Source organism: Taudactylus pleione, unplaced genomic scaffold, assembly GCF_031769625.1.
Source record: "Taudactylus pleione unplaced genomic scaffold, aTauple2 ptg000290l, whole genome shotgun sequence".
In the NCBI taxonomy this organism is placed as follows: domain Eukaryota; kingdom Metazoa; phylum Chordata; class Amphibia; order Anura; family Myobatrachidae; genus Taudactylus; species Taudactylus pleione.
In genome coordinates, this window is record NW_028284692.1 from 3,087,471 (window position 1) to 3,217,485 (window position 130,015).

The window sequence follows — 130,015 nt, forward strand, 5'->3', positions numbered from 1 at the left end:
AAAAATCTGGGCTGGATTCTGGCCAGGATCCATATTACAGTCCTGCACAGGGAAATCACTCTATTCCAATTTTTTGGACGGTGATAATGTAATGATTCCTAGATGGAATTAAGGCTGAATAAGCAATTGAGTGAAGGCCTGGGCAAGGATGATGGCTGAGGTATCCTTTGAGAACAGAAGAATAGATAGTTGATAATTGATGACTGATAATTGATAGTTTTTGACAATTGATACTTGATAATTGATAGTAGATGTTTGATACTTGATAATTGATGGTTGATATTTGATAGTAGATGTTTGATAATTGATACTTGATAATTCATGGTTGATATTTGATAATTGATATTGATAGTTGATGTTTGATAATTGATACTTGATACTGCCTCTGGGCTAAGTATTGGTGGAAATCAGAGCTCTGATTGTCCTGCTACAGCCTTGAGGGCTGGAACTCTTGGCAAGTAGCGGCCATTCAGCCTTGAGGGCTGGGAAACCTTGGCAAGTTGAGGCCTTTGGGCCGTGAAGCAGAATGTGGCCTTTGGGCCATGTAGCAGCCTTCAGGGCTGAGAATCTGGTGAGTTGACACTGTAGTGCGACTTGTGCTGCCGAGTTGACACAAGCATCAGTTTAAATGGTAGTGCACTCTTGATGCTGATGTGCGGCTCACGCTGCAAGGTAGACAGAGGCAGTAGGTCACTGAATGGTGTATACTTAACACTGATGTGTGACTTGTGCTGCCGGGTTTACACAAGCAGCAGTACAAATGATTGTGCACTCTCAACGCTGTTGTGCGACTTGTGCCACCCAGGTTGACACTAGTGGCAATACACAAGCTGGTGTATCCTTGACGCTGATGTGCAGCCTGTGCCGCCGGGTTGACACAAGCAGTTGTACGCAGGCTACGTACACCTGCCACTGCAGGGTGACTTGCCCACCGGGTTGGCACAAGCGGTAGCACGCTGACTTGCGTACACTTGATGCTGCGGCACAGAGAACTAAACACTAGGTGCCGAGGTGCGGCTTGTGCTGCCTGGATGACACAAATGGCAGGAGCAAAACACCACAGACTGGAGGAACTGGTAACTCGACTGTAACAGGAGACTCACAGCAGAACCGGAAACACGTGAAACACTATCACAGGCACCTGAGCAAGGCACCAGCAGGTTAGATAAAGGAAGATGCACCAATCCTGTCTCAGCAACAATTATGTCAGTCGGATGGGAGGACTTTACACACTTATGTCTCCTAGCAATCGGCCTGTGAGAATCGCTATCCAATAGGAGATGACTACTGCTTGTGACAGTAACTTTAGATACCACTCTTCCACAAGTTCCACCCCAGGTTTTTGCTATTTTTGGTAAACATCCTTGAGTTCCGGAATTTCAAGACCTTCCTCCCATAGAGGTACCTGCTGTTCCTAATCTGATGGAATCCCTTTCTGATGTATGGAAGAACATTCTCTCCTCCTTGGTAAAAACTTCCAGTAATTACAAAAGATTTGCAGACCATAAATGTCTTGCTGTTCCTCTCTTAAGAGTTGGAGATATAGTCTGGCTTTCTACTAAGAACATGAGCTTGAAGGTTCCTAGTATGATATTTGGCCGACGATTCATTGGTCCATACCGCATTCTGAAAATCATTAATCTGGTGGTTTACAAACTAGAACTTCCTCCTCAATTAAGAATATCCAATACCTTTCATATTTCCTTGCTGCGACCTTTAGTCAATTTCAATCCTCTCCACCCAAGGCACCTCAAATTCAAACTCAACAAGGTGTTGAATTGGAAGTGGAAAGGCTTCTTGATTCCAGATTTTAACTGGGCCTTCTGCAATATTTGATCAATTGGAAAGGGCTATGGACCTGAAGAACGGGCATGGATCAAGGCTTCTGATGTCCATGCACCACAACTCATTTGTGCCTTTCATAGGAAATTTCCTAGTAAGCCTTCTAGGTGTCCAGAGTCCACCTTGAAAGGAGGGGGTACTGTCAGATTGTGGCCTGGGATCGGCCGTTACTCACCGCAGCGCCGGCTTCCCCTGATCACCCGGGCGATTAAACATCAGGTGCAATGGCGAGTAATGCACTGAGGATAATTCCTAGGGTCCGCTAGGGTTGCGCTGTGACTTGGTTTCTGCGGTTGCCGTCATGGACGCAGCCATGACAGTCCATATCACCTGACTGCTTTTGTCCTGTGGTAGCGTCGTAGCACCAGCTGACGTGGTCCTCCCATGGACTGCTACCTTCGGGTATTTAGCCAGGTTCCGTGCAACAGGAAGTTGCCTGAACAGCTTCAATACTTCAGTGTTAGGTTGCTGTGGTTTCGTTCCAGGCTTCACATTGGCCCCGTGCTGTGTTTATTTGCAGTATTTTCAAGTGTGTCTTCTAGTGTTACCCACGTCCCGAGTTCCGAGTGTGTTACATCTCTTCTCGAGTTTATTTTTTCTTTGTTCCAGTCTCTCCATGCTTGTAGCTAGTCTATACACCACCCTGTCCCGGAGACCAATGCTTTGGACTAGAACTCTATCTGCATCTGGATCCTCAGTGCAATTACAACATATACCCGTGTCTGGATCCCCAGTGCACTAATTACATCTATTTGCGTCTGGATCCCCAGTGCACTTGTGAACTCTATCTGCATCTGGATCCCCAGTGCACTTACAACATCTACCCGCATCTGGATCCCCAGTTCACTTATTACATCTATTTGCGTCTGGATCCCCAGTCCACTCTCCCTGAGTGTCAGAGCTAATATACTCTCCCAGCACCTCTCCTGTGTCTTCCTGTGTCCTTGTTTCTTTCCCACTAGTACCGGATACCTGACCAAAGGGCTGCGACTTGCTTGCAGGGTGCAGCTAAGCCCAAATCCCAATTGGTGGCGAACACCTCCCGGTAAGTTATACTCCACACCTTTGGTCAGGTCTCGTCAACATCTAGTGCTAGTGGATGAGGAAGACATATATACAGGCCCCCCCGTCTCCTGCTCTCTTTATTCCCCAGGGCCCCAGTTCCAAACCCTCCTGCTGAGGATCCCAAAAACATAAGCGTGACACTAATGTCTTGATGCCAGATCCCACATGACACCTTAAGAGGTCTTGTTGGTTCCATGCCTCAATTGGTCAGGGCTGTTTTGGCGGCACGAGGAGGACCTACACAATATTAAGTAGGTGGTTTTAATGTTATGGCTGATTGGTGTATATACTGTAAATACACCAATCATAATTAGAAGTCCACAGTGCCTTAGAAAGTACACAAACAGAAACAGTATTAACAAAACAAGAAAAAAGTGACAGTACATTTCAAGTCAAGGACAAGGTTTAATTGTTGCATTAGAAATCATAATACCCAAATATGCAGCAGGGTGGCAGAACCAAAGGATAGATGCAGTTGTAGGCAGTGGGGAGGAGATGATAATTTAGGTGAGGGAAGGAAAAGCACGCGAGGGAAGAGGGCCCTGTTCATGAGAGCTGACAGTCTAATGAGGAGGGGCAGATATAGGTGACACAGAGGGGAGAGAGTGAACATGGATCATGGAGAGATGGAAGGCTTTGATAAAGAAGTGGGTCTTGTGAGCCTATTTGAAGGTTTGTAGAGAGGTAGAGATTCTGATAGGGAGAGGGAGATCATTACAGTGGTAAGGAGCAGCACAGGCAAAGCCTTGGAGTAGGGTGGGAGGAACTAATGAGTTGGCAGGAGAAGCTGAGTTTATTTGTGGAGCAAAAGTGGGCAGGCAGGAGTGTAAAGCTGCCCATCCACTAGGCAATGCGGGGATGACGGCACAATTACGACGCCGTCGTCTCCCGTGGGGTTCAGACGTTCAGTGTATGCAGATCAATCATCCCCGAACATAGCAACCTGACGGCGGTCGTCAGGTTGACTGTCATGTTCGGGCGATGATTAATGTTAAAAACAACCAGCGGGCATGCGCATCACTGGTCGTTTTTACCCTTTTACTGCCCGATTTGCGGGCGATTACCAAGCGATGGAGCGATAACAACCGTCGTTATCGCTCCATCGCTAGGCTTAATCGTCTAGTGGATGGGCAGCATAAAGGGAGATAAGGTCGAAGATATAAATGGGGAGCAGCATTGAGCACAGATTGGAGTGAGGAGAGGTCAGATACGAGGAGGTTACAGTAGTCCAGTCATTCTGATGACCAGTGAGTGGATAAGGGTCTTAGTTGAGGGTGAGAAAGGGTCTGATCCTTGCCAGGGCCGAAACTAGGATTTTTGTCACCAGGGGCAAGACAGTAATTTGGCGCCCCCCATGTAATTCCCCCTGCAGTAGTGCCCATATTGTAATGCCCCCATAGTAATGCCCATATGTTAATACCCCCATAGTAATGCCCCTGTAGTGCCCACCATACAGTAACGCCCCTGTAGTGCCCATGCTCCCATATTAATGCCCCTGTAGTGCCCATGCTTTCATAGTAATGCCCCTGTAGTGCCCATGCTCTCATAGTAATGCCCCTGTATTGCCCATGCCCCCATAGTAATATCCCTGTAGTGCCCTTACAGTAATGCCCCTGTAGTGCTCATGCCCCCACAGTAATGCCCCTGTGGTGATGCCCCTGTAGTGCCCATGCCCCAATAGTAATGCCCCTGTAGTGCTCATGCCCCATTAGTAATGCCCCTTATTGTCTATGCCCCCATAGTAATGCCCCTGTGGTAATTCCCCTGTAGTGCAGCTTATTAAAAAAAAAAATACTTACCTTGAACCCCGCTCCTGCATCCAGCGTCGCGTCCGGTCCGCCGGCTGGTCCTTGGAACTATGGGGGAGATGTCATGACGTCTCCCCCATAGTGCCCGTGGGGAGAGCCGGAAGCTGGAGTTCGGGAGAGAACTCCAGGCTCCGGCTACACCGCGTCGCTGCAGAGAAGGAGCCGGGCGCCCGCTGGTAATAAATATTACCAGCGGACGTCCGGCTTGGAGCCTCTCTGCAGCGCCGGGCTGGAGGTCACTGTCACCAGGTACAGCGGCTCACCCGGTGCACGTGCACCTCCAGCCCCCCCCTAGTTGCGGCCCTGTCCTTGCGATATTTCTAAGATGGAAATGGCAGGACTGCGAAATGTACTGAATGTGTTGTTTGAAGGAAAGGGAAGAGTCAAGAATAATGCCAAGACAGCACACTTGCAGACTAGAGGAGATGGTGGTGCTGTCAACAGATAATGAAATTGTGTGAGGTGAGGTTATTCAGGTGGGTGGGAAGAGGGGGGCATAGGAGCAGGGGCGCCGAGGGGGGAGGAGCATGTACTATTTACCCAGGCATCCTGAGGGGCTCGGCGGGGGACCGGGTCTGGCGCCACCCCCACTCCCTTCTCCCTCCCTCACAGCAGCCCAGGACACAGCATGTGCTGAGCTGCAGTGTGAGACTGCTTGTGGCTGCTGAGCAGCAGCCACCAGGGGCGCCGAGAGGGGGGGGGCGGGTACAGATTACCCGGCATGGGCCTACTAAGGGGCCCGGCGGGGACCCGGGTCCGACGCCGCCCACCTCCTCTCTCACAGCAGCTGAGCTGCAGTGGGAGACTGCTCGTCTCATGCCTGTGGGGGGAGCGATCACACTGATCGCACCCCCTGGCTTTGCATCGGGCTGAAGGGCTCACAGCTCCCCTTTTCCCAGCAAGCAGCAACGCTTTGCGGCGCTGCAGAAGTGTGTTTGTGTTTTTTTTTGCTCAAGGGGGCATGGCCACACCTCCCACAATTATACCATGACCCCTCTTCACCTGGGCCCAGCAGGGCTCTCTACGCCCCTGCATAGGAGGGACTTGAAGGTGGCAAAAAGACAATGGGGTTTGAGCAGTAGGAAGAGAAAAGGCTCTTTATTATTATTATTATCATTTATTTATATGGCGCTACAAGTGTTCCGCAGCGCCTTACAAAGTACAAAAACAAATTGTATAGAAGTGACTTACAGAACAATACAATACAGGACATGGATAATATATATTGCTACATTAGTGACCATATCACCCAGATAAGCAACAGAGCATAAGCAACCAAGTGTTAGGTGCCCTAGTGGTGAGTAAGAAGTAAATGACACTATAGTAAGGAGAAGCACAAGAGGGTAGATGGCCCTGCTCGTGAGAGCTTACATTCTAAAAAGGTGGGGGAAGACAAACTGGGTTGACACAGATGGGGACGAAGGAGCATGTAGCAAGGAGTTAGAATGATAGCTGGAAGGCTTTGATGAAGTAGTGGGTCTTGAGAGCCCGTTTGAAGGATTGCAAACAGGTGGAGAGTCTGATGCGGAGTGGGAGAGAGTTCCAGAGGTGGGGAGCAGTGCGGGCAAAATCTTGGAGGCGGGAGTGGGAGGAAGTAATCAGCTGGCATGAAAGGCGGCGTGCATTAGTTGAGCGAAGAGGGCGGAGAGGAGCGTGAAGGGAGATGAGATCAGAGATGTATATGGGAGAAGATTGGGTGAGGGCTTTGTGAGCGAGCGTGAGAACCTTAAATTGGACTCTGAAAGGGAAGGGGAGCCAGTGTAGGGCTTGTAGGAGAGGGGAGGCAGATACAGAATGTTTGGAGAGGAAGATGAGCCGAGCAGCAGCATTAAGGATAGACTGGAGAGGAGAGAGATGGGATTTGGGGAGGCCAGATAGGAGGAGGTTACAATAGTCCAATCTGGAGATGACCAGTGAGTGTATGAGGGTTTTAGTAGCATCCTGGGTGAGATAGGGTCTGATCTTAGAAATATTTTTGAGATGGAAACGACAGGACTGTGAAAGGTTCTGGATATGTGGTTTGAAGGAGAGGGATGAGTCCAGGATAACTCCAAGACAGCGCACCTTGGGACTAGATGAGATAGTTATTCCATCAATTGATAAAGAAATAGTTTGAATTGAGGTGATGTGGGAGGGTGGGAAGATGATTAGCTCTGTCTTAGACATATTAAGTTTAAGAAATCTCTGGGACATCCAGGAAGAGACAGCAGAGAGACAGTTGGAGATACGAATCAGAAGAGAGGGGGAGAGATCAGGGGAGGAAAGGTAGATTTGAGTATCATCAGCATAGAGATGATAATGGAGGTCAAAAGAGCTGATGAGTTCACCTAGAGAGGAAGTATAGAGGGAGAATAGGAAAGGACCAAGAACAGAACCTTGGGGAACACCTACTGTAAGAGGCTGTGGGGGGGAAGAGGAGTCGTGAGAGGAAACTGAAAAAGATCGGTCAGAGAGGTAGGATGACAGCCAGGAGAGGGCAGTTTCACGTAGACCAAGGGAGTGAAGGATATTCAGCAGGAGAGGGTGGTCCACAGTGTCAAAAGCAGCAGAGAGATCAAGGAGAATGAGAAGAGAGTAGTGGCCTTGGGATTTGGCAGCAAGGAGGTCATTGCTGACTTTTGTGAGGGCAGTTTCAGTGGAGTGGAGAGAACGGAAGCCAGACTGAAAAGGGTCAAGGAGGGAGTGGGAGGAAAGAAAAGTGGTAAGGCGGTTGTAGACAATCCGCTCAAGGAGTTTGGAGGCAAAGGGGAGGAGAGAGATGGGACGGTAGTTAGAAAGAAGGTTAGAATCAAGGGTAGGTTTTTTAAGAATGGGGGAGACAAGGGCATGTTTGAATGCAGAAGGAACAGTGCCTGATGAGAGGGAGAGGTTAATGAGGTGGGCAAGATGGGAGCAGGCCGAGAGAGAGAGGAAGCGGAGGAGGCGGGAGGGGATGGGATCAAGGGGGGAGGTGGAAGGGGGGGAGGACCGGATGAGGGCCATGACTTCCTCTCCAGATACAGGGGAGAAGGATGTTAGAGTTGGTAAAGTTGATGGGGAGGGGTGACTAGGGAAAGGAGGAGGTGGAGAGCTGGGGGACTGGTTGGATATGATGTCCTGACGTATGGAATCAATTTTAGATGTAAAGTAGGTAGCAAAGTCAAGGGCAGTGAGCAAGGAGGGGAGACGAGGAGGGGGTGGGCGAAGGAGGGAGTTGAAAGTAGTGAAGAGATGCTGGGGATTAGAGGACTGAGAGGAGATGAGTTTCTTAAAGTATGACTGTTTAGAGAGGGAGAGCGCAGCACTATAGGATGAGAGCATAAATTTGAAATGGAGAAAATCTGCCTTAGAGCGTGATCTTCTCCACTGTCGCTCGGCAGTTCGAGAACACTTTTGCAGGTATCTGGTGCATTTGGAATGCCAGGGTTGAGGAGTAGATCTGCGAGTGTGAATAGTGATCGCTGGGGCAACAGAGTCCAGAGCAGAAGTAAGGGAGGCATTGTATAGGGAGGTGGCTTGTTCAGGGCAGGAGAGAGAAAGGATAGGGGAGAGAAGTGAGTCAAGCAGGGAAGAAAAGGAACCTGTGTCGATAGAGTCAATGTTACGCTTAGTAATGGAGGCTTTTGGAGGTAGAGGAGGGGAAGGAGAGAGGGACAGGTTAAAAGAGAGAAGGTGATGGTCAGAAAGAGGGAATGGGGAATTGAGGTGGTCAGAAATATCACAACGGTGTGTGAAGACCAGGTCAAGCACATGGCCACTCACATGGGAGGGTGAGGAGGTCCATTGGGAGAGACCAAGTGACGATGTGAGGGAGAGGAGTTTGGAGGCAGAGGATTCTGTGGGGATATCAATTGGAATATTGAAGTCACCTAGGATAATGGAGGGAAGGTCTGAGGAGAGAAAGTGAGGGAGCCAGGAAGCAAAGTTGTCAAGGAACTTGGAGGGAGGGCCAGGGGGACGGTAAATGACAGCTACTTGGAGGTGTACTGGGTGGAAGAGGCGTATAGCATGGATTTCAAATGAAGAGAATGTGAGGGATGGTTCAGAGGGAATGGGTTGGTATGAGTAACCAGGGGATAGAAGGACCCCAACACCACCACCATGGCGACCCCCAGGTCGTGGGGTGTGGGAAAAGGTGAGGCCCCCAGAGGAGAGAGCTGCAGGAGAAGCGGTGTCAGAGGGTGAAATCCAGGTTTCAGTAATAGCTAGGAGATTCAGGGAGTTGGAGATGAAAAGGTCATGGGTTGGGACCAGTTTATTACAGACTGACCTGGCATTCCAGAGGGCACAGGATAGAGGGACAGAGTTTGTTGGAGAGATTTGAATGAGATTATCAGGGTTGCTATAGCGTGGGGGTGAGATTAATTTGGGGGATCGAGCTGAATAGAGTGTAGCGATGGTGCGGACTCCAGTGCTAGAAGGGGAGTCAGTAGAAGGTGGGCAGGAAGGGAAATTAATGATGTGTGGATGGATGTGGGGTAAAGTGACATGGAGAGGGGAGTGGGAGGAGGGATTAGCAGTGAGGTTGTAGGACCCCTGTGGAGTATAAGAGAATGAAAGTGGAGTAATGGGAGAAGATGGGGAGGAAGGTAAACAGAGGAGAGGAGATAAGGGGAAGAGGAAATGGAAGAGACAAGGGGGAAAGGATAAAGATGGAAGCAAGGGGCAGAACAAAAGATTAGGTAGACACTGAGTGAGGGTGGGATATGAAGAAAACATGGTAATAGCAAGGATGATGTAAATAGGGGAAGAAAAGTTAAAAGTAGGAATGAAGAAAGAATGTAGGAGAGAGCAGATTTCCAGAAACGCAAGTAATAGTGCAGTGTGGGAAAAAAGTCTGTACTGCAAAAGTTTATTATTGAGTATAAAAAAGTGGAGATTTGGTGGGAGCAGAAATTAAATAGTAAAATATACAGTGGTAGGAGCTAGATATAAGACTTAGAAAAAGAGCTAAGGTAAAAGTACATTATTATCGAGGTAAACTGACATAACACAGATAAGTATGCATTAGGATTATATGTAAAGCACAGAGCCAGCAGCAATAGTAGAAAGGGAGGCACCAGGTTTATGCAGCCACCAGACAGGGAGTTCAATAATGAAAGTCCTGGTTATGTATCCACAGGAGCTAGTAGTATGGAGACTGTGACCTCACAATTGTTCATTCCACTTTGTCCAATTAATGGTGAGGTTGTTGTTTGATTGTAGTTTGGTGGGTTTCCTTCTGTTTCACTGCTGTTTAACGCTGATATAACGCCAATTAATCGATTTAAAAAGAAGTTGACACTTTTAAAATAGGACACTTCTAAAGATAGAGCACCCAGCCAAGGCTTAGCCCAGCCTTCTAATGAACCTTACATAGGAGACCTAGCATGTGAAACCACTAATTTCTAACTACCCCCAAAACACTCCCACTATTATTGCAAGCAATAAATTACCTTAAACAAATTATACTGTTTAGAGAGAAAAAGGGCAGCACTGTAGGTTGACAGCATAAATTTGAAATGGAGGAAGTCTGCAATGGAGTATGATTTCCTCCATTGTCACTCAATGGTTTGCTCACTTTTGCAGGTATCTGGTACATTTGGAATGCCATGGTTTAGGTGTGCATCTGCGAAAGTGAGAAGTGACCTTGGAGCAGAAGTAAGGGAGACATTGTTTAGGAAAACAGCTTGGTATTGGCAAGAGAGAGAAAGAGACAATGTGGGAGAGAAGTGAGTTAAGCAGGGAAGATAAGGATACAGTGTTAATTGCCTCAAGGTTATGCTTAGTGATGGTAGCCTTGGGAGGCTGAGGTAGAGAAGGAGTGAGGAATAAGTTAAAAGAGAGAAAATGATGATCAGAAATAGGAAATTGGTGAAATCAGAAATGTCACAATGATGAGTGAAAAGGAGAGAGAGAGAGAGAGACCAAAACCACCCTTGCAAATCCTGCGTTTGCCCCTGCCGTGAGACCCCTGCTCTGGAACCCTGTCTGACAATAATAATTATTACAGGTCTCCAGCAAGTTACCACAGAATGGCACAATCAGCAAACTGTGGCCCTGATTCAGAGCCGGACGCTCTGAATCAGGGCCGTCCCTTCTCCTTTTTGGAGCGGCCTCCTGGCCGCTCGCATAGCTGTGGGTTACCACCCACAGCTATAGCAAGCGGGCAAAATGATGGTCGCGATGGTCAAGACCAAAGACCATCGCGACCATCGGGCTTGCGACGAGACCCTGCGGTAGGGTCTCGCTGCCGCAAGCCCTGGAGTGCTTTTGGCTCTATCAGAGCCAAAAGCACTCCCACTGACATCACTAGTGATGTCAGTGGGGCCGGCCCCAGACGGTAGGCGTTCCCATGGGAACGCCTCCGTCTGGGCAGCCACGCCCCCGGCACGCCCACCAAAGGAGGCGTGCTGTCAATCACCATCGACAGCACGCCCCCTTTGGTGCGAGACCCATAACGACGGCTTGGCCGTCGTTATTCGGGTCTCGCACAAGCGCACGACGGAGCCGCCTCCGTCGTGCGCATGCGCACTTGGGCAACATCGACCCGCATGCGAGTGCTCAACGCTCGTGAGCAGGTCTGAATTAGGCCCTGTGCACGCACAGTAGCACTGCATAAGCACAAAACAGAATGTGCTAATGCAATCATTTAATTTTTTACACATCACAATAACGAGCTCCTTTCAGAGCCCAAGTCCCTGCATGCATTTTTTAATACATTTATGCGAATGTTAAGTTTATACCTCCTGTGAAGACTTTCAGAGTGGCAGGGAAAGGCAAAGGGTAACTGGGGAGGCAGAGGGTGATAGGGAAAACAGTAGGTTACAGGGAGAGGCAGTGGGTGGCAGGGAGAGGCAGAGGGTGACAGGATAAGATAGAGAGTCGCAGAGAGAGGCAGTGGGAGACTGGGGAGGAAGTGGGTGACAGGAGGAGGCAGTGGGTAGCAGTGGAAGGCAGAGGGTGGCAGGGAGAGACAGAGGGTAACGGGAAGGAGTGGGTGACAGGAAAGCAGAGGGTGACTAGGGAGAGACAGTGGGTGACTATGGAAAGGTAGTGGGTGTTTAATTAATTTGTGTTCTCCTGTTTCCCCTCCACATCCCACACTATGTGCTCCCCTGTTCCACCATCCACAGACACATGCCATATATTCTGTGCTCAGTGCTCTACTCCTTCCGCCTTATGCTCCCCTCTAGCTGTTTCTTTTCCCCCTCCTCATCAGCAGTGTCCCCCCTTCCCCCCAGGCTGCACTTAAGCTGGGTACACACTATAAGATATATCATCTGATATATTGTTCCATATGGTACTCATATGTATGGTACTCATCGTATAATGTGTGTACGCCCAATCCGTCATTCCTGGCAGTTCTGCACACAAATGTCATCGCAGCTTTGATCTGTCACAGATCGCAATTGCAGAAAATTTGCTATGGACTCTGGCCTGCAGTGCTTAGACATGCCCACTGAGAGCATATCTCATCCACCGCTCACGCACAAAACCGGAAACATCAAATGCAGCTCCGGCGGCCATCAGCCTTCTGAACAAGTCTAAGCTGACCCGGACATAGCGGGACTCCAGACAAGGAGAGGGCTTTCCTGCTGCGAGAAAGGATGCAGGATTTATGCAAACAGTGTTTAAACGCTATCAACGCACCTGCGTTTTTCTAGCCAGCCCCTGTTACCTCTCCCAAACGCTGTCTACTCAGTTTGCGAGTGAATCCTCTGTACGAGTGTAAACGCAATTCAAACGCAATGGCTAACAATTGCTTAATCTCTGTAAACATCGGCATTTACTTGCAGATTGGAATCAGGCCCATAGTGCACAGGAGAAACGATTAATTTGATACAATCAGCCGACATGATAGACCGAGCCGTCATCAGAAAATTATATAGTGTGTACAATCTATGGGACTGATTCGGAGATGTACACAAACCTGATGGTTTGGCTACATTTTCAATTGTTGAGGATCTGTGCATGTGTGAAGAATGTGTCCTGCATGATCGCTCACAGTCCTCCCTTAGCCACAGCATGATTCACCAGCTGCGGCGTTTGGGGGCGGACACAAAGACCGTTCTCCAAAATACCGTCTAACTAAAATGCAAATGCAGTAGTATGTAGGTAGGTAGGAAACAGATACCCCCTGCATGCATCTGCAATATGAGGCAGCATCCGTGATGGTTGCTGCTTTGGCCAGGCTGCGCTAGCTGAAACTTATTCAACCTGTCTGTCGAAACTGGACAGCCGGGTCCAGGAAGTCTGCGTCCAATAACGCAGACCCTGGGCTCGGCACGCCTCCAAAACAGGTGCCAGCATATTCCATTTTACTTTAATGCAGATGTAAATGTTACAAGTTTATACCTTGTCACTTGCAGCTTAACTCAAAAGTATGCAAATATATATTTTGGAACTATAGGCCTCATCACCCTTTGACAGACAGAAACTTCTGGCTCACGTACAGTAGGTAGGTGATATTAGATGTCATCTCTTGTGCAATTCTTTTCTTATGTTATGACAACGGTGCTTGACGATTCTGGGTGTAGCCGTATTTAAATAAAAAAATAAAATCAATGTTGCAGCAGAACTTGCACCTGTCTACATAAATGCAAAACTTCACTGGATATCTATATATGTGTTTACCAACAAGGAATTTCCGCCTAATGATATATATTTATCATGGGTGCAGGGTGTGCGGGCACACGGGCCCCTGGGTTCAGGGGGGGCCCGCACCACACACCCTGCACCCATAAATAAATAAATGATAATAATAATAATAATAATAATAAAACTTACCTCCCTGGAGTCCCACGTCGGCTCTGGTGGCTGCGCCTGTAAAAAAAAAAGACTGGAAAATGGCCGCCGCGGCCATTTTCCCGTCGTTTGCACATGCACAGTACAGGGAAAATGGCTGCCACGGCCATTTTCCCAATGACCTGTGTATGTGCTATAGACTATGGGCACACTCTAGTGCCCTGAGTCTAAAAGTGAGTCTATAAGTGCGGCGCTGGCCGCGCACCACTCAGTGCCCAGCCAGCTGCCAGACGGAGAGGAGGGGACCCGTGTCGGAGACTGCACACAGGCCCCCTCCTCTCTAGAAACGCCCGTCTGTGCGGTATGTTCAGGTTACTGCAATACCTGTACTAGTCATAGTTGCCTACCCTCCCGATTTTAGCGGGAGGCTCCCGGTTTTTAATGAAGCCTCCCGCTCCCCCGCAAAGTGTACTTCAACTCCCAGTTTGTGGGCGGGGCCTGCGAGGGGACATCATGACGGCATGTCATTTTACTTAAAAGCCGGCCACCGCGGGGTTGTGGGTAGCGGTGGCCGGCGCTAGTGAGCAGTGCACACACAGAGTGTGCTTGGCGTGCGACAGTGGTGGTGGGCGGAGCCTAGTAGCAGCGCAGGTGTCGGGCTTCTGTGAGTAGCCGCATGGAGACACCAGTGTCTGGCTCCAGCGGCAGTAGCAGCGGATCCCTCACCCCTCTCCTACCTGTACATGGGAGCCGCGGCGACTGAGACATGGTGGAGGAGTCCTGTTGGAGATGCAGAGAGGAGCTCTGGTCTGGCGGAGACAGCGCTGTGCTGTTCGGTGGAGAGGCTGGAGAAGTGCCCGGTCCCAAGGTGAGTACACTAACCTGTGTGTGAGTGTGTTTGTGTGTTTTGAATGTATCTGTGTGTGTGAATGTGTGTGTGTGTGTGTGTGTGTGTGTGTGTGTGTGTGTGTGTGTGTGTGTGTGTGTGTGTGTGTGTGGAATGTTGTGGTGTGTGTGTGTGTGTGTGTGTGTGTGTGTGTGTGTGTGTGTGTGTGTGTGTGTGTGTGTGTGTGTGTGTGTGTGTGTGTGTGTGAATGTATCTGTGTGAATGTATCTGTGTGTGTGAATGTGTGTGTGTGTGTGTGTGTATGTATGTGTGTGAATGTGTGTATGTGTGTATATGTGAATATGTGTAGGGCATCAAGTAATATGAATGTGGTAGGGCAGAGCTATATTAATGTCTGTGGGGGAGCTAGGGTCTCAGTTTATAGGACTATATACACCCATAGGTTGAGCTAGACACGCCCTTTGGGGCAGGCCACACCCCTGAATGGCTCATCGCGCTTTGCGCGGCGCATTCTGCTGCAATCTCCCTGAAAGTATTTTTCAAAAGTAGGCAAGTATGGTACTAGTACAATTGAAAAGTCCATTTAGTGCACTGTGTGATGGAAGAAAATTTAAGGAGGGGAGGATAGGAAAATGTAGGAAGTTTTATAAAGTTGCCCGTGTAGAGCAGTGGAGGTTAACATAACATTTCTGCATTATAATGTGTGCCAATTGTTTCCTAAAGCTACTGCACAATGTATAGTCTTTACTAAGACTGTTTAGATCATCTGTGTTAGGTCACATTACCTTGCTCCAGCGCCTGTTGTATTCCTGTTTTTACACAGACTGCTTATCATGACTACGATTCTGCTACCTGCCTGTACCCCTTGACCTCGACTTGTCTCACCATTCTGCTACCTGCCTGTGCCCCTTGACCTTGGCTTGTGTTACCATATTGTTACTTTGCTTGTGACCATGGCCTCAGACCGTTTGACTATGTTATTGACTGCTGATTCTATACCTTTCTTCTGTTAAGCTCCCACACCGTCACCTCCAGAGGGCAGCTAGAGGGCTGCACATTGCGGACTCATGACAGTGGAGACCATCCCCACTTGCTATTTTTCTTGACAAAGACTGTGCCTAACCCTCCCAACGCAAATTCTGGTCTGTCAGTATCTTAACCACCTAAAATGTGATACTCTCAATGCTTTATCTACATGCGAATGCCTCATTACCCCCAGTTATATCCCTTCAGCAACCAGGCGAGGTGCGACTGAGTTGCATATGACTCCTCTTACGAAGTGTGAAAAAATTGCCAAACCGGCTTGCATTTAACTCTGCATCAACCCCTGGTTAGGCACTGTCATGATTATACAAATTACATATACACATTGGTTATACACTTAATTAGGCGAAGGGATCATCAACTTATGCGTAGGGGTAAATTACTAAGAATTGCGTTGGTGCGATTTGGTGTTTTTCAGTGATCAAACCATGAATTTGCAAATCAGGGATTTACTAAAGGCTAACTTGCATTGATTTTGCATGTCAAGCATGACTTCGCAGTCCATTTCACGGCATACTACCAACGGACCAAACATTGTATGAATAACATTGACATCAATGCAAATCACGAATTTATTAAGAATCGTGTTTGCCAACATGAGCGAACTCGCACCCAAATCACAACACAATTCAAATAGGACACTAATAAAAGGTGCCCAACTCACCTGCAGCACTCTGTGTGATTTCAATCATGGCTGAAGCAGGATTTTCAGTCATATGGACCCAGGCTGTTATTTCATTTGGATTGCACCACCTGACTGCCACAGAGCCTACATAGGCCTAGGTTTTTCCATGGGCGGTTAAATCCACCTGTATTGTCTGATGAAGAGGTCATCCAGATGTGCTACCTCATCTGCAACAACTTAATGAACCTCTACGACCTCACTAAAACTCAGCTAAGACAGATACTGCATGGTCACAAGCCATATCAGGCCTACACAAACTGCTAGCTGTTCTGCACTTCTTTGCTAAAGGGAACTTTCAGTTAGTGATGTGGAGGGTGGTTGGCATATCGCAAGCCACCTTCTTCCACTACTTTGATAAGTTCTAGCTGCAGGGGCATATTAAGAGAGGAGGGGGCCCATGTGCATTCCCTGTCCAGGGTCCCCTCCTCTCTCCCCGGCAGCCACCAGCAGACTGGAGGCTGACCGCCGGCGGCAGCAACATCAGTAGGCTCTAGTACAGGGCCGGCTCCAGGGTTTGGAGCACTCTGTTCCGGGCCTTCAGAAGGCGCCCTAACATTGCGTGTGGCGCAGCAGCGCAGAAACGAATTTGGGTGCGTGACCTAATTACCATAGGCCACGCCCCTGTGTGACGTTATTTTGAGGCGTGCAAGGTACGCCTCCAAATAAGGTCAGGCTGGGGGTAAAGCCCAGCACTCCCGTCACTGGCTGGGCTTCCCCCAGCCCTCTCCCGTCAGTGAATGGTTGCCGCGCACATGCGCGCTGCTTCCATTCATACTCCGGGGGTTCGGCACCATCGCATAGCTGCAGCGGTGGGGGTCCCCAACCTCCCGATTTGACCACCCGCGGGCCACTTTGGCCCGTGGGTGGAACAGCGGGACAGTACTGAAATCGGGATGTTGAGGAGGGGTGCCGCCCCTCTACAGGTGGCGCCCCTGTGCGACCACACTGGTCGAACACCCCTAGAGCCGGCCCTGCTCTAGTCTGTACCCAGAGTCTACTGCACATGTGCAGGTCGCCAGGGAAATGGCACAGCTGCCATTTTCCCAGCAATTTCCTCACTGTGCATGCGCAAAACACCGGGAAAATGGCCGTGGCGGTAATTTTCCAGCAGTTTGTGCAGGGCTGAGACACCCAACGTGGTGGAGAGGTAATTATTAGAAAATATGGGTGCAGGTTGTGCGGTGTGGCCCCTCCCTGGACCCAGGGGCCCATGTGCACTGCACAACCTGCAACCATTATAGATATGCCCCTGCCATAGAACTGTGACCACCTACGGCCCATATTTACCTGAACCATCACCATGGGCATTCTGCTAATACGCAGGTGGTTTGTGATGCAAAATAAGAATCATGAGTGTTGTGGTAGGTTATCCTAGCTTATGTCATAATGCCTTTATCCTCAGTCAGTCATCCCTATGCTAAGGTGGAGGTGGGACAAATGCCGGAGGGATGGCTGCTGGGTAAGTACACATTCTTCTGGTTTCATCGTCACTATATACCTATATATTTTGGCATGTCAACCTTCAACTGCATTTTTTAATTTGCCTTACAGAGGATTCGGGTTATGGCTGTTTCCCCTGGCTACTGACTGCATTGTCACTTCTTGATAGTCTTGCTAAGTGCAAGTATAATGATGCACATAAGACCACTAGATCTATGATAGAATGTACATTTGGGTTATTAAAATCTATGTTTTGCTGTCTTGATAAATCTGGTGGGATTTTGATGTATTCCTGTCACAAACCGCCGCACTGCGAATGCAGGACAAGACAAACACCATTCGAACATTCGCTGAAACTCCTCCTACCTCCTGTCCTTCATTCTGGGATCATTCTGGATTGGCTCCTGCATCTATTTCCTGCTCCGGTGCCGGAGATAGCATTTCACGTGTTTCTGGTTTTGGTGTTGTCTCCTGCTATCCAGTCAAGTACCCAGTCCTCCTGTCTGCTATTGTTACCTGCTGTTTGTGTCATCTAGGTGGCATGGTCCACATATCTACTACCTGCTGTTTGTGTCATCTTGGCAGCATGGTTCGCATACCCACGCTCTGCCATTTGTGTCATCGATGCGGCACAGACAGCACTCAGTGTCCAGTGTGTGCAGTTTAGCATCCAGCTACTTGTGTGAACCTGGCAGCACAGGCTGCAGTCCAGCGTCCAAAGTACGCAACCCAGCATACCACCACTTGTGTGAACCCCGGCAGCACAGGCCGCAATCCAGTGTCCAAAGTACACAACCCAGCATACCACTGCTTGTGTCAACCCGGCAGCACAGGTCGCAATCCAGCATCCAAAGTATGCAACCCAGCATATCACCGCTTGTGTCAACCCGGCGGCACAGACCGCAATCCAGCGCACCACCACCTGTGTCAACCCGTCGGCACAGGTCCTTCTTTAGACCAGCCTGCCAAGGCTGCTACATGGCCCAGAGGCTGTATCTTGCTCTACAGCCCACAGGCCACAGCCTGCCAAGGCTGATACTAAGCCCAAAGGCTGCATCTTTCTCTGCGGCCCACAGGCCACAGCCTGCTAAGGCTGCTACACGGCCCAGAGGCCGCATTTGTTTGTGCCTCAAACACATGGTGGTTTGATTCCAGGATTCTGGACAGATTTTCTAGATTACAATTTATATTAGAATTAATGGTACAGACATTGTCAGTTGGCTGCGTGCGTTAATGGCCGAGAGGCTGCTGTTATGCTTATACAAATGCCTGTGCATTTGTAACAACTGTCTCATTTGTGTGTTCATTAGTCCCACATGACTGTCACTGAAGCAACCATGGAGTTGAGGAAGGCAGAGGCAGCATCAGCATTTTGATTAGCAAGCGACTCTTGTAAGTGTGGGCTGGAGGGCATGGTGTTTTTGGCCTTACTGGCATTGCTGGAAACATCTCCAATGTGATGTATTCTGCTAGTGCTTGCACAGGTCCAGCAAGTGGCTCGTCAGTCTGTTGAACTAAACCAGAACAGTAGGTCAGTAAATGATGAAATACAATTGTACACACAACAGAATGGCCAATTGTGGACTGTGCCCTAAAAATAATTTTAAAACTATTATGACAGGACCCCCAAACAACACAAAACAGTTTGGCAGGCCAATATGCAGGTGTTTTTATTTGTGTATCAAATGTTAAGAGGTTGATATATGAAGCTTTGAAAATAGTGGTAAAATTGGGCATTTGAAAAGTTTCCCATAGTAGCCATATAGCCTATGAGAAACATTTGGCAAGGACAAATACAGATTCCTGGCTGTGGTAAACTTCTTACTGTGCCACTTCGTCACTAGTTAAAAAGCTTCATACAACAACCCCTAAGTTACAATTGTGTTAAGCTGTTAAAATGAAATATGACTGAAATAGAACATGATAAGCTTTTTTATTATGCTTTACAGATACTCACCAAATGGCTGTGCATATGGAGGTGATTGTAATGTGTGGCCCAATTGTGTAAGTTGTTTAGCCGGAGCTGGGTTAGAAGGCTGCGGTGGCTGCCTGGCAGATTGGCATGCTGAAGATGTGTCAATATCAAGGGCTCAATGTGTTTTGAGAGTAAACCTCAAGAACAGCAGAAGATTCTAAAGCACCAGAGTAATACCTGTGATTAAGGGGTACGTGCTGCAGTCAAAATATATGTATTGCTAACCTCACAACAGTTACTAGTAGAAGAAAGCAACTGTGCTGGTAAACCTAATGCTGGGCATACACTACCAGATAAAATGTCTGTCAGACCGACAGACATTTTATCTGGCCGGCTGCCAGCCGCAGAAGTCGCCGGCATACACTGTGAGATTTCTCTCATAGTGTATTCGGCAGACATCTGCGCTCCGCCCCCGGGGGAGGAGACATTTCCCTGTTCCTTCCGTAGGAAGGAACACAGGAAATGTCTGTCTGTCGGCTGCGCTGGGCATACATTGCCCGATGCGGCCGACAGTTTAACGGGAAATAGCGCATCGGACGGGCATGCTGGACAATCCAGCATTCCCGACCGAGCAATATTTAACCCTCGGTCGCCCCCCCCACACGCTACAATTATCGCGGTGATCCGCCGATATCGGGCGGATCGGCCCGATAATTGTAGCGTGTATGGCCAGCATAAGTAATAAACAGCCAATGTATTAAAACAATATAAATAAATATATACTGTAGATATGTAGCAAAAAGTGTCAGACAAATGAAACAATGTAACGAGAGATAGTTGCACTACATATGAAAACAATTTAAAAATAAATTTTCACAACAAGATAAAATATATGCATAGGAATATATATATATTTTTTTCTTTTTAATATTCAGCATGCAGTGGAATCAACTATAGAAATTTAGATAGTATTAATACTGTTTAATATAATGTTAATTAGTGTCCATTCACTGGATTTGTATCATAATATGCAGATGTATAGGCATAATTAAGGTTTGTCATTAGTTCTTATAAATTATTTATCCTCCTATAAAATGAGAATGATTTATGCTGGACAATATGGCCAATATTAAAGTTTTTAATGGATTACCTGTGATATCAAACAATCTGCAAAATGAGATATCCTGGTAAATGATGATCAAATAGGGCACTGGGACCGGGAGCTGCAGTAACACTTTGCTGTGTATTAGCTCTTTATGCAGCATAGCGACAGCTGGCAGTTTTCCTGTGTGTGGCATGCTTAAGCTGTGTAACCTACCGGTCTCAATAGTGCAGGGGCGGCAGTGTAAAAACCACAGGTGCTTAGTTGCTGGTGCCTCTGTAAGAATATTGGGCCGACTGGACAAAGTGGATGTGAATACCGGGCAGCAACATGTTTATTCTACCTCTGTGGACTTTTTCAAGTCTCCTCATATTCCAGCCATTCCTGCTGGAACCTGGGGATCCTCCCCAGTCTTTCCAGCCAAGCCTCAGATGCCATTTTCTGCTTCACGCAACATTTTCTGTTGCTGAAACTGTTTTTGCACACCTCCACACTGCACTACAGTTAGCCAGAACAGTTGACCTTGTGTAGATTATTTATTCAGATCAGGGACTTTTTGCATCCACTATTTTCTGAGGCATGGCGGCCAAACAACACCTCATAACTTTTCATGACCCTACTCACGAGGGCCACATTCTCCTCAAAGGAGAACCTCACGTTGCGGCCACTTTTGGTCTTTGCCCTCTCCAAAGACCCATCATCATCGACCACAGACACCTCCTCCTCCTCCTCATACAACTCACACACACCTCCAAATCCACAGCCCTTCTCCTAACAGTCTCCTCCACCATCACCACAAAAAACACTAAACAAAGAGAAATAAAAGAAAATAAAAAACAATCTCCAACACCACTTCTCACAAATTCTTTGCACACACTCTCACACAGACACACACAAAAATAATGACAAGACCAAAATTAAAATAGCACAGGACAAAAATTAATACAGACTGTAAAAACAAACAAGCCAACAGAATAAGACAAGACAATTTACAAAACCAACCAGCATTTGGAAAAGTAACAACTCTCCTTTCAACTCAAACACCACCAATCCATGTGTTTCAGTGGTTTGGGGGCCTATTTATTAGGGCATGGTGATGATCAGTAACATGTGTGGCTTTGGACCAATCAGAATATTTTTGCGAATGTGTTGCACTTGCAAATTTACTACGATTATATTGAGATTTCTGGTGCATGTTCAGGTGCATTGGCCTTTTGAGATTTGCCCTTCACGTTTCGGCTCATGCAGGATTAACAAATTAATTTGCGATTATGGGTCAATACGAGTGAACTCACACACGCCAGAACACAGTGAGTATCACCATCGAATCCCAGTAGTCAGGCAAACAAGCTTCTCAGTAAATTTGTGATTTGCGGTGGAAAACATTCCAGTGAAAAGATGTCATTAGGGTTCGCAGCCCAACACGATTCTTAGTAAATTTACCCTTTACATCTTCTTTTTGCACCTGCTTTCTGTATCTCCAAGACAGTTATGCAAAGTAAACAAACAGAATTTACATACAGTACACATAGTATAAATTGTATCATATTTTGCTCTTGAAAAGCCTACAAAAGACACTGCAATGAATATAGAATATAAAGGCAAGTTCCTTGACACCTGTATAAATACATTTGTTCTATCATGAATATATAAATTGATCTTTGATTTTGTTTCACTCTGGCAACATTGGTGGAAAAAAAAATGTGATAAAGCCTTGAAACAAATAGCTGTCCGCTGCACTAGTGATTTTGCTTCAAATATTCTGCCACAAATATTCACCTGTTGGTGACATTACTAAAGATAGATTCTAAATTGAATGGTAAGAGGCAACCAATTTAAATGGAAGGGAAAGGTCAGAGGAGCCGCCACACGTGAGGAGCAGCAGTAGCCAGCCCGCCAGCCAGACCAGAAGAAGAAGCCAGAAGGAGCCTTCTTCAAGGGGTCCTGCCTATTTTGACAGTGTCGGGCCCCTCAATTTCTGATGGCAGCCTTTCTTAGCAGAAGCACTGTAGAGGTGTGTAATTAAGATTTCTGCATTTTATTTACAAACAGAATGCTACCATTTTTATTTGGTTTATAACAGTGTGTTAGAGGAATCTTTTCTGTGTTTTTGCTTTTCATAAACATGCAAACTTATCATCGTAATCTAACAAAAAATGCTGCTGAGGCAGCTGAGTGGTACTCAGTTTTCACATTAATATTGCCAGAAGCAATAAAGGTTAACTTGCTGCTTCACTAAAGCCAGCCTATGTACATGTGAGCATTTGCAGTGGAACAGACATACCAGGTTTCAACGGCATGTAGTCGGCATCCCGGTGTGCGGGATGCCGGACGGTCTGAGTACCGGCACCAAAATCCCGACAGGTCTGGATCCCGGCACCAGTATCCTGACTGCCAGCATCCTGAAGGTAAGTATTGGGGTGTTAGGGGGAGGTTATTGTTTAGGGTTAGGTAGTGGGGTTAGGGTTAAGCATTAGGGGAAGGGTTAGGGTTAGGCATCAGGTAGAAAGTGTTAGGATTAGACTGCGGGTAGGGGGAGGTTAGGTGTAGGCACTGTGGAGGGGGTGTTAGGTTTAGGGAGCGGGGAGGGGGAGGTTAGGTTTAGGCCCTAGGGGGTGGAGGTTAGGGTTAGGCACCAGGGAGGGTGGGTTAGGGTAGGGGTTACAAAAATACTTACCATTACTTCCTATGGTGGTCTGGATTCCGGCTGTCGGGATGCCGCTGTTGGTATTCTGACCAGCGGCATCCCGACAACTTCATACCCAACCCATTTCAACTTTGAGGGTTTTTTTTAAGTTTAAAAGATAGTAAAAAACCTCAATTAATTGAAAAGAATGCTTTATTCAAATATTATTCCACTGTTATCTTCCTGATATGACAATTTTATTTGATACTTATCAAAGATGCTTCCCCATGTAAGCATTTGGAACCCCCCTTACCCCTCTAGATATCATGTGCTTGCCCCTGCAGGCATATGTATTATTTATTAACATTAGCCATTAATTAACAAGTGCAAATAAAATGTGCTAAACCAAAGACATCTTATTAACATTTACTAAACAAATGAAACGATAATATGAAAAAACAACAACATAAAAGATATAGGGCCAAATGTAATAGGTAGTCTGTTTTGGTAAATTGCGAGTTTGGTGCTAAACTCGCAATTTTTCACAACTCTCCAATGTAATAGAGTGTCTGTTCACTAAAACTCGCATTTTTCAGAGTTACTAAAACTCTCCATTCTCAAACTCGCATCCAGATGTTTTCACATTGAAAACAATCAACTCGCCCAATGTAATAGAGTGTCTGTTTCAGACTCGCAAAAAAAAGTTTACCAAAAGTCCCCAAATAATAGACCTGCTTCAGGCTAGCGAGTACATCCTGAGCAGGTCAGATTAACACAGAAACATGCACATATCCATGAGATATGTACATGTTTCTGTGTGTACTTATGTTAAATGGTTTTAAATAAAAAAAAAATGACGTGCACCCCCTCCCCAAAAGCATAACCAGCTCCGGGCTTTATAAAGCCTGTTCTGGTTCTAAAAATACAGGGGCCAAAATGCGTAGGGGGCCCCTGTATATTAAGAACCAGCACAGGGCTTTGTTGAGCTGGTCCTGGTTCTGGAAAATCAGGGGACAAAACAAGTAGGGGTCCCCTGAAAATTCCAGAACCAGCACCGAACTCTGTCTAGCGGGGGGATAATGCCACAGCCAGAGAAAACCTTTCACCGGTTTCCCCGGCCAAAGCATTACCCCTGACTGCTAGTCAGTCCAGGCCGGGGATCCCTGGGGAGTTGGGTACCCCCCCAATAAAGGGGTACCCCTCTCCAGGGCACCCCAGGCCTAGACTGAATGCCCGGGGCTATCCCCGGCACCCTAGGGCAATGGGTGCCGGGTTGATAGTGTTAGTGTAAAATTAAATTTTCAATATTGTCTTTATTTGTAGAACCACAAGTACCAGCAAGCAACCCCTGCATGCTGGTATTTGGAGAACCACAAATACCAGCATGCGGGGCATTACGGGCCCGCTGGCACTTGTAGTTCCACAACTAAAGAAATACGTAAATAAACAAACATACACCGTGAAAGTATAATTTTAATAAAACATACATGCACACTCACACATACTCACCTAGTATCCAAAGTAATCCATAGGGGTGTACCTGAAAAAAAAAATCCATACTCACCTCTCCTATGCGTCGATCACGTCCTCTTCTCCAAGTAGGCAATTCAGGGGTTAAAATAAAAAAACGAAAAAAACCCGATCCATGCCGGACACAGCAAAGGTATGTGTGTACACATACCTTTGCTCCGCGTAAATGACCGGGGCACACGTGTGCCCCATCATTTCACACACACACAGAAGCCATCACGGATCTCACTGATCTGTGATGGCTTCTCTAAAACTCGCACCTTTTAATGCTACTCGCATTAAAAGGTGTCAGTTTACATAGTCCTAAACTCGCAAATGCATTAGCCTCGAGCTGAAAAGTTCGCAGGCTATTGAATTTGCGAGTTTCAGTACAAACTCGCACTTTCTAAAAGTGCAAGAAAGTGTGAGTTTGTACTGTTACTAAAACAGACACCCTATTACATTTGGCCCCTACTCATTGAATGACTTTTGCATTCAAGGGTTGTGTGCTCACTTATAACCCTTTTACACCACAGCAAAATCCTGTGTTATTGCTGGGTTAACCCGGGTCATGGCACAGTGTAAATTGGTTAACCTGGGTCCGGCTAGCTACCAGGGTTGGTCCGAGAAGGACCCGGGTTACAGGTCAGTGTGAACAGGTAATCCAGATAGTTCCTAGCCTGGTCCATTCACTATATAGTCAGAGCCGAATTCCCAGCACTTGGAGATGATCAAGCACCAGCAGAGGTAAGCCCCGGCAATATCCCAGGTCCAGCCTGCAGTGTATATGAGGTTCAAGCGAAACCCATGTTCAGTGTCCAAGGCTGATCTGGGATTTAGGTGTAAAAGGGGTATTATTTAGCTGCATGCAGTCATAGCGAACACATAAACAGATCAGCCATAACATTAAAACCACTGACAGGTGAAGTGAATAACATTGATTAATTCTATTTTCTTTATTCTGCGCTACCTATGAATAATATAACTTTTTTCCTTAAAATCAGAAAACATGTACACTGATCAGCCATAACATTAAAACCACCTGCCTAATATTGTACAGGTCCCCCTCATGCCGCCAAAACAGCTCTGACCCATCTGAAGGCAACGTGTGTTATCTAGCAGCAAGAAGCTAGCAGCAGATTCTTCAAGTCCTGTAAGTTGGGCGGTGAGGCCTCATTGGCTCGGACTTGTTTCTCCAGCATCCACCTATTGTAACTACCCAGGTATGACCAAGTCATATGAATAGGGGTAGTTAACCCTACCCCTAAACCTAACCCTCCTCCTGCAGCCTAAACCTAACCCTCCCATCCCGCAGCCTAAACTTAACCCTCCCCTCCCACAACCTAAACCTAACCCTCCCATCCACAGGCTAATCCTAACACTCCCCACTGCAGCCTAACCCTCCCCCTAGTGCCAAACCCTAACCCTAATACTTACCATCGGGATGTCAGTGGTCGGGATCCTGGAGCAGGGATTCTGAGCACTGGTATCCCGACCATCGGGATACCAACTACATCCCCTGCAGACAGCGTATGAAAATAAAGCTCTAATGAGGAGGATAAGCCTGAGGGCATACACTGTACTGTACCAAGCTGAGTACATGCACAGACAGGAACAAATACATTGACAAGATGCTGTCCATATCTCAGCAACTGACATCTGTAGGAGTCCATGTGAACAAGGATGAGATTGTAATGGCGATGCTGCAGAATTTGACTCCTAAACTTAGTAGTGGCTTTGGAAACCTGTGCAACTTAGCTATCAATGGAAATTTTGAAGGCTAAACTGCTGCTGTTTCAAGAATGCAATCCAAAAGGCCTACGTATTTCCTATGTCACAAAGTGTGCATAAAGCCTCTAAATGCAGACTGAAAGACTGACGAGCAGAAGAAATGTGATAAAAGAAATGTCAGCTTTAAACACAGTTGCAGGAAGGATTGCATGTACATGGAATCGAGAGCCACAAGGCATTTCCATTGCGATCAAGATTGGTTTACATCAGGCATGTCAAACTCAAAATACCAACCGGGCCGAATATTCAAGGTCTAAGAGAGTGTGGGCCGCAACAAAAAAAAGTCTTATATGCAATTTTGAAAGGTTTATTATTAATAAAAACCAATGCAGTGCCCCCTGTAGTAGTGCCTATTATACAATTCCCCCCTGTATTAGAGCCCCTTATGCAATGCCCCCTGAAGTTGTGCCCATCATGCAATACCCCTTATGCAGTGCCCCAGTAATGCCCCTTATGTTGTGCCCCTTATGCAGTGCCCCCAGTAATGGTCCTTATGTTGTGCCCCCAGTAATTTCCTTTATGCAGAGCCCCCAGTAATGCCCCTAATGAAGAGCCCCCAGTAATGTCCCTAGTAGTGCCCCTTATGTTGTTCTCCCAGTAATGCCCCTAGTAGTGCCCCTTATGCAGTGCCCTCAGTAGTGCACCTTATGCTATGCCCCAAATAACGCCCCTTATGCAGTGCTCCTTATGCAGAGCCTCCAGTAGTGCCCCTTATGCAGTGCCCCAGTAATGTCCCTAGTAGTGCCCCTTATGTTGTGCCCCCAATAATGCCCCTAGTAGTGCCCCTTATGCAGTGCCCCCAGTAATGTCCCTAGTAGCGCCCCTTATGTTGTTCCCCCAGTAATGCCCCTAGTAGTGCCCCTTATGCAGAGCCCCCAGTAGTGCCCCTTATGCAGTGCCCCAGTAATGCCCATAGTAGTGAACCTTATGCTGTGCCCCCAGTAATGCCCCTAGTAGTGCACCTTATGTTGTGCCCCCAGTAATGCCCCTAGTAGTGCCCCCTCCCGGTATAGAACAGGCCCCACTCACCTGTGTAGTACTTACCTTTCTTCACGATTGCCGCTGGGCACTGCTCCAGTCCACGTCATCATCACTACCACATAGACGCTGCCGCTGACTGGATCTAATTAGACCCAGAGCGGCAGGCGCAGGCTCCTCTCATCGCTGGTAACGTCACGACATCACTCGAGCGCTGCATCACTGGGAACACTGGCCTCTGAAGCGATCAGAGGCTTCTTTAGTCTCTGATCACTTCAGAGGCCAGCATTGCCAGTTTTAAATAAAGAAAACACTGCCCAATTGGAGCTGAGCTTCGTGGCAAGGGTGTGGGCAGCATATTATATATATTTGGGCCCACACTGTTGGGCCGCATAAAATGTTTATTCAGGCCGCATGTTTGGCATGCCTGGTTTACATCAATGAGCACATGTGACCCTATAACAGTCAGAGGGATTGGAGTCCTTACAGCCACAAAAGTCAGGATAATCACAGTGCGTCTGAGAATTAAAGGTGAAACCACAGTCACAGACATCCAGGATGTGTTATTCTTACCAGATTTGGGTATCAACCTTATTACCATAAGTATCCTAGAAAGAAAAGGATTCAAGGTCAAGTTTGCAGAGGGAAAATGTGTTGTGTATAATAAAAGAGCGTCTCTAATAACAACAGCAACCCGGTACCAGCAACTCTATGTCCTAAACACAGAGGAGTGTTAAGCGATGACAGCCTCTGATTCAAGTCAATCTATGGAGCTGTGGCACAGGTGATTAGGCCACCTAGGGTAAGATAACGTCCAGAAACGCCTTGATGAGATGGTGATGGGAATGGGCCATAAGCAAAGGATAAGCAAACCCTTCCCTTACAAAAGTCAGCAACTGTAGATGAGGCACCACTGGTATTGGTGGCCTGATTCAAGTGAAATTAAGTGTTTATAAACCATGCCTTATCCTGCATTGTTTTGTACTACTATTACTGTTTTTCTTGTGTGCTCATTTATGTACTGTGTAAGGCACTGCGGAACCTTTGTGGCGCCATATAAATAAAGGATAATAATAATAATAAGTGAAATTAAGTAGATACTGACACTTTCTGACATTCATTGATGACTCCACAAGAATGACACACTTTTACTTCATCAAAGCCAAAAGTGAAGTAATAAACAAAATAGTGGATTACAAAAGTCTGTTGGAGACTCAGGACCTCATTCAGAGCTGATCACAAAATGCGAGCGCTCGCTCTGAATGAGGGCCGCTTCTATGTTCTGAGCCGGCCTCCTGGCCCCTCGCTAGGCTGTGGGTGACCACCCACAGCTTTAGTGAGCGGTCAGGTTGATGGTCGCGATGGTCAAGACCATCGCGACCATCGGGGCTTGCAACAAGACCCTTGTGGTAGGGTCTCGTCTACCCGCAAGCGTAAGTAAGCTTTTCAGCTCTATTAGAGCCGGAAGCTCACCACTGACATCACGAGTGATGTCAGTGGGACCGCCTCCAAATGGCAGGCATTCCATCGGGAATGCCTCCGTTTGCCCAGCCATCCCCCCAACCCGCCTACAATACGGTGCGAGCTGTCGATCACCATCGACAGCCGCCCCTTTTGTAGTGAGCCCCAGAGCGAGAGAATTTCTCGCTCTGGGGCTTGCGCACGCGCAGTACGGCTGCTGCGTGTGCGCAGGGCATCAACATCGACCCGCTTGCAAGTGCATAGGCGCTTGCGAGCAGTTCTGAATGAGACCCTCAGACAGGCCAGAAACTGAAAATCTTGAGATCTTACATTGTTGGCGAATTTAAATAAAAGAGTATCTGTCTTCCCGGAAAAAATATATCATTGAGTACCAGCTAACTATTGCATACGCACCAGAACAGAATTGTGTCAGCGAGCGGGCCAACCGCACAAATGTGGAAAGAGCATGAACTAGGCTGAGTGATGCAAGCCTAGAAAAGTATTTTTGGGCAGAATCAGTGTCTACCACTGTATACCTGAAGAACTGCACCCACAGTAGCTGTAAAAGGTAAAATACTGTTAGAAGCGTGGTCTGAAAGTAAGCAAAATGTCAATCATCTCAGAGTTTTTTGGGTGCAGAGCATATGCAGACATACCTAAGGAGAAGAGACATAAGCTGAATCCCAAATCAGTGTAGTGTATTATGCTTGGATACTGTCAAGAAAGTAAAGTATAGAGATATGGGACTTTACAATTAAAAATCTTATATAATTCAGAGACATAGTGTTCCAGGAGACACTGCCACCTAATGTGATGGTGGAACAAGAATCACAGCACAAGCTTGTTACACTGGATATGCCAACAGCAGGAAGCTTGTTTAAGTTAGAGACTGCCAGTGTCCATATTCAATCACAGAATAGGAGTTCTGTGAGAAATAATAAAGGAAAATCTCACAGGAGATATTATGAAGAGTTTGCAAATATCACTTTCGGTGAACCACAGAATATCCCAGAAGCAAATCTAAGCAGCGATTGGAAGGAATGGAAAACAGCAATAGATAAAAAAAAAGGCATCATTGAATGACAACAATACATTCACTGTTGTTAACAGGCAGAGTCACCACAAGACAGTCAAGAACAAGTGGGTCTTTTGTAAAAAGCTAAATGCAGACTGAAGTATTGCCCATTACAAAGCCTGTCTTGTCGGTAAAAGATATACACAGAAATCCAGGATTGACTATGAGGAAATCTTTTGCCTGTTGCAAGGTACAGTACATTGCATTTATTCTTGCCATATCTGCCATGCATGATTTACTGCTGTACCAGTTAGACTTTGACTCAGCTTTCTTAAATGTAGAGTTAATTGATTAAATTTATATGGAATCTTTTAAACAATTCAACAAAGACATGTTCCAAAAGGGAAAAGTCTGTTTAATGAAGAAGGCATTGTATGGTCTGAAGCAAAGTGGCAATTGTTGGTACATTAAGCTAGATATTTAACTATTACAAATGGACTTTGTGCATTCAGAGACTAACGACTGTCTATACTACAAGACAATCGAACAAAAGTTTGCCATAGTCATGTATATGGATGATGTGTTGCTAGCAGATCAGGAAAAATACATAGTCAGTGTTAAACATCTGTTAGAGCAGAAATTCAAGTTAAAGACCTACAGTAGGGCCTGTACATCACCTGCTAGGCTTGAAGATCTTACAAAATTTGAGTGTAGGAACTGTCATTATCGATCAGCAGGTATATATTGAAGCAATACATTTTAAGTAAGGAATATCAGATGTAAAATCAGTCAGAACTGCGATTGCCAAAGCAAATAAACTCACAAAAGCCATGTCACCCACATTCAAGGCAGAGACAGAGGATATAAAGAAAGTTCTTCATCAGAGCGCTGTTGGAAGTTTAATGTGTGCAAGTATTGGGACTCGTCCAGACATCACACATGCTGTGAGTAAGGTGAGCCAATTTGCCATTAATCCTGGAAAATAACACTGGACTACAGTTAATAGAGTCCTAAAATAATTAAAGAGTTCAACTTCCTAGAAATTAGAGTTTTTGAAATCTGGGAATTCTGAATTGAAATCTGTTTGTGATGCCAACTGGGAATTAGATGAGGATGACTGTCAAAGCCATCAGTTTAGTAAGCAAAAAGCAACCCACTGAGTTCCTATCCACCACCGAGGCGGAATATATGGCACTTACACTAACTGCTAGGGAAGCCTTATGCTTAAAAGAGAATTTATGGAGCATACACACGGTCAGATTTGTCAGATCTGTCAGATGAACGATTTGAACGATTTTACCAAATATTTGAACAATTTGAATGATTGAACAATTTTTGACTGCATTAAATGAATGGAATCGTCCAAGTCTGGCTGCAAACACATCAGATATCGTTATCTGACCATTGGGAACACGCATTGTTCAAATCGTTCATCTGACAGATATGTAAGATATGTCAAATTTTCCTTCAGATATGAACGTTTGAACGATTTTTTAAATCGTTATCGTTAAGATCTGAAGAAAAATCTGACCGTGTGTATGCACCATAAGTCTTCTTTGTCAGGATGAGAATATCAACATTGAGTGTGACAAAATGGGTACAATTGACTTGTCCTATAGCACCAAGCACCATGAATAGTCTAAGCACATTGCTATTAGACACTTCATTCGTGAGCTAGTAGAGAAGTCTATAAGTTCTACCTTTGTAGTAAATGAAGATAATGTCACTGATTTGTTAACAAAAGGATTAAAATCACAACTGCTAAATGTGTTCCTGAGGAAATGTGAACTGGAATATATTTGATATGTTAACGTGTTTCACTGTTTTATTATTTTGAAGCATAAACCCATATCTTTGGTCACAAGTGGATTTTGCCAAAATATTTTATTATGGTGCACGGAGACAGCCCAGAGCAAGGGGGAGGGTCTTTGAGGGGACTGCGCTCCTGCGGCATGACGTCACTGCGCATGCGTGACCCGATGCACGCCACTGTGTTAAAGAGCCAAAGTATAGCACACATGTGCTCTATTTAGCTCCTCAGGTGCTCCCACTGTTACTGCTGCTACAGCTGACTCAAGCACCAGTAGTGACCACCACTGTTACCGCTATTACCAATAAGTCTGCTAGCTGGTTATGGTCCCTACTGTGTGCACTAACATCCATTTTACTCCTGCTGACACCTGTTGTACACCCCAGGTACCACCAAGAGGTCATATGAATAATATTTGATACAATATTTGTACCATTGTGAACATTATTTGTGTCCTTTGCTATTTAGAGATTCGTGACATGGTTTCCATAGGGATCATCCCAATATACTTTTCTTAAATATTACTGTGCAGCTGACATATCCATTTCAATTTATAAAAATACTATTTGACCACCAGCATATAAAGGGGTTTGTCACTGTAAGGATGGACTAGGCATGGGAAAAGCTACTATAATTTATGTATGACGTACATTGTATCAAAACAGAACTGCTTTCTTTTGTTAGAATGATTGGCTTTATATTAAACCAATTTCATGAGCACTGGTTTTTGTACTTTGTGTATTTTTATTATTAATCTCTGAACTGCAAGCCTTTCAAGAAAGAAGAGCCCCTTATATCATGTAGAGCTATAAATAAATGAAAGAGGGTTGGTCTCCGAGTATTTATTTAAATAAAGGAATTTTTTTTACTGGTGTCTCTGTATATGTTCCAGTGTTTGTTTGTTTTTTACCGATGAACTACAGGTCTGGCATCCAGTAAGTCCTGTACACCAGAGCATGCTGTCACTTATAGTTCTACAAGTGCTAGCATACTGTGGCCATCATGGGTTTGCTGGCACTTGTAGAACTACAAGTGCCAGCATACCCAAATATTTTAGGCATGACAGTGCTTGCTGGAACCCATGGCTCACTAGTAATTAAACACATATTTCACTTTGATTTGCACTACACCCACCATACCAGAGGTGTGGAATGTGTCCTAGTGCTTCAACATAGGGCAGTTTTCTCCTGGAAAAGGGGGCCCACTTTTTTTGTGTACCTGACAATGATGAGTAGTGTATCAAAGCATGATAAATCACTTAATAGTGTACCATTGTGCTTTAGTCAAACAAAGGTATATAGGAATATATTTGCTATTTTTGCACATGCATTTTTCTGGTGTAAACTACACGTAGAACTCTAAATCAGCCTCTATGTCTATTACAAACCTACTAATTAATCTATTAACTGTGGACTGTTCTTTTTAACTTGCATTTCCTGTGAAAATAACGTATTACAAAACAGAGGAGCTTCCTTGTTGTCTCAGTGCTAACCAAGTATTGTAACACCTAACATTTCCAAACACCAGGAATCTTGCCTGTAATATTGTATCTCCTGGCCTTGTCCATCCATTACTCTGTCATTCAATCCTACAAACCAGCAAACTAACTGCCTGCCCTTCTAAGGGCCTGATTCAGAGATGAACGCAACTGCAAATCGCATGCAGATCGAACGATTTACCATTGCGCATGCATCGCAGTGCGCGTGCTCAAAGGCAGCAGTGCGTTCGTTGTGTGTTCATGCAGACCACGGAGGCCCATTGCAGATTGATTGACAGGAAGTGACTGTTTGGGGGGTGTTGACAGGGGGTGGTTAGCGAACCGCGAGCGTGCCTGGCGGTTTGAATGCCATTACGTGGGCGTGCATAAATTAGCCACTACAATTGCATACGCAGCTCTGCGTGGCAGAAGAGCTCCCTGGTCTGCATCAGGTCAGGCCTTCCACAAGGGTAAAATGGTCACCGATGAACTTCGATGGTACCGATGTTTAAGTAGGTATGCGTAGTTGTACGCAGGTGTGAAGGCAGTAGTGGGCGTCTTTATGCTTGGGTGATTTTTGCTAACATTAGCATATTTTTGCAACTGCGTTGCGTATGGAGACGCAGGTGCGGTCGCATTAGCGTACGTCTCTGAATCAGGCCCTAAGCTCCCTATCTACTGTCCATGTCCTGATCTGCTCAGGCCATGCTCCCATCAATCACAATTCCATAGAAGACAGAAAAATGTAAGTATTAGGGGGAGTTTGCACATTTTGCACCTACACCATCATCAGTACAACACTTAACATATCTTACTGTTTTTGCCATGAAATTTGCTTTAATAAAGCTCATACCAGCCATTTAATTATCATGGCAGTAATCATTATGGAACATAACATAAACAAGGGAGGAATGTGAAAGGTGAATAATATGTTGTCTTAGAGCTTAGGTGTGGCTTGGTGCTGCTCTTCACACTGGCATTTTAGGGAGTAGTAATATGGAAAGTGCTTTACTACAATATAGGTTCTAAGATGAATGTACCCATTTTTGCAGTGTATTTTGTGTGAATTTACACTGTGCACAGTCAGAAAACGAGTGCTCGCAAGTCTGAAAATACAGAGTCAAAGGTACAGTATTCTGATTGCATCTACACTTATGAACCTAGAGGTGAAAACAATGTGGGATGGGGCATTCTCATTTTGGCAGGCTTAGACGAATTTCCAACAAATCAGATAAGCTCTGTTTTGCCATTTATATTGTAAGTGTCATGTGTATTTTTGTAAATAATATTGTGTTTTAAAAAGGACTACTCCATGAGGAAATGTTTTGTCTCACTTCTGAGCCTGGATGTAGATGATATCATTCCTGAATGTGTTTGATGAGGACCCAAAGTAAACACAGACGAGGTAATGTTTTTATTTATTCTGTTATGCAATTTGGCACCTTATATTTTGAAATAGCATCATGGTTGTCCTTGTATTTATACAGTCACACTATTCTCAACCTTTTTTTGTATTATAATATCATCAGGAATTCCTGGGAGAAAGAAAGTAATTTTACTGAATTCAAATACTGGCCCTCATTCAGAGCCGTTCGTTAGCATCAGTACGCTTGTTGCGTTCCGATGTTGTGAAACCGCGCATGCGCCGGTGTAACCCCTGCGCATGTGCGTACGGCAGATTGCAAGCTTTTTTTGTCTCGTTCGTCAAATTGCGAACAGGAAGTGACATGTGAAATGTGATTGACAGAACAGGCCGTTTTTGGGCATTGACGGGGGTGGAGATGGGAAAACGCAGGCGTTGCGAGGCGTTTTTGGGGCGTACATAAATTAGCTCATGCGAACGTCAAATGTGTTCGTACCAAGTCTTAAGTCACTGGCTGATCCTCTTTCCGTTCAAACTGCTCGCACAGCTTGGGGTGTGGATTACTCGACCACAATGTTGATGGGCTTGTCCTCCGGTCCAGGCCTTCTCGATGTTTCATCGATTTATCACGGCTTGTCAGAAAAACAATCAACTTTGAATTGAAAACCAGCTTGTAATGTGTTTTGAAAAGAGTTTTTTGGGGTTAGCACAAAACCGTACGCAGGTGAAAATCTCAGCTGCTAATTTCAGGATTACACAATCAATTAGCGTACATTTTTAGGAATGTTCTTTACAATTTTGGGGGGGTTTTGTGATATTGTAACAATAATGTCATCTTGTTTGTGTGTATTTTACCATTTTGCTTTGGCCCGGAGAATTTGCATCCTTTTTTTAATTTCAAAGTGTTCCTTAAAGAACCCTTTTTTTTTTAAACCTTTGTTTTGTTTTTTTTGTTTTCGTTTTTGGCTTGTGGGCCAGGATTAACTCTAAACCATTTTTCGAATAATGTCACAATACAATGGAGAACATTTGTCAAATTTTTTATTGCATCAACACATTTTTAAAGATTTCATGTGCAGTTGGAAATTATAGTTTTTGGTCATTGTTAGCCAATAATAACGGAAAGAATTATGCAAAAAATATTGCCAGTTTTGGCAAACTTAAAATAACACATTAAAAACAATTCACAAGAAAGGAGAGGGAAGTTTTGCTGGGGTAGGGTGGGCGCCAGACCGGGTCCGGGATGTCCTCTGGCTGGCCTGTCCAGAGGCAGATGTTGGGGCCTCTGGACTAGGCACAGGGCTAGGCACATTTGGAGGAATGGCTGTTGTTGGGCCAGAGGTGGAGGATCCTGATGTTCCGGCAGGAAGGGAGGTCGGCTCCACCATGTGCTGGCGAACGAGCTGCTCCAGGGCATTGGCTATTCTGATGTTGGCCCTGGTATTTTCAGCCAGGGCCTGACGAATGGTCACGTTGGCCGCAGCATTTTGCTCCAGGGTCTCAGCCACCCGTAGCAGACTGGCGTCCATCCTCTGCAGAATCTCCGTATGGTAATCCGATTTAAAATTGAGTTCTGTGAGGAGTGCCACTGCCTGCGAGGGGGATTGCCCTGGACTGGCTTCTGCAGGGTCCTCAGCCGGATGTACTGGTTCCTCCCCTGCAGAGCCAGCAGAAATTCTGCGGCCAAGGCTCCCCTCTGGAGCAGACTCATCCGCCTGTGTCTCCGTGAGAAAAAAGAGAAAAGAGTCACATTAGAATCTACATATTGTCTCAAAAACATTTCAGAGTTGTTTACGTCACAACATTTACCTGGGACAACATGAGGAGCCGCAAAGTCTGGCATGTCCGTATCCATGTTGGACACGCAAAACACCTCCATAGCCTGCACATACCCCTGTGCCAGCTCTTCCAAATCAGTCAGCTCCAATGACACAGGGGTGCTTCAGCCGATATTTGAAGTCTTGCCATCTGTGGGTAAAAAAGTTGGCATTATTCCTGCATTATTTGGCCCTGTATCCCCTTTTTTATTTATTTATTTTTTTTTTTAACTAACCTGCATTTGACATCCCGGGCTAGACGGACAAAATCACCCACCCTATTGACAGCACTGGCTATCTCCTCCCACATTCTCCACTTCTGGCTTACACCCATATTCCTGTCTGCCTGTGGCAGGATGTCCACACACTTCTGAATCAAAACCTCCATCTCCTTTCTTGTGAATTGTGGCTGCCTTTTCTTTTTGCCAGCTTTGGCCGGAATACTGGGACCAGCAGCCTCTTCCATGTCATCCTCAACACCTATTTACATTAAATTTATTTAAATTTAGATGTCAATCTTTCACTATATTCTGGTTCTAAATAATCCTTGAATAGAAATGAGAGAAATACTTACCGGCCGCCTCTTGGCAATTATTTGGCTGGTCTGTAGCCATTTTGCTTGTTAAAACTTGAACTACACCAGACCGTTTGTGTTTTTCCGTGACGTATTTATACATGCGTCCTTATTATTCGACCGCATCATTGATTGTGCGTTCCTATGATCCGTCCTTAATTTGAGCGGGAAACTAAACACTATTTGTGGCTTTTGGCGACTCGAGTCGAGGTGGCGGGTGTTGTTTGTTAGAGGTTGCGTGGTTCGGAGTGTATTGTTGGAGGGAGTAGTGTTTGGAGGCGGATTTTTGGAGTTGGTTCGAGGCGTTTTTTTTTTAAAATTTCCGTTCGCATTTTTTGGTGTGGTTATTTTATTGGTTGTTTATTTTTGGAGTAAGTTTTTTCCCGTCATCCTCGTTTAAATTATGGATCTACAAAATAGTTTTTTTTTTTCTTAAAATATTATGTATGTTTTTTTGTAGTTTTTTTTGGCTGTGCCCCAACTACGTTTTTGGACTGTGACTTATTTATCGTGTATTGGTAAGTTTTTATTATAACTGGATTTTAAAATGTTCATGTATTGTTCTTCGCATATTTTGGACTCAGTAAGGTTTTTTGGGGGTTTTCTTGGGATGTTAAAAATGCTAACTATTTAGCGCACTTTTGTTTGCTTCTTCCCCCTTGTAAAAATGCGAACTATTTAGCGCACTTTTGTTTGCTTCTTCCCCCTTGTAAAAATGCGAACTATTTAGTGCACTTTTATTTGCTTCTTCCCCCTTGTAAAAATGCAAACTATTTAGCGCACTTTTGTTTGCTTCTTCCCCCTTGTAAAAATGCGAACTATTTAGCGTTCTAATTTTTGGGGGGGTTGTTTTTAGCAAATTTTTAAAGTCCTCTCAATGTAGGTTTTCAATTTTTCGAAATGTGTGCTCCCCCCTATATTTTTGCCCATTTTCAAAATTATTAAGATTACAAAATGACCACCCAAAATTCTTAACTAATTTTTTTCTGTTGAAATGTAGGTTGTTGCAATCATGACAATACCCCGGCATGTAAGCATCTTTGGATTTTAATGGAAAGATAAGTATTTTTTTCAAAATTTTATTTTCAACATACATTAACTACATTACTTACCATTTCAGGTTGATGTTGGTCGTATCATTTTGGCCATGCTGCCGGAAGCTGACCAACCTCAATCTCGTCCCAGGCGTAGGCATCGTAGGCGTGCAAGGCCCCAGATATATAGAACACGTGTCACCCTTTTTGGAATGCCAGATGATGAGGTGTTAAGGCGCTATCGTCTTCCGCCACAAATCATCATAGACACTCTCTCATTAATAGAGAGTGATCTTGAGCGGCAAATTGAGTCCTACAGCAATACCACCACTTACGCAATTAATGTCGGTGTTACATTTCTGTGCCTCAGGATCCTTTCAAACCACCGTGGGAATAGTTGTGGGAATATCCCAATCCTCCTTTTCAAGGATCCTGAGGGCAGTGATGGAGGCCCTTTTCAAGCACCTCCTTCATTTTATTAAAATGCCTTTGGATATGGGTTCCCTTAGTGTGGCAAAGGCCAATTTTTACCAAATAGCTGGCTTCCCACACATCATAGGGGTTGTGGATGGTACTCACATACCACTTCAGCCTCCAGCACGGCTGGAGGCCATTTTTAGGAACCGAAAACACTATCACTCACTGAATGTAATGGTTGTATGTGATGCCTCCCTCCAGATCCTGTCCCTGAATGCAAAATTACCTGGGAGTGCACATGACTCATTCATCATCCAGCAATCAGGGATTTGGCATAAATTAAACAACCTACAAGCTGGTGATGCGTGGCTTCTGGGTAAGTGGAGACCTTTATTAGATACCAATGCAAAGCTTGATACACAGTGATCCTGATTTTGTAACTTCTTTTTCACAGGAGACAGTGGCTACCCTTGCATGCCCTGGCTGCTCACTCCTTATTTGGCTCCCACACCAGGCCCACAAAGTGAGTATAATTCCACACTTACAGCCACCAGGCAAGTGGTGGAGCACTGTATCGGCCTTTTAAAAGGCCGATTCAGATGCCTCTACCGCTCTGGTGGCGAGCTCATGTATTTGCCGGATATGGTTTCGAAAATTGTGGTCCTGTGTGGGATATTTCACAACATCGCCATAAGGAGTGGTGTCCCAATGCAGCCAGAGGATGCCTTGCCTGAGGATGGCCCCCCTGAGGTTGGTCGGAGGTCAGTATGTGGGGGGGCCATACGCGATGATGTGGTGGCCAGATTTTTTAGGTAATTATTGTCCCAAATGAAATTATATGACACAATGTAGACATGTAATAATTTTTTAAAAAATTTTAACTTTTTTTTATCTTTTTGTGTGTTATTCCATAATATTTTTTGGAGAAACGATGACTACTACCTGATCCTAAAAATTTACTTCATGTGGACACATTGGTTATAACTTCTGGAACAAATTTGTCATCGCCTCATTTGTGGAATCATGTTGGCATGCTACTTCGTAAAACAGTTCTTTATTTTTTATTTTTTTTTGGGTGTAGGCTGTATTTTTTAGAGTGTTTTCACTGTGTTTATTGATTGTGAAAAATCACTTTGTGTTTCTTATTTGTGATTAAAATATTTTTTGTTACGTTTAAACAAACATTTCATTTCTAAATTACATGCAAGTGTAACCTGGTTCAAAAAAGGAACACTTGCTTAATGGCTAATCCTGTGATGAATAAAAATGATCAGTATTTTACCATGCTTTGGGGCTAAAAACAAACACCAAAAGGTATTATGGTGAATCAGTATGTTTTCTAATCTCGGCCTAAGCAGGTTACATTTAATATTTACCTTACCCCCAAAAAAATTGAAACAACAAATGCTGGTAATTCTACAAACCTCTTGGTATTGTTAGGTGTTTAATGTGCCAGCTTACATTATTCAGCTTTCTATAATCTAAGTTACATTACTTTAAAAAACTTGCTGCAATAGTCGACTTTTGTAAGGTTAAACAATCTAATATTTACAGAGAAGGAATAAGACTTTAAACCAAATTTTTTTTATTTATTTTTGAAAACGTAAAATTTTTGGGCAAAGAAAAAAATTAGTGGCGCAGGATCCCCGACATCTGATCGAGGACCACCAGCAGGCCTATAACATGGCCCCTCAGCCTCTGCACACAAGCTGCTACCTCAGTCAGCCGCCTCTGGTCCTCTGTGGGTTAAAAAATTGAGGTGCTTAATAAAATGAAACCTTAATTTTGGTTTACAAACAACTTCAAAAGCAAATTCGACTTTACAAAAAGTGACAATTTTTTAAAACATTACAATTCAAAACCAAAATTCTTTGCCAAAGAAAATTTTAAAAAATGACTCGAAAAAAAAAAAAAAATGGAGAAGTACGCCCAAAAACTACATTTGTTGGTACCGTAAACAAGAGATACAAGTATGAGTGTTTGGACATGTGTGATATGTGTAAGGGGAAAACATCATAGACATTTTTAAACAAAGATATATATAACAAACATTAGAAATAACTAAAAAATGAAAAATGCACAGGCAAAGGATAACATCCACCAAAAACCAAAAAAAAAAATGTTTAAAAGGGAAACATACCGTTCACAATGACGGCTGGACCTGTAGCCCCACCATCGTCCTCCTCGGAGGTAGGCCAATGCAGATCTGATGTAGGAGGGGTTATTTCTGAAGGTGGTGAGGGGGTGTAAAAGAGAGGGGTGGTTGGAGGGGAGGGTGATGAAAAGAGAGAGGGGGGTTGAGGGGAGGGGGAATTTTGAGGGATGGGAAATATCCTAGAGGGAGGGGCGTCCGGGTCTGGCCAGGCTGGGTTGGAGGGTGAATTAGGGATAGGTTGGGGAGAGGATTGGCTGGGAGTTGGGGATAGGGGACGAGGCCGACGTCATCACTGGCGATGACGGCGTAGTCTGCGCTCTGCCCCTAAATGATGGATAACAATTTAAGTTTTGTTTAATTTTTTGCCTTTAAAAAATCCCAAAACAAAAAAAAAAACGCACACCGGAAAACACGCAGATATGTACTAAATAAAGAAACAGGGCAAGAATGAAAACAGGTACACGCAGATATGTACTAAATTAAGAAACAGGGCAAGAATGAAAACAGGCACACGCAGATATGTACTAAATAAAGAAACAGGGCAAGAATGAAAACAGGCACACGCAGATAGGTCCGCAAAAAAAAACATGAAATCCAACAAAAAAAGACTTACTTTCAGCTATACGCTGTCTAAAACATGCCAGCAAGCGTGGCGTGCGGCGTTGCACATCGGACCACCTGTGCTCGAGCTGGCCGATCTGTCGGCGTGAGCCGAAGGAGCGCAGGCGGCGGCGAACCTCCGCATAGGCGGAAAGCTTCTCTCTATTGCTGATGGGGGGAGGCTGGCTGGTACAAGAAGCTCCCGCCTGGTGAACGCAGAGGCTCTCATGATGGCAATGGTGTATTTTAAAAAAATCAGTTTTAAGAAAAACCAGATAATAATTTTGATTGGCTAATGTAGTTGGAAAATTAACAGGAACCATTCTATTGGTTAGTGTAGGAGTCATGTGTTCTACAGGCTAAAAAATCTAATGTGAGTTATGATAGGCTTAATGCAGTGACATGCGTTAGCTAATTTAAATAAAGAAATGAAACAAGTAAAATATGCGTAAGACAAAACATGGAAAACAATAGGATAATTGGATAAAACATGTATTTTGGATAAAGTAAACCATTGTTTAAACCGTACGTATTCTGCGGGAAAAAAAAAACACGGAAAAGAGTAACGTTTATTGAAAATGAAAAAAAAAAACGATTGGCAAACATGTGAAGAGCAATTAAGCTAATTGATATATTGATTGGCATCCTACGATTGAAGTAGGTATGCAGAATGAACGAGCAGGTAATCGAAATCTGACAGGCCCACTTCCGGTTTGTACTTGTGCGAGCGTTCCCTGCAAGCAAATTTGGAGATGTACGGTCGCAATTTGGCTCGCTCGTTAGCTAGAGGGGTTGGGAGACTATGGGGAGGAAGATTAGCTGCGTACGAAATTACGAGCGAGCGCTTGAATTTACATTTTTCGGCAGGTACGCCGAACGTGCGAACGGCCACTTGCGTCCGGGTCTGAATCAGGGCCACTATACCTACTGAAAGAAGAACTGCTATCACAAGGAGCACTAAAGCTTTATACACATATAATCACAATATATATTTGGTATGCACATTACTGACACATTATTTAGGAAATATTATACAATAGTACATTACATTTGGGAACAAAAAAATATTTTTTTTTCTTGCCAAGGATAAAAGATCGGTTTGAGAGTACTCACAGGTCCTATTTTCGCATTAGATATTCGCTATAGCTGAATTGGCTCTAGTTTTCAAATTAATAAAAAATTATAAAATGCAATTATTTTCTCTATTTGAAGTACCTTACTAGTCTAGGCCTGCTTTACTTAACAGAATCAACTTAGTTTTGCTTTTTTTAACAACTACCCTCTTTTAACAATAACAAGAATTTTTTATTTGTGATAACGTAGCTGGTAGTCACGTTTGAGACACATAACACATTCAGATCTCCTCACTAACGCTGGGAGAACAATATTCCGAAACTTCTCCAAATGATGGGCTTACCAAAATATCGAGCAGAAGACTAGCGGCTCTTTTTGGATAGTTCTAAAAGGAGCTTAAAATGCGTATTACTGCACAAGGGAATAAAGTTGCGTCGATTTTTATCGGTCATGCAAAAAACGTATAGAACTGTATGAAAATATCAAGTTAGTCTTAGAAAAAATTGCTTATTCTCAGCATCAGTGGTCTGTTTCTGTTGATTTAAAAATGGTAAACTCTCTTCTTGGGCAGCAAAGTGAATATAGTAAGTATTCTTGTCACATATGCTTATGGCATAGTTGTGCAAAACAAAAGCACTGGCAGCAAACCGTATGGCCTCCAAGAGAAGTTATAACTGTAGGAGAAGCCAACATCATTCATGAGCCCTTAATTCACAGGAAAAAAAAAATCAGACTGCCGCCTCTCCATATCAAACTGTGTTTAATAAAAAATTTGTAAAAGCATTGGACAAGTCAGCTGATTGTTCCACGTATATTTGTTGAACGTTTTCATCTCTTAGTATTGAAAAATTAAAGGCAGGAATTTTTGATGGCCCACAGATACGGACACTGGCGAAGGATCCAAATTTTACGACATCTATGACTGAAACCGAATCTGAAGCATAGATGAGTTACAGTCAGGTGCGTAAATATTGGGACATTGACAGAATTTTCATATTTTGGCCTATATTCACCACCACAATGGCTTTGAAATGAAACAAACAAGATGTGCTTTAACTGCAGACTTTCACATTTAATTTGAGGGTAATTACATCCAAATCAGGTGAACGGTGTAGGAATTACAACGGTTTCTATATGTGCCTCCCACTTTTTAAGGGGCCAAAAGAAATGGGACAAACTAAACAATCCTAAATCTAACTTTCACTTTTTAATACTTTGTTGCAAATCCTTTGCAGGCAATTACAGCCTGAAGTCCGGGATGCATAGACATCACCAGACGCTGGTTTTCATCCCTGGTGATGCTCTGCCAGGCCTCTACTGCAAATGTCTTCAGTTCCTGCTTGTTCTTGGGGCATTTTCCCTTCAGTTTTGTCTTCATCAAGTGAAATGCATGCTCAATTGGATTCAGGTCAGGGGATTGACTTGACCATTGCATAACATTCCACTTTTTAGCCTTAAAAAACTCTTTGGTTGCTTTTGCAGTATGCTTCAGGTCATTGTCCATCTGCACTGTGAAGTGCCGTCCAATGAGTTCTGAAGCATTTGACTGAATATGAGCATATAATATTGCCCGAAACACTTCAGAATTCATTCTGCTGCTTTTGTCAGCAGTGACATCATCAATAAATACAAGGGAACCAGTTCCATTGGCAGCCATACATGCCCACGCCATGACACTACCACCACCATGCTTCACTGATGAGGTGGCATGTTTTGGATCATGAGCAGTTCCTTTCCTTCTCCATACTCTTCTCTTCCCATCACTCTGGTACAAGTTGATCTTTGTCTCATCTGTCCATCGGATGTTGTTCCAGAACAGTAATGGCTTTTTTAGATGTTGTTTGGCAAACTCTAATCTGGTCTTCCTGTTTTTGGGGCTCACCAATGGTTTACATCTTGTGGTGAACCCTCTATATTCACTCTTGTGAAGTCTTCTCTTGATTGTTGACTTTGACACATATACACCTACCTCCTGGAGAGTGTTCTTGATTTGGCCAACTGTAGTGAAGGGGTTTTTCTTCACCAGGGAAATAATTCTTCTGTCATCCACCACAGTTGGTTTCCGTGGTCTTCCGGGTCTTTTGGTGTTGCTGAGCTCTCCGATGCGTTCTTTCTTTTTAAGAATGTTCCAAACAGTTGATTTGACCACACCTAATGTTTTTGCTATCTCTCTGATGGGTTTGTTTTGATTTTTCAGCCTAATGATGGCTTGCTTCACTGATAGTGACAGCTCTTTGGATCTCATATTGAAAGTCGACAGCAACTGATTCCAAATGCAAATGTCACACCTAGAATCAACTCCAGACCTTTTACCTGCTTAATTGATAATGAAATAACGAGGGAATAGCCCACACCTGTCCATGAAATAGCTTTTGAGTTGATAGTCCCATTACTTTTGGCCCCTTAAAAAGTGGGAGGCACATATAGAAACCGTTGTAATTCCTACACCGTTCACCTGAATTGGATGTAATTACCCTCAAATTAAATCTGAAAGTCTGCAGTTAAAGCACATCTTGTTTGTTTCATTTCAAAGCCATTGTGGTGGTGAATATAGGCCAAAATATGAAAAATCTGTCAATGTCCCAATATTTATGCACCTGACTGTATGTGTCTGTCATTCAATTTTTGTTAGGCAATCACAAGGCAGACAACGATCATGAATTAGTCCACAACATGCTAAAATGTTTAGAGAAAGTAGGTGCCAACATGAGTATTAAAGTAAATTTTTTGTACAGCCATTTAGATCACTTCCCGTCCAATCTAGGAGATTTAAGTGAAGAACAGGGTGAACGGTTCCACCAGGATATTCAGGTAATGGATCAAAGATATCAAGGAAGGTGGGATTGTCACATGATGGCCGATTATTGTTGGAGTCTGCAGAGTGACTGCCTGCAACAAGAATACAAAAGAAAATTCTACAAAAAAACGGTTCTCATAGCCTTCTAACACTTATGTATGTAATTATTCTGTGTCTTTTTATAACATTTTACAAATCAAATTTAATCAGAATTAAAAAAATATCTTTTTAACTATTTTTAATATTGTTAAATTAAATTTTTCATAAATACATATGCATATCTCAAAAACTAGAGCCAATTGAAAAATAAGTATGGCTCATGATCAGGAGCACAAAATTAATTGAAATTGACTCTTAAATCCCTGGCAACAGATTGACTGTTCCCCAGTGTTATTAGCCACTTGTCACACTTTGTCACTAGTATGTATAATTGCACAATTTGTTTTGTTGTTTTATTCTGTACTTGGGGCCAGCCAGCCCTTGCCCCTTCCACGCTACCTTTTTCCCAGGTTTATTAAATCTTTACCAGTGCTCCTCTGCCCGGCTCTTTTTCCCACTTCCACATGTTTATTAAATCTAATGATCTACTTACCTTATCTCCTTGAAGAAGGCTCTGAGCCCCTTCTTCTGGCTTCTTCTTCTCCGGCAGACCCTGGAGCTGCTCCTCTCACGCTGCGGCTCCTCCAACTTCTCCCTTCACACGTGCTGACTCCAAAATAAACGTTATTGATCACCAGATTTAGTTTAGGTTAAAGCGACCAGCCTCCTTTTTTTTTAATGAGGCCTGGGTAGTGCAAGCCAGGTCGGTGGCAGCAATGGCCCACCTCTTTCACTCATGGGGGAATTACGGGGTTACATGCTGTGCAGCGACAGTAGGAGCGGACGCCCCCGACTCCCATTCTGGCAGTGTCCGGGCCCGGGACTCCAGTGCTGGCAGTCCCCCCTGATGGCGACCCTGCCTACACCTAACTTCTCCCCCTAGTGCCTAAACCTAACCTCCCCCTCCCCACACCCTAATTCTCCCTGTGCTAAAGTAATACAATTGTATCATACTTTGCCTAGCTGCTATTTTTATATACGTTTGCCGTTTGTAGGTTATGTGCCAAATTTCAAATGTGTTAATATAAATTGTATGAATTATTATAAAAAATGTCTCGAAGATATATTGTTAAGAGATCATAATGGATCATGAACAAAAACTGAACACCATTGTATGAATATAAAGATGCAGGGGCTAACTTACAAAAAAGAAAACAAAAGTCAGTGGTGAGTAACACATAGTAACAAGGAGTGACTGATGTACACAGATCAGAGAGCATTCAGGTATAAGCAACTTTTCCTTTTATTTGGTTAGGTGGTTTACCAAAATCTCTCCCTTTGCTAGCTAATGTACTAGAAGGAAGCTTTATTTCTATTTTCTTTTGTTCTCTTTATTGCCTCTAGTTATAAGACAGACACTAGTATTTCATGTGTTTATATAGCTGTGCTTTAGTATTCATCAAAGTATAAAAAAAAAAGAGAGAGAAAATAACAAAGGGAAATAACCCACCAGTGCAAAGAGAGTTGCTATGTAAAAGAAGAAAAGCATCACTGTATTGTGCATTCATAGTATCCTATGAATTCCTATAATGGAAGTATGAGATGGATGTGTTAGCGTAAAGTACACAGTTGTGTTACATGCACTTTCTACATTCTCTTCTCTTGCTTCTATGTTATTGTCCTTATCTATTCTGTAACATAATTTACATGTAGTTTTAACATAATGAAACATTATTCTTTCCATTATAAAAACAAAAATGCACCAAATTAGTTCAATACTGTTTTTTCAGAGCTCAAGGAATGAACTGAAAGTGCATTTAATTGTTCTTAACACCTATTGATATTTATTTTTAAACCATGCCATTCAGCAGGCCCGATGCTACCATAAAATGAACCTGGACAGTCTGCTAATGGTTATAGGGTACTCAAAACACTCAAAAGGTGGCATTATGTTACACACTCACACTGAGGGCCAGCCACAGACATAGAGGAGAAGCTGCCATCAGCTTGTAATCTGTGAAGCTGCTCCTCAGTGCTGGGAATGTGGAATTGGACTATGATGTCTGAGGAACAGAAGATGTTACCACCACCAACCACCTTCTAAGGTAAGAAGCAGCACAACTAGAGGGGAAAATGCTAGAGTGGAGCCACTGCTGTGCCTCTGAGAGGAATACGGACACCATGTAAGGTGCCTACTGAAATTCTACCAGCCCGCAGGCAGGTTTTTGAAACTATAAAAAATGTGGCACAGGAAAAAAGAAAAGGGAAGGTAGGCAAAATCAAAATGACTACAGTAACAGGGAGTAATACCACAAAGGCAGGCAGAAAAGGAACGGGTGGGGCACCAACATTAGACAAAAAATGGAGGCACAATATTCATGGGTCTTGAGTTTCATGGTTCGCATGAATGCTAAAAGGTAAGGGAACCACAGAGTGGTCAGTAGAAATGGAGTGACCCCCTAATTAACAACATATGCAATATGTACTGTGTCTATTGTGCTAAACTTAATGAATTATTAGAAGTTACATAAATTGCTGGATTGGGAGTTCCTTTGTCTGTATTTGAGTGGAGTCTGATGTTGTAGTCACTATATGTGCGTGTTCATGTCTGTACATAAAGCGGCCAGATGGAGCAAAGTTTGTGGTGTTTAATATATGTATATTGTCTACATAATATTTGCAGTGGTGTGTGTATAGTCAGTCGCGTAACTAACGGGGGGCAGGCGTTTGAAATTGTGTGAAAGAGGTGTGTGTGTAGGCTTTGTCAGTGTGTGTATCTGTGTCAGTGTGTGTGTATCTGTGTCAGTGTAGGCTGTCAGTGTGTGTGTGCATATGTGTCAGTGTGTGTGTATACAATATGTGTCAGTGTGTGTATCTGTGTCATTATGTGTGTATCTGTGTCAGTGTGTATCTGTCTCAGGGTGTGTCTGTGTGCGTTTGTCTGTGGAAATTTGACAAGCCCACAAAAATTAACAAAATCAGCCCCTCATTCACATGTCCTGATGGTGTGCTGAGAGACGACGCTGTGGGGAGGTGATGGTGTGCTGAGAGACGATGTGGTGGGGAGGTGATGGTGTGCTGAGAGATGAGTTGGTGAGGAGGAGATGGTGTGCTGAGACACAACGCAGGGGGGATGTGATGGTGTGCTGAGAGATGATGCAGGGGGGAGGTGATGGTGTGCTGAGAGATGATGTGGTGGGGAGATGATGGGGTGCTGAGAGATGATGCGGAGGGAGGTGATGGGGTGCTGAGAGATGACGCAGGGGGGAGGTGATGGTTTGAGAGATGATGCAGGGGGGAAGGTGATGGTGTGGCTGAGATACGCAGGGGGGAGGCGATTGTATGGCTGAGAGATTATGTGGAGGGGGAGATGATGGTGTGCTGAGAGACAACGTTAGGGGGAGGTGATGGTGTGGCTGAGACAATGCAGGGGGGAGGTGATGGTGTTCTGAGAGATGACTTGGTGGGGAGGTGATGGTGTGCTGAGACGATGCGGGGGAGAGGTGATGGTGTGGCTGAAAGACTCAGGGGGGAGGTGATGGTGTGGCTGAGAGATGACTCAGTGGGGAAGGTAATGGTGTGGCTGAGAGACAACGCATGGCGGAGATAGTGTGCTGAGAGGACGCAGGGGGAGGTGATGGTGTGGCTGAGAGATGATGCAGGAGGGGAAATGATGGTGTGCTGAGAGACGTGGTGAGGAGGTGATGGTGTGCTCAGAGACGATGCAGGGGGGAGGTGATGATGTAGCCGAGAGACGACGTGGGGGGCAAGGCAATGGTGTGCTGAGAGACGATGCAGGGGGGAAGGTGATGGTGTGGCTGAGAGATGATGCAGAGGGGGAGGCCATGGTGTGCTGAGAGATGACGCGATGGGGAGGTGATAGTGTGCTAAGAGACAATGCATGGGGAGATTGTGTGGCTGAGAGACACAGGTGGAAGGAAATTACACAGGGGGCACGAGTCGACTGCTGTTGTATGATGATGACCTTGTTAATATTCCTACACAAACAGGCATCTTCCAAACCATGTGACCTGCATGAAAGTGAATACCGACTGAAGATGCCATCTCCCAGGGAGGATACATTTCTTCAGAGGTTCCACAGAGTGACAAGAAATGGGTGGCGTGTCATGTTGGCACACCTAAATTTCAGTGACCACGCCCCTTCGCTATTTGACCACACCCATTTTTTTTGCAGGGCTCTATATTTTGTTATGTGTGTGTGGGGGCGCCATTCTTCAACTTGCCCTGGGCTCCAAAGACCCTTGTTACGCCTATAGTACAGGGTGCATACACTGGGCTTGATCCTATTAGGTGCGAGTAGGGCCCTGCAAGCTGTTCTCATGGTGAACTTGCATTGCATGATGGTCTCTGTAGTCCTAGAGTGAGGTTCACTGCAATGTGGTGATAAGCTCCTAAGCCTACCACAAACTACAACTCCTGGCAGCACACAGGCAACCGTCCTCCTCTCCCGGCGCTAGTTGGCTAAATTGTCTGTACAGGGACGTGATTTTGGCTGCATGTGTTCCCGGAGCTACGTGGTAGCGATGTGTTAACATTGTGTCGGTAAGTAAGGAGACTGAGAGAGAGCAGTGATGTCTGCATACAGAGGCCAAATTAGCAAGAGCATAAACCCCTCAGGCTTACTGCTCTCTGTCAGGTAGGTGGTGTGGCGGTTACTCCAGCTGCCCCTGAGGGGACAACATTCAGAGATTTAGGGCACCAAAATGAAATTATATATTGCCCCTGCACACGGTAAACTAGGATGGCACTTCTGTTTGGCCACATATTTTATGATCGGCAGCCACCAGCACTACTTTTGCCTATCACATTGACCCTAAATAATATGATATGGTCCTGGACCACCAACCTGTGGCACCCCTGCAATTGTCCCACGGCATCCCAAGGCACCGAGTTTTGGAACCACTTATATATAGTATTCACAACTGCACTGTACTTTTTTTCAGTGTTACCATATGAATGTGGCTTGGCATGCAACGGTTAGTGAGCTTGTTAGCAGTTGTGGGCATAAGACCAGCTGTTTGAAGGTAGAAAGAAGTTAGTTAAAAAAAACATGATACACACCAGCTCAAATTCCTGTTCATTCTTAGTTATAGGTGTATTCTGTTTAGTCAATTTATTACACTTACTTGTAATATCTGCATTAATCATTTTTTATTTGGCGCGCATGCCAGGTCGTAAGTGAGCACATGTACATTATATTATTCCTGAATGACAAAAGAATTACAGTGAGAATATTCAGGTTAAAATAAAACTGTACATAATTTAGCAACTACAATATATATATATACTGTACTTATAAAATTTCTCAAAAACATGCATTTATCCATTGAGAGAAACCTTTGGTGATTGAGTACTTGCTCTGCTGTTTGTACCTTAAGAATACTGATTTATGTGGTAAAGTTACTAAAGAACTAATTATGCTTGTCTCCATGGCTAAAAATACCATATGCCCTGTTCACAGTGCTATTTTCTGCCTTTATATATAGCATTAGGCAACAACTGATTGTTTACAGAGGTTTATACTATCAGGTTTCAGGCAACCTGACATACTTCAGGGGCTGCAGTGGGTGGCCCTCTAAGCTTCATAAAGGCTACACAATACCCTTAAGCTGGCCACACACTAGACCAATTTACATCCAACCAGCCAACTTGTTGATTGGTTGGAATGAAAATCTGGTAAGGAATGGGAGTAAATGATGATCAGCAATTTGCTCCTAAATGCCAGAAAACAGATGAAAATGGTCGTCAGACAAGTTTGTTAAATGTTTGATCTAAACTATTTGTTCAAACAACAGTTTTTGTCCATTTTCTGGCATTTAGGAGCAAATTGCTGATTGTCATTTGCTTCCATACCTTACCAGATTTTCATTCCAACCGATCAACTAGTTGACTGGTTGGACAGATAATCTTTAGATGTGTGGCCAGCTTTAGGGCCTGAATCTGAGTTGCATGCAAAAGCGCACACATGGTGGTCGTCTTTCTGTGACTTTATGCAAATGCTGCTACAAGCTCCTTCCCTTGTGTACATCTGTTCGGCCGAATCTGCAAGGACTGAGACGTCCATATTTTGCGTCTGTGCACACTGTAATACTGATTGGTGCATCCTTATATGGCACCATCGGTCACACCATCAAAACTTGCACCAGCTCTATGGCAGGTGCAGTGACTGATAGTGGCCTCCTATAGTTGCGACTGTGCATCTGGGAATGCAGGCACTTGCATCGACACGCCCACGACACTCCCATAACACGCCCACTGAATGGAACATTCCAGTAACCAGTCACCTCCCATCACTTATCTGCCACATTTCTGATACTGCCTGACAGCACTTTGTGCATACACCCTGTGTAACACATGCCCCATAGGGGTTTTTACAATTCTTTGCGGATACACAGTTGCACAAAATTGCTCAACCACATGAACATCGGCATTGTGTGTGCAGATTGTGTGCAACGCAGAATCAGGCCTTAATCTCAGCAATAAGTTTTGGCGGTTTTGCTCACATTCGATGGTCCTGCCCTAACATAAGCTCTCTCTGGAATGCAGGTAAATTGCTTATAGCTGACATCACAGGGATGTCCCTGCTATCACTCACCAACCTACTATTGTGTCCCCCTCTACCACACACTGACAAATCTCTACACAAAAAGTATGGTGGACGCTCATAATAGTTTAATGACATAGCACAGGTGCTTGTAAAGGGCGGGGTTTACACTGAACCACAGAAAAAAAGATTCCCTCCAGCACACTGTACCAAAATCAACAAAAAATACTTAAATCCTACATGATAATAGAGATTCAGAGGTATTAGTTACATACATTTGCAAATATATGAATAAGCACCAGGCCATCCCCAGGGCATCACACGAAATGGGGAAAAAAGGTGATAGTTAAGTGTAAAGAATAGATGTGTAAAGATAAATCTATAAGTGTTAATGAAATGAGAGAGAATTAAAATGACATGAATAATAAACACACAATTAGAAAAGTGATAATGGGGATGGTCCTTGGCTGGAAATTTTTGGGGTACCTTGCTTCTCGGATGTGAACCCCTTAATGTTAGGGACGCCAGTATAGAGGAGCCTTGATGATGGCCTGGCGCTTATTCATATATTTGCAAATGTATGTAACTAATACCTCTGAATCTCTATTATCATGTAGGATTTAAGTATTTTTTGTTGACATTGCTGCAGTGAGCTGGAGGGATTTTTTTTTTCTGTTGTTCAGAGTAAACCCCACCCTTTACAAGCACCTGTGCTATGTCATTAAGCTGATATGAGCGACCACCATAGTTTTTGTTTGCAGTCTTGAGAGGCATGAAGGGAGCCAGCATTGGGAGGATGTGCTGGTCCTTATAGTGCCATGTGGAGGTTTCTGGGGTACCTCCAAGGTGAGTTATACATGTGCTGTTATTATGCAGTACACTAATTTGTAATTATATGACCCAGAGTAGGTGCTACTATTATGTAGCAACAATTATTTTGGGGTGAGCGTTTGGGAGTGGGGCCCCCGGAGTTGTTCTGGCTGGACCTTTCTTGTGGCATCACCACTTAATTCACATAGCTATTTTCTTTTCTTTTTTTTTAATCACTTTTCTAATTGTGTGTTTATTATTCATGTCATTTTAATTCTCTCTCATTTCATTAACACTTATTGATTTATCTTTACAAATCTTTTCTTTACACTTCACTATCACCTTTTTTCCCCTTTTCATGTGATGCCCTGGGGATGGTCCTTGGCTGGAATTTTTTGGAGTACCTTGCTTCTCGGACGTGAACCCCTTAATGTTAGGGACACCAGTATAGAGGAGCCTTGATGATGGCCTGGCGCTTATTCATATATTTGCAAATGTATGTAACTAATACCTCTGAATCTCTATTATCATGTAGGATTTAAGTATTTTTTGTTGACATTGCTGCAGTGTGCTGGAGGGAATTTTTTTTTCAGTAAATCTCTACACAAATCCATATTGAAAAACTTAACTCCCCTCCCACAATAATAAATTATCAACCGTACTAGGTTCATCTCCAAAATGGAGTATATGACTAGTCTTCAAACAGTAATGTTATATATATCCACAAGAGTTGGGCTCCTCTGCAGTCTTGTTATAGTATCTCACATTCATTTACCTTATGGGATGTGGTCTCCTACACCAGGCTCATCCCTCACCTCAAGTGTCCTTCCATGTCCATCCCCCCCTCCCCTTATCATTTATTTTCTTTACGTATACACGCCGACCGTATCTGTGGACTATTAATACTACAATGACAATAAATTGTTTATATAAGTGTGTTTATTGATGGTAAATAAGACGACTGATGTCATTGCGCTTATTCCATTGGCTTATAAGCGTTCCGTCTCTAGTGTAACAGTCCTTTCTTACACTTGATATTTTCCCTTATTTGATGCTGACTTTGTTGGTTCTCACTGTAACATGTTTGAAAAACATAAAAGTAAATAAAAAGAGCGGTTTTAAAAAAGGTAACAAAATATTTTAACATAGATAGCTGATTCAACATGTTTATTACACCAAAGCCAATACATAATTATATTCATAATGCAAACAATGCTAATACAGTTTTAAAACCAGAGGAAATATTTCTTTAATGGATTAGTATATTAAGTCTTTGACATTAATATACTCAACATCCTTGGTGCCACACTGGAGCCCTTGGGGTGGCCTACAACCCTAGGACTTTTACATGGTGGTGGGTGAGTGGCAGCAGAATATGACTAGCTCCATCGTTGTCAAGATATAAGCTTCTGTATATTGTGCAGCCCTTTGGAGGAGTTAGAGTGAAAATTGTCCACCACTGGTCTAGTCTGTGTATTACTGAGCTAAATATTCTAAATATATCTGTCCATTATGTTGTCTTTTAGATCAATTAGATACAGCATTGTTTAGGAGGGTGCCTCTCTTTTTTCCATTGCTATGCATCTATCTTGTACTGACAACACATTGGTCCACAAGCTGAGCGATAGGATGATACTGCAGTATGTGTGGGCATAATATGAATTGTGGGCACTACTGCATGGCTTAATATGAACTGTTGGCACTGCTGCTTGGCATATTATGATTAAAGGTAGTACATTTTGGCAAAAAATTAATCCTAGTCAACGGTCAATACATTACACTCACTATCCAACACATAAACACACTTGCCTCTGAAGAGGCTAGTATATCCAGTGAAACACGTTAGACTGATTAGTTTTTGGGGTCCTTATGGAACAATACTCCTTTTTTATTATATATATATTTTTCCTTTAGTATATATATGTGAATCTGATAATATATCCATTGTGATTCTCAAATCGGAGAATTAGAGCTGAGCACAATGTAGGTGTACAATGGGTCAGAACCAAACGGACAAGACAGTACCAGGGATCAGACGTAAACAGGTCACGCAGGATAGCCAAGGTCAACACCGGAATACCAAGCGCAGTACCAGGAAGGAGACGGAATCAGGTCACAAAAGAAGCCAAGGTCAGAAACGAGCAATAGTAATCAATGGGAACGCTGGAGTCTGGTTTGGGAGCCTATACTTTGGCAAAGGAGAAGAGCCAATTCAAATTTGCCGTCCACAGTGATGTCACTAATGGCCACCTTGTGCCTTAAAGTATATTCCTGAGCAACGTGCACAGTCTTATGGGAGCCGTGGAAGCGAGGTGGAGCTGGGGACTCCCCACCCGCTGCCCCGAGCCGCCGAACCTCGTAAGTGAGCACCGGGATCCGGCGCGCTGTGACACACTCTATATAAATACAGGAACCATAACATGCCACATAAATCCCAAAAGACCAACAGCTATAAGATGTATAAAGAGAGAAATCTTAACACCAGAAATATGACTCATCCTAATGCATCACCAAACAGACACCCACTCGAACACTAAACTTAAGGTAACCCCACACATCCCTCCACTCACATATGACCATAACTTAGTTACAATGCATCAATAAGCATTATCCACAAATTATACTGTCACCCAATAGGGTCAGGTTCCAACTGTGTCACCAAACCATAACCATACCTTAACATACATTAACTATAACCAATTAGAAATAACTCGACACACAATGATATTACTCAATATAGAACATCCCCAAGAGTAACTAATATATATTAGGTCTACAACAGCTCCTTGCTGAACCCCTGCACCCCCGTTCCTGAGTTGGAAAACTCTGCACCTGATCTAGCCATAGGGTCAAAAGAACATTCTGATTGCACTGGAGTCAGTGATGGTGTAACTCTCCTCTGATTACTTGGACATGTGAGTAACACTGTATCACCTATGATATATGACCCTACATTTACTATAATATGAAAGGAGACCTCTATGTTCTCATTGTTTTATGTCTTTCTGGTTCTGCAGTTTGTGTGACTGGTGTGAGGAAGAGTTGCTTATACATTGGATATTTCATCAAGTGAGTTTGCAATGGCAGATTATGGGCCATATTCAATTAGCCGCGATAAGTGCAGATTTAGTGGTAAATTATCGCAGTAATATCGATAACGCAAAAATTATTATCGCACCCGCGATAATCGGATAGACTGAAACAAGCAATAAGTTTTCAATATCTCGAAGTAGGTGAAAATTAAATGCAAAATCCCTATTTTTGGCTAAAAAAAACTTTTTGCATGTGGTCTCGTGACCATACCACATCTCCAGTAGTTGCACAGAAATAGCAGTCGCCAAAGGTTGCTCTATGATTGGTGGCTGGTTACAGGGAATATAAGAGGAATGGGGCCCCCAAGATGCCACTGTCACATATAGTTTATACAAAAGCAACACAACAGCCACTCCCTTATTTGGCCACGGCCCTCAGTCAGCATGGGGACCCGCCGGATGTCTCAGCGACCCTAGCTGGTAATGCTTCCGCCATATACACTTTAGAAGTTGGGTATGAAATCCTGGCTGTCGGGATGTCGCAGGTCAGACTACCGACAGCGGCATCCCGACAGCCAGAATCCCGACACCCCGTATGGAAGAACGGTAAAGGGGCCTATCCATTACACGACTTTGTGAACAATCCGACCCAAAACCAGGAGGCTTTGGTCGCATTGTTCACAAAGTCGGGTAATGGATAGCCGACAAGGACCAGCAATGCGCGTGCATGCTGGGTCCTTGCCGACCCCGACTATCTACTGAACATGCCCGTCAACCTGACGACGCTCGTCAGGTTCGGCTTGTTCAGAGATAGGAGGTCGGACTCCTGCACTGAATGACGTTCAGTGAATGACGTTCAGTCTTTCAGGTCGCCTAGTGGATAGGCCCCTTAAGTCTCACCCTAACCCCTACCCTAACCCTCCCTCCACGGTGCCTAACCCTAACCTACCTCCCTAGTGCCTAAGCCTAAACTTCCCCGCACTCTAAACCTAAACTCTCTCCCTGGTGCCTAAACCTAACCTCCCTCCCCTAGTGCCTAAACCTAACTTCCCTCTCCCCAGGGCCTAAACCTAACCTCTCCACCTAGTGCCTTACCCTAACCCCGTATCCTAACCTCCCCCTAACATCTCGATACTTACCTTCGGGATGCCGGCGGTCAGGATACTAATCGGCATCCCGCGCCCTGAGATGCCGACTGCATCCCACACTTTAGACATCAAAAGCTAGAATTATTATTATACTACATTATATATCAAGTGTCCGCCACATCTCTTAGACTGTAAGCTCACTTGGGAAAGGCCATCTTTACCTTCTATTTTATATCATTGTAATTAACTTATTTGTATCCCCTCATTGTACAAAGCTGCATATTGTCTTTTTAAATAAAGGATAAAACTAATAACCTTCATACGGTTTTGTCTTATTTTATGCAATGTGTTTTCCTGTACCCACTAATGCCACAGCATGGATTCTGGATTCAGGGACCTAGCCATAATAACTAAAATGGCCCGTTAACAATGCGGAAATGCTAGAAGCCAGCAACGGGAAAAGGTAAGTAATGCTGCTACGTCTGCTTTTCAGAGCAGCTGTCCCTGCACAGGAGCAATGATTAATTACTCCGGTGATAAGTATCCACTGTGGCCGGGTGGATACTTAAGGCCCCCGATGATGAATAGGCCCCTCAGTCTCTAACACCTGACTGCCGAGAAATCAGCCTCTACATTTGCTGAAAGTACAAATTACTACGTAGGTTCTTTCCTGCCATGGAGTGAGTTCACAGATGCAGCGGTAAACTTGTCCACCAAAATGTTCTCCTCACTCCAGGTTGCCATCCCGTACACATTCCCATACTCATGAACTCTCAGTAAATAATAGATTGTTCCTTACCATTCTTAGTGTGATTTGGTGTTAAATCAGCATCCATTCTGCCCTTATAGATCTTCCCATCTGATCCGTTAATATCGGCTTTCACCTGCTGGTGCTGGTTAGGAGCCAAAATAAAGAAAAATGGAAACTAGAATGGAAAAATAATACAGTGTAGCGGTCAAAATGTAACAGAGTTGTTTCATGTGTTGTAGGTGATAGTAACATGGCTGTGCCCTCATTATTTCATGCAAGTCTCCTTTCTCTTACCTTCAGCCCAGCCAGTGCACTTTCCAGTCGGGCAGATGGAGTGAAGCCCTGCAGCCTGGCATAACGCTGGAAGTAGGTAAGAGTATGGCGGCCGCCACAGGTCCTGGAAACCAACGTAGGCTCATCGGCTTGCTTAGGGATGCTTTCACTATACAAAGACACAGAGGAATAAATCAGTCCCAACACTTCATACACTCACCCTCCTCAGAGCACCATCTCACATGCTGGAAGCTTTCCTGCTGTTATATAGTACTTACCCATGCCTAGAGATGAGCACAATGTGTGTAAGAGTTTTACAATGGTGTAAAATAAATAAATACTGCAGATTAAGGAAATTGTTCTGCAAAACAATGTTAGAAATTTGTTCCTCTCTAGCAATGCCGCCCAAACCCACCCACGCATGCAGGGGGGGTTTCCGAGTCCCTGGAAACCCCCCCTGTTCGACCCGGCGAGCAGCGCTGCTTAAAACATTTTTTTTTTTTTTTTTTCAGGAAGACTGTGACACTGCCTGGGCTGGCTGTAGGGGGAGCTGCAGCGTGCAAGCCCCTCCCAGCCAGTTCCCAGGCAGGCACCGTGACTCCACTCAGCGCCGCTGTGGACTGTCTGCCGCGCCTCCGTACCTGCAGAGTTCGGCGCCGGGCGGCGGCCGTAAGATGTAAGTGGCCTGGCCGCCGAATTGTTGATCCTGCGCCCAGTATGTGTCGGGGGATCGCCGGGGATCTTGCGGGCGGGCCAGCGGCGGGGGCTGGGAGTCCGAGTATTAATCGGACTTCCAGCCCCCGCCGCCCGACCGCTCCCCCCCCCCTGGCACTGCCATATAATTCCACTGCCAGACTGTCTGCTATACTGCTGCTGTGGGGGGCGGGCTGGGAGTCCCAGTATTTATTTATTTTTGTGACTGCAGCCGCTGCCAGGTGCCATCTATTGCTGGGGGGGGGGGGTAGGGTAGGCACTGCCATATTCCACTGCCGGTCTGCTATACTGCTGCTGTGGGGGGGGGTGGGGGGCGGGCTGGGAGTCCCAGTTTTTGTTTTTTTTTGTGACTGCAGCCAGGTGCCATCTATTGCTGGGGGGGGGGGGGGTTGGGTAGGTACTGCCATATTCCACTGCCAGTCTGCTATACTGCTGCTGTGGGGGGTGGGGGGCGGGCTGGGAGTCCCAGTATTTTTTTTTTTTGTGACTGCAGCCAGGTGCCATCTATTGCTGGGGGGGGGTAGGGTAGGCACTGCCATATTCCACTGCCAGTCTGCTATACTGCTGCTGTGGGGGAGTGGGGTTTTCTTTTGTGACTGCAGCCATGTGCCATATTATTCTACTGCTGGGGGGGGGGGGGGGGGGTAGGGTGACGGGGACTGGGAGTCCCAGTAATTTTTTTTTTTAATGCAGCCAGGTGCCATATTATTCTACTGCTGGTGGGGGGGGGGGGGCGGGCAGGCGATTATTTGGAAACCCCCCTATCAAAATCCTGCGTTTGCCACTGCAACCCCCTTTAAAATGGCCCCTGGACAGATTGTCACACCTATAGTCTGTAGTGTGGGGATGGGTGTATTGTGTTTTTCTTTATCCTTTTTCACTTATTTGGACTACAACAGGGTAAATGAGCAGAAATAGGGAAAATAAGCCATTAGCCATATTTCTCTTCCTTATCATTTTCACGAGGTGCTACTCCATGAATATACAGTATGTCCTGAATGTTGTGACGTTATAACCATAGTTCCATGTTATATGCTTTTTCTACACATATACAGATGTGTCCTCACTCATCTTTGCTGCAGTCGCTTCAAACAGCCCCTCTCGGTGCACTTGGGCCCTGATTCAGACCCGCTCGTTGCCAGAGGCAGCTCGCAGGTCTTAAAACGTTTTTTTTTTTTGTTGCTGTCCGGCCTCCAGGCTGCTAGCTAAGCTGTGGGTGACCACCCACAGCTTTAGCCAGAGGCCAGGTGATGGTCGCGACCATCGGGGCTTGCAACGAGACCCTTGTGGTAAGGTCTAGTCTGCCGCAAGCCCCAGTCAGCTTCCGGCTCTAATAGAGACGGAAGCTCCCCACTGACGTCACTCGTGATGTCAGTGGGGCCGCCCCCAAATGGCAGGCGTTCCTTCGGGAACGCCTCCGTTTGGCCAGCCACTCCCCCCAACCTGCCTACCAAACGGAGCGAGCTGTCGATCAACTTCGACAGCTGCCCCCTTTAGATGCGAGCGCCGGAGCGAGTGATTTCTCGCTCGCTCCAGGGCTCGCACACGCGCAGTGCGCACGCCACGCACTACCCGGCCATTGACCCGCTTGCAAGCGCATTGCACTTGTGAGCGGGTCTGAATCAGGCCCTTGGTGTTGTGAGACTCTGCTAGCGCCCCGTATAATTTTTTACCGAAAAATGCGTCTAATGGTGCATACACATGGTCAGATTTGTTGTCAGATATGAACGATAACGATTTAAAAAATCGTTCAATTGTTCATATCTGAAAGAAAATGTGACATGTGGGCCTGCAACGATGAACGATGCGCGTTCCTGCATGTCAGATAACGATATCTGACATCGTCTGTGTTTGCAGTCAGATTTTGACGATTTCATTCATTTTAATACTGTCTGAAATCGTTCAAATCATTGGTAAAATCGTTCATCTGACAGATCTGACCGTGTGTATGCAGCATAAGTCACACTATGTTGTGACTAGGACGCACCTGGTGACTGTGCCGATTAATTTGATATTGAACACTTGTATATCTGTGTGCAACTGAGTCTCTCAAACAACATGCAAAGTGCTACGATACAATAGCAGCAACTTTTTTCCAATCCAATTCCGTTTACAGACTCAGTCGCACACAGATATACAAGTGTCACATATCAAATTAATCAGCACAGTTCCTAGTGCATCTTAGTTGCATTGGAGATGCCAGACGCTAGCAGAGTAGCACAGGACCAGGCGGCTAACTCACACAAGGCATATCGCGCTGCATGGGGTATTGAGGATAGATGAGCAAGGATACATCTGTATACAGAGTTTATATACAGGCTAATCTACCAACTGATCTGTATAGTCATAGTCTGGACAGAAACTGGTTGATGTGTACCTGTTATCAGCAAGTACAAAGATACACGTAGCTTGTAGCATGGAATATTACAGCAATCTGATGGGGATTTTATCTGACAATCTGGCCAGTAATGAGAGTTCACATAACCAGGCCCTGTGGTCCTTCAAGACAGTTTTCACATTGTTCTCTCCTTATGCAGAATATGGGAGTACAAAGTGCTCCTGGGTCATTTAAATGGCAGCAAAGTGGTGTTACAAAGCTGACCAGAGCCATTTCCAGGGAGCATTTAGAACAGGGGTAGACAGTTATTTCAGGTGGGGGCCACTTAATGAGGTTTAAAAAAAACTTTTGAGAGCTGCACAAAATATATTTGTATTTACAATACCTATCAATTACACTGGTTGAGTGAATGGAAATGATGTAACAAGGTAAACCTCAAATGAGCAGAGACAGGGTAAGAATAAAGAAAGATGCAGTTTTGTAAAACAGGGAAACTGCATAAAATCACACACTCAACAATGCGCAAACACAGAGAAAAATAAATCCTAGAGTATGTAGGAGACACTAGGAGCAGACACTTTAATAAAATAAAAGAGCAGCAGGCTGACCTCTTGCAATGACAACTCACAGATGCCATAGCGCACACAGGGGGGGTTTCCGAGTACCCAGAAACCCTCCTGATAGACGCAAGAGTGGGCACCATTTTATTAAGCCCCATCACATTCCATTAGAATTACGTCATTTGGCCCCGCTCCCTTCCGATTGACCAGTGGATCGTGGAATTTTGCAGCTAGGGGGAGGGGCCCAATGACAGTGCCAGATCCTTTACTGAATCATATCAGCAGTAAACAAACACCAACGTTGCGGTCCCCATAGAACCTTTATCAAGGGATCTTGGGTAGTGACTAGGAGGTGACAATTCAGAAGTACAGAGATGTACCATCTTATGGGCATGTCACGGAAGTGGTTGCAAACTTAAGCTGGGTACACACTACACGATCCTGGATTGTGGCCAACGGAACGCCGAAGGAACGATATGTCGGTCGGGCGTACACACTAAATGATATATTGTGCAACCACACAATATATCATTCAGTGGCCACATCCAGGAGCATGGTGTCGTTCAAGATATCTTCTGATTGGCCTGTACTGCATTTTCTATGCCTCCTACAATCTCTCTAAAGCTGGGTACACACTGAGAGATGTGTACCCAGTCGATATGTCGGCCCGACAGGCCGACATATTGGATCCTGGCTACACATCAGAATGATGTAATGAATGACGGAACAATGACTCGTTCCATCTTTCATTACACTGTATGGTGCCGCATGCGATATTGTCAGGTTGATGTGCAGCACATCAAACCTGACGTCGCCACATGCAACCGATTTGACCAAATTGGAACAACATCACTCCAGTGTGTACTCAGATTAATTGTCTGAGATTCACAAGTACATAACTCTGCAACACAGCGACTGGTATCAGACACTATGGGGAGAAGCAAAACCGTTTTTAGTGAACCTCCCCAAGATTAAAAACGAAATATTATAGAATGTACTTGATAAATGCTACTTAAAAGCTAATAGGCTGTTATGGGCAACTTCTCAACTCTTTAGAAGGCTTGTTACACCTCCTCCATCTGTAATTATGTCATCCAATCTTCATTATCTTTTTCTCAAATTGTTCACTCCATTTTTCCAATACATTACATAGTTCCTCTCGGTCTTTGGCATGGTAATACATAGAGACTCAAGACCTCATTCAGAGTCGGTCGCAAGCGCTGAGCGCTCGCAACCGACTCGATGTTTTGGTCCTGCGCACACGCAGCGGCCGCGCCGCGCGTGCGCAAGCCCCCGAGCGAGAGAGAAACTCTCTCGCTCCGGTGCTCACTACAAAAGGGGCGGCTGTCAATGTTGATCGACAGCTCGCCCCGTTTTGTAGGTGGGGCGGGGGGGGGGGTGGTTACACAAACGGAGGCGTTCCTAACAACGCTTGCCGTTTTGTGGGCGGCCACACTGACATCAGCAGTGATGTCAGTGGGGAGCTTCCTGCTCGATCAGAGCAGGAAGCTCCCTGGGGCTTCCGGTTGCCGAGACCCAACCTTAGAGTCTCGTCGCAAGCCCCGAAGGTCGCGATGGTCTTGACCATCGCCACCATCGCCCTTGTCGTTCGCTAAGCTGTGGGTGGTAACCCACAGCTTAGCTAGTGACCAGGAGGCCGCACAGAAAAAAAAGAAGCGGCCGTCCTCATTCAGAGAAAGCGATCGCTTATTGCGACTGTCTCTGAATGAGGGCCTCTCTCTCGGTCTCCTCTCTCACCTGGAGTTACCGAGCTGGGGACTGATCTTGTAAGTTTTATCCACTTTCTGAGTACGAGTTTCTTCTCGCTGGCCCAGTGCTTTCTGCATCAGTTCCTGCTGATATAATCAGTGTGTGAGTAAAGAAAGAATTAGATGGTTCAAGTTCAGGGAACATTTACAAATATCAGGAAGAAGGGATTGGTAAAGTAGAAGAGACTAGATAAAGGAGGAGTAGCTAAGTACTGAGAGAGTTGGAGGTGTAGAATGATCAGCTGAGACTCACAAGTTTCTTCTCCTTATTCAGGTTCTGGACCCCTCTGTGCAGGGAGTCTGTCTTCTCCTGCAGGACTGGATGATTCTTGGTTTTATTAACTGGAAGGAAAGGTAAGTACATTTTACATATAAACATAGTGACCCTTTTGCTATGTTGCAACCTGGAGACATATTAATGAAGTTAAAAATGGTAGTGTGATTAGGTAGGTCATGTGTGTGTGTTGGGGGTGGGGTTCATGCTGGGTTGCAGTGTGCAACAGTGCCCAAAATGCTATCCATATGAGAGATCCAACTCCTGAATATGTGTACTTATTGTTAGGGTAGGTTAGTGGCAGATACATGTAAGTTACATTACAATTACCAGCATTTCAAATGCTGGTGGATTGCAGATCGTCCCAGTGGGGTCAGGCTGTGCAGTGTTCAGAGAGTGTGATTATTTAATATCTTTTACACAGACCCCTAACCAGTGTCTATGTCTGTGGTTCCCACTGTGCAGTTTAGTGACCTATAATAGTGTTTAGAACAATGGCAGCAACACACACTTTACACAGGGATCAGGCTGGAAATGTCCCCTCAGCACTGTGGCCTATAGCAGGGAATGTGTTAGTCTGTGTTTGGCTGCTGGATGGGCAGCAGCACCACATAATCATAACTGATGTAAAAATGTCTAGGAATATTGCCTGCCTCCAGGTTCCCCTTTTCTTACACCTTCCCCTCCTTATGTACTCTCCCTTTATGATGGGTAAATAATAGATTGTTCCTTACCATCCTTGGTGTGAATTGGTGGTAAAGGGGCATTCATCCTGCCACTGTAGAGTTTCCCATCTGAACCGTTAATATCATCTTCCACTTGCTGGTGCTAGTTAAAAACACAATGAAAAAAAGTTCAGTTCATACTACTGCTTCCTACCGTGTCTACTGTCATGCCTATTAGTTATCGGATTTCTTTCATCACCCTATGGTCGCTTACTTATATTGTGTTATGTCTCTTTGTTGACATCACTCCTGTTAGGATGCATCCAAACAGCAATTAAACTATCAGTGTTTACCATTTGTCTATATCGCTAAAACATCCAAAAAAAAAGATTGAAGAAAAAAAAAGTATAATATGTGTGAGCAGTAGAGAGATGTGAGCAGCAGTGTCATTACCTAAGTGACACCCGCTGCGGTGGTCTGGGATCACACTCTCGCGCACCGGAGGCACGCACTTGCGGGAAAGGGGCAAGGCTTATGTCATGCCCCTTCCCCGCACTCATGTGTGCCATTCTTGGGGGCGTGACTGCATATCACGCCCCCGTTCTCGGCACTCAATGGGCTTAGAGTCCCTGGCTTAGAGGCAGGGGAGAGGCTGGGGGCTGCCTAATAGCTGCTGTGGTGCTCCGCTGTGTAAGCCCAACTTACACACTTACTCACACTGCAGTGTGGCTGCTCAGTGACAACATCCGAGGGGTAACATCAAAATAGCACAGCAGCTCTGCTATTTTGGTGTCACCCCCTCGGATGGTGTCACTCAGTGCCACCGCACCCCCTTGTGACGCCAGTGGATGTTGGTAGGATAACACAGGTTATAGGGAATAAATAGCAGCAGCTCTAGTTTATGTTGCAGTAGATCAGAAGTGCCATAAGAGCAGGATAAGAAGGTACATATAGTAAGCTAGAGAAATATGGACAGGAGTAAAACAGTGTAGCAATCACAATGTAACAGGTTTTTACATGTGGTGTAGTTGACAGTAACATGCCAATATCCTCATTATTTCATATATGTCTCCTTTCTCTTACCTTCAGACCAGCCACCACAGTCTCCTGATGGACAGATGGAGAGATATGCTGCAGCTTGGCATGACGCTGGAAGGATAGAGCATTACGGCCACCACAGCTCTGGGAGACTGCCATAAAACCAGTACGCTCAGGAGTGCATTCACTAATAAATAAAGACACAGAGGATGAAACTAGTCCTAAAACACTTGTTATTTTTAAGTAATTTCCATTAAAAGCTATATTTTATACTATTGATTGTGGAGTGTGCCCCTACTCCAGAGTACTGCTTTCTTCTCTTACCCCTTGAGCCAGTGCTACCTAAAGGTGCCTACACATTTGGCGATGTGCTGCCGATCCGACGATGTGTACGATTTCCCTTGAAACTCCCTCGGCAGTCCTGCTCACGATTTGGCACACGATTTGGTGTATGTAAAAACGATACATAGTGCATCCTTTCTTTTTTTTCAGTGCATCGTGACCCAGATTGTCAGATCTGCCCTACAGCACGGCAGAATTGAAGATGCAATGTGCGACCAGCGGGGACACGCATGCGCATCGTGATCGTGAGTGGGGACTCAGGATTAGGACATATTTTACATGATCTGTCATTTCGATGCGTCGGAATCGGCCAGATCGGGTAAAATATCGCCAAGTGTGTAGGCACCTTCAGATCAGTGCCATCATCAGACCCACCCCAGAGGAGATCCAGCTCAGCAATAGTAGATCCATAAAGAATGTCACTGGCTCATCAGTTACTATTACATGAAGTTTACGTTAGATCTATTAGGGCTGGAAGTATGTGAGACCTACTGTGACTAGCACTGCTGGGGATGCAGGGTGAGGGGAACATCAGAGCTCTTGGACTGATATTACACCACTGTTTTAGGTTTGGCCGTGGGAGCATGTTGTGCAATGACTCAGTGATGTAACACAACAGATACAGCTTTGAAGCCATCTCTCATTGCTGAGAAATAACCAGGTGATAACTCAGCTTTTCCATCTCACTCTCTGTGCTCAGTTCTGTGCAGATACTGACTTCTAAACAGTGAGAATCAAGTACTAAACCAAGATCATAGGAGGCAACTATATTTTTATGAGCCTCTTAGCGATTTTACACAATTTGTCGATTCCGACGCATCATGACGACAAATCGTGTAAAATATGCCGAAATCGTGAGTCCCCACTCACGATGCCGATGCTCGTCCCCGCAGGTCGCACATCGCATCTTCAGATCTGCCCTGCTGTAGGCAAGATCTGACAATCACAGTCACGATGCACTGGAATAGTTAGGAGGCACGATAGATCGTTTGTCACATTGGACAGTTTTTAACACCAAATCGTGCCCAAGACTGCCGGGGAGCTGCTGGGGAGAGTTCAAGGGGAAATCGGACACGATATCGCATCGTGACCACATCGCCAAGTGTGTAGGCACCTTTAGTCACTTGACAGTTGCTTTATATTTCCAGTTACTGACACAGAGGAGCTTATAATGTTTGATAAATATTAAGGGGACAATATTATCGGTAAATTAATGGGGCAATAATATTTTAATGTTAATTGGGGTCATATTAATTATAATGACAGAGGTACCAATTATGTGGCACACTAGTGGCATTACAAGTGACAGCATACTCATGCTTCCATCTTTAATTAAATAACATGGCCCTTACTAACATGAAAATATTATTACCCTGTAACTTAAGTAACTTTCACCCATTTAATAGTCATTACAGTTTATATTGTATTTATAATTTATTTATTTTTTTAAGTATTTATTATAAATGTGCCCCTAATAATAAATTAAATAACTGTGCTCTAATAAATATATTTATTCATTATTTTGAATTATTATTTAGTGACACCTTAATAACTATGGTTAATGTGTCTCTTTCTTAAATTGTGGCTGGACATTTGCTCAAAGTGCCGGCAGCTTCAGCTATCTCTCTGGCCGGAGCCATTGTTTGTCAGTTACAGTATTCCAGCGATTTGAGCCTACAGTAATAGACAACGAATCTAGTCTTTCAAACCCCCCAATCGATGCACATTGAAAATGATTTGCATCTAAAGCCTCCAAAACATTGGATAAAAAATTTGAGGCCAGTAAAATGGAGACATAAATAATCTGTATTCTAAGTATACCTTATGCTTTCTACAAACTGCCTAATTGTCTGAGGTTCACAAGTACATAACTCTGCAACACAGTGGCTGGAATACGTTTCAGACACTATGGTGGAGAAGCAAAATTGTGCTCGGTGAAACCCCCCAATGTACGTCTACGACTATATTAGTTCTCTCTCATACTTCTCCCCAGCCCCATATTATCACTATTGTCATCTAATTTTCATTATCCTTTTTTTTCTCATTTCTTACTTCACTTTTCCAATGCATTACAAACATAGCTCCACTCTTCTCTGGCATGGTAATAGATAGACTCTGTGCTGCCAGTCTCCTCTCTCACCTGATGTTACTTAGCTGCAAATTAATCCTGCTGGCTTTAAACACCCTCTGGGTACAAGCTTGTGACCGCTGGATCAGCCTTGGAGCTGTATTTCTCTGCATCTGTTCCTGCTGAAAGAATCAGTATGTGAGTAAAGGCACCCATACATCAGCAATTGATTGCACAAATCATGCAATTTGCAATCGATTGTGTATAAAAATCTTTCCCTTTTTCAATCGATTACAGATTGCAGAATTGCCACAATCTATTGAAAAAGGGAAAGATTTTTATACACAATCGATTGTAAATTGCACGATTGCTGCAATCAATTGCTGATGTATGGAGGCCTTAAGTCAGAGAATTGGATGATTGAAATTCATGTAAAACTCACATATAGAGGAGATAGAATGACGGAGAGATTTGTAGATCAGAATAGAGTATGTAAAGGAAGGAAGAACAGCTATGAACTGTAGTTTTATAGGTGTAGGCTGATCAGCTCAGGCTCAGAAAGAAGTAACTCACCAGTTTCTTCTCCTGTTTCAGGTCCTGGACCACTCTATGTAGGAAGTTTGTCTTCTGCAAGACGGGATGGTTCTTGGTATCATCAACTGGTAGGAGAAGTAAGTACATTTTACATTAAATATACATACTGAACTTTTCATTGTAATATAGGAAGTTATATGTGAAAGTAAAAATGGTAAGGTGATAAGGTCATGTGTGTGTGTGTGTGTGTGTGTGTGTGTGCAGTGGCATAACTTCATCCCAGGTGCCCGGATGCAAGATAAATGTTGGTGCCCCCCCACCCAAAAAAATAAAAATTAAATTAACCACCCCCCCAGCACCTATGCCAGCCCCAGCTGCCGTCACCCCCCTATGCAGTTCCCCCAGTAGTGGTCCCCCTGTGCAGTGCCCTCTGTAGAGGTCCCCCTATGCAGTGCCCGCCTATGTAGTGCCCCCCAGTAATGGTCCCCCTATGCAGTACCTCCAGTAGTTGTGTCCCTATGCAGTGCCCCTGGTAGTAAGGGCCCCAGTAGTGCCCCCAGTTGTAATGCCCATGTAATGCTCCCAGTAGTAATGCTCCCTGCAGTGCCCCAGTAGTAATGCCCCTTGAAGTGCCCCCAGTAGTAAGGGCCCCTGTAGTGCCCCCAGTAGTAAGGCCTCTGTAGTGCCCCCAGTAGTAAGCCCCCTGTAATGTCGCCAGTAGTAAGCCCCTTGTAATGCCCCCAGTAGAAAGCCCCCTGTAATGCCCCAAGTAGTAAGCCCCTGTAGTGACCCCAGTAGTAATGCCCCCAGTAATGCACCCTGTAGTGCCAGTAATGCACCCCAGTAGTAAGGCCCAGTATTGCCCCAGTAATGCCCCTGTATTAAGCCCCAGTAGTGCTCCCAGTAATGCCCCCTGTAGTAAGTCCCAGTAGTGCCCCCTGTAGTGAGCCCCAGTAGTGCCCCCTGTAGTAAGCCCCAGTAGTGCCCCCCTGTAGTAAGCCCCAGTAGTGCCCCCAGTAATGCCCTCTGTAGTAAGCCCCAGTAATGCCCCCTGTAGTAAGCCCCAGTAGTGCCCCCTGTAGTAAGCCCCAGTAGTGCCCCCTTAGTAAGCCCCAGTAGTGCCCCCTGTAGTAAAGCCCCAGTAGTGCCTCCTGTAAGCCCCAGTAATGCCCGCAGTAATGCCCCCTGTAGTAAGCCCCAGTAATGCCCCCTGTAGTGAGCACCCCCCGTGCCCACACACACAAAAAAAACCACAATACTTACCTTGAACCCCACTCCAGTGCTGCTGCCGTCCGTCCCCGGCACCAGCTCCTCGGAACTATGGGAGTGACGTCATGACGTCACTCCCATAGTGCATTGCGAGACCCGGCAGCCAGAGCTCAGGAGTGAGCTCCTGGCTGCCGCTGGCGCCGGGGAGTGGGGAAGAGAAGGAGTCGGGCGCCCGCTGGTAACACACTCAGAGGGCGCCCGGCATATGGAGAGTGCACCGCCTGTAGCTACGCCAATAGAGGTGGAGCACCGATCATGCAGTGCCCGGAACGGCCGGGGGACAATGGAGCCAGGTGCCCCCTTCAGGGCTGGCGTCCGGCGGCAAATGACTCCATTGTCTCCGGGAGTTCCGCCACTGTGTGTGTGTGTGTTAGTTATCACTGATATTCAAACGGATGGGAAAATAAGCCTGACATTACCAGTGAGTACAGATGTGCAGTTCAGTTCTCCAGAAATCCAAATCCAGACAAAATTTGTGAATCTGGACAGATCACAGTAGTGGTTCTGATCTTTCCGCGGTACAGAATTCAATTTTAAATCCAAATTTCTTGTTTTGGATTGCAAAAATTGCATGATTTTAGCTGTTTTAAAAACTCTTTGTCAATTTAAAAAAAAATAAAAAATTCAGATCCAAAACCCGAAGATGAATCCAGATCCAAAACAAAAACAAAAACACGGGGGTCAGTGCACATCTCTACTAGTGAGAATGAACCACACATGCCTCCTACATCTTATCACTGAAGCCTCCATGGATCGTATTCAATTGCCGGCGAAAAGTTGTCACCAGTGACGTCATTTCGCCAGGTGAGAACTTATCCCCGTATTCAATTGCAAAGAGTTTTTGCCGGTGCAAAAAGTCTGCGCTTTGTAACCAGCGAAAAAGATTTGCCTCTGAATGGAGGCAGAAAAAAGTGCAGAATTGGGGGTTTGGGGTGCAAAGTTGCGGGAACACTTGAGTCCCCAAAGGTAAATTGCATAAAAAATAATAAAAAAAATACTTTAGATCACCCCAAAAAAGTACTTTCATTCTGGGGGCGAAAAAAAAAAGTTTGGGGACAAAGTTAAAAACTAGCGAAATAGACTCCAAGGGGGTCCCTAAGTATGCCCCAGGTGTTTTTTTGATTGCAGGTGTTTGCTGAAGGTGTGTTTTTTAAAACATAATTTTAGCGATTTTTAACCATGCTTGCACCCATTTTCATATACCCAAATTTGCTGGGACTACTTATTTTTAGCTAAAAAACCTGCTAAATGCTATTCTTCACCACTTGTGCAAAGGCACTAAATAGCACCAATAGAGTGCATTTAAGCACCCCAAATACCTTCAGCAGGGCTATTCGGGAGTATCCACAGTGATCCCCCATGTCAGTACATCTTTTGGGGGGTGTCAGGCTGATTTCCCCAAATCTGACAGCACTTTTCACCTATTTGAGTTTCGCCGAGACGCGTTTTTGTGTCCTTTGCAATTGAATAGGGCGAAAAGCGTTGACGAGCGTGATACTTTTCCGGAGGCAAAACTAGTGATGATGGCGGAAAGTGCAACATGCAAAAAGCCCGGGACTTTTCGCCAGCAATTGAATACGGGCCCATGTCTTGGAAAAAATATGGTGGCTTCAAAGGTTGAAATGTGTTGGCAGAGAAGGTGGTACATACAGTAAGAGAAAGAGCCCTACCAAAGAAAGGACATCCATGCATTGGCATCTGTTTTTTTACCAATCCACTTAATTTGATTTCCAGAAATCCTCAAGGTCCAGTGGTTAAGGGGTCCCATTCCATTCCGATTTGGTATGTGTTTCTTCCTATAATGTTCCTTTTCCCTATATTATTAGGGTGTTATATATCATTGTGATTGTTAAATTATTTTTATGTCATTTCTTTTTTTATATGGGTAATTTATCTGCACAAATTAATAAATGTTCATAAATGAATATACATTGTGTCTAGGAATCAGTCCCATCAATGGGCTATTTATTATTCCACCACTTATTATTTATTGTCATGGTTGGGTATGGGTTCCCGGCGGTGGGGATGCCTCCGGTCAGAATACCGACAGCGGCATCCCGACAGTCAGAATCCTGACACCCGTAGGTAAGTATACTACCACTAACCCTAACCGTCGCCGGTATTTAAACCTTCGGCATCCCGCACGCCGGGTTGCTGACTACATCCCGTAAGAGACCATTTGTTATTTTAATTTAATTTTGATCTTATGAAGGGTGGATGCCATTGTTATACCCCTACTCTCTTGCTTTTGGATGCCTCCCAAAGCTGTCCATTTCTCTTAATGGTTTAGTATGACCATTAGTATTATAGTCGTTTTTAGACTATATCTTGCACGTTAGCTAACAAGATGTGTTATGGAAAGCTGCAATTTAGCAGGAGCTCACATAGCAGAGGACATTACTTCCTGCAGAGAACACGGGGAAGTAATGTATATATATGATATCGTTGCCAGATATTTGTTTTTTACTTTTTAACTACCCACATTCCTATACATTATTCAACTCAATCATATCATTAATACCTTCTGGAATTAATGTTTTTAAACTATAAATCCAGAAGGCCTCCCGTTTACAGTTGATGGAACCTACCACCTCCCCTTATAGTTCTCTTTACTTGTTCTATGGCCTTGATCTTTATTATATCTATACATTCATTCTTACATTCTGTTATATGTCGATATAGAAAGTTCGTTATAGAGATAATAATAATGTTTATTTCATGCTCCATCAACCGAACGTGGTTGCTAATGGTCTAATGGTGCGTCCTACATATTGGAGTCTGCATCCACAGTCCAATACATAGATAACATAGGCCCTCATTCAGAGCCGTACGCTCTGAGCAGAGCGCACGCTCTGAATGAGGGCCGTCCTCCATAATTATGGAGCGTCCTCCTGGACGCTCGTATAGCTGTGGGTCACCACCCACAGCCTATACGAGCGTGCAGTTTGATGGCCGCAATGGTCTTGACCATCGCGACCATCGCCACTGCGAGCCGGAGCCTGCGGTTGAGTTTTTCAACCGCAAGGCCCGGAGTGATTTTGGCTCTATCAGAGCCAAAATCACTCCCACTGACATCACTAGTGATGTCAGTGGGCCGGCTTCTGACGGTAGACGTTCCCTTGGGAACGCCCCCGTCTGGGAGGCACGCCCCCGGCACGCCCACCAAAGGGGGCGTGCTGTCAATCAACATCGACAGCACGCCCCCTTTGATCAGACACAACGAGCGAATGAAAGTCCTTCGCTCGTCGCGTCTGGCGCATGCGCAGGAACGGAGCTCCCGCCGTCGTGCGCATGCGCAGTGCACAACATCGACCCACTTGCGAGCGGACAGCCGCTTGCGAGTGGGTCTGAATCAGGCCCATAGTCTGATCTACAGTTAAGAAAACCTTTTATAACAAATTGTTCTTTTGATACCTTTGAAAGAAATTCTCCAGTTTTTCTCTCTGTGCACTTACAAATAAAACATCCCATTTTCCCGCAACGATAAAACCCATTGGGTTTTTCCGGAATCCATGGGATCCGTTTCTCCCCTTCATTTCCTCCATCTCTTCTTTTATATAAACTAGGCCAATTTCAACTTCAAATTATCCGATGTTCTAAAGATCACATTATTTAATATTCATTCCCTATTTAATACTTCATCAAGTCTAAGGATATGGAAGCTCTTTCTGATAATTCTTTTGATTGCATATGCTTTAGAATTAAATTGGGTGACAAACATCTGTTCTTTCTTCATGTTTTTTGATTTTCATCTTTTTTTACAAGTTTACTTTTAAGAAGGTCTGCTCTCTCAATTTTGCTCACTTGTTCTAGAGCTTGATCTAATATCCCTAATCTATAAAAATTGTTTGAATTGGTCATATGGCCATATATGGGTAATAAACTATTTTATATAATTACCCCTGATAATTTTTAGCAAGAATGTTAATAAAAGTTACATTTTGAAATATTTATTTTTCAAGAGTGCCCCCAAAAAGAGGTTTTACTTCTCTGTCTCTCTGCATCTATGCAGAGAAATGACTTCTGCTAATTTACTATTTAACCTTAGGGACCACACCAATATACTATTTATACATTGTTGGTAATTTGTTATGTTAAATATAATATCTTAAACAGTCTAGTGCAGGTTCAAACCCCAACCACTTGTTCCACAATGAACAATACATGTCAGATCACGCTACAGTATACCAAAACATATTCATACTTTATTTGTGTAGTTCAACTGAGATCCCATCATCAGTTGCAATAAAAATTTATGGTCACTGTTTTCATGAATGGCAATGACCAATTGCAGAAGGTTTTCTACATATAAAACAAGCATTTATTTTACAGTGTGTGTAGCAGTGCATGATACAAACATTACCTGTTCTTCCCTGCAGGCCCAGTCCTGTGCCTACAACTTTGATGTCACCCTCCCAAACAGATTGGGGATCCTGTAAGTAAAGGAGATGATATCACACAACTGGAAATGTAAACTATTATATACAGATCCATTTAATGACAGCCCTGACTGCGTCATATATATGCAGTGTACTACAAAAACATTGGGTATATTAGGCTATTTTTCATTGTGAAAACTTACTAGAGTGGTGCACTTCATGCTAATGAGCACTTTACACAAATGTCTGCATACATAATGGGCAAAATATACTTTGTAGCAAGTTATATGGAATTAAAACAAATGAATCTTTGTGGTGCATTGGAGCAGAACATTTGTGAAATATATCCCATTATCCTGCATAGTTCTAGGAGCCTGATACTATCATTAGCAACAATTATTTATATTGTGTAATTTGGGGGACTTGTTACAGAAAATAACTATATGTCTTTTTATATACTCTCTATCTTCATCACGGCCAGATTTCTTACATTGGAGCCATTATGCACATTACACCTAAAGGCATTTGTCTGATGAAGAGGTCCTTCCCTTATCATCCCTACATCTGAAAGACCCTATAGATGAGTCTGGTCTTTGCTTCTCTAAAGTATAGTCTTGGGCGTTCAGAATCCATTTTTAATACATAATGTACTATAATTCCAATAGTTTTTAGGCATTTTATCTATGGGGTCTAAAGGGAGTGATGTGATAAAGACAGACTTTTATTACTGATAAGCATTGGTCAGTATTCGTCTGGTATAAGCAAAATGTTTTGAAAAACAGCTCTCTGGACTAAATTACACTATTGTGGTATTTTACATAATAGATACTAATAAATACTCTCTGGATATGGTAATAAATAATCGCTGGATGGACCCTAAACATAAGCTGTGCCTAGAAATGCCCATTTATACAAGTCCAAACACAACCATACCATGACATTTACACCTGAAACAAAGTATAGTATAGCTGCACAGATGGTAACTCTGAAATGATTAATCAATCAGACCAACAGTATGTACAAAGCATCTCAGATGGGGCTTGAAAAATGATTCTTATGAGACTGCAGGGGTCATACATACATGGCAATACAGGGAAGATGGAGAATAGAAGTCAGCTCCAACTTCTATTTACATCTGACACTCAAATACATTATTTACACCAGTACCAATTTTATAGCTCTCTCCAGTATACATGTTATTGCTAAATCAGATAACTGATTGCATGTATACATAATATGTAGCTAGGCTAAATGGGACTGTGGCTGGTGGCAGAAGCTTTTTCTGCTTCCAGGTTGTTTTACCCTGACACCTGCATTAGCCCTCACTGACCATCACCTAACACACTGCCACCTTTCAACAAATAAAAAAAAATGCTCATTTGAACTGCATGGTATAATATTGGAAGTACACAAATGTTTTTCTTACCTTATACACTGTATCCTCATTGGCATGATGTTTCTCCATCAGACTCTGATCTTCCACTGGAGCCTTGTCTGCATACTGTACCTCCTCCACCTTAGCCAACTCCCCTGGTGGCTTGTACATATGCCAGTCCTCTTCTGGAATTTCCACCTTCTCATCTTCAATATCTAAATGTTTGAGTATGGCGCAAAGAAGGGTTTGCAGAGCCCTGCAATTAACCACCCCGATGTCTGGATTCTGAATGGCCAAATTGGCCAAATCCAGAAGGGTGGTAACCCTTGCCATATAAATCAATATCAGGTGTTGTTACATAGTTTATCATTAGTCATATACTAATACAGATAAACTTTCTAGAAAATTAGGGACTGTTCAAGAAATACCTCCCTGTACTCTCCTGCCTCGAACAGCTCTGGGACATAAGTTCCATTGGCTCATAAGCAGCCTCTGGTCTCAACTTGTGACATCACATACAGCTGTACAGTGGTGGGAGTGTCAGCGCTGGTTGCTAGGCAGCAGTGTGGTACATTATTAAAGAGACATTTACAGAATTGATATGATAATGAATCAAATAAACCATTAAAACAGTTTTTTGCACTTTAAATAATTTACTTAACTAATAAACTTGTGGTACTGTCACCTAGAGGTGCCCTACTTAAAATGGACATCATATAACCTGTAGGATCTGAGCAACTTTTTTGAATACTGGTTAAATATTCGGTAAGTCACATGCAGTTTACCATATGCACACATTCACCTACATTGTTGATGGCCAAATTGATTACTCACATATTTAATTTATCACATAACATCATTATTGTATGACTCCTATTCCCTTTGTGTGTGACAGACCAGGCCCCCCATTTCAAAATGACCCTCTAGATATACTGTCTATGGCTCACAAAGTTCCTTTCTAGTTCCAATATGAATGGTCAAAACTCATCAACACTCATTGTCATCAACAACCACTAATTTTTACTGACACCTGCTTTATGTACTATAGAAATGTATAAATATTTCATGCTTTATTTTTATGCCTGATTTTTAACTTGTAATACTGTGTTTAAATAATTTAATTATTTGTATTTGAAATTATTTCTCTAACCATTGTTATTTTAAATTTTTTGTTTATCCATAACAATAGTGAGTTGTATTATGATGCCATTAATCTAACTAATACATCATTTGATTATTGTTGGGTCATCTCTTATTTGCCAATTGCAGCCCATATTTCATGTTTAGGTAAGAGGGTGTATAACCACTTATAACTTAAGTTCTGACAGTACCTTTAACAGTCCTATATTGCTTTGCTCCCATTTATGGATAGTAAGGGACTAGTTTTGCATAGTGGAAGTGTCACAATAAAGTTTTTATCTATAAAGTACTCTTCTCAGCATCAGCGATACCCTCCTGTTTTCAATTCTATTCCCTTTGGGTTAAGTTGGCAAACCCACTAGTTCTTCTTTGGTCACAGAGATTGGGCACCCGTTGGCACCACCCCTATATTCATATTTGACTGTGCTGTATGGCAGTCACTGCAACGATGTCTGAATTTATGGTGGTCACTGCGATGTCTGTATTTTATGGTGGTCACTCTGTGTGCTGTATAGCATTGTGAATATTAATATGTATCACATTGTGGCTGTGTGAGGGGCCCAGGGGGTGCATTTTTCTACAATATTCTTTTAGGGAGCCCCTATCTAAAGAAGGCTTTTTTCCAGCAACATGACAGGCTGCAATGGACCTGTACCCACTGCGGAGCAAGGTTGGAATTGTGTAGTTGTGTCGAGGACGCCTCGATACCTTGCACCAACCCTGACTATGAGGAGTGTTAAGGTTAGGCTGTGGGAGAGGATAGGGTTAGGCACAAGGGGGAAGGTTAGGGGTCAGTGATATTCATCATCAGAAGTGACGCAGAATCCTCCTGAAGTTATCATAACATCATGCTTGACCTGAAAGACACCGCTGGAGCCGCCAAACCCTAGTGGTTACTTACAAGGTAAGTAACCACTAGACCACCCAAAAAATGTTGTCAACATCCCAATCATATTGACATTTCATCAGTGTTGACACGATGAATGTTGGCATGGTCCATTCATGTGGCCCTTGATGTTACCATGTGACTTGACAGAAATTGAGTCCATTAAGACTTGTTAACAGTAAGAATTGCAACAGTGAAGAAAGAAATTGTATCGTGCTGACAGGCCGAATTAACAATGAGGCGGGTGGAGCTGCCGCTCCAGGTCCCTAATGAAAATAGGCCCGCGCTCCAACAGGATCCACTAGTGACAGGATTCACAGAAACATTTGGTTTTCCTTAAACAGCCTCTTAATGGCTGTCCGAGGCCTGCCCATTTAAACCCTGCCGGATTCGCTACCACACACCCTCCTGCCCATCTATCGGAGCAGGTGATCAGGGAAACCTGAGCATAAATACAAATGGCGGCACATGGAAGGCTTCATAAGTCCTTCCTGCGCCGCATAGAGTCTCCGCATCTCCTCCACATGACATCATGCCGTGGACGTTACCTAGATGCTGCCCCACTGCACCAAAAGGGTCAGGCATACTGCCGGCCGCCAGCCGCCTGCATATCCAATGAGCAGCTAGAGCTGAGCTGCGTTCCATGAAGGTGGCCTATTCATTGAGAGTCAGACCTCATGTATATACACACAAACACAAAAAGGGCAAAATGTATTAAGCGGCGTGTTCTAAACCCCAGTGGTTTGGCGGCAGGTTCTATACCCCGGCGGTTTGGTGGAGGTTTCTAAATGACACCAAAACCGTCGCTTAGTAATTTTAGCCCTAGCCCTGTTCAATCCTATTCTAAAATGTATTTTGACAGCGGTTTTGGCCTTAGTAAATCTGCGGATAGCAAAACTGCCACCAAACTGCTGGGGTTTAGAACCTGCCGCTTAGTAAATTTTGCCCAAAGCTAGCACTGCTGCTGGAGAAGTATGGAGAGAAGCATCAGACAGTAGTGTGGGGAGGTAGTACAGTGATATAGTGCGCCACATCCCCCTCTTCTTTGCGGCGCTGATCACATGCACCCCAGAGGCACATAATAGGCCCTTCATAAATTTTAGCTCCAGGCCCACCTGGACCATAATCTGGCACTACTGCACATTATCATTTATATAAAGGACCAGGGAAATGTAATACCTATGTACTCCATACATTAACTTGTTATTGTAGTACCTTCAGTACAACACCCATATCTTAATCCAGTTACTTTAAATGCAGTGGTTCCTAATATAATTTCCAGAAAAGGTGAATTACAGTGGTGCAGAGAGGGGGGGGTAGCGGGTACAGGTTACCCGGGCCCGGACATGGCAGGGGGCATGGGCTGCCTGCAGCAAAAGGTTTTCCTTTTTTTTTCAACCTACTTTTTTATTGTACTGTAACACTCGGTGGGCGTCGGGCGGTAGTTTGCGGTCGGGGGGCGGGTGCGGTCGACCCACTTGAAGTTGTTGCAGCAGCATCATCTTGCGAGGCTCTCTTTCAGACTCACAGCAGGCATGGTCTGGGCACCACGTCCAGACTCCGGGCGGGGATTGGGAGGGAGGGTCTGGGATTACAGAAAGGCAGTCTGGGTGCCTTGTTTGTGTGTGGCGTAGCAGAGAACACTGGGGTGACTGGTGAGATAGGTCTGTGAGGGAAGAGAAGACCCGAGCACGCCACTGATTCTGCTGCTGTAAATCTGTGAGTTGGATGTCTATGAGACTATGATGAGTTGATGATGACACTATGGTGCTGCAACTGATACTGGCTGCTGAAAGTTAAAAAAAAAAAAAAAAAAAATCTATAAATTCTGTATAATTTATAAAAATGCATCCATCACTGTATATATTATACTGTATATATATTAGTGTGTGTATAGAACCATTTCATGCTCCTGTGGGTGGGTGCTTCTCACATGCTAGACACGCCCAAGAGGTGCAGTCCTGCCCCAAACATGCTGTGGCCACACCCACTCCAGGGGGTCCCGAGAAGTGGCTGTACCGGGGCCCAGGATTTCTCTTGGCAACCCTGACATTGCAATCACTTTGGGCTCAGGGCTATTCCTCTGGCGCTAGTGACGTAAAGAAATAAATGATACTGTACTTGTCTAGCCAGCAGTGGTAATTTTAATGATGGTAGAGAACATGTAATAAAAAAAATGAGAAAAGGCATCCAATAGTGCAAATATGTTTGATAAAGAATAAAACGTATTTATTTTAACAATCTGTAAAGATAAAAATATGGACAGTAATATAAAATCACATCAAAATACTAGGATAATCAGCTGGTGACATCACCGGTAAGGAGGTGACAGGGGTAGGATTGAAATGGATTTACAGACAATAGTCTGGCCTCAATGAAGACCTGTACAGTAGCGATTCATTTGATCACACTCAGTCGCTGATATTCTGCATTGATATAGTTCGATTCCCTAGCCTTACCTAATTTCAGATGCAAATTACGTTTCGATGAAATAGTCTATGATTTAATTTTTGATATAATCACCCCCGTGTGATTGCATGTCAATAGTTTCTTTTTATCACCTGGTTGGTTACATACATGATTAATGACAGTTTTTGTCATTGCTGTATGCACGCCATTATACAAACACCGCCATGTGTTTGCTATTTTGGTTGCCTTTAGATGTGCCTATTTCTTTTTCTGCTCATTGTTTTTGCTTACAGTGTACTTATGTAGTATGTCAGCCACTGTGCTTATTATTTGTAATTTATGTGTGGCGTACAAACTCCTGTTGTCTTTACCAGTAACGTGGGAAGCTATGACAAACATGGGGAGCTATGACATGCCTCCATATTGACGTCATACAAAAATAGACATTGCTAAACAACATCCAATAGCTTTGTATCATACACAGCGGTACGAGGAAAGTGATGCTGTCCACTGATTTAACCACTATTGGCGCACTTTTTTTCTGTTATATAGGGTACTAGGGATGGTGACAGTGGAACATTTGTCTTAAGTGTACTAAATTTCTCTCTCTCTGTATGTATCTATCTATCTATCTCACCAGAATCGTGCCGGCTCCCGCAAACCTGGGGTTCTTACATTTGTTCCTATACTATATGTTTTTCAAATAAATGCTATTACGGGTGATTACATCTGGGCCATAGTAATCAATCCTGCAGAGAGTGGTAATCATTGTTCACCCAGATAAAAAAACAAAACAAAACAGAAATTAACATCTTTGTATTTTGTTTAATTCTACATATATGCAGTAAAAAAAAATTCTAACATGAGAGACCAAAAAGCACGCTTAATGAATGGGACCCTGGGTACTCCTAGAAAACTTCAAGCAGTCCTCTTCAGGGGTATACATCCACAGGCAGATGGAAGTCTTTGAAGGTATAAAAGGCTATTTCTCCACAATCCACTACAGCAAAAACGACTGGGACATCTCCACTCTGATAGGTCAGGTTCTTCACCGTGCGCAGCGAGGGGATCTGCTCATCAAAGCTACAGATAGACAACAGGTGTTATCAGTGCTTGTTATGATGTATTTTACAAAGGACAGATGCCAGACATAGATTTGTGTTATCTTTGTGGGCAGGTTGTTATCCGAACTAGACAAACAGAATAAAAACAATAAATAGGTGAAGTGTAGTTTTAATTTAACATGGGATTTTCTAGAGCTGGGTCCACACTGACAGATGTATTAGCCGATCAATTGATGTCGTTCACAGAAATATCGCATTGGCTGTGCTGCACAGCCGATGGAGAGATATGTCTGCAGACACATCTGTCCATCGTCAAGTGTGTACGGGCAGTCTGCAGACCACCCGTACACATGCAGCGGCAGCCGCGGGGAGGGGAGCGGACCCACCCCCTCTTACACACTGAATACAGATGATGGTTGGTCAGTGTGTAAGAACAACCATCTGCAGATATATCTGCAGATCACTCGATCTGCAGATATCTGTTTAGTGTGTACCCAGCTTCAGCCAGACAATATTACTTTCATGACATTGCAATGGCTCAAAATCTCACAAATGTGGTTTTATTACAGAATCCATATATCCTCATTTATATTCTAGCATTGACACTTTGACATCTAAGGTGTGGGGAGGGGAGAGTCTGGGAGAAGATTTATGTTCATGTTTTTAAACAGTACTAGACCGGGGTCCGGTATAACTGTTTGACAATCACAATGTCGTCATTCATCACGCGGACATATGCGCGTAATGTCAACAGGGATCTTATGTTCACATTTTTAGAATGTCGACCTACTAGCTACCTTCACATTCTCTTCCTAACTGCAACCATAGCCCTCCTAGAAACGTCAACATTATGGCAATATCAACATCATGAATATCGAACTTCTGCTGTCAATATTGTGAATGTTGACATGTCAAATGCAGTCTTAGAGACTATATACCAGCACCATATACATAAACACATTTTGTGGATTGAAACAATAATTATAGGACTGCAGCCATTCATTTCACTAGGAAGAAGAACCAGTGTTCTAACATAGGACAAGTACAGAAAGGGTGTGTTCCAGATTGGGACAAAGATGCATTTATGTCTGAGAAAGCCTAATCATTTGCAGCTGAAAATGGCGGATAACGAGGACCTTCTGCAGCACTAGAAAATCGCTGGTCAGCGGCAAAATGCTCTGCTGATGTAATCTTGTCATTTTTTTGTCGCTCAGGCATTTATTATGCCTTTGTGTGCTTGCAAAACTATTTTAATTTCAGACAGACACCCCCAGAAGTGTGACTCCACTTTCCAGTCCTTAGGGAAAGTGCAATCGCAGAACAGACAGCGATTTTGCACTCCAAATCACAGAATGGATTATCCAGCGGTTTGGAGGGGGAAAACAAACGGCAAGCAATGTGTGGTGGGATTAAAGCCCACACATTATGCCAGGTCAAGCCAGGAATGAGTGAACAGGTAACTGTTTATTTAGATGTTTTTTTTCTTTAAAAAATATGAGATATGGTAAGAACTTACCCTTGTTATCTCTATTTCTACGAAGTCCATAGGGTTCCACAGGATACCTTGGGGTATAGGTGTGACGTCAGTCGCAGGGCACCAAAGAGTTAAGCTTTCAGCCTCCCAGGATGCACTAGGTCCCCCTCCTATACCCCGCCCCCGGGCCAAGGCACCTCAGTTAGTTACCAAGCCATAGGCCGGAGGAGGAGAAGGAAGAGAGAGAACAAAGATCTGGACACATACAAGAATCACATTCTCACCAGAGGGAGACGGAAAACCGGTGACCAGAGCAAAGCCCATCTGCAGCACAGGTGCGACAGGGCGGGAGTCCTGTGGAACCCTATGGACTTCGTAGAAATAGAGATAACAAGGGTAAGTTCTTACCATATCTCATATTTTCTACTTCAGGGTCCATAGGGTATCCACAGGATACCTTGGGGATGTCCCAAAGCAGTATCCTTTAAGGGTGGGGACGCTCCTGTGCAGAAAGGAGAATCCGCCGCCCGAAGGAAGCATCCTGAGAGGCGAAGGTGTCAAACCTGTAATACCTCACGAAGGTATGGACAGAAGACCACGTAGCAGCCTTGCAGATCTGAACTGCCGAGGCACCACGTCGAGCTGCCCACGAAGGACCCACAGACCTAGTGGAATGAGCCTTCAGAGAAGGAGGGACCGGTAGGCCTTCATGAAGATAAGCTTCAGAAATAGCCATACGGATCCAGGCTGCCAAAGTTTGCTTTGAAGCAGGCCAACCCTTTTTACAGAAGCCATAGAGGACAACAAAGCGTCCGACTTCCTAAACAAAGAAGTGCGGTCAACATAAGTCCTTAAGGCCCGCACAACATCCAAAGAGGCCTCACCCACGGAAAGACCCGGTGAGTTAAAGGCCGGAACAACTATTTCCTCGTTAACATGAAACTGGGAAACAACTTTGGGAAGAAACTCGGGCCGAGTGCGGAGCACTGCCCTGTTCCCATGAAAAACCAAGAAAGGGGGTCTACAAGAAAGAGCCCCTAACTCAGAAACACGTCTGGCTGAAGCAACGGCCAGAAGGAAAACAGTCTTAGCTGTTAGCCATTTAATATCCACTGAGCCCAGTGGTTCAAACGGCGGTCCTTGGAGAGCCCTCAGGACCACAGCCAAATCCCAAGGCGCCACAGGTGGAACAAAAGGCGGCTGAATACGGAGAACACCTTGCATAAAGGTGCGCACATCCGGGATTGTAGCAATCCTACGGTGAAACCAGACAGATAGGGCCGAAACCTGTACCTTCAAAGAAGCAAGGCGAAACCCATGATCTAGTCCCGCTTGCAGGAAGGCGAGAATCCGAGACAGACGAAACTCCCGCGGTGCATAACCTCTCGGTCGACACCACTGGAAGAACGTATGCCACACGCGATGGTATATCCTCGCGGAAGACGGTTTCCGAGCTCGTAACATGGTACGCACCACAGAGCTGGAAAACCCCCAGGACCTCAGCATGGCCGTCTCAACAGCCACGCCGCCAAAGACAGCCGAGTCAGGTCCGGGTGAAGACAAGGACCCTGAGACAGAAGGTCCGGTCGTAGCGGCAACCGCAGAGGACTGTCCACGGACAGACCCTGAAGGTCTGAGAACCAGTGCCGTCTGGGCCACGCGGGAGCTATCAACAGGAGCGTCCCTCCTTCCTGTTTGAATTTCCGGATTACCCGTGGAAGAAGGGAGACCGGAGGGAACAGGTATGCGAACCTGAACGTCCACCGGACGGACAGAGCATCCACCAGAGACGCCCCTTCGTCTCTTGTGCGAGACCCGTACACCGGCAACTTGTTGTTGTGCCGGGACGCCATGAGGTCGATTTCTGGAAGACCCCACCTGTCCACCAGTAGTTGAAAAACGTCCGGGTGCAGGGACCATTCCCCTGGATGAACGTCCTGGCGACTTAGAAAGTCCGCCTCCCAATTTAGCACTCCCGGGATGAAGACCGCTGATATGGCCGGAAGATTGCGCTCCGCCCAAACCAGGATCCGAGAGACCTCTACGAGAGCCGCCCGACTGCGAGTTCCTCCTTGCCTGTTTATGTAGGCCACGGTGGTAGCATTGTCCGACTGGACCTGCACCGGGTGACCCTGGAGAAACCGCTGTGCCTGCAGGAGAGCATTGAAGACCGCACAGAGTTCCAAGATATTTATTGGAAGCTCCGCTTCTGTCGGTGTCCACCTGCCCTGGAACAAGTGTGGACCCGAAACTGCTCCCCAGCCCCGAAGACTGGCGTCCGTTGTCAACAGGACCCAATTTGGAACCCAGAACGGACGTCCCTTGTTGAGGTGGGTCGTCTTTAACCACCACGCAAGGGACAGGCGAACCTCCGGGGTGAGCACAATCGTCTGGAACTTCAGAGACTGAGGCAGCCCGTTCCACTTGGACAGGATCAGGTGCTGCAGAGGTCTGGAGTGAAACTGGGCGTATTCCACCATGTCGAACACCGACACCATGGAGCCCAGTAACCTCATCGCCGAGTGTAAGGACACCCGGCGGCTGTGCAGACAACTGCGCACCCTTGACTGTAAAGCAGAGATCTTGTCCTCCGTCACGAAGATCCTTTGCTGTCCCGAGTCCAATAAGGCTCCAAGATGCAGAATCCTCCGAGACGGGATTAGAGTGGACTTCTGCCAGTTTATTAGCCAGCCGTGCCGTTGCAGCAGTGCAATGGTCAGGTCCAAGTGGTGTAACAGGAGCTCTGGAGATCCTGCCACCAATAACAGGTCGTCCAAGTACGGCAACATGCGGACTCCTTGCAGCCGCAGAGAAGCCGCCATGACCGCCATAGCGTCCTGTATGTCCAATGACACCATGTAGTCCCCAGGTTCCAGCGCCAGAATGATGGACCGTAGGGTCTCCATCCGAAACTTCGGGACCCGCAAAGACTTGTTGAGTGCTTTGAGGTTGAGAATCGGACGATATGACCCATTGGGTTTCTGTACCAAAAATAGATTTGAATAGAAACCCTGGCCCCTCTGGGAGAATGGAACAGGCACTATAACTCCAGCCTGGAGCATAGTGTGCAATACCTTCCGCAGCTCCGTAGCCTTGTTCCGGTCTGATGGTAGACCCGTGGTGAAGAATCGAGCCGGGGGTCTGTGCCGGAAGGAGAGGGCGTACCCGTGAGAGACCACCTCCAGAACCCAAGTGTCTGTCGTAGTGAACGACCAACACCGGGAGAACTGCAGCAGGCGGCCTCCCACCCTGGGATCCCCCAAGGGGAGACCCGGACCGTCAGGCCGCAGGCTTGTCATCTGGCTTGGGGGCCGGACGTCTGGTACTCCATGCTTGTTTCCGGGGCTTGACCGATTTCTTAGGGCCAGCCTGTCGAGGAAACGACTGTGGTTTGGGCCTGCCCTGGGCCCTAGATGACCGAAAGGACGATGGTCCAGAACCAGAAGGAGCAGCGGCCGACGGGAGACAAGCAGATTTGGCTGCCGCCAGCGTGGCCACAATCTTATCCAGATCCGGACCGAAGAGAACTTCTCCGGTAAACGGCAACGCTTCCAGACCTTTCTTGGATCTGCGTCCGCCTTCCAGGATCGCAGCCACAAGGTGCGACGAGCAGCTACCGCTGCTGAAGAAATTCTAGACACCAGAGTACTAATGTCTAGAGCCGCCTCGTTGATGTAGGTGGCCGAATCACGGAGATTGCCAATCAACTCCGCCTGTTCGGCCGGACAGTCGGATTCAAAAGAAGCCTCTAATGAATCCGCCCAGCGCTCCATCGCTCTGGCAACCCAGCAAATGGCCATAGCCGGCCGTGCTGCCCCCCCTGCAAGGGAATAAGCGGACTTCAGGCAGATTTCTACCTTGCGGTCCGTAGCATCCTTAAGGGAGGACATGGATGGCATCGGCAATGTGGCACTACGGACAAGACGGGTCACGTGAGAATCCACCTGTGGAGGGGATTCACACTTAGCAAAATAATTATCCGCGAACGGATAAGCCACCGCCAGGCGTCTCTGCGGCTGGTATCTTTTGCCAGGTTGTTTCCACGCCTCCTCTAAATGGTCCACCAACTGACCCGAAAGAGGAAAGACTGTGGCATCGCCCTTCACATCTTTGAAAAAGGCATACTTAGATTTAGCCGCTGGGGGAACTTCGTCCTCAATCACCAAGGCTGTGCGGACCGCCCGAATAAGTCCAGGAATATATACTTTGGACTTAGCATCAGCGTCCTTAGTATGGAAAGGTTCCTGATCGTAAGGATCCAGAATCTCCCCATCATCAGACGTCCCTTCGTCATCCTCATAAGGAGCGGACAGAGACGCCACCGGCCTTTTATGAGGCCGCATCACAGACTCCCCTTGCAACACATCCGACAAGTGCTGTACAGAACTCGTCAGGGAGTTAACCCACGCTGGCTCCTGAGAACCCGGGAGCGGGGAAATAGGGAGACTGTGGGGTACCACCAATTGTCGTGGGAACCCCCGCATGGGTGACGACACCACAGACTGCTGGGACAAACCCATCGGAGTAAACGCGGGCTGCGGAGCTAACTGGCCCACTAAAGCTGTTAACGCCTGAGCGAAACAAGCCCAGGGCGGCTCCTGTACCGGTGCTGTAACCGTAATAGGCCGCGCCATGGACAAACACTGCCGGTAAAGGCCCTCCGCGCTACCCTCCCCCTCCGCTAACGGTACTTTGCACGTGGTACACTGTAGCCGGAGGGGAAAATCACTTTCAGACATGATGGCACCACGTATGTGACCTCTCTCACCAATTAAGTATTAAATAGGCGAGAGACCACCCTGCAGCACCGCACCGCAAGGGCTTTAGCAGAAAGAACAGGGACAGTAATAAAGCTGACAGTTTAGAGAAGAAAAGTTACAGGCAGCGCTAGCACAGTCACATACAATGCAGAGAAATAACAATTCCTGCACTAACAGCGCTGATCACTCAACTACACAGACACAGGGCCTGGTAGGACACAGCGCTGCATACACAGACCTGAGCCACAGCGGAGGAGAGGTATGCGGGGGGACCCAGACCACGATGCTTCCTTCCAGACTTCCAGCAGCGTTCACCATGCGTTGCAGAGAAGATGGCCGCCGAGGAGCAGAGAGAAGCTGGCCTGGGGGAGGAGCGCTGACACAGGACCAGTCAGCACAGTGCAGAGAGGGCTGTGTGCAGCGGGGGAGGCGCCGGCTGTGAGACAGGGAAGGCGCGCTCCCCTGGCATGCATTTAACCCCTGAGACGCCGCAGCGCTACCGCTCTGCTGCGGTCCGCTGTCCCAGGGGGTAGTGGAAGCGCAGGTTGGTCGCCTGGCTCCACGCTGCAGCCAGTCCCCAGGGAGCCCCCTGCCTGGGGACTTAGGACCATGTGATCAGCGGGGACCCACCGCGGGACCCCGCTGCTTACCTCTGTCCCCCTTGAATCCGGCCATGGTCCGGAGCATCTGGGGTCACCGCTAGCTGTGACCCCAGACGCCCACCAGCATCCCCGGATCAGTACCGGCGTTCTGGTACCGGCGGGGTGTAGGGAAGACAGCATGGACGTCAGGACTGACTGTCCATGCTGTTCATCCAGATGTGCAGCCACAGCTGCATGAAGAAAAAGCTTCAGGGACTCTTCTAGCCCCCACTCCAACAGGTGCACCCGACTCCGGCCGGGCACCAAACTAAACTGAGGTGCCTTGTCCCGGGGGCGGGGTATAGGAGGGGGACCTAGTGCATCCTGGGAGGCTGAAAGCTTAACTCTTTGGTGCCCTGCGACTGACGTCACACCTATACCCCAAGGTATCCTGTGGATACCCTATGGACCCTGAAGTAGAAAGTTGATTTTTAAAATTTTACAAAATAGGGCCACTGCATTTTAATGTATTCATATAGTGGTGCTAAATTTAATATGGTGACCCCTTAAATTAAAAATAATTTTGATTCTAAAAGGGGGCGCTATATTAACAATGCTTATAAAAGGGGACAACAGAATTATATGGTTTTCTGCCGATTTTATTGCGACTTAGATTTTGTTACAACAGAAAAACTGCCAAAATCAAAAAGGCGATTTTGACAATCTCAGGCTATTACAGTTCTCCCTTGTCTTTTTCCTGAGTCTTCAGCTGAGCAAGGCAGACAGGGAGAGGATGGAGAGTTCCGTTGAAAGAAACATACAACGTATAATAGATCCAGATGGTCTTGGAGTCGCCCCAGGTAACGTTCTATACTATCAAAGGTGGTAAACAGTACAGAGCTGACATCATCGGGACAAGTCAGTGAACAGGAATGAGTGGCTAGGCACGTTAGACCTGCCACATTGCTGAGATCTACAGCCTGCAGTATGGTCTTGGGAGCAAAAGGACATGCATTCTAGGTAAACCCTACTAGGGTTGTTTGCTTGTTTGGCAATAGTTAAATAGGTTTTTATTTCCATTTATTATCTTCCTATCCCAATTTTTTAGTACTCTTACTGAAACAGGAAAGAAAACTACCAAGACTCATTACTGTGTTTCAAGAGCTTGTGATAAGGATTCACCTAATGATTACAAAGAAGCATTATATATGGACTATAAAAAGGCAGGTACACACTATACAGATATACTGCAGATATATCTGCAGATGATGGTTGTTCACACACACTGAACAACCATCATCTGTGCCTACCCGCAGGTCCCGGCGACCAGGGGGCATGTACCGGCGGGTGGGGGGCGTGTCCAGCCTCCCTCCTCGCGGCTGCCACTGTGTGTGTACACAGGTGGTCGGTACACACCTGCCAATGGACAGATGTGTCTGCAGACATATCTGTCCATCGGCTGTGCAGCACAGCCAATGCAATATGTCGGTGAACGCCGACGTTCACTGACATATCATGGGTACACACTGCCTGACGGGCAGCAGATACATTGGCCAATCAATTAATCGGCCAATATATCTGTCAGTGTGTACCCAGCTTAAGAAAGTTAGTCAAGCGCAAACTCCAGAACAATATGAAGAGTTAATTAACTGGATGATTAAATACTTTGTATCCAAGGAGGAACTGTAGACAACCAATTGATTAAAAAGACAATGCATAGATCTGGATAACGTACAAAAAGTTTCCCCCGAGACATCTATTGATTAATTCAAAGTCTAAGCAGGTTTGATGTAAGAGAAGTTAAAGGTTAATCCAGAACATTTTACTGTATATATTCAAGAATATGTTGCCCTATATATAATCCGAATATAGAAGATATCCATGAAAAATAGCTGTGCCCATGAGGTATAATAAAATGTCGACGAGGATAATATAAATTGAGCGAATATATATAATTATATATATACACACATACACATATACCCACACAAACACGCTGACAAAGTATAAATATATAGTTAATAATTATATAGTAACACTGGGTATGCAAATAAGGACTCCAGACAGGCAGCTACTTGGTAAAGCGGTGGCTTCTAATGGCAGCAAACACTGCACCTTAGCGTACGTGAGCATAGGCCTGGACACACACAGGCGCATACAGAAAATGAGCAAACATAAAAGTAGCCTGCACCCCTGGGAATGACAGTTAAAAAAAAGTTATAAAAAAAATAGGGACACCCCAAAACAATATTTTAAAAATTGGGGTGAAAAAAAAAAATAAAGGGAAAAAAATTGTTTAACAATAGGGAAATAGGTTCAGGGCTATTCTGCAAGTATGCGGCAGGTGTTTTCTAGAATAGAATTATAGCGGCAGGTGCACAAATGCAGAATTTTTTAAAAAATACTTTAGGGACTTAAAAATATGCTAGTACCCATTTTCATGTACCCCAAATTTGATGGGACCACTTAAAAAAACGAAAAAAATAACCTAAGTGCTCTTCTGCATCACTTATTCAATGTCGGGAAAAAAACACCTGCTGTGGTTATTTAAATCCCCGACTTTCAAATAAAGGCTAAAACGGTGGTACCCATAGTGATCCCCCATGTTTTTACAACTTTAGGGGGGTCTTACAATTATTTTAAGGAAAAATTCGTAACTTTACGCAAATCCAACTTCGGAGTTTCCCGTTTTCGTTAATTTTATATTGAATACGGGGATAAGCAGGAGCGCGCACCATACCTTAACGCAAAAAAAATCTCCGTTATGAAACGTTAACTTCGACAGTGAAGTTAACGTTTCATATTGAATACCCCTCGTAGTTGCAAAATGTGCCGATCTTGTTTTCCTCTCCCTTGGAGGGAGCTGATCCCACCAGAATGTGGTCAATTCAGGTAAGAGACCACCCCTCTCACCACAATATATATATATATATATATATATAAATAAAACACTCACCATTCCTAGTTTTGGGGTGCAACATGGTATGTGACCACATTGTTTAAATAGAAATCACAGGGGCTCTGCACTCACCATAATAACTAATAATAAACATAGTAAACAGTGGGGTTTTGATTCATGAATTGATCAATGCATTTAAGCTTGTGATGGCTATGTCCATGTTATAATTCTGAGCAATAGAGTAGGGACTTGCAGTAAAGTGGGGTCCCGTGACGATGGGCTGCAAGCTTAAATGCATTGATCAATTCATGAACCAAAACCCCACTGTTTATTATTATTGTTAGTTATTATGGTGAGTGATATATATATATATATATATATATATATATATATCTCCAGTCAAAGTTTGGACACACCTTCTCATTCAATGGTTTTTGTTTATTTGAATTATTTTCAACATGCAGTAGTAGATTAATACTGAAGACATCAAACATATGAAAGAACACATTGAATTATGTTGTAAACAAAATAAGTGGTAAAGAAATCAAATATGTTATATATTTTAGATTCCTCAAAGTAGCCCCCTTTTGCTTGGATGACAGCTTTGCACACTCTTGGCATTCTCTCAATCAGCTTCATGAGGTAGTCTCCTGGAATGGTTTTCCAACAGTCTTGAAGGAGTTCCCAGGGGTGCTGAGCACTTGTTGGCTGCTTTTCCTTCACTCTGCGGTCCAACTCATCCCAAACCAGCTCAATTGGGTTTAGGTCGGGTGATTGTGGAGGCCAGGTCATCTGACGCAGCACTCCATCACTTTCCTTCTTGGTCAAGTAGCCCTTACATAGCCTGGAGGTGTGTTTGGGGTCATTGTCTTGTTGGAAAACAAATGATGGTCCCAGTAAGTGCAAACCAGATGGGATGGCATGGCGCTGCAGAATGCTATGCCAGCCATGCTGGTTAAGTGTGCCTTGAATTTTGAATAAATCACCAAAGGTGTGTCACCAGTAAAGCGCCCCCACACCTTCTCCTCCTCCATGCTTCACAGTGGGAACCAAACATGCAGAAATCATCCGCTCACCTTCTCTGCATCTCACAAAGACATGGCGGTTGGAACCAAAAATCTCAAATTTGGACTCATCAGACCAAAGTACAGATTTCCACTGGTCTAATGTCCATTCCTTGTGTTTCTTTGCCCAAACAATTCTCTTCTTCTTCTTCAGTAGTGGCTTCTTCATAGCAATAAGACCATGAAGGCCTGATTCACGCAGTCTCCTCTGAACAGTTGATGTTGAGATTTGTCTGCTACTTGAACTCTGAAGACTTTATGTGGTCTGTAATATGAGGTGCTGTTAAGTAGCGATTTCTGAGGCTGGTAACTCTAATGAACTTATCCTCTGCAGCAGAGGTAACTCTTGGTCTTCCTTTCCTGGGGCGGTCCTCATGAGAGCCAGTTTCATCATAGCGTTTGATGGTTTTTGCACTTGAGGATACATTCAAAGTTCTTGAAATTTTCCGTATCATCTGACCTTCATGTTTTAAAATAATGATAGACTGTTGTTTATCTTTACTGAGTTCAGTGGTTGGTGCCATAATATGGATTACAACAGTAGTCAAATAGTGGTGTCCACTGTGTACTAACCCTACCTCTGCACAACACAACTGATGGTCTCAAACACATTAAGAAGGCAAGTAATTCCACAGATTGACTCTTGACAAGGCACACCTGTTAATTCAAAACTATTCCAGGAGACTACCTCATGAAGCTGATTGAGAGAATGCCAAGAGTGTGCAAAGCTGTCATCAAAGCAAAAGGGGGCTACTTTAAGGAATCTAAAATATAAAACATACTTTGATTTAACACTTTTTTGTTTACAAAACAACCCACCAACCATCACAAACATCAGGCTAAAAAGGTGTGCATCATAGGGGCTATTTATACCATGGGCCTGTATTTCATAGCCTTCCACGTGGGACGCCACCAAAATGATGTCACTTGAGCGTTTCCAAGACCAGTGGTACATGCAAAGTAAACCAATGCCAGACAGAGGCTTGGATCAGGAAGTAGTACCAAAGTCTAGCAAGAGTGAGATCTATAAGTGCAAATTGGCCCAGAAGGTGACACTGAGATCCCGCACTGAGTTGCAAAGTGGTTTAATAGGCACTTGCACAAATAAACCACATTGTACATGTTTTTAATCTGTTTTATGAATGAAACTTGCTTGAAGTACTTTCACTATTGTGCGCAGGGCTGGATTGGCCATAGGGCTCACCGGACAGTTTGCCGATGGGCTGACAAACCTGTGGGGCCAGATTACTCTTTTTTTACATGTGGCCCCATCCCCAGTAGTACTGCACATCTTGCATGACAGGCAGCCAACCTACGTCTGTCATAGCAAGCAGAGTGGCACATGGAGGAGACCCACTGATCGCAACAGCCAGCCCTCACTACCGCTGCTTCCGGCCTCCAACTGCACTAAATTGGAGCATCCCACATTACTGGTGCTCCTGTACCTTAGACGCCACAGCGGATCAGTCTACACTGGGGAATATCCGCCATACACACCTGCCACTTACCACCAGCTGGCACTTGACAGTTCACGGCAAGCAGACCAGATCTGGACACTTCCTGCTGCCTTATATCCAGTGAACCGTCGGGAAAGCCTGGCCACACACGCAGAACTGCGGAACCTTATTATTAGAGAGTGGTCTTGCAGAGACCGCATTGAGCAAGTGACTGATTGTGCGCTGAGCCTGCGACTGAGAATCAGTAAAGCTGTGACCTTGCCAGACAGCATTCCCCAGGATGCTGGCAGCACACCAAAATAAAACGAGGTTTGCTGCATTTTACAGCCTTTATAGACACTGATTTAACCAGGCTGGAAATGAGAAATCCCATCTTAATTGCAAAGACAGAATCATAGTGGAATTATACAATTACCTAGTCCTTAGAAGTCAGAGAAAATTAACTATCAAGGGGAGATGTTTTGTATGTCACCACACCGTATAAACAAAGCTATCTCCCACACCTGAACTACCATTTCTGTCTGAGGTCCATAGACCGGAGAGCGAAGGCATCACAGATTCCCTCCCCATCAAGGGACACCAGAGAGCAGTGAATGGTTTACAGCTTTAATTACTCACCCCCCAAGTATTACATCCCTCACTGAAGGTTGTATAGTGACCCATTTATTTTTAGGGGGACGTATGGTCAGGACAATATTATATACCACACGGGAAAACAATCTCTGCAGGTGAGAAGAGGATTGGGGACACACCACATAACCTGACCTCATTGCCTACTCCCAGTTATCCTATTTATGCTAGAATTTTACTATTACCCATCTATTTACTTATCTTTTTAATCAATATTTTTACATCCACAACTTATGACTTTTTTAATTTACCTATATCATTACCACGTACACATAAGTACCAATGACCGTTTCCCTAATTATCTTACTTACTGCACTAATTAGAGAAAAACCTCTCTTATAGGGCCTGCAGCCCCTGAGTACCCCCACCAAATCCTAGAGCGCAGTTTTCCATATCTCTCTTTTACCATTGCAAAAAGAGGCTGGCACTGTAGTCCGTGTCTCACGAGACAGAGCTCCTCTCCAGTCCCCACCCAGATGAAGAAATGCACCAGTGCAACACACTGACTCAGAGCACTGATGGCACCAATCCCATCACTCCGCCAAACAGCAGCTCCTGACAAGGGGCCTATACTCTGCCCTGTACACATCCTGAGCAGAATCCATAGAATGCCCCCCACACCCAGATAGGAGCAGGCAACTGGCCCGAGAGGTCGTTGGAACTGGACAGAGGGGGGGGGGGCTCATGGGGTATGCGATAGGGGGCCTTAGGGCTAGGCGGTCCGAAGCTTAGTCAGGGCGCGAGGGGGACTCAGTCTCTGGCTAATGTGGGGGCTGTATGGGCTGGGGTGTTTTGTAGGGTAAGGGAGCTTTAACATATGTTGAACTGTTGCTGTATGGTGTGGGGGGCTGTGGTCTAAGGGTGCAGTGTAGGGTAACTGCTTTGGCAGGTTCATGGGTTTTGTGGATGCAGCCAGGGGAGCCTCATTGGGCACAACTCACGGAGCCAGCTGAAGCTGATCTTAAGGTCATATATGGTACAGTCCCAGCCAGCCATGTCAGGGGGTTCACACTCAGCCCTCCATGAGTGTGATGAATTGATTTGATGCATGGGCTAACCTGCATTATACCATGGGGTTTCTTTGGGAGCAGGTAGGGAAGGTCGGCTCAGCCTACAGCATACACATAGGGAGGGACCAACTACCCCGAACTTATCCAATATCGGAACCAACCACTGGCCAATCTGTCCCTGGCAGGAATCATCATGCTGGATGCAGGGGAGGCGGGCCCCTAGCAGTCGCACCCCCTGTATTTAAGTCTTTGGTTAAAAGGTAGAGAGATCGCATGCAAACATCTTGGATGCAACAGCAGTGTGGTGTCCTATACAATAGCTTGCACTATTCTGCAACCACTCAAAAGCATGCTTAACAAGAGTATAGCATTCTATCAAGGTCAAATATTACCATTAGATCCATTGTAAACCTCCCCAGCCAGCTGAGGACCACAGTATATGCACACCCCTAAATGTCATTTTTAACAGAGTATGCTGAAGTTCCTGCCCAGCCTCAGATTTCATCTCACAACCTACCTGCGCACACACACACGCGCATATGGTTTGCCTGGTTTGGACTTCTTAAACTCTGATGTACCATCAGCCTGATACAAATTAAAGTGAATTTGCGGTATGTTCTGCACATCCTTAGGCCTGTTAAGTTAAGAATACAAATACGGTCAGCGAGGATGAAGTTTCTCTCTCTTTTCAAGATATTTTTAAAAGGCAGAATAGTCCTAGAAAATATGTATATTTAATACTTAAAAAACAAATGTAACATTCACAAAAGAATAGGCAAAAGATCACATACATTGTGTGAAGCTGTATTTACTTTTGGTACGAAATTAAGTGCAAGTTATTCTGTATTTTCGTCCATTTCAGACTAAAGACTCATTCATTTGTACAGTAAGCTAATGTTACTAAATTTTTTATTTAAACTTTTCTAATTTCATCACTCTCACTTTTTCCTGTATCATCAGACTTACCTCTTACCAGCGTCCAGGAGAGTGGACTGACTCATCTCTGTGATCTGCTCTAAAACAGCAGCTGGATACAGAAATGCAGGGGTTAGGCACACACAAAACTTACAGAAAATGACAATAAGGAGTGCAATAGCTGGCCACGACACTCATCGGCTACACAAAAGTGTGACGTGATGGATGATACCCTAATTATAAAACTCTTAATATACATGGAGTCTTAAATTTCATTTAAAAACGAAGTAATCATAAAATTAAAATGCCATGCATATAGTACAAAAAAATAGTCACCTGTAGATCTCACATGTCCAGGCATTAGCAGTGGACTGACAGAACTTGCCCAAAGATGTGTCGGTCTCTCCCTGTGACTCTCACGTCCCCTTTCCATCAGGAGCTCCTTATATTCCCTCCAGTTGGTGCATTTCTTTATTTTGGGGTCTGCATTGATACTTATTTTGTACTTGCGCTCCCAGTCCAATTGCTCTTGCTCTTTTCGGGACAGCCTCTCCCGACGCAAGTTTAGCTTTTCTAACCAGCGAGATATGTTCACCTGGCGACCGGTCACGTTTTCTGGCAGCAAAGCAGGCTCTGGAGCAGGAAGATTGGTGCAGGGTTGATCAGATGCACAGTTTGGAAAACTGATTTTGGTGAAGTCCCATCGGGAGCTCCTTGTGCACCTTCTTCCAGTGCTCCCTGTTTGAGTTGTAACTTGGGAATTTCTACTTTGTAATTTCTTGTGTGCCTCAAAATCTTTTATTTGTATCTTATCACCTGCTCGTCTGCTTCTCAACATAGTGTCGTCATTTTCTGGTTGGCCATGACCTTTACCGGTTTCTGAGACATCTGGCACACATGCCGTGTGCTCTGGCAAAGAAGGGGAAGGCTTTGTTCTTGAGCAATGTCTACTACTAATGGTCAAGTCAATATTGTCTTTGCCATTGTCGTCAAGTGGCTTACATTTCATTTTTGATCTATAAATTAAACAAAATTTAATTTTAACTTCCATTACTGATGTTTCCATTAAAAGATGCTTTATTCACCATTTGCATTATATAATATATTATGAAAGTTTAGAAGTCATATTTTATAGTATTGTATGAAATAATGTTTATTTATTTCACAAAGCAGTAAGTGGGGAAGGCAGGTACAGAATGCTTGATGCTGAAAATGATTGTAATACTGGCCACATACAACCAGTCAGGCAATAGGATTATAATCAGAATATTTCATAACAATTCAATGAACAACAAATTGGCATAAATCCAATTCTAAGCACTAGAGAACAGGACCCCTCACTTGGTTTGTCATGGGTATTTTTAATTATATATTCAGATGTAAAATATGGTATGCTACAAATATATATATATATATATATATATATATATAATCTGACATTATGGTAAACCGAATCACCAAATTTATGCATCAGATGACCTTGTAATCCAGTTGAATGGTACTGCTACCAACTATCCAGATCTCTCCAATATGGCATACGTAATGAGTGGCAAAATAATCAAACACCCATCTAAACTCATTAGTGCCATTACAAATCAAAATTTGGTTAGTGGTCTTTTACACTATGACCTATTTGTCACTATATTTTAAACTATATTGTAAAATATAGTGTGAAAACACTATACACTACATTGTAAAATATAGTGTGAAAATATTGCTATCAGGAACAATGTTCAACTTGCCCTCAGTAAAATGTATTTTATAACTAGAAAGTAACCGTATAACAGAGGCTGATCCTTACTGTGGACTTGAATTCCTTTTGCGTTTTCGATTAGGCACAAAGCAGCTCTCCAAATTTAGCTGTCTCTCATATGGCGACTGTATGGAGCTACAATAATAAGAGAAAAGTGACAGAAGCATAAAATAATTACAAAGTATAAAAGATAATAGTATACAGGCAAACATGTAAAATAAATGTTAGCACTCTACTTTCCGCCTGCATTGAAGAGGTCACACGGCTGACTATTATACCCCTTTTACACCAAAATCCCGGGTCCGACCCTGGAATTTGAACACTGGTCAATCCCGGGTCGAACTCAGCTTCAGACCCTGTTTACACTGCAACTTGACCCGGGTTATTCCCGGGTTTGCCCCGTTCACACTGAACCCGGGTAATCCCTGCTTTTCTCTCTAGAAGTCATTAAAAATGGTCTGTTTTAAGGTCTGACAAAGATGCTCACAAAAGGCAGCAAAAGAGAGGGGTGGGGACTGATTACAGCATTGCTACAGGTTGCTGTTCTGGCTGTGTATCAGCCTGCATTTGTGGCTGCTGGTCAGGCTGTGGTGCAGGCTGCAGTTCTGGCTGTGGCAGGCTGTGTGCCTGCCTGCTTTTGTGGCTGCTGGTCAGGCTGCTGTGGTGCAGGAGGTTAGGCAGGCAAGCGATGGCTTCATGTACATCTCTCTGCAGGGCACTGACAAATTACATCATCTGCCAGTGCCCCAGAAGCTCCAATCAGCATCTTTCAGAGCTAGCCGGGTCAAATAAGCAGGGTAGCACCCGTTCACACTGCCACATGACACGGGAACAACCCGTGTTCAACCCTGCTCTCAACCCGAGTAAGATTCCCGGGTAAATCAAACCGGGAAATTTTTCTGGGAGCCGTTCACACAGAGCATCGACCCGGGTCGACCCGGCAATAACCCGGGTTATTCGGTTGGTGTAAAAGGGGTATATGAGTGCAGTCTATTCTGATTGCCTTCCAATGAGATGTTGACCATCTAAAAACAAGAGATATGGTAAGAACTTACCTTTGTTATCTCTGTTTCTACGAAGTCCATAGGGTCCACAGGGTTGACCTTGGGGTATAGGTTGGGAACCAAATCCGGGCACCACGCAGTTAAAGCTTTTAGCTCCCAGGATGCACTTGGGTCCACTCTCCCTATAACCCCACCCCCAAGCCAGAGGCACCTCAGTTTGTAAGTAGCCAAAGGCCGGAGGAGGAGAGAAAAAGAGAGAGAAAACTGGAACACTCGATAACCATACTCACAGAAATGGGAGACGGAAAACCGGTGACCAGCCACACAGCCCATTCGAAGCCAGGTGCGTCAGGGCGGGCGCCCTGTGGACCCTATGGACTTCGTAGAAACAGAGATAACAAAGGTAAGTTCTTACCATATCTCTTGTTTTCTACTTCAGGGTCCATAGGGGGTCCACAGGGTTGACCTTGGGGATGTCCCAAAGCAGTTCAACCAAGGGAGGGGACGCTCCTGTGCTGAGAGGAGAATCCGCCGCCAAAAAGGAAGCATCCGGAGAGGCAAAGGAAACCAATGCCTAGAACCTTAAAAAGGTGTGGACAGAAGACCACGTGGCCATCTAGCAAGGCAAAACAGCCAAGGCGCCACAGCGAGCCACCCACGAGGGTTACATGGCCCGAGAAAAAACAAGCATCAATAACAGAAAGGCCTACCCATGGGTAGGCCCCTGAAGAAGACATACGAGGCCGTCCAGCCAACATTTGGCCATAGGCCGGCCATCCTTTCCTGTTAAAACCAGAAATTTCAGACCACCAACAAGGAGTCCGATTAACGGATCACATAAATCCACAGAGGCCGGACTACAGTCAATGAGGCCACACCAGCCGAGAGGACTGGGGACTGAATGGCCTCACCATAAGTTCCAGAATAATATGGAACCTAAAAATCACTAAGAAGAAACACAGGGTGAGAGCAACTCACACCCTGACAAGATGCCCTCCAGAAGAGGGAGCCACATGAGAACGCTCCCAATTCCGACACTCACCTGGGTGATATAAACTCCCTGAGAGAAAGAGAGAAAGCCAAAGCAATAGACCATGTAATGGCTATCACAACCAGCGGTTCCATTAACTTTCCCCGGAGTTAACGAAGAACCACTACTAACTCCCAAGGAGTCCCTAGGGAGGACAAATGGAGGCATAATCCCGAAAACACTCCAAAGGATGAACTGGATATCAGAGCGGAGCAATTCCATATCTTAATCATACTGACAGTGTAGAGATCCGCACTGTCAGGAAGGCCAGGCCGAGGGTGAAACCCAAGCCAGCCGGAAGGAATGCCAGAATATCTGGAAATCCTGGACCCCAGAGGATCATATCGACAGGTATAATACCATAAGAATTATGGCTGCCACAGTTTGTGGTAGGTCCCAGCAAAAGCTGATCCATGTGCTCTAATCATTCCAACGATGACAAAGCCAGGGAAGCCGTAAGACCACTGTAGGGACGCAGTCAAAGACAAACTACCCAGGTCCAAGGCAAACCCCAGGACCCTGAGACAACAGGTCTGGGCAGTGAAGCATCAGGAATGGAGTATCGATGGAGAGACTCCGAAAAACCAAGTACCCCTGACATCTGGGGCAATCAGGAGCCACCAGCAGGAAAGCATCTCCGTCTCGATTGAAACACTTCCCTCGAGGAAGAATGGAGACCGGAGAACACAGGTACGCAAATTGGAAGAACCACTTCACCGACAAAGAGTCACTGAAGGTTGCTTCAGAATCCCCAGAGTTGGACTGTAACACCATAGTGTGATAGAGTCAGAAGGCCATGAGGGTCACCTCAGGAGGACCCCCCCCCCTGCTCACCAGGAGATGAAACCTCTCTTGGGGAAGAGACTAGTCCCCTGGATGCACGTCGTGACGGCTGAGGACTCCCGCTTCCCAATGGAGAGCACCTGAAATGAACACTGTCGAGATGGTCGGGAGGAGACCCTTAGACAATGTCCGAATGTATGACATACCTGACATTGCCACCCAACGAACAGTATTGCTAAAAAGAAAGCCACTGTTCTGACCCTGTCGGACTGAACTTTTTCAGGTTCACCGGGAAACAAGGGCTATGCCAGAGTGAAGGCCCAAGACAGGCTAAAGTTCCAACAAGTTAATTGACAGGGTGGAATCGACAGACATCCAACTGCACTGAAATGGATGCGAACCAGACACTGTCCTTAGCAAAGAATACCCTGGACGAGATGGCCATAGTCACCCGAAAAGGGACCGACTTGCCTCCGGGGAGAGCATCATCGTTTGAACAGTGATCAGACAGAAAAAACTTGTTCCATCTGGAGATAAGCCAATTATGGAAAGGCCTGGAATGGAACTAAGCCCATTCCACCCTTCCAAAGGCAGACACTGAATAGTGGACCATGCATCCCAGAGTGTAAAGACATATGTCGACTGCGCAGACATCCATGTACTCCTAATGGAAGAGTGGAGATGCCGACTTACGCCAGAAGAATTCTCAGATTCTGAGAATCCAGCAGGGCTCCTAGGTGAAGAATACCCAGAAAGGGATGCAGGGAGGACTTTTTCCCCATTGATTAAACGTCTGCACCCTGAAGAAGCCACAGTCAACCTGACCCGGCTGTAAAGTACCCCGGTGATCCTGCTAAGAGCAGGAGGCCATCCAGGTACAGGAGCATTGGGATATACTGAACAGAAGAACTGTCAGAAAATCCAAAATGCTGGTAAACCCCTGTGGGGCTGAGAGCAGCCTCAACAGGCAGAGCCCGAAAAATCGTAAGTGCTGTGATACAGCAAACCTCAGTCCATGCTGAGGTAAGGTCTCTGTAAGTACCCGTAGGCACGCCTCCTGTATCTCCAGTGATACCATAAAGTCCCCAGGTTCCAAACATAGTATGATGGAGCATAGGGATTGCCTCCTGAGCCCAGGTAGCTTTAGGAACTGGTTCAGGGAAATGAGACAGAGAATAGGCCAAAGAGGACCATTCAGCCACCGCACCAGAAAGAAAGCAGAACAACCAGTCCCTCGCTGAGAAAGTGGGGATGGCCCAATTAGCTCCGCTTACCGCAACAACTGTATAGCTTTCTGGATTTGTAAGGCCCTGTTCCGAATAAGGGCCTGAGTACCATCACATGGAAATAGACCGCCTGAGCAAAGAGAGTGCGTACCCTCCTACCCACGTAGCCGCGGCAACTAGACACTAGTACCGGGCAAACTGAGAAAATCGCCATCTCCCAGTGGTAGGCCTGTCTCGTCAGGCTGACGATATATCCGTAGGTTCAGAAGCAGGATCGGCTGGCAGTCCAGGCCTGCTCGGAACTGGATATGTCGGCCCTTGTAAAGGCCGACAGTCTATGAAGAAACAGACCTTTAGGCTGACCCAGAGGACAAAAAGACTTAATAGTCTGAGGCCCTATAGTGAGCATAGCTGAAGGCGGGAAATTTGTACTGCCACTGTCAAGGTCAGGACCCAACAAGATATACCCTATAGATGGTATCTGCACCTCTGCATTCCCAGAGCGCAGCCATAGGGTATTACGGAGGATACCGTCGCAGCCGGAACTCTGAAAGTTAGGAGCTGGTATCCAATATAGGCATGTCCACCTATGACAACTGCATATATTACGAGAGCGACCAAATACATTTGAACCCCAGACGTGTTGGAGGGGAAAAAACATTACAAATGCATCAGCTCAGTATGTAATAGTATTAACCAACCATGCTATAGCCATGGTAGGATGGGTAACAACCCCTGAAAGCGAGTATACTGATTTCAGGCAGAGTTACCACCTACGGATCAGAAGAATCCGACCACGCAGGAATGGGAGGCGTAGTAACGTCTGTAATCAGACGAGTAACATGCCCATCCACCCCAGGAGGGGCTCATGATGACCCTCAGGGAATTTGGGACAGGAGACCAAACACTGTTGTAATACCTCATATCTGTCAACAGCCAGAGTCCCGCCATGCGATCCACCCGCTAGTCAGCAACAGGGAACCAGAAGGCACGCCATACTGAGGGTGTATGATACAGGTGCAGGTCAACATTCACTCTAACCAGAATGGACCTGCCACCAGCACCAAAGCAGGGATAATAATACTTGAGATAGGCTTCCCCCCGTGTAAGAGGGAAAGAGCCCAAAACAGTATCCAGTTCACGGTAGAGCCAAGTGGGAAGTAACCACAGGGCGTCAACCACGCCAATTTGCGTTTCATAGAAAAACGACATCCACCCAGTGTGGCTGTTGTGGTAATCCCTGCAAGGGGCATGACAGACTATTGTGGCACCAGGGGGAATTCATATACTCGAAAAACCCCTGTAGGGAGCGGTAGTCTGTGTCACTGGGGAAGAGTGCAAGAAACTGCGAGATACCCTGAGATGAAAAAGGGGCAGTATGGTGAAGTAACCCCAAGTGAGGTACAACAATGGGGCCCGCCCGGCGATTCGCAATTAAGAGGATCCCGAGAAAACAAACCGCCCAAGGGGGTCGTGAAAGGGGCCGGCACCCGATGACGCCACATACAGAACCCTTTAAGAGTTAAATCCTCCGCACTAACACCTGCAGCACATGGCTTGCAGGATAGTAAAAATGGGTGCAGCATAACGCTCTTGATCAAGCAGCGCTATACTGGTCCTGACTGATACTAAATATTAGCTGCAGGGACCCATTTTCAGCGTATGTAACACACAGTTCCACTCAAAATATGGCAACGTGCAGCACGCAACAGTATGTGACAAACCTCACAAATATTAACAAGTATATAAATGTGAGGTCTCAGAACCACCCCAAGTACAGCTGTATTAGGGCAGATAAGGAAAGGGATAGATATACACTGACAGGTGAGAGAATACAGACAGTCAGCACAAGCATAAGTCACATACAATGCAGATATATACATATATACATAAACATGTCATATAATATACTGCACTATTACACTGCATGCAACTTACCCAGATTCAGTGTCTGGGAAGGCTACAGCGCTGTGTACACTGACCTGATGGTGAGGTACGCAGGGGGACTGGACCAACTGCCATCTCCAGAGATCTCTGCTGCACCACAGAGAAAATGGCCGCTGGAGACCTCAGAAGAAGCGTGGCCCGCGGAGGAAGCAGCTCAGCGACACCAGACTATAGATACTGAAAGGTGCGCTGAGCTGAGGGGAGGAGCCGCTGTAACAGGGAAAGCTTCCTCCCCTGGCCGGCTATTAACCCCCGGGACGCCGGCTACCTGCACCGAACACTAAGTCCCTGGTGGTCTAGTGGACACACGGGGTATGGGGGGCCCGCCGCCACTGCCGGCGCCTCCGGTCTGTCCCCAGAGACCGGAGGCACAGGACTGCATTTCAAATGCGCGGATCACCGCAAGCGGTGATCCGCGACCTTACCTGCTCCCCGTGGATCCGGCAGCAGTCCTGGGCGCCCGCAGAGTCCGGCTAGTACAGACTCTGGGGTCCCGCTGAGATCCCCAGATCTGTACTGGCGTCTCAGCGCCAGCGGGGTGACGGAGCGGCAGCTTAGACGTCCTATGGACAGTCTGACGCTGCCGCTCTGAAGAATCCAAAGGAAAAATAAAAAACTCTGTCCTTTAGAAAAAATAAAGCTTAGGGGCTGCTAATCAGCTCCCCACTGCACTAAACGGTGACCCGACTCCGGCCGGGCACAACTTAAACTGAGGTGCCTCTGGCTTGGGGGTGGGGTTATAGGGAGAGTGGACCCAAGTGCATCCTGGGAGCTAAAAGCTTTAACTGCGTGGTGCCCGGATTTGGTTCCCAACCTATACCCCAAGGTCAACCCTGTGGACCCCCTATGGACCCTGAAGTAGAAATACACTGGCATAAACTTCCTGAAGAAGCAGGCAGTATATCTGTGAAATGTGTCACAAGTTTATGCAAGATCTCTGAATGATGTATTTCATGGTTTTCCATTTAATGGATGAAATTGAACCACTAGCCTTTGGCGACTATTTAATAAACTACAGATTCTTCATTTGGTAGAAATGGCGCCAGTAAGGATTTTGTTTATTAAGCATGACAGCTCCCACTTCTCACCCCTCCCCTTCTTACATAGAAACAAACACTGATAGCTATTGGCTCTCTTAACACAAAAGTGAATGCACTGGGAAGAAGGGGGAAGGATAGTTTTCCTGTCCACTTAACCTCCGTTGCCTCATTTTATCAGTGATTAAAACTGTGAGACATGAGTATGAAACATTATGGATTTTTTTAGGTCCACTTTCATATGCCAAAATAAACTAAATAAAACAAAAAACAACTACAGTTAACATGGGAGTATTTAAATAATAAAAAAGGTATATGCATTCAGTGTCATCTTACCTTGGCATCGGGGGCACTATTATAAACTCCATTATGGCGCTTTACAGAGGTCCCTCAACTGGAGTGTTCAGCAATGACCCATAAACCATATCTAATGGTACGAGGTGGGTGCTGCCTTTCATGCTTTGGAGCCTCTAGCCCAACAAATCAGTAATTCATCAGTCACTGTACACAAGCTATGTTTATTGTGGATGGTGCATTTTTGTTTGAATCTAAAGTGCAGACCTTGTTGTTGGCCTTTGACCGGTTAATAGATTCTTATAGCTTGGCCAATTCAACGCACTTTCACTGAATATCTTGCCGCCAAAATTTTCATATTCTCTAAAGAAAAAACGGCTTTGGTTTAACAAAGAATTCAGGTCCCATTCTCCATTGCTGACTACTTTGATGCCCTAAATTGCTGCCCTTACTGAAGCATGGGTGAACCGCAGATGGGTCATATGAAGGCTTTCAAAAGGTCTTTGTGGCCTAAATTAATGTATATCTTTCATACTTTCCCCTATATTCTGCCTAAAAAAAACATGGAAATGCTGTGTAAACTGATGTTGAACTATTCATGGAATCGGAGACCTCTGAGACTGGCCTATAGCCGCATCACTAGGAAATGTGGTGGTTTGCTTTTGCCAGAATTGCCAAGCATACGAGTTGGATTACAATGAAGCAAAAGAAACTACTTAAAGCATGATAAAAACAAAATGCAAACCACTAAGAGCTCCCATGGGTTGATAAGATTCTCACCTTGGATTAAAGCGAGTAACAATGTAGCCCAATCTCTTCAAATGGCTATAAACCTGCAGGTAAGCCAAACAAACAGATGAGATGAGAGAATAGAATGCTCTGAAACAATCATATTATATGTTACATACTATCAGGAAACAATAGCGAGTGTTTACTACCTGATAGCGCAGTAAAGTGACTGTACCATGGGATAGCAACTTCTCATAAGCCTCCTGGACAGACAGTGGCAGATCCCTGTACAACAGCTGAATTGTTCCCTATGCAGATAATAGTGGATTAATTACATTTTGACCAGGGAGTGGTGCAATTATATTATTATTTCTATAATAATGAGGAGGGGTATCAGAAAGGCAAATACATAATAAGGAGACAGCCGTCTATTGTGGGAGTACATAAATCATCTTGACAAGTTAAAATAAGAAATATATTATTGGAACCAATGATAACATTCTCTGTAGCATAGATAGTATTTCTAATTACTACTTACACACTCCAGCAAGTAGACTGCTTCTTCAGGCAGCAGGAACTGCTTCCCTCCCTCTGTGAACCCCATGGTCTGCCAAAATTTACCCTGCACACAGATGTAAGAGTAAGACCATACTAATTATTCTCACATGTAAAAGAAATGCTCAGAGTCTGCTACAAAGTAAGCAGCACACTTCTAATACACAAGAAGATGATATTCCATTGAACGAGATGTTGTGTCCACAAAATATCAGCAAAATGATACCACGCTCAAAAGGGTAAAAGTCTGGATGTGTACCTGAGACACAAATTGTTTTGTTTTTCTATCAGGAACTCACTGTGTCAACTAACCTACTGTATACAAAACCTCAGTTTCCTCTTTAATCTCTCCAGTAATCTGCAGAATTTTGGCTTCAGAGCTGCCTCTTCAAACATTTGAAAACATGAATTTTGCAAGGTCTATCCCCTTGTTTTAACCCTTACTGCTTCAAAGCCTACAGTGAGTTTATTTTGCAGGGTATATGACATTTCAAATCTCAGACCACATAGTAATTCTTGTACACAATGCATTCCAGTCGTTAGTGTTCAGAGATAACATTGAATAGTCTTATCAGTAATAAAATCAGACACAGCAGGTATGTTAGAATGCAAGTGTTTGCCAAGTATGCCTTTATAGCAAAGTCCAATTTATTTTCATGCTTTTGTCCCCTTCCATTTGTGAATTTAGTTCTTTACATCACAAAAGATTACTTTAAAGAAATATATAGTTTATTCATTTATGGTGTATGCTATAAAATTTTGGGTAATGTATAGTGTCATTCCTTGTCAAGTGGACAGATTTTGAAGAACGTCCCCACCTGCTGGATGTGCACTGGAGTCTGTGACAGTTGCACCCACCCCCACTTTGAGGGACAAAGTTTTGCTACTATTGCATATTGTGAATTAAAAGTTTCCCAAAGTTAGCTCGATATATATGCCAACCTTCATATCAAATTTATCAAAATTGGAGATGTCAGGTGGAGACATTCCATGTCAAGTGGACCAGGGGTCCCCACTTGACCATCTCCAATTTTGGTAACATATTACATGAAGGTTGGCATATATGTCAGACTAACTTAGGGAAAAATTTAGTTCACAATAGGCAATAGTAGCAGAACTATGTCCCTCAAAGTGGAGGAGGGTGCAACTGTCACACAGTCTCAGCAGTGCATATCCAACTGATGAGGACGAACTTCAAAACTGATCCACATGACATGGAATGACCCCAGTGAGACTTGACTTCTAAATAAATCATACAACAGAGCACAGTAGCTCTACATAAAACAGATAATGATTACCCAATTTTATATTGTTGTATTATTGATTACAAAACACTATTCTATACTTTAAGACATAGCACAAGTTTTTACACAATATCACCCCTATAAGAAACTATTAATGCCTTACTTGGCCCAGTACACGTACCGCGGGTAATGTCAGTTCCACCAATTCTTCCACCGGTTTCCACACTCCTCTTCCCAAGCTTCCCCTGACAAGATCAAAAGGATGTTATTAACAGATATGAACATCTAAAGAAAAATCTAAATCATCTCATTTGTTGCCAGATCGTAGATTCAGTTAAAAGTAGAGCTAAAAGAAAAAAGCTCAGAAGCTCTGTCTTACAGGAGAAACCATATTTAGACATTTCCAGTTTCTCTCATACATATGATGTCACTGTAAATCATATAATGATGTGATGTCACTTTAAATCATACAAATACCACTTATTTGCCAGAGAGACATAATTTACCTTTTCATTAGAGGTACTAGCAAAAGTTATCTGGTTGGCGGACAATGCGAATGTAGGAACTCAGGGCCTGATTAAGAGCCGGACGCTATTTGCGCTCGCTCGTTCAGAAAAAGGGGCCGGCTATTTAAATTGAGCGCTCGCTCTTTGCGGTCTGTTGACGCCTCTATGTCTGAGCGAGCGAACGAAACGTGCTCGCTATTTTGTAAAGAAGCCCCCTGGCCGCTCGCATCATACGTCATCTCCGCTATTTATTAGATTAATCGAGTACATCGAAAGGCGTCTGAATTGTTCGCAGTGCTTGTGGTTGGATTTTCCTACCGCAATCATGCGAACAGTTCAGGCTAAGAAACAACCAAGTGACGTGGTCGATGACGCTGCTTTGTTAATTATGCACACCCTTAAAACGCCCGTTTTGACCGTTTGGCACTCCTGCGCTCGGATCTCCACTCCCCGTTTTCAAGCACCTTCCCCTGTTACCACCCACAAACGCCTCATCCTGTCACTCAAATTTGCAGGCACTCGCTATTTTGCGAGCGCTCGATTTCCGACCGCAATGGACTGGTTGGCGCATGCGCATTACGACCCATACGCATGTGCAGTTGTGCGAACATCGCTCGGAGCGAACAAGCGGCCGCTTACGAGCGGCTCTGAATCAGGCCCTCAGTCTAAGCAGTCTTCAAATTCTTCAAGTCTAATTCCAGCAATTAGGATTCATAATCGTACTGATTAAGTTGAGTTCATTGAAAAACAGCATATGAGCAAGAACGATGACACTGCAAATCCATTTTATGATATAGATACAAATTCAACAGAAGCTTACTGGTTCAACAATAAGGTCAACACACTCTAAATCAGGTCATTCAGCCAGGTGACTAAAACAAGAGATATGGTAAGAACTTACCTTTGTTATCTCTGTTTCTACGAAGTCCATAGGGTCCACAGGGTTGACCTTGGGGTATAGCTGGATCTGGATCCACGGGCACCACGCAGTTAAAGCTTTGCTGCTCCCAGGATGCACTTGGGTCCGTCCTCCTCTATACCCCGCCCCCAGGCACCTCAGTTGGTAAGCAGCTAAGGCCGGAGGAGGAGACTAAACAGAGAGAAGGAAGACTGGAACACACAAGAAACCATACTCACAGAAATGGGAGACGGAAAACCGGTGACCAGCCACACAGCCCATTTGAAGCCAGGTGCGTCAGGGCGGGCGCCCTGTGGACCCTATGGACTTCGTAGAAACAGAGATAACAAAGGTAAGTTCTTACCATATCTCTTGTTTTCTACTTCAGGGTCCATAGGGGGTCCACAGGGTTGACCTTGGGGATGTCCCAAAGCAGTTCAACTAAGGGCGGGGACGCTCCTGTGCTGAAAGGAGTACCCGGCGCCCAAAGGATGCATCCTGAGAGGCGAAGGTGTCAAACGCATAGAACCTCAAAAACGTCTGAATTGAAGATCAAGTAGCCGCCTTACACAGCTGAACAGCGGAGGCGCCACGTCTAGCAGCCCAAGAGGGACCCACAGAACGAGTGGAATGAGCCCTCCTGTGCATAAGCCTCACAAATAACTGAACGAAGCCAACGGGCTAACGTTTGCTTGTTGGCAGGCCAACCCCTCTTGTGAAAACCGAAGAGGACAAACAAAGAATCCGACTTCCTAACCGAAGCAGTCCGGTCCACATAGATTCTAAGTGCCCGGACCACATCCAAGGAAGCCTCACCAGCAGAAAGATCAGGTGACTGAAAAGCTGGCACAACAATTTCCTGATTAATGTGGAATTTTGAGACCACTTTGGGCAAAAACTCAGGACGCGTGCGGAGCACCGCCCTGTCCTGGTGAAAAATCAGAAAAGGAGGGCGACAGGAAAGCGCCCCCAATTCTGACACCCTCCTGGCAGAAGCAATTGCCAGGAGAAAAATGGTCTTAAACGTCAGCCACTTGAGCTCCACCGACTCAAGCGGCTCAAAAGGAGGACCCTGCAAGACCCGTAATACCACCGCCAAGTCCCAAGGAGCCACCGGAGGCATGAAGGGAGGCTGGATCCTGAGAATAAGTTGGAAAAAGGTGTGAACATCTGGCAGTGTAGCAATCCGTCGCTGAAACCACACGGACAAAGCAGACACATGAACCTTCAGAGAGGCCAGGCGTAAGCCGAGGTCCAAACCCGATTGAAGAAACTCCAAGATTCTGGAAACCCGGAACACCTGCGAATCATAGTTTCTGGATTCACACCACTGAAAATAAGTGCGCCACACCCTGCGGTAAATCCGCGCGGAAGCAGGCTTGCGTGCCCTAAGCATGGTACCAATGACCGAACTGGAGAAACCCCTAGACCTCAAGACGGCTGTCTCAAGAGCCACGCCGTCAAAGACAGCCGACCCAGATCCGGGTAAAGGCAGGGCCCTTGAGACAACAGGTCTCGATGCTGAGGGAGAAGGTACGGAGCGTCGATGGAGAGGCACCTCAGATCGGAGTACCAAGGACGTCTGGGCCACGCCGGAGCCACCAGCACGAGCGTGCCGCCGTCCTGCTTGAATTTCCGCAGAACCCGAGGAAGCAGGGATATCGGAGGAAACAGATACGCCAGGTGAAACGTCCATTTCACCGACAGAGCGTCTACCAGACAGGTGCCTGCATCTCTTGTCCTTGACCCGTAAACGGGCAACTTGTGATTGTGACGGGAGGCCATCAAGTCCAGCTCCGGCAGTCCCCACCTGTCCACGAGTAGCTGAAACACCTCTGGGTGAAGCGACCATTCCCCGGGATGCACGTCGTGACGGCTGAGGAAGTCCGCCTCCCAATTGAGGACTCCGGGAATGAAAACTGCCGAGATCGCTGGAACGTGACACTCCGCCCAAGCAAGAATGCGAGACACCTCCGACATTGCTGCCCGACTGCGAGTTCCCCCTTGGTGGTTGATGTACGCCACCGTGGTGGCGTTGTCGGACTGCACCTGAACCGCCCTTCCGTGAAGAGCGGGGCCGGACGACTGCAGGGCCCTGTATACCGCCCGCAGTTCCAGGATGTTGATGGGGAGAAGTGCTTCTTCCGCGGACCAACGACCCTGAAGCGATAATGAGCCGGTCACTGCCCCCCCAACCCCGGAGACTGGCATCCGTCGTGAGCAGGACCCAGTCCGGGATCCAAAAGGGGCGCCCCTCGACCAGATGCGCTGTCTGAAGCCACCAAGCCAAAGACTGCCGAACCTCCGGGGACAACACCAGCATCTGAGAGCGGATCCGGTGAGGTAACCCGTTCCATTCCGATAGAATCAGCCCCTGCAGGGGCCGGGAATGGAACTGGGCAAATTCCACCATGTCGAATGTCGACACCATGGACCCCAGAACTCTCATAGCCGAATGGACCGACAGGCGGCAACTGCTCAGGCAACTGTGTATCCGCAGCTGCAGGGAGGAGACCTTCTCCGGAGTCAGGAAAATCCGTTGCTGACGAGAATCCAGCAGGGCTCCCAAATGAACCATCCGCTGTGATGGAATCAGGGAGGACTTCTTCCAATTTATCAACCACCCGTGTGCTTGAAGACAAGCAATGGCCAGGTGGAGATGTCGAAGAAGCAACTCCGGGGAGCTCGCCAGCAGCAGAAGATCGTCCAGGCACGGCAACAGACGTAGACTCTGACCCCGAAGGTGGGCAGCCATAACTGCCATCACCTTGGTGAACACCCTCGGAGCCGTGGAAAGGCCAAAAGGCAACGCCCGAAATTGGTAGTGATGGTTCAGTATAGCAAACCTCAGATACCGCTGATGTGCCGGTGCTATGGGCACATGGAGATAGGCGTCCTGGATATCGAGGGAGACCATATAATCCCCGGGTTCCATCGCCAGAATGATGGAACGTAACGTTTCCATCCTGAACTTGGGAACTCTGAGGTATCTGTTCAGAGACTTCAAATTCAGGATAGGGCGATGAGAACCATTGGCTTTCTGTACCAGAAACAGAGTAGAATAGTACCCCGTCCCACGCTGAGACTGCGGAACGGGAACAATGACCCCTGCTTGTAGCAAGGATTCTATAGCTACCTGAATCTGACCAGCTTTGGTCTTGTCCAGAGAAGGACTCGTACAGAAAAACTGGTGGGGCGGCCTGAACCGAAAAGACAGGGTGTACCCCTGAGAGACTACTTCTCGAACCCAGGCATCCGTGGTGGTATTGTGCCAACACTGGGCGAATTGGAGAAGTCGGCCTCCCACTCTGGGGTCCCCCAGAGAGAGGCCCGTCCCATCAGGCAGCAGGCTTACCCTCCTGCTTGGAAGAAGGGCGCCGAGCACTCCATGCTTGCTTCTTGGGCTTGGGTGCGGCCTTGGTCGCCGAATGTCTCGGGAAGGACTGGCCCTTGGCCTTACCCTGAACCCGAAAGGACCGAAAGGCAGAGCTCCTCACTTTAGCCGGCGCAGAGGCCAAAGGGAGGAAAGCCGACTTGGACTTAGCCAAAGTATCCACTATTTTGTCCAAATCCGGACCAAATAGTAAATCACCATTAAAAGGCAAGGCCTCCAGACCCTTTTTTGAATCTGCATCAGCCCTCCAGGACCTCAGCCACAGGGAGCGCCGAGCAGATACCGCTGCAGCCGACACCCTAGAAGTGAGCAGGCTGGCATCCAAAGACGCTTCCCCAATATAGGAAGCTGCATCCCGCATCTGTCCCACTAACGCTCTCTGGATATCCGGAGCCTCATCAGGAAAGGTATCCTCCAAGGCATTGGCCCATGCCTCAATGGCTTTAGCCACGCAGGAGATAGCCATGAACGGGCGAGCCACCGCCCCGGAAAGAGAATAAATGGACTTTAAACAAGTCTCCACCTTCCTGTCCGTGGGATCCTTCAAAGAGGAGATAGACGGCAATGGCAGCGTCGCGCTTTTGATCAAGCGGGTAACGTGGGAATCCACCGCCGGCGGAGTCTCCCATTTCCTGCAATGAGCTTCAGGAAAAGGATAGTTCGCCGCCAACCTCTTCTGTGGATGGAACCTCTTACTGGGTAATTGCCAGGCCGCCGCCATATGATCTGATAGTTGATCAGACAGGGGGAACACAGTTGAAGTCACCTTGGCCTTTTTAAAATTAGGAAACTTCGACCTAGGAGCCGGCGCATCATCCTCAACATGTAGGATAGCCCGCACCGCCCTAACTAAGGCTGGAACATTAATGGAGGACTTAGCTTCCACCTCCTGCCCCAGGGCATCAGAGTCAGAGTCCTCATGGATTTCTCCATCATCTGAGGACACTTCCGAGTCCGACAACTGCACAGCTAGTGAACTCACAACCGGACGTTTAGACGCCCTTGGTGGCACATCACCTTGCACCATGGACTGAAACGCTGAGGATGAAGCCGCCAGACTCTGTACGGAGCTGGAGAGAACATCCACCCAAGGCGGAGGAGCCGTCGGAGCAAAACTCAACAAAGGCACTACAGACTGACGCGTCACTGGGGAAGACTGCACATACACAGGCAGTCCCGAGTAAGGACCCACAGTCTGGGCCCCGGGGGGAGACCGCAATATTTGTGGAACACCCGGGGAATGGGGGATGGTGGGCTGAGTCAACGCCCTAGAAGGGACCGCTGATGGGACCGATAACCGGTCCGCAATAGACGCCAGCACCTGTGAAAACATCGCCCAAGGAGGGTCCTGTGATACAGGGGGGTTGGAGGGGCCCGGTACCAGCTGGCACCGCCCGCACAGACCATCCTGAGATAAGTCCTCCCCATCAACTCCAACAGCACAGCGTCTGCAGGAAAATAGCACAGGAGCCACAGAGCGCTCAGTTTCCTCATCAGACATGATACCGTAAATACACAAGAAATACGTATCACCAGAGGAATTACGGTTTTAACACCCGCGCACTCACCAGTATGCGACACAACAGCCCAGATACGGTACTGTGTAGCACACAACAGTATGTGACTGACCCCACAAATACGTGATTTATATAAGTGAGGGTCTCTTGAAAAACGCCCTTCCCCCACACACCTGCCGGGCCGTAGGAGAAGGAAAGGGATAGTTGTAAGCTGACAGCAAGGAGAATAAGTCCACTTGATACCGCCTGGGAGTCTGCGATGCCTGCCAGTAAAGATGGCCGCCGGAGACCTCAGAGGAGGAGTGGCCGTAAGATAAGAGCAGCTCAGCGACGCCAGACTGCTTGTTGAAAGGCGCGCTGAGCTGAGGGGAGGAGCCGCTAGACAGGGAAGGCTGCCTCCCCTGGCTAGCAATTAACCCCCGGGTTGCCGGTCCTGCTACCAGCCTGTTACCCTGGTGGTCTAGCGGACACGCGGGGTATTCCTCAATAGAGGGGGAGCCTGCCGCCGCCGCTAGCGCCTCCGGTCTGTCCCCAGAGACCGGAGGCTTCTGACTGCATAGAAAGTATCCGCGGGCCGCCGCACGCGGCGACCCGCGGCTTACCTGATTCCCGTCGCGTCCGGCAGCAGTCAAGGGAGTCCCCAGAGCCCGGCTAGAACAGGCTCTGGGGTCCCGCCGCGATCCGCAGAGCTGTACTGGCGTCGCGGCGCCAGCGGGGAGAAGGAGCGGCAGCGTGGACGTCCTAAAGGGCAGTCTGATGCTGCCGCTCTTAAAGTGTAAAAAAAGTAGAAAAAAATAAAAAATTTCTCTTTTAAAATAAAGCTTAGGGACTGCTCCTGCAGCCCCACTGCGACAGGGTGACCCGACTCCGGCCGGGCACCAACTAAAACTGAGGTGCCTGTGGCCGGGGGCGGGGTATAGAGGAGGACGGACCCAAATGCATCCTGGGAGCAGCAAAGCTTTAACTGCGTGGTGCCCGTGGATCCAGATCCAGCTATACCCCAAGGTCAACCCTGTGGACCCCCTATGGACCCTGAAGTAGAAATTGAAGGAAGGATTACCCCCACGGACGACCCTATGTTCCAGTCATTCCCAGTTATGGCAAACGGATGCCAATTCAAATACAAAAAAAGGCTTGAAATAAACTTAAATACATTAGCTGCAATAGGCTGCCCAGGATTTATTGTCCAGTTCCGGAACATGCATAAATATACTGAAGATGGGTTTGGTATATTCGGTATATTACGTCTCCGTTCATCCAGTTGACATTCATAATGTCAACATGAGAATGTGGACATGGTTGTTGGGTTGATGTTCATGAGACACTGATGTAATATGAACACTGTCTTTTTCATGTCAATCTATTGCTAACCTTAATCTTAAGGTTAACCTTACCCTGACTGCATCCCCTGAAGTATCAGACAGCCAATGCTTGTATAGAAGGGGAGGAGCTTCAGCAGTTGCCTGTAAATTTAAAAGTATCCAAGCTCTTTATTCTGCCCCCAACTGACTGCATAGGTTTTGGAATGGACTTCAGTTATATCATTTCATATCTGCTGGGAGACGTCAAACACAAAGAAGGCCTGACAATAATTCTGAGCTAGAATTCTGCAAAGAGTAGAAACACAGGGGCCTATTCATCATCACTTAATTTTTACAATTGCAGGTGAAAATTAAGTTATTGGGCCATTCATCAAGATGGTAATGCAGGAGATAACACAGATATCTCCTACTTACCTTTCTTTTTGCGGAATGACCCGCTGTCCCCATACACTAGTATGGGGACAGAATTCATCAAGCTCCGAAAATATATCTTCAGATGGCTCTTGCTCCAGCATCGCAACCCGCTCTTTCCCAATGGGAAGGAGGTCCGATTTGCGATGAGGGAACCTTTTCGGGTCCCTCCGCCACTGTCCGGCTCCTTCCACCAGACATCGGGGCTCTTGTGCGCATGCTTGACCTGTAGGTCACGCATGCGCAGTCCCGTCAGTACTTAAGATTCACTGCTCCGAAAAAGGAACAGTGAAGCGGCTCGCAGGGACAACTGATATCGCATCAGCTGTCACCGTGCCGGAGCAATGATGAATTGCTCCGGTAGCACGGCGAGTCAGAATGTTAATTATAGCGGTTCGGACCCCGATAATTAACATCATGAGTAGGCCCCATAGTCTTCATTCTAGCACCCTGCACCTGTCACAACCTGTGCAGTTCCTCTTTTCTGCTTGTGGTGTCGCTCTCTGCTCTGGTGTTTCTAGCTCACTGGTCTGTATCTCAGCTGTTTGTTGCATAAGCTGAGTATAGAATGACCCTCATGTTGCTAAAAGAAACATTTGGAAGCTGTGATTACTGTCAGAGCATGTCTTGCTGATCATTCACTGACAGGATGTCCTAATGTATGCCCATGTCACATTAATTTATTTCAATCAGTGAAATGTGCAGATATGTCAGTGAACATGAAATGTAACCAGAGGTGTCCAAACTTCTGCAAACAAAATGTATATACAGTACACTAGAGGTTAGATTTACTAAGGCTTGTAAAACAGACAAGTGGTGGTGTTGCCCATAGCAAGCAATCATATTCTGTCTATTATTTTGTAGAATGCAATAGAGAAACCAAGAGTACACTGGCAAGCCTGTCTAGTGGCCAGATTGACTGACTAAAGATACCCTTCAGGGAGTCTGTGTACCTGGGCCCTGGAAAGAGTGAATCCCATCAAAGGAGAAGCTCTTTCTCCTTAGTGTATCAAGGATGGGGAATTCCATGTGGAACTTTAGTTTTGAAAGGCACCTATGAACCGGGGATAGAAAAATACAGTGATTCAGAGAGATCTGAGAAGGATATTTGGTACTAAAGTTGACAGCCACGAGAGACCAATAATCAGAACGAGGGCTCCAGTGTCAGCTGTTAGGAAGACTGTGATGCCTGAAGATTTGGTGCTTTCTAAGTTGAGCAGCAACCATTTTTTAGTAGCGGACAGAGGGAGATGGTTTTCCAATTTTCATATAAAAACCTGCACATGTTACTAATGTAAGTTTGTGTGCTGTACTGCGTGAGTTCCCAAGAAATGTTACAGATTAATGTAGATTATGGGCCAATTATTAAGCAACCATAATCAAATAATCACAAATATAATAAATTTACCCCATTACTTACAGACGCTCCACACGGTCTTCTCCCAGCAGTTCCCACTGCTCAGACCTGCATATCTGTAGCTTTTCATTCTGCAGCTCTGAACCATCTGGCAGAAAGTCTTTCTGTCCATGAGAGCGTTGAGGGAGGCTTTTCTCCCGACTCCGCACAGATAGCAGCTCTGCTGGACTGAATGGAGATAAAATATTTGTCTCAATAACCTACTAATCCTAATATAGGAGTGTAATAAGTGTTCAATGCAAGTTGTTAAAGATTAATAAATGTGCTTTGATGTGTGCAGCTAAAACAATAATGTTAGTAAATGGATCACTACAAATAGTGTTAGAAAATATTTCATTATTCATAATTTTTAGATATTTCTCACATAGACCGAGAGCTAGATCCCAACACTCATATTTGTACAAAATGGCCAAGAAAGTTCATTCAAAATATTTTCGAACACATAGTGTATAACAACTTTCTTTAGCGCCATTGCATCATTCAGAAAAGTTAAGGTGGCTCTTAGGGCCGGTCAGAAAGCGAGGAGGACCACCTTTAAACAGAACAGGCTAGCTATATCTGGCCTGCTGCAGTGTTAAGCTTATGGCCGGTACACACTAGATGATGTCTTGTCTGCCCGACCTTGTCAGGTAGGGGAGCCGGCATCGGCAAGTGCATACACACTTGCTGATGCCGGCAGCTGACTGCCATGCTGCATTCGGCAGTATGGCCCACGCTAACAATCTCGCCCGTCGGACCTGCATGCAGGGCAGATGGAGGATATTGCTGACAAGGAGTGGGAGCGCGCATAGTCAGTGACTCGTTCCTCAAGACCCCACATAGCTCACATTTTCCAGGTCACCTAGCAGCAGCACAGGTGTATTCATTACTCACGGACATTTGAAAGATCCACAGGTGGAGCTAATTATTTCACATGTGATTCTGTGAGGAGACCTGGAAAACATGCACTGTTGGGGTCCTGAGGACAGAGTTTGAGAACCTGTGCACTAAACCACAGGTTCTCAAACTTGGTCCTCAGGACCCCAAACAGTGCATGTTTTCCAGATCTCCTCGCAAAATCACAAGTGAAATAATTAGCTCCACCTGTGGATCTTTTAAAATGTGTCAGTGAGTAATGAATACACCTGTGCACCTGCTGGGTGACCTGGAAACGTGACCCGTGTGGGGTCCTGAGGACTGAGTTTGAGAACCACTGCACTAGACAATGCACCCGATATGTCGCTCCGATCGGACGACATATCGTCTAGTGTGTACCCAGCTTAAGTCTTCCTGCAGCCAGTGATAAGGGAAGCTGTCTGCAGTTTACCTTCTCTCCCCTGGCTACAGTCACTGCCGAGGGTGGGTGCAGAGTAGAAATAGTAACCTAAAGAGCTAGTGATATATATTATCACACACTTGCCTATTTTTTATCTCCTCCCTGAGAGAAACCCAGAGAGGAGATGCTGCTGGCTACTTTGAGGGTCAGGGACTTCACATTATCAGGCCCCGCCACAGAATAATGTACAGATTTGCATGTATTAAAGAGGAGACTGGGCTAAGATGCCGCAAGTGCATAATTTTAGCTTCATCTCCTACCTAAGGACCGTGATTCCTGGTGGGATTATCTCCCCATCCTGCCCCCTTCAAGTTCATTATGAAGTGGCGAGATGCGGGAGAACCGGACACTCTTGTGCACACCTTCTGGGAGAGTAGGCAAGTATGTATCAACTGTTATCCTTCATATAGGTGTGGGTTTATGCTTGTGTTATCCTTCCAAGTATTGAAATAAAATATCAGTAGTTATTTTGACCAGGTGGGGGTAGGGCTGCCAATTATCTTGCTTTACTGAAGTACAATCATTACGCTACTAGAGATGGGGTTCTGCAATGCGATTGTAACTTAGAGGCCCATTTATCAAAGGGAATTTGAGGTAAATTCCCTGAAAACACCTGTTTTCTGGGGTTTACTTCAAATACTAAGTATCCCCCGAATGTATGAAGGAGGGATCACAGCAGGTATCTCAGATACCTGCTGCGATCCCTCCATTGCTGCTGGCAGCTGCCTCCCCCATAGGTTTCTATAGGGGATGCGATTCTGCCAAATGTATCAATATCGGAAATGCAAAGCATTCCCGATATTGGCCCCAGCAGCTAACGCCATCTGAACATAGCGTTAGCTGCTGTAGCCTATGAGGACTTACCGCATGTCAGCCGGCGGAGGGATCTCCCAGATCCCTCCGCTGGCAATGGGCACCGCGCATGTGCAGTCTGCGGGACCTGTCACCCTGCAGGTGCCGGATCATACATTCAGCCGCTACGATCGCATTTTGCAATGCGATCACGGGCGGTACTGCATACCCTGATCGCATTGCAAAATGCGATCATTAATAAATGGGCCCCTAACCATTGTATCAAAAGAATTTGATGGAGAAACCAATGGTATATTTATGAACAATTAGCAACCTGTGGGTTGATGTTAAACAGCTGAATTCAGTTGTATTTTTTTAACATTGGATGGTCATTGCTTCCACACCATAATGCTGCCATCAGAAGTAAAACATCGATGGTGTGAAGCCATAGAACATTGATGTCCATTTCTACACCACTGGCATCTCTACAAAGAAAACAACATCCACGTTGACGTCTTTGTGGGACTAAACACCGATGAAGACTTGCCATATTACCCACTTGTGCAGCTGCCCAATAGTTACTAGTGACGGTGCTAGCTGCAATCCGCCGGCAGATAAAGGCAGCCCTGCTGGGTACACACTTGGGCGCCTGGATCCCATACATCATTGACTGGCATTAATTACAAAGTCTGTACAAAGAGCCGCCCTGTAGCTGCAGCAAACACCCGCTCCTAACATGCAGCATGGCAGCTGCGAATGACCGTTCCGGGAGGTTAGCATCCGGGTACGGATGAAATATGGGCCTTTCCGGGATCTCCGACCACAACCCTCCCGTACCTCAGCATCAGGAAGCGCAGCACGCTGTGTCCCGGACATCCGGAGCCGTCTGTACACCCACATTCATTACGTTACGTGTGTCCCAGCATAGGCTGCTATACGCGGAGGAGACACATTACTGCTCCTACATCTTCTAAAAGTAGTTCTCTCTCTCTCTCTGTGGTTTCCTGAGCAATCATCACCCACCCTCCTCCTCTGTAGTTAAGGTGCATACACACTAGACGATATGCTCCCTGAGCGATATCGTCTAGTGTGTCCCCGGCAGGCTGTGCTCAATGTCGTTCATGACATTGAGCACAGCCGCTGAACAATATCATTAGCGATATCGTTCAGCGCCGGGCTCTCTCACCCATTCCCTGACATGCAGCAACCTGACGAGGTCGTCAGGTTGGCCTGCATGTCAGCCCGATGAACGAGGATGACGAACGACCCGCGGGAACGCGCGTCGTCGTCATCGTTCATCTTTTTTGTGTTAAAAATGGACGATAAAGTGGACGACTGAACGATAACGATATCGTTATCGTTCAGTCGTCCACTTTAATCGCCCAGTGTGTACGCACCATTAGTCCCCGACACCGATATACAGGTCTGGCCAGAGGCCACCAGTAATCGCCGCAACCTTTCTGGAGCGTAGAGACTTCGGGGTTATAGATCATAGCCGGCACTTATGTATGTACCGACATGTTCAAAATTGGGTCTACTTATTTACTAAGTCTTGGATGGAGATAAAGTAAACTGAGATAAAGTACCAGCCAACCAGCTCCTAACTCATTTATAAAACACTGCCTGTGACATGGCAGTTAGGAGCTGGTACTTGATCACTTTATCTCTCTCCAAGGATAAGTAAAATAGACCCCCCTGGGTATACTATTACTGCTAAGTGAGTGTATGTAATTCTCACGCACACTCATCTCTCCTCACCAACTTGGTGCACCTTTACTCCAGAGTTTGATAATTATGTACAAATTGCATCTGAAAATACTCCATTTCTATAATTGAATAACTTATACAGCCTGGTAAGTAAGGATAGATGGTAATAATTCCATCTGACATGCATAAAAATAGGGATTTCGTTGTGTAGTTGATCACAGGTTTCGGGGGTCAGAAGGGGCCTTTCTAGTAGGTATGGAGCATAGGTGTGCTTGCAGGGCCGGCCCAATCCAATTTATTTTGGTAAGCGTATATAGATTTGGCGCCCCACAGTGGACCTTTTTCTCAGCTCACTCATTCCCCCCCATGGAACCCCTCACAGCCCAACACCCCTCATCACAGCCCCTCTCGCACCCCTCCATCACAGACCCCTCACACAGATACTGTCCTTAACGGCAGCAGGGGACTGGTCTGGCAGCGACGTCAGCGGGCGCCCTCCTGAGCGCTGTGGCGCATCTGCGCAGGCAGCTGTGACACAGACTGCCCGGAGCCGCTTTGCATGTCACTGGCCGCGGCCGGGTCAGGGCGCCCTCCAGGTGGTGTCCTACTCTGCTGCGTAACCAGTGTATATGTAAAAACGTCCCTGAGTGCTTGTATCGATAATATGCATTGATGCGAGATTGGCACCAGCATAGGGATGGCCATCGAATGTTGGTTAACAATCAGTGGTGGTTAACCACAGATGGATGATGGTTTTGCCATCAACGGTGAAGATCCAATGGTTCTCTGCCATCGATGGTACACTATGCAATTAATGACCATCAATGTCTTCACCAAACCGATGGTCATCCCTGTTCTATCTATTGATACCAGATTAAAACCTCTATGCAATCCTGTCTATACCTTCTAAAATCCTGCCTATACCTTCTAAAATTGTCGCTATTTAGCGTAATGAGTAGCACAGTAAATAAATGCCTTCAGACTTTGAATGTGGTTCCAAAGCGAGTTTCACTAAAATGGCGCTGGGCTACCAGTCGCAAAATGGCGTCTCATTGCCATTCACAAAATGGCGTTGCGCAGATCTAATTTTAAACCGATCCTGTCTCAGCCAATTATCCGGCTTTGACATATCACTAACTGTCCTGTGGACCAATCAGAACCGGGGGGGGGGGTTGGGGCCGAGCTATGCTCCATGTTCCAGCACCTTGTGAAAAAAAAAAAAAAATATTCGGTTATGTTCTTCTATAGATGTGTCAGGAGACCTGTGTCTGTGACAGGTTAGACCTACTTAGAAGGTTGGTGGCCGACTGATCTGTGGTCCTTGTTTCTGGTTATGTGCGTGAGCGGTAGATGAGAGATGCTTTCAATGGACGTCTATGCACTGGACGGCAGAGGAAGTCATTGGCATATTTTTGCAATTGCGACCCGTGAGTGATCGTAACTGCGATTGGATTTGCGTACAAACATGAATCGGGCCATATGTGTGCAATTCAGAGCCTATACCTTACTGGCCAAATGTACACATAGAGGACCTTATTCAGAGTCTCGATGTTGGTCCACAGGGCATGCGCACAACGGAGCCGGCTCCGTCGTGCGCATGCGCGAGCCCCCGCTAACGACGGGTGATCTGTCGTTAGCGGGCTTGAAGCAGACGGAGCGAGCTGTCGATGTTGATTGACAGCTCGCTCCGTTTGCTGGGCGGGCAGGGGGCGTGCCTGCCCAAACGGAGGCGTTCCCGCCGAAACACTAGCCGTTTGGGGGCGGCCCCACTGACATCATCAGTGATGTCAGTGGGGAGCTTCCTGCTGAAACACAGCAGGAAGCTACCTGGGGCTTAAGGTTGACGAGACCCTACCCTAGGGTCTCGTCGTAAGCCCCAATGGTCTTGACCATCGCGACCATCTCCCTTAGCGGTCGTTAGAGTTGTGGATGTTAACCCACAGCCTAACGACCGACATGGAGGCGGCTGTTCAGGATGCAAGCGGCCGCCCTGTTTCTGAACGACCGCTTGCATCCTACAACCGCCTCTGAATGAGGCCCAGAGTCTGGTCTCCTTTGGCTAAGTGTGCAATACACAACACAGGGTCTGATTCAGCATGGAACGCAATTGCAATCGAGTACGCAGATTGGTCGCACAGTGCACGTGCATGGAATAGCATTGTGATTATTTATCCATCCACGCTCTCACATTGAGCTCCGTTAGCACACTTTCACTGACCTCCATCAGTCAACTGAAGTTCAGTGCAAGACATAAAACAAATCCAATAACAGAATAGGTTCATACAGTTAAGCTTCCTGTCCTCCAATAAATTCCACTATAAGAGAGCAATAGCTCCCTGACCCAGCAAGACAGCTCAGTTATACCCCTTTTACATGGACATTAAAATGTGAACGCAATCATCCAGGGATTTTTGTCAGTGTAAATGGATCCACCCAGGTCCAGGGACACGGGGATCCAACTCGGGTAACTTGCAGGCTTGAGCACGCGTCGTTCCTGTATCACCCTGCAATGTAAATGGCGTGAGCCGGGTCATGATGACCTGGATCATGCTGCCCGATTGGCCGGCTTTAGTGGCACTTGGAGATCTCGAAGCATCCACTCCAACCAGGGCCGGCCCAATCAGAACGGAGCAGCGCACCCCACCCACCCTTCCTGCCTCCGGACTGCTGCGGAGTGAGGAAAGAGGGTGGCGGGGAAGCGCTGCTCACCAGCACCGGAGAGCCGGGTCATTGTCACGGTGTAAAAGGGGGTCTGATCCGGTTTGGAAACGCGTTCCAAATCCCGGGTCAGACCCGGGACTTTGGTGTAAAAGGGTTATTACTGAGTGCTTGGTCTAGTTTGGCAACTAGGGTTGGGAGTTTTGAGTCACCTGCAGAAATTGGGAGGGTTGACATACAGTCAGGTGCATAAATATTGGGACATTGGCAACATTTTCAGATTTTGGCCTCTATTCACCACCACAATGGCTTTGAAATGAAACAAACAAGATGTGCTTTAACTGCAGACTTTCACATTTAATTTGAGGGTAATTACATCCAAATCAGGTGAACGGTGTAGGAATTACAACAGTTTCTATATGTGCCTCCCACTTTTTAAGGGGTCAAAAGTAATGGGACAAACTAAATCCTAAATCTAACTTTCACTTTTTAATACTTTGTTGCAAATCCTTTGCAGGCAATTACAGCCTGAAGTCTGGAATGCATAGACATCACCAGACGCTGGGTTTCATCCCTGGTGATGCTCTGCCAGGCCTCTACTGCAAATGTCTTCAGTTCCTGCTTGTTCTTGGGGCATTTTCCCTTCAGTTTTGTCTTCATCAAGTGAAATGCATGCTCAATCAGATTCAGGTCAGGGGATTGACTTGGCCATTGCATAACATTCCACTTTTTAGCCTTAAAAAACTCTTTGGTTGCTTTTGCAGTATGCTTCGGGTCATTGTCCATCTGCACTGTGAAGCGCCGTCCAATGAGTTCTGAAGCATTTGACTGAATATGAGCATATAATATTGCCCGAAACACTTCAGAATTCATTCTGCTGCTTTTGTCAGCAGTCACATCATCAATAAATACAAGGGAACCAGTTCCATTGGCAGCCATACATGCCCACGCCATGACACTACCACCACCATGCTTCACTGATGAGGTGGCATGTTTTGGATCATGAGCAGTTATATGTATATACCTGACTGTATATACATTTACAAAAATATAAGTAAAACTTTTATGCACTGGACAGTGATTATTCATCCACAGCAAAAAATAATGAATTGGTGCTTCAGGAAAATAGGGGAGGGGATTGCTGAATAAGATACACTATAATGCCAGGTACACACTAGATGATGTGCGTACCCGGCCGACGCATGATGTGATGAACAGCATATCGTGCGGCCGTTTGACACCGCACAATCTGGTGAACGACTGCCTGATATGTCATTCACCAGCCAACTCCACAAGCATGGGGTCATTCATAAAATTGACAGATTGGGCAGCATGTAGGCTCGATCTGTGGATGTGATGAACGTCCCTACGGGAGCACGCAGGGTCGCTCATAGTGGGTACACAGTCGCCGATGTGGATGATATGTCAGTCCGGATTGGGCGACAACGTCTAGTGTGTACCCAGCTTAAGAGATGTCCACTCATATGTTTCAAATTAAGGGCCTGACTCAGACCCGGTTGCAAGTGCTGAGCGCTCGCAAGCGGGTCGATGTTTGCCCACTGGGCATGCACGAGACCCGGCTAGCGACGGGTGCTCCGTCGCTCCAGGTCTCGCACCAAAGGGGGTGAGCTGTCGATGGTGATTGACAGCGCGCCCCGTTTGGTAGGCGGGGGGGAGTGGCTGGCCAAACTGAGGCGTTCCCGAAGGAATGCCTACCGTTTGGGGGCGGCCCCACTGACATCACCAGCTCTATTAGAGCCAGAAGTTCTCTGGGGCTTGCGGCCACGAGACCCTACCACAAGGGTCTCATCGCAAGCCCAATGGTCGTGATGGTCTTGACCATCGCGACCATCAACCTGGCCGCTCGCAATAGCTGTGGGTGGTCACCCACAGTTATGCGAGCGGACAGGAGGCCACACAAAAGAAAAAAGCCCTGATTCAGAGCAAGCGCTCTTTCAGAGCGTCCGTCTCTGAATCAGGCCCTAAGGCCCATATTTAATTAGAGGTGAAAAGTTTCCGCCTCCTTCACCTGTTTCAGAGGCAAAAACTTTACGTGCGCGTCCCCGCTTTTCGCCCTATTCAATTCCTAAACAGGCCAACGCGGAACATGTGGAAAGTACTGTCAGAATTGGGGAAATCAGTCTGTACCCCCAAAAAAGATACACTAACAAAGGGAATCAATGTAGAAGTGTACTAATAGACCTAATTAAAGTGTTTGGGGTACTTAAGTTGTATTAATTGCTTCTTATTAGCGTCTTTGCAAAAATGGAGAAGAATGACATAAAGCTGTATTTTTTGGTGAAAATAAGCAGTCCATTCAAATTTGGGGTACTTGAAAATGGATGCTAGCATATTTTTATGTCTCTAAAGTGAACTTTTAAAAAACGTCAAAAACACACCTGCGACATGCACCTGCAATCCCAAAAACACCTGACCCATCCTTGCAGACCTCCTACTTCGCTAGTTTTTATGCTTGTCCTCCCACTTTTTACTTTTTTGCACCAAAAAATGAAAGTACTTTTTTGGGGTGTTCTTAGGTTTTTGTTTTTTTGCCAGATTTGTCCTTTGGGGGGCTGTCCCAAGAGTTCTGGGTCTTTCCCCACGTTTACACCACAAAATAAAGATTTTGCACTTCTTTGCACCTGCTATTCATTGGAGAAACTTTTCCACCTATTACATTGCATTGAGTTTCCGCTTAGGCAAATTTCGCCTGGAATTGAATTTGGAGATAAATTTCGAACAGGCGAAATGCGGCAATAGGGTAAACTTTTTGCAGATTACGGCTTTTCGCGCCTAATTGAATCCGGCCCTAAAGTGGGAAGGTGGGTTGTCCTGTGCACAGTTTAGCATGAGAGAATGGGTAATTAATGGATGATTAAAATTATTCAGAAATTAGGTCTAGAAAATGAAGAAGTGAGGAGAAGTATTGCAAAGAGAGTTACTAATAACTATAGTAGGTGTACATGGGCCCAGCAGTAAAACATTTACAAACTTCTCCTGTCTTTGCCCATCAGTTTTGGAAGTTTTAAAGCCCCTTCGGTTTTCTATATTCTGATAGATACCACCATTAAATGCACTTGTAAAACTGACAGAAACCAACAAGCCCTTTCTGGTGCTTTTCTATTGGTTATAACATGCTGATGAAGGGGAATGATACTTCCTCTGCTGACACTTTTCTGTGCAGCAACACTTTTCTCAAAGCAGTTGGTGAGGTATAGAAAATGTAATAATTTTTTTTTATTTAGTCATATATTAGCTTGCTTACCTGAAGTCTCACTTAAAGATAACAAGACCCCTATCTTTTCACTATCCATTGCATAATCTAAGGTGGGTTTAATGTCAGATTAGACAATATCTGAGTCAGAGATGGACTATATAACACACCACCAGACTTATCAAGACTATGGGCTGTATTCAATTTGAGGCGAAAAGTCAGTTTTCGGCGAAAACTTTTCGCCAATGACATAATTTTCGCCTGTTTGGCTCTTACCCCGTATTCAATTTGGAAGACTTTCCGCCTAGTCAATGCAATGTAATGGGCGAAAAAGTATCGCCTATGAATAGCAGGCGGAAAAAAGTGCAGAATTGGAGTTTAGGTTTTTTTTTTACAGGTTAAACACAACGGGAATTTTCAGGAAATAATCCAGGGACCCCCCTAAAGATGCGTAGACATAGGGGATGACAAAGGGTACCCCCATTTTTATCTCCTGAAGGAAGTTGAGGTTTCTAATAGCCGCGGCTGGTGCATAAATGTGGCTTTGAATAAGGTGATGCAGAAGAGCATTTAGAATTTTTTTAGGGAAAAATAACTATGCCCAGCAAATTTGGGGTACTTGAAAATGGGGTTCAGCATATTTTAAAGTTGCTAAAGTGAGTTGAAAAAATCGTGAAAAACCCTCCTGCCGCAAGCAGCTGCAATGAAAAAAACACCTGGGGCATACTTGGGGACCCCCCCAGAGTCAAGTTAGCTAGTTTTTAACTTTGTCCCCCCATTTTATTATTTTTTCGCCACCAAATTGAAAGTGATTTTTTGGGGTGTCCTTAAGTGTTTTTTGATTTTTTTTTTGACACAGTTTACCTTTGCGGGACTGTCTGAAGGCTTCACGTGGGGTTCCTGCAATGTTGCACCCCTAAACCCCAATTCTGCACTTTTTTCCGCCTGCTATTCATAGGCGATACTTTTTCGCCTATTACATTGCATTGACTTTCCGCCTAGGCGGAAAGTCTTCCAAATTGAATATGGGGTAAAAGCCAAACAGGCGAAAATGACGTCATCGGCGAAAAGTTTTCGCCGAAAACAGGCCAAAACGGACTTGTTCGCCTCAAATTGAATACGGCCCTAAAACTGCAAATTGTCTAAAACTGCGCTAGTGGATTTGTTGACCTCATTATACTTATGCTCTGCGGTATCAACAATGGAGCCAATAGCCAGAAGTAACAGCCATTGCCGGAATAGCCTATAGCTTTCAATAAATAAAAAAACAACATGACTAGCAGTGATCATTCTAGCACCCTGCACCTGTCCCAACCCTTGCAGTTCCTCTTTCCTGCCTGTTGCTCTCTGCTCTGGTGCTTCTGGCACACCCTGGTCTATATCAGCAGTTGCATCAGCTGAGTGTGCTAGAAGCACCATAGCGAGTAACACCCCAGGCAGGGAAGAGGAACTACACAGGTTGTGACAGGTGCAGGGTGCTAGAATGAACACTAACTAGCATATAAAACACCTACCCAACAGCCATCCCTCTGGCATTAAGTCCTGCTCAGATTTCTGATGTAGGGATGACTGTCTGGGTATAAAGACAATGATACATGAGCCAGGATAGCCTGCAAGAACACTAATAATTTTCTTTATTAAACTACCTGAACAGTAATAGAATAGGCAATTATGCTTATTGATGAAGACTTCTGGCATGTGCCTAGGCGGTCTCGGCCAAATGTGTGCAGTCTATCATAGTTCCCAGGACATTAGCCATACCTACAAGAATATAGATAGCTACCTTTAGCTCATGCAACTCTGACTCCTGGCTGGGGAAACAGATTGAAGAGTTGGAGATGGTATTCAAGGCTGCCAGCACCAGGGAGAGATGGTAGGAAGTTGGGAACGCCTGTCTGATGCCATTCACTCTAGATGTAACTGCCTGAAAGGATCCAGTGGCAAAACAATGAAGCGCACACAGCCGCTTGTGTAGGCCTAACACCGATCTTAACCTTGTAGTATCTGGCTGAAGATTATTCTTGGTGAGGATATATATGTGAATTAAGTTGTTATGATTGTGGCAGAACATTTGTATGAGCTCACCATCCGATATGGCATTGAGATTCATCTGCCCCTAAAGAACCGGAGCCTGCATAGTTCCATGGTACCTCATGAAGCTGGTGGTGCTCCTCCTGGTCAGCTGGTGGATTGCATCATATCTCATGTAAGTGGTGAGCATAACATACCCTGTAAATGCCATATGGCCTAAAGCCACAGTATTCCACATGCTTGTGTCCCTTTTTATAGGCATCATGATGAAGCCTTGACTAATAGAATTTGTTTGGACACACAAACTCACCTCTCAGTAAGTAGTCAATTAATTGATTTTTGTCATCCCTTTCTAAAGCTGACACTTAGGGGTATATTTACTAGAGTGCAGGTTTTTAGAAGTGGAGGTGTTACCCATAGCAACCAATCAGATACTACTTATCATTTATCTAGTATCTTCTAGAAGATAATAGCTAGTATCAATGCAGGACATGGTTTAGAAACTGCTGCAAAACACTTAAATAAGCACCATGGCATCAGCAACCAAGTGTAAGGTGTCTTTGTGGGGAGTTAGGAATAAATGATCGTATAAATAAGGGAAGAAGAAGCACAGGAGTTAAGAGGGCCCTGCTCGTGAGTGCTTGCATTATAAAGGGGAAGGACAGACAGACAGATGTGACACACATGGGGTAGATAGTGAGGGAGGATCAGTGGTTTAGGATGAGAGCTGGAAAGCTTTGATGAAGAAATGGGTCTTGAGAGCCTGTTTGAAGAATAGTAGAGGTGGAGAGTCTGATAAAGAGGGGGAGAGAATTTCCAAAGGTGGGAAGCAGTACGGTCAAAATCTTGGAAACGTGAGTGGGATGAAGTAATCAGTTGTCATGAGAGGTGACGTATTTGTGGATCGAAGTGTGCAAGGAGATAACGTCAGAGATTTAAATAGTGGATTAGGTGAGTGCTTTGTAAGTGAGTGTGAGAAGTTTGAACTGGGTTCTGAAGGGGAAGGGGAGCCAGTGTAAGGCATGTAGGACAAGGGATGCAGATGTAGTGTGTTTTATAGAGGAAGCTGAGTCGAGCGGCAGCATTGAGGACAGATTGGAGCCCTCTCCTATATGTGTTTGCGGTCAACCCCTTTATAAGGAGGTTAGAGAGCGGCACTGTGGGAGGGGTGCAGCTGGGTCCAGAATCTATTCTGAGGGTGGTAGTTTATGCAAATGACATCACAGTGGTTCTGTCATCAGTGGTATAGGCATGTCCAGTGAACAACTCATCTGGGAATATTCTTTGTGCTCCAGGATAAACCAGGAAAAGTGTGAATCTTTCTGGATGGGGGAGGAAGGTGGAGAATTTGACATTCCAGAAAGCCTCCCAAGGGCCAGTTCACAGATTAAAATTTTAGGAATCCATTTCAATCATGGTGAATATGCCACCCTAAATTGAGAAAGAAAGCTGGAGGATGCATCCCAGAAGGTAGTGTGTTGGAGAAAATGGAAGTTTTCTCTTAGGGATAGACGTGTGTGTGGACTTGTGCAAGGTCTACCTGATTCCCGGTGTTTCTGTTTGTCACCTACGTCTGTTTTTTGCCTCAGTCAATGTGGTCTAGGATAAATTCTCTGCTTTTCCCGATGTGGGTAAATAGGATGAATATAGTCAAAAGGGGCATCACCTGCAGATCAAGGGGAGAGGGGGGGACTGAGTATGGTTAGCCCTGTGTTTTTTTTTTCTAACAACTTTTTTAAAATTCAACCTTGGGAGTCTAGTTGCAGAGACTCCCCCTCGATGGGTAGAGGGTTTCAGGAAATGGGTGTTGCCTTCCTCAAAAATTGGATAGAAGGGGGTCCAAGAGACCAAGAAGACATACTAGCAGTAGTTTAAAAAAAAAATTGACCGTTAAACAATCCTTTGATAGAGAAAGCAAGTATGACAGCTATCACCCAGTTGCACAGCGGATCACTGACGCCATGATGACTGTGCTAGTATTAGATGGTGAGATAATAGAGATTGAGGATGATAGTGTGGAGGAAGTGCAAAAGGAGGATGAGGGGGATATTTGTGTCCTACCTGACGCTAATGAGGATGTTGTTTGTGTAAATCAGCCACCAGTGGC

At 45.5% G+C, this 130,015-nt stretch overlaps 2 protein-coding genes across 3 annotated transcripts; both read right to left on the reverse strand.

Annotated features, from left to right (window-relative positions):
• Positions 1-53,279: 53,279 nt before the first annotated feature.
• LOC148511811 (uncharacterized) lies at positions 53,280-63,963 on the reverse strand. The gene is made up of 6 exons (XM_088482692.1): positions 63,900-63,963; positions 63,145-63,233; positions 62,881-62,975; positions 57,532-57,679; positions 57,286-57,412; positions 53,280-53,439 (listed from the first exon to the last, which is right to left on the reverse strand). Exons 1-6 carry the CDS (start codon positions 63,934-63,936, stop codon positions 53,411-53,413), a joined length of 525 nt encoding a protein of 174 aa, XP_088338818.1. The 5' UTR covers positions 63,937-63,963; the 3' UTR covers positions 53,280-53,410.
• Positions 63,964-78,996: 15,033 nt separating this feature from the next.
• On the reverse strand, positions 78,997-119,279 carry TSEN54 (tRNA splicing endonuclease subunit 54). Of its 2 annotated transcripts, none has more exons than XM_088482557.1 (11): positions 119,136-119,279; positions 116,195-116,359; positions 106,908-106,971; positions 105,466-105,549; positions 105,137-105,235; positions 104,979-105,031; positions 96,926-97,012; positions 95,461-96,140; positions 95,176-95,236; positions 94,727-94,843; positions 78,997-80,353 (listed from the first exon to the last, which is right to left on the reverse strand). In XM_088482557.1, exons 1-11 carry the CDS (start codon positions 119,141-119,143, stop codon positions 80,203-80,205), a joined length of 1,569 nt encoding a protein of 522 aa, XP_088338683.1. In that variant the 5' UTR covers positions 119,144-119,279; the 3' UTR covers positions 78,997-80,202. The 2 variants fall into 2 exon arrangements, with proteins under 2 accessions (XP_088338683.1, XP_088338682.1); XM_088482556.1 differs by lacking the exon at positions 119,136-119,279 and adding an exon at positions 118,858-119,080.
• Between the last annotated feature and the right edge of the window lie 10,736 nt (positions 119,280-130,015).

Coding starts and splice junctions, on each gene's coding strand:
- TSEN54 (XM_088482556.1), bottom strand. CDS start 118,958: ATGGGATCCAGGCGCCCAAGTGTGTACCCAGCAGGGCTGCCTTTATCT. Junction 105,236..105,465: donor CAGTCTACTTGCTGGAGTGT/GTAAGTAGTAAT, acceptor TTATCTGCATAG/GGAACAATTCAGCTGTTGTA. Junction 80,354..94,726: donor GCGCGTGTGTGTGTGCGCAG/GTAGGTTGTGAG, acceptor GTCTATCTGTAG/CTTTGATGAGCAGATCCCCT.
- LOC148511811 (XM_088482692.1), bottom strand. CDS start 63,936: ATGAATGCCCCTTTACCACCAATTCACACCAAGGATG. Junction 62,976..63,144: donor TGAATAAGGAGAAGAAACTT/GTGAGTCTCAGC, acceptor TTATATCAGCAG/GAACTGATGCAGAAAGCACT. Junction 57,680..62,880: donor CCCCAGCTCGGTAACTCCAG/GTGAGAGAGGAG, acceptor GTCTTTGTATAG/TGAAAGCATCCCTAAGCAAG.